At 38.5% G+C, this 144,179-nt stretch overlaps 9 protein-coding genes across 13 annotated transcripts; 5 read left to right on the top strand and 4 right to left on the bottom strand.

The window, feature by feature from the left end:
• Positions 1–1,163: 1,163 nt before the first annotated feature.
• LOC107783196 (protein POLLENLESS 3-LIKE 2-like) lies at positions 1,164–3,449 on the top strand. Its single transcript, XM_016604171.2, has 4 exons — positions 1,164–1,518; positions 1,735–1,947; positions 2,055–2,210; positions 2,307–3,449. Exons 1-4 carry the CDS (start codon positions 1,351–1,353, stop codon positions 3,177–3,179), a joined length of 1,410 nt encoding a protein of 469 aa, XP_016459657.1. The 5' UTR covers positions 1,164–1,350; the 3' UTR covers positions 3,180–3,449.
• Positions 3,450–3,544: 95 nt separating this feature from the next.
• LOC107783197 (L-ascorbate peroxidase 3) lies at positions 3,545–7,067 on the bottom strand. The gene is made up of 8 exons (XM_016604172.2): positions 6,716–7,067; positions 6,189–6,238; positions 5,735–5,800; positions 5,578–5,626; positions 4,968–5,053; positions 4,798–4,862; positions 4,595–4,697; positions 3,545–4,006 (listed from the first exon to the last, which is right to left on the bottom strand). The coding sequence occupies exons 1-8, from the start codon at positions 6,948–6,950 to the stop codon at positions 3,746–3,748; spliced, it is 915 nt and encodes a 304-aa protein (XP_016459658.1). The 5' UTR covers positions 6,951–7,067; the 3' UTR covers positions 3,545–3,745.
• A 4,193-nt stretch (positions 7,068–11,260) lies between these two features.
• Positions 11,261–15,413, bottom strand: LOC107783195 (L-ascorbate peroxidase 3). Its single transcript, XM_016604170.2, has 9 exons — positions 15,154–15,413; positions 14,940–15,064; positions 14,112–14,161; positions 13,865–13,930; positions 13,720–13,768; positions 12,749–12,831; positions 12,574–12,653; positions 12,377–12,479; positions 11,261–11,845 (listed from the first exon to the last, which is right to left on the bottom strand). Exons 1-9 carry the CDS (start codon positions 15,267–15,269, stop codon positions 11,648–11,650), a joined length of 870 nt encoding a protein of 289 aa, XP_016459656.1. The 5' UTR covers positions 15,270–15,413; the 3' UTR covers positions 11,261–11,647.
• Positions 15,414–31,453: 16,040 nt separating this feature from the next.
• LOC107768310 (protein ALTERED PHOSPHATE STARVATION RESPONSE 1-like) lies at positions 31,454–38,170 on the top strand. Its single transcript, XM_075235213.1, has 4 exons — positions 31,454–32,632; positions 32,744–32,922; positions 33,191–33,414; positions 37,036–38,170. Exons 1-4 carry the CDS (start codon positions 31,924–31,926, stop codon positions 37,817–37,819), a joined length of 1,896 nt encoding a protein of 631 aa, XP_075091314.1. The 5' UTR covers positions 31,454–31,923; the 3' UTR covers positions 37,820–38,170.
• A 456-nt stretch (positions 38,171–38,626) lies between these two features.
• Positions 38,627–45,938, bottom strand: LOC107768321 (cell cycle checkpoint protein RAD17). 4 transcript variants are annotated; one of them, XM_016587445.2, is made up of 12 exons: positions 45,496–45,938; positions 44,510–44,567; positions 43,669–43,748; positions 43,546–43,593; positions 42,217–42,270; positions 41,950–42,052; positions 41,526–41,833; positions 40,853–41,183; positions 40,156–40,281; positions 39,397–39,595; positions 39,257–39,317; positions 38,627–39,040 (listed from the first exon to the last, which is right to left on the bottom strand). In XM_016587445.2, exons 1-12 carry the CDS (start codon positions 45,697–45,699, stop codon positions 38,825–38,827), a joined length of 1,788 nt encoding a protein of 595 aa, XP_016442931.1. In that variant the 5' UTR covers positions 45,700–45,938; the 3' UTR covers positions 38,627–38,824. The 4 variants fall into 4 exon arrangements, with proteins under 4 accessions (XP_016442931.1, XP_016442938.1, XP_016442943.1 ...); XM_016587452.2 differs by having other exon boundaries at positions 44,528–44,567; positions 45,496–45,936; XM_016587457.2 differs by having other exon boundaries at positions 44,520–44,567; positions 45,496–45,933.
• Positions 45,939–57,584: 11,646 nt separating this feature from the next.
• LOC107768348 (3-dehydroquinate synthase, chloroplastic) lies at positions 57,585–63,247 on the top strand. Its single transcript, XM_016587473.2, has 8 exons — positions 57,585–58,115; positions 60,358–60,508; positions 60,598–60,765; positions 61,054–61,280; positions 61,787–61,910; positions 62,287–62,349; positions 62,507–62,650; positions 62,731–63,247. Exons 1-8 carry the CDS (start codon positions 57,766–57,768, stop codon positions 62,860–62,862), a joined length of 1,359 nt encoding a protein of 452 aa, XP_016442959.1. The 5' UTR covers positions 57,585–57,765; the 3' UTR covers positions 62,863–63,247.
• Positions 63,248–65,374: 2,127 nt separating this feature from the next.
• On the top strand, positions 65,375–68,621 carry LOC107768360 (rac-like GTP-binding protein RHO1). The gene is made up of 7 exons (XM_016587484.2): positions 65,375–65,875; positions 66,543–66,630; positions 66,779–66,888; positions 66,972–67,035; positions 67,913–67,977; positions 68,077–68,142; positions 68,231–68,621. Exons 1-7 carry the CDS (start codon positions 65,777–65,779, stop codon positions 68,330–68,332), a joined length of 594 nt encoding a protein of 197 aa, XP_016442970.1. The 5' UTR covers positions 65,375–65,776; the 3' UTR covers positions 68,333–68,621.
• Positions 68,622–70,395: 1,774 nt separating this feature from the next.
• LOC107768369 (ubiquitin-conjugating enzyme E2 10) lies at positions 70,396–71,751 on the top strand. The gene is made up of 4 exons (XM_016587491.2): positions 70,396–70,597; positions 70,703–70,830; positions 70,941–71,045; positions 71,454–71,751. The coding sequence occupies exons 1-4, from the start codon at positions 70,528–70,530 to the stop codon at positions 71,595–71,597; spliced, it is 447 nt and encodes a 148-aa protein (XP_016442977.1). The 5' UTR covers positions 70,396–70,527; the 3' UTR covers positions 71,598–71,751.
• Positions 71,752–78,340: 6,589 nt separating this feature from the next.
• Positions 78,341–89,857, bottom strand: LOC107768374 (vacuolar protein sorting-associated protein 35A). 2 transcript variants are annotated; one of them, XM_016587498.2, is made up of 22 exons: positions 89,615–89,857; positions 89,438–89,534; positions 89,213–89,336; positions 86,701–86,886; positions 86,442–86,529; positions 86,187–86,243; positions 85,998–86,087; positions 85,782–85,904; positions 85,210–85,284; positions 85,076–85,135; positions 84,223–84,339; positions 83,721–83,960; positions 83,570–83,635; positions 83,332–83,421; positions 80,513–80,602; positions 80,139–80,228; positions 79,897–79,965; positions 79,737–79,817; positions 79,517–79,624; positions 79,322–79,425; positions 79,073–79,186; positions 78,341–78,981 (listed from the first exon to the last, which is right to left on the bottom strand). In XM_016587498.2, exons 1-22 carry the CDS (start codon positions 89,705–89,707, stop codon positions 78,756–78,758), a joined length of 2,388 nt encoding a protein of 795 aa, XP_016442984.2. In that variant the 5' UTR covers positions 89,708–89,857; the 3' UTR covers positions 78,341–78,755. The 2 variants fall into 2 exon arrangements, with proteins under 2 accessions (XP_016442984.2, XP_016442994.2); XM_016587508.2 differs by lacking the exons at positions 89,213–89,336; positions 89,438–89,534; positions 89,615–89,857 and adding an exon at positions 88,487–88,619.
• Positions 89,858–144,179: the final 54,322 nt, after the last annotated feature.

Here is a 144,179-nt window from a genome sequence, read left to right as displayed (position 1 = left end):
AAATGACTTAAATAACTTTATAAGTGTTTACACCTATAAGGGCGTAATATCTTCAAAATTTTAGATTCCAAATCGATCCAAATACAAAATATTTTATTTGTCATTTTATTTTAAATACAACTGTGCTTAGATAAGATAAATTTTATGATAAATATAATTTATTTTATGATAAGCATATAATCATAAGTTATAATAATTGATAAAAGTTTCTCAGTAAAAAATAAACCTAAATAGGACAAAATATTTGAAGAGAAACAAAAAATGTCTTTATCAGCACAACACTTAGAAAGCAACATAACAAAATATTTGACATGTCCTCATTTATTATATATAGTTCAAAGATTAATACACAATCACATAGATATAAATATGCAAAGGAATAGAGAATTTGCTTATCTTAAATAGTCAATGAGCATTGCAGACTTGAAGAGGCGGAGGGAGGAGGTTAGGTTGAAATAGTACTTGAGGCAGTGAGTATTGATGCAAGAGTTTTGTTCTAAAAAAGAATATTTAAGAATAAAATAGTAAAAATTTTGGTCAAACTTAAAGTGCTTATAAGCTAAAAATTTATAAGTTGGGGGTGACCAGCTTATGGCTTTTGGCTTGTTTTTGACTTATAAGCACTTGGCTTATAAGCACTTTTAACTTTACCAAACGCGTAGATAAGCCGAAAAGTGCTTATAAGCTACTTTTTGACCAGCTTATAAGCTTAGCCAAACATCCTCATATTCTTAAAGGGTAAAAAAGACGAACGACGTTTCGCTAAGGGCCTTAGTGTTTTTAATATAGTATAAATATAGATAGATAGATAAAATATTGAAAGTGCCCAATCTAATTTTATAAAGGACATGCATTTCTTACTCATTTATTACCAAGCACGGAAGCTTTCCCAAACAGTGAATTCCCTTCATCATGGAAAGTGGAAACAAAGTTACCCTTCACCATCTTCATTAATTATAGTTGAATTAAAGTCAGGGGGGCAAAACGAAACTGTAAATACTTGGAGGACGAATAAACATAAACGCAAAGTTAGGGGGAACATACACGCATCGCGCGTCTTCGTAAAAAATAATGAGAAACGCAACGGCTAGTAAGTAAAACGGTAACCTCCTCAACGGTCGAATAATTCGAAAGTACTCTCCCTAAATTAGACCCAACTCGTAACTTTGTCTCTCCGTCTCTATCCCCTCTTTTCTATTTTTGTTCTATTCTCCTCCTTACACTTCTCAACTCTCCCCCTGCCTCCATTGCTGTTCACATTCCACATATTCTTGGCAAGTTTCTGCTCACATTTCACATACTCTTGGCAATATAGCAAGTGCGAATTCAAGACTAATCTAATAGTAGAAAATGTTGCAAGATATGTGGAATGCACCGCCAGGTTTCAGACCCACAAAATCGGCTCCATCTTCTCCGGCTAAACCCCTCGGAGTCTCAAGAACTCGTTCTGAATCCTTTCACGTTGCCCACAAAGTCCCCGTCGGTGACAGCCCTTATGTCCGAGCCAAAAATGTTCAAGTAAGCTTCTTGGTGTACCCCATATAATTTTTCTGAGTCTTAACCTATCAGAAAATGATCATTTGAATGTAGGGGCGGATGTGGGCCGTAAGATATGGGTTCATCCGAACTCAGTTGTTTTGGCTAAGCTTCACTAACTAAGTTGTATTGTTCTGATTGGTTGGTTCTACTATGAATTGATGTGATGTTTTTTTTTGGGTTCATTTATACTTTCAGTTGGTAGAAAAGGATCCAGAAAGGGCAATTCCATTGTTTTGGGCAGCTATAAATGCAGGAGATAGAGTGGATAGTGCTCTCAAAGATATGGCTATTGTAATGAAGCAACAAAATCGGGCTGAAGAAGCCGTTGAAGCTATTAAATCTTTGAGAAGTAGGTGTTCAGATCAAGCACAAGAGGCTCTTGACAACATCCTCTTGGACCTCTACAAGGTCTCCTATCATTTCAAATTATACACTTCATAAAAGAGCAACAAGTTTTCAACCCCCCCCCCCGCATTCTACCTAGCAATAACAATTTTCATAATTAATATGTGCAGAGATGTGGGAGATTGGATGACCAAATAAAGCTGTTGAGGCACAAGTTGTTTTTGATACAACAAGGTTTGGCCTTTAATGGGAAGCGCACCAAGACAGCGAGATCCCAGGGGAAGAAGTTTCAGGTTTCTGTGGAGCAAGAAGCAACTAGATTACTGGTAAATAACACAATTCTGAGACTTTTTAAATTCTTAGTCTTTTGGTCTTACACACAATATAAGATAAAAATCAAGTCTTTTTATTATATCTTTCAGGGGAATTTAGGGTGGGCGCTGATGCAGCAAAATAACTACATTGAAGCAGAAGATGCTTATAGGAGAGCACTAGTAATTGCACCAGACAACAACAAGATGTGCAATTTGGGCATTTGTTTGATGAAACAAGGGAGAGTTGGCGAGGCGAAAGAGACACTTCGGAGAGTTAAACCAGCAATGGTAGATGGCCCTAGAGGTGTAGATTCCCATCTCAAGGCCTACGAAAGAGCACAACAAATGCTCCGTGATCTCGAGTCTGAAATGATGAATAAAGGTGGTGATAGAATTGAACAAAGCAAGTTGTTTGATGCATTCTTGGGGTCTTCTGCTATCTGGCAGCCTCAGCCTTGCAAGGAACATAATAGCAGCACTTTGAGTAGTAATGCCAAGTCAATCCAACCTCAAGATGAATTTGCTAATGAGAACATCAATTCTACTAACATCATCACAAACCAGACAGTTCCTTCACTGCAAAAGAGTATGTTGAAACCATATATGAACCTCAATATCGACGCTCCACCATTTTATTCATCCAAGATTATGAAGGAGCCGGCGAGTACCCTGTTTCCAGAAGGTCTTAAAAGAACAAGATCTGGAAATGCAGCTAACTTTATGAGAAAAGAGTCTCAGGGAACATTCACAGAACCAGAGAATAAGATGAGAAAGCAGTCGATTTCACCAGAGAAAACAGAGGATAGATGGGCAGGGTTGCTGCCTGATAGCAAGGATTTTGAAGAGGCTATAATTGCTGCTGCTCTGGGCTCAAGTGAAGAAACATTCAAGCCTAAAGATAGTGGAATCCCTCCAAGGAAAGTTGACAAAAGGTTGAGGGTTTTTCAAGACATTACCTTGTCCATGAGTCCGCGAGCCTGACTAACATTATTGATTTTTAACTATGATTAGTAGTAATCTAATTGCATTTTTAAATTAAGTAAGATCATTGAATTTTAACAATCATTGGAGATAAACTTGTTCTCCTTTACTCATACTTCCTCGAGGAGGTCGTATGCAGTATGTTGGTAACACCCTAATGTCTTTAGGCAGGGTATAATTATTGTTACTTGGTGCCTTGGGAATTCAGGCATCTTCTATTTTTGCCTATATGGCAACTAATCTTCAATAAAAAAGTTATTTTTTCTCATGTAATTGGCTTATTTTCTGTTCTCTTTCCCGAGTGTATGCAAAATGTGATGCAATCTATGAACAATTCTTGCTCAGCCAGGAATAATTGAATAACAGAATTCTGAATATTTAAGTCACCAAAGGCACTTTTTTTATTACCAATACATTTGAGTAATTACACACTCAAGTTAATGATAAAACATGGAGAAGATTTATTATTAATGAAACATGGAGCTATATTCAATTTCCACTCTCTTTTTTATTGTTGTTCAGTTTCAGTTTACAATTTTTTACGTCTATTGAGTTCACCACCAATGTTACTGGAACTGGTGTGACGAATGCTTACTAGCTCTCCTCCTGTGGATTAGATAGAAGAAACTGAATATTACAACAGCGGCTGCAACAGCAACTCCGACAGCCCTTTGTGCCACCGGGGTGTTCTTCACTGCTGACGTGCCTTTTTCCAATGCGGATCTGCCTTTTTCCAATGTAGATCTGAAAAATGATGAATGTGGTAATCCAAGCTCTGACAGCTTCTTGTGTGACTCTATGTAGTCCCTGAAGAAAGCCTCTTTGTCCTGTCACAGAAATAAGAGTAACAGAAATAACATCAGAAAACTTATGAGTAAGACTGTTTAGCTGGAAGGTTTTAACAATAATGCAGCTCTTATGGTTACAGCAGATGTGCATACTGTTAATCAGAAGAAAGTTCTCAAACAGTATCGTCGCTTTCTCGTGAGACAAGCAATTCCATTTATTTGCTTACTCATGAGAGTAACACATCTACCCTAAGTTGCGATATATTCCAGTGGCATTCCCATAATGTGGGTTTTTATGCTTGTCAAACCACCAAAAGGACATAATGGTCTACCGCACAAAATTGCCTAGCAATCAATGTTGAGACGTGCTGGACTTATCATCCATGTGAGTTATAGTAGCTCTGATACGCGACCAAAAGTTGCAGGGTGGTAGATGTCGCATGTAAGAGAAGCAAAGACATGGTCACAAACATGAAAAGATAAAATCTCCAGTTACTTAGCTGGTCTTGCTGGTTTTATAGTGTTACTTTCCTTCTTAAATGACACAAGTTGTATGATGACAGTTTCTGATGTGTTGCAATAATTGAACTATGACAATCCACATGGTATGAGCTATATTAATAATACCTTTGCATAAAGTTGCACATAGCCGCGGAATTTTGTATCTTCAAGTAGAGCTTTATCAGTGGGAAGTAATTGCAAGAGACTTGAATCCTGCTTGAGGAGCTCCCTAAGAGATCATCGTATCATTTGGGCAAATAAAAATGAGAATTTTTCTTTTTAATCAAGGGCGAAATATAAAAGAAGTCAGAATGTATAGTAAATCATACACAAAGTATGAGTTGTCAAATTCAGGGCCCCCAACTCCAAAGGTCTTCGAATAAGCCCTTTTAGCCTGCAGCAGCAAACCAAAAAGAGGAACATTAAGCCAAACTGCACATATGTCTGAGAAATATCAGTATCTTGATGCAGATCCATAGTAATCCATATATAGTAATACCAGTTTGAGGCCTGCAGATAATGCTACTATATCCTTGTCCCCAGAGAGTCCCATTCTGTGAAAGACTTCCCTTAAATCCGATGGACCTAAAAAAAGTATCAAGAAAAGGAACACAGTAAGCGATACAAGACGTGCGGAGGAATATAGCACTGAGCCCTATAAATTTATGCCAAATATTATAATTTCTCCAGGGTTACTGATAACAGTTGTAGCAATATTCACGATATTAGCAATCCAATCCAGTTCATGGTCACTGTTTATAATATTGAAGAGCTTCACCAGTTGGAATATGCTTCTTCTTTTTTTGCCTTTCTCAAAAGTTCTAAAAAATAAATGGAATTGCAAGTGGAACGCGCTTAGAAGACTATGCAATTAGTGCAAATCACAAAGAAAGTATAAGAAACTAAAGAATGTCATCTCCAAGATTATCGACATGTAACCGGATACATAGATGCAGAACGAAGCAAGAACTAAAATAGGCATCAAATATAGCATAACGAAGTAAATGGAATGATAAAGCTTTCATTTATGCACTGAATCAAATCCTCATTAGTTTAACTGAAATGACAGAATATTGATCAGCAAAGTCAACATTTTTCAGCGGAATAACCTTGTTTGCCATCAGGAAGGCACCCTTCATTTGGTGAAATTGATGAATCCTGGTATAAATTAAAGGTGGAAGTTAGTAGTGAAGATAAGTAAGTTCATTTACATGGATTAAAAATAAATAAAGGAATTATTTAATTGTTCATCCTTCCTTTGCATACCTTTCTACCAGGAACAAATTCGATTATTGGACCACCAAGTGCTTTAACAGCAACAACCCCAGCAAGCTGCACTCCCAAATAAAAAGGTACTCCACTAATTAAGCAAAATGTCTATTCTATAAGAACCAGTATATTTTTTTCTCTTTTTAAACACTAGCATGCATCTGGCATTAATTAGCAGAAACATTAAATGCCACTAAAACAATTATGAAGAAACTATAAAAAAAAAGGGCAGCACGGTGCACAAAGCATTCCGCGTTCACGCAAGGTCCAAGGAAGAACCGCACCCCAAGGGTATATGATGTAAACAGCCTACCCTAATGCAAGCATCAGCGGTTGATTCTATGGCTCGAATCCGTGACCTAGGTCACACGGAGACAACTTGACAATTGCTCCAAGGCTTCCCTTCCCCTTCCTCAAAATGGACAACAAATTATTGACACAAGTATCTCACCTGATAAAGGTCAGGATACGTTATCGTGGGATGATTGACCTTGATATTTTCTGCACTCCAGATAAAATATATATAAGGCATTAATTAATTGGAAGTTAGTATTAACAAAAGAACTACCTAATATATAAACAAAAGATAGGCATTGGAGTATGCCGTATTCAGAAGACAATGCCCGGATTATCTTTGGACAAAATTAGAAAGGAAAAAAGATTGCCTGCTTCTTGAAATGAGTAAGATGACTAATTAAATTCTTCAACGTATAAACTTTTGTTTTTCGAAAAAAAGACTTTCTAATCCTAAGGAGAATTTTCGAATATAATCGAATGATCAACTTTTCATCTTCAAATGAAAAGTCCACAAAGGTAAACATAACAAAACATTAATTAGTAGCTGCAAAGATCCACGAGCAGGCAAAAATGTTCATGTACTTTAAACGGAAATCAATTAAGAAACAAACCGTTGCACTAAAAATTGATTTTATCAATGAGAATATAAATTTGGTGGTAAAGGCCAAAAATGAAGCTCACCAATTGCTGTTCTGAGATCATTATTGGCAGCTTGAGTCTTTATTTTAGCATCAGTAGTAGACGTAGTAATTCCTGCATCAGAATTGGCGGCAGAAGAAATTGAGAATTGGCAAGCGTACGCTAAACGAAGCAGATCACGAGCACTGTACTTGTTGCTGGCTATAAGATTTTGAAGCTCTATTCGTGCTCTCTCTATCTCGTTCCTATACTCCGCATCTACTACTGGTACTGCCATTGATTTATATATAATACTAATATGATACACTGAAACTTTATATTTCTATATATATGCCAATAGAGGTCGATTGTGACCTTTTCTTCTAATTTTGATGAATGAATAATTCAATGTTATGAAACGAGGATTATGTATAGAGCAATATATAGGGAGGGGAATTTTATAAGCATGAAGTGAAGAAGCAACGAATATGGAACAACAAAAGAAACGAATTTGTTATTTTGCTTCTTCTAATGACACTGAACGTGAATAACATGGAGGGGGCAAATCCGGAAATAAATCGTGCTACGTGTGATGTGGGTCTTTTATTGGAAAAATAAGGAATATCTATATTACTCGATAAGTTCACCATTGAATGACAGTCAAAGCTTTGCTATTCAAAGCTTTGTTATTGGAAGACTAGAAGTTCACCATTGAATGTCATTCAAAGCTTTGCTATCGAAAATATAATTTTTTGAGTTTGTTAATTGTTCGGATTGGGTGTTGTTCCAATTGATTGAAAATATCAAAAGGAGTTCAAAATTTAAATTTGAAGTGATTTGGAGTAGATTTGAGCAAGATTTGAGTTAAATTTCAAAAAAGACGCAAGGAAGAAGACGAAGTCAGTTTTTTGTATAATTATGGATAATCTTGTATAATAGTGTATATGAGTGTACAAACACATCTTATACACTTTTATACACCTTTATACAAGCGTCTATAGACGAACTTCTTCCACGATTTTTAATTGTAATTCTTGTTCAAAACCAATACAAATCTCCATTAAATGACTTCAAATTTTATATACAACCTCCTTATCATTACTAAAAATTATCTGTTTATCGACGCAAATTACACACGGACGTCTCTCGGTAGCAAGGCTTTACCGAAGGAAGTCCGTCGGTAAGTGGTAGGTAGGTAAATTCTTTTTCGGTAAAATAAACCGACAGAATCCCTCGGTAATTGCCGATGGACCCCATCAGAAAACCATCAGTACATTTCTGACAGTAGTTGGTCAAATAATTTTACTTACCGACAAATATATGTCGGTATATTATAAAATAATATTAATACCGACGGATATCCGTCGGTAAATTAAAAATAATAATTTAATATTACCGACGGATACCATCGGTAAATTTAGAATTTTAATTTAGTAATTTAAAAATTAAAAATATGAATAAATTCATATTCCGATGGATATCCGTCGGTATTTTCAACAAAATTTGAGGTTCAAGTCTACCGACGGACTCCCTCGCTAATTAAGAATTCTGGATTGAAAATGAATAAGTGTTCCGACGGACTCTGTAGGTAAGTCCCTCGGTAAATCTGGTACATTTTTTGCAGGGAGTGCTTATTTTTTGCTAGACTACCTGCCAGCCAGAATATTACAATAGAAACAGAAATGCAACCACAATAAAACACAAATTAACAACAACAACAAAATTTTATAAACTATCCAAACATCCAAATTATCTCATCAAACATCAAAACTATCCGGCCAAACTTCAAAATGTAATATTCAAAGTTAACATCCAACTAAACAACAATCCAACCAAATATAAAATCACTCCTCATCTTCTTCATCATTTATATTATTTCCATCACTTTCATCCTCTTCATAAATATGGCTTTTTGCGGAGAGCGGGGCAAGCCGATTAAGTGGTTCGCTTGAGCCTTGAGGGACTCGATGTCATTCCTAGGTGCGTCTCTAATCTTCTCTTCATGCTTTCTTTTTTCTCATTCATCCGCATAGTTCCTAGAAAGTTGTTGAATCGTTCGTCGCATCTCCTCAAAGTCCTCATTTAGTGTATAATTATTAATGTATAGGCTAATCAATCACTAACATTACTTATATAAGGATGCCACTAGTTCACTAATACTTAGTGTTATTATTAATGTATACAGGCTAATCAATCACCAACATTATTTACAAATATATTATTAATACACCTATACTTCGTGTAATTATCAATCTACAAGCTAAATACAACTAATACATGTTTACTTAGTATATTATCAATGTGTATGATAATTAATTATTAACGTTACTTAAGGACACCGTTAATACACTTCTTACTTACAGTAATTATCAATTTATAAGATAAACCATCACTAATATTTCTTACGAAAACGACTAATACACTTCTTCTTAGTGTGTAACTATTAATGTATAGGTTAATCAATGTAGTTAAGGATACTACAAATTCACTTTTACTTTGTGTAATTATAAATTACTAAGCTAATTACCACTAATATATTTTTAAGTAGTGTAATTACCTCCACTTAGTGTAAATTTCAATAAATAAGCTAATCAACCACTAAGATAGATAATTAAGTAACTACTTACCGAGGGACTTACCAACGGTCTCCCTTGGTATTGTGTAATAAAAAATACAAAATAATTATCTATAAGATTATATATTTAAGTTACCGACGGAAGTTCATCGGTACTGTAAGAACAAAATTCAAAATATTATGTAAATGCAGTAGGATTGAGTACGTCGATAACTTTATTTTCTTTTTCATTTTTTTTTAAAAGCACCGACAGACACCGAAAGTTTCTAAAAAATAATTCAAAAATATAAATACAAAATGTTCCGAGGGAGTCCGTCGGTAAAGTACCGACAGAGTGCATCGGTACAACCAATTAAATTTTGATCGGTCAAAGTATCATTATTTACCGAGAGTTGTCCGTCGGTTATTTTTTTTTTTTAAAATAGAAATTAAAAAGTTCAAAAGTTCCGAGGGACTCCGTCGGAAAGTCCCTCGGAATAGCGACGGAAAAAAGTCCGGCGATACTGCTGCGTCGGTAAACAACTATTTTTTAGTAGTGATATATACTATTTCTAACAAGTCTAAATAACACTCACTCCAAATTTCTCACAAAATCAAATTCGGAATTTAAACCCACATATTTAAGCTTGTTAAAAATTTAATTTTCACCACCCAAATGGATTTGGTTTGTTGAACTAATATTTGAGTCACAGAGTCCAAAATTAACTTAAAAGCTTGAGCAATTTTTTTAAAAAATTAAATAGTAATTTTAAGAACCTATTGAATATGGATGTTGGGTCTTAGCCTATTATTTTTGGGCTAGTTGTAAATTGAAATGCGGACTATAAAATTGAAAAGTGCGGATCTCAGTTGTTCTTATGTGGAATTTTCCCTAACTTTTTTAGTTATTCGCTTATTCATTTAATAACTTGCCATCTCGTATCTTCTTTTTTTTTTTTTTTTTTTTTTTGCTGTTTAAAATCAAATTTTAAGTTTCATTGAGTGTACAGCATCAAGAGGAGTAGGAAAATCTTTTTAGAATATCAGCAGGGATAATAGAGCAGCTACTTCGATTTCTCGTCTCACACTATCATGCAGGTTTTTGTATGAACAAGAATTAGATAGTTTTCGTTGGATGGATGTACTCGGATTAAAGGGATATAAAAAAAAATTATAACAAAAAAATATTTTTAAAAGTGTCATACAAAATTTCAAAATTAAGGCTGAAATTACTCTAACTTGAGTTAGCATCTCAGACCAAAATTTTCTTAGTTAAATACTCATAGGTGTAAAGAATTTAACTTGAAGTTTGAAATACATTAGCCAAAACATTTCATGCAAGCGGAGCAGTGGGAGTCGTTTTATTCCTAGATAATTATGCAGTTATGTCATATGAGATTATTATTATTATTATTATTATTATTATTATTATTATTATTATTATTATTATTATTATGTGATGAATAACTTAAGCATGTGTTAGTCTGACATAGTTTAATAACTTAAGCATGTATTAGTAAGATATAGTTCAACACTGCAAACCGACTGTTGAATTAGTTGCACAAATTTTATAGGTATGGTGTTTCGTAGTGAAATCTACTTGTTCAGGTTGCTTGCCATGTTCTAATAAACATGTAATGACTAAGACATTCTTTTATACCCGAAAGAATGCCTTATGTAAGTTGGAAATAAAAAAAATGCCTTATGTAAAATAAAGTTAGAAATATAATTGTTCAATGCGTAATGTGAAAGTATTACTTAGTATAAAAAACACCCGTTTTATCCCTCGCAATAGTAAATAATCCGTTTATGATGATATAAACTCCATTAGAGATTGGACTAAAACTACTCATTTTGTTTAATTGAGGATAAATTTGATTAGTCAAAACCACCTCGTTTCATCCTAGTCATGCCCCAAATTTCCAAATTACGAAAGTACAATAAGCAAACAACTAGAATGGTCGATCGCATTGATGGGACTGAAACGACCCCTTTTTGAAATTGATTCAAGCATTTAAATTAAACTAAAGGCTATTTACGATATTTCAATCGGGTTTTTGATTTGCGACTTCTCTCATATATAAGATTAAAAGTACAACAGTGTCTCCTATTTCCTTTTTGCAACAAATTATCATAGGTGACAATTAGTAGAAAACAGAGGGTTAAGAGTGTGATGCCATTATGAGGAATATATTTGAACCATAAGTGGAACTATGTATAGTTCAAATTCGCCAAAGGCATGTTATTCTATACTTGAGTAGCTACGAGCAGCACATCCCAAGATTTATTGATGAAAAATAACGAAATACAAGGATCATCTTTGCGGTGTCAGTAACAATCATCAATCTAGTATATGCCATTGTAATTATGGAGCTATTCAGTTGCCAATTTGCTTTCAATTGAGTCCGCCAATGTAATGGAACTTGTGTGCTTGCCTATGCTTACTTGATTCTCCTGTTGAGTTCATAGAAGTAACTCAGTATTACAACAGTTGCTGCAACAGCAACTCCAACAGCACCTTGTGCCAACACCGTGCTGTTTTTTACTGCTAACTTGAAGCAAGATGAAGGTGGTGCAAATCCAAGCTCTGAGAGCTTCTTGTGTGACTCTGCATAGTCTCTGAAGAAAGCCTCTTCGTCCTGTCGTAGAAATAAGTAGATATAAGCTATTACAGAAAAAGTTTTTGCGTGAGATTGTTTAGAAAAAAACAATTTGTGAGATTGCCAGAAGTTTTGAAGAATAATGCAGCTCTTTAGTCAAATGGATATGCATAATGGTTAAGTTGGAAGAAAGATTCAAAGAGGATTGTTATCATTCATTTGCTCAGTAAAGATATATGAGAGTGACAAACCTTGGGGTGGACCAGTCAAGGATATACTATGTTGCAAAACATTCCAGTGCCCTTACCACAGTTTTATGCGTGTCAAACCATCAATAGGAAATAATGGTCTAGCACGAAATCCTTAGTTATAATCAATGTATGAGAAAGCAAAGAATAGCAACAGAGTGACAAATGATAGATAAATTTCCAGCAATTTAGCCAGCCTTGCTGGGTTTTAATGTTACTCTCCTTCTTGCATTATGCAATATTGTCTAGTAGTAACAAATTTAAATGATGTATTACAACAATTGACCATTAAAACTATGCACAGTAACATGAGCTATAATACCTTTGCATAAAGTTCCACATAAGGGCAGAACAGTGGATCTTCAACCAGAGCTTTATCAGTGGGAAGTTTCAAGAGACCTTCTGAATCCTCCTTGAGGAGCTCCCTAAGAGATCATTATCATTTGGGCAAGCAGTCATGAAAATTTTCTTTTAACAATGGTGAAATATAAAAGAGGTTCATGATTATACTAATCTTACACAAAGTATGAGTTGTCAAATTTCAAAGGCTCTTTAGTCCAAGGGCCCTCAAAGCCAGATCTCTCTGGATGTGCTCTTCCCTGCAACAGGAAACACAAAAGAGGAACTTTAAGACAAACGCATTCATGCGTAAGAATATATCAGTATCTAGATTCAGATCCATGTGATATAATACCAGTGTGTGGCCTCCAGATAATGCCACTATATCTTTGTCAGTGAGTCCCATTCTGTAAAAGACAACCCTCAAGTGTGGTGGGCCTAAAAAGGCATTAGAATGTTGAACAAAGTAAGAGATACGCAACATGCTGTCGCTGAGAATATGTTTCAAAGTCAGAGCACTCCGTTGTAGAGCACTCTCAGAAAAACATGCCCAGTTCTTAGTACTCCAAGGTAGCTTGGAGCAGTTTTGGCAATATTTACAATTTTTCCAATAGAATAATCACCAAATCCAGTTCAATGTCATTGTTCATAATATTCAAGAGCTCCCACCTATTGGAATAAGTTATTTTCCTTTACAAAATGTTCTTGAGAATAATGTGAACAAAACCAAGAAACATGTTAGGAGATAAAGCGATCAGCGCAAATTAGCAAAAAAACTAACTTATGTCATCTACAAGATTATTGACATGTGACCTTCACATAGAGATATGCAGAACCAAGGAAGAGTTTTATAAGTATTCAAGTTACTTAGGAGCAATATACTGCAAGAACAATAATTAGTCACCATATATGGCATAAAGAGGATAAGTAATGTAAATAGGATAGGTAAAGCTTCACTTAATTTTATGAACTGAATTATGAACTGAATCAAGTTTAACTAAATTTTCACAGTGCACCTCAATAAATTCGGTCAGTATTGTTTCTGTAGTTCTAAGGCTAATCTTAAACAAGTAGTACAGGCTATTTAAAATTATTCGTATCCTGTGTTCTCATGGATTCTTTCTCTACTAGAGAATGAGTATGTGTTCACCTTGTCGTGGTGATATTCAGCAGAGTAAGCAACCTGTTCTATCAAATGAGAAGAATCCCAGACGGTAAACTTCAGAGTTAAGATAGATAAAATTTCTGCGTTTCTTTACCTTTTATCTGTTACTACCTTAATTTCAAATGATAGATCAGCTAAGCCAACATTTTTAGATGACTAACCTTGTTTGGCATCAGGAAGGCGTCCTTCTTCAGGTGAACTTGATGAATCCTGATAGAAAGGTGGAAGTTACTAAAGACAAGTCCATCAAATGTACCTCAAGTTTAAAATGGAAAAAGGAGGCATATTTTCATCTTTGCTGTGTACCTTTCTACCAGGGACAAAATCAACGGTAGGACCCCCAGTTACTTCAACAGCAACAACTCCAGCAAGCTGCAGTCCCAAATAAAAAGGCAATTAAGCACAACAATCTCAAATGCCATAAAGAGCAGAATATATTTGTTTCCCAATTGATACTATGCATTTGGCATCAGTGAATTGCTAATAATACAACTAAAAGTTAAGCAGAACCTTACGAAAATGGAAAACAAATCTTCGACACAAGTATCCTCACCTGGTAGAGGTCAGCATACGTAATCTTAGGACGCCTGGCCTTAATTTCCTCTGTGCTCCATACAAAAGAAAAGGCATCAGAAGATAGGATTTAATATCTCTTTCTTCAAACTTGATTAAACTGACAAAAAAAGCACTTAATATAAAAACAAAACATAGGCATTGGATGATGCTTATTCAGAAGACAATGACCAGTCTATCAAAAATTTAGAGCAACATTAGGTATTGTGTCCATTTTTCTTGAAAGGAGTAAAAATTTGATGCTAAACATAGAGAGTATAATAGAATATACAATGTTTTCAAGCAGCTTAAAAAAAACATGTGCTAGAAAAGCAGTTTTTTTGCTAGTGTAAATTAAACAGATTCAAACTTCTCCAGAATGCTTTCAACTCAAAGGTAAAAGTGCATGCACTGAGAGAGATTCTCTTCTCATGTAAAAAAAACGACACATAAGAAACTGGTCAATAATATAAGGAAGAACTCTATATACAAAACAAATTACTGAACTAATAAACTAGCTAATCCATTACAGAATTTCAAAAAAGTAAAAGTCAAAAAATCAACTTTTCTTCATCGAATGAAAACTCACACACAGTAAGCATAAGCAATATACTGTAAAACATAATTAGCTCTTAACATACAAAATCAATCAAAAGCATTCATGTACTTAAACTGAAATCATTAATATATATTATTAACCATCACATTCATAATCACTATCACTGAACACAACTTGATCATTTCCAGATCATCAGTAGATCTCTTGAGGTAATAACTATCTTAATTATGCGAAAAGTACTCCAGGAAACTAAAAGACTGAAAAGCTCACCACAAAGATCAATTGCGATTTTGAGACCGCTGTTAGCGGCATGTTTGTACTCTACCTCATTCCTGATTGATCCATCAGGTCCTCCAGTGTTTGTTGCAGCATCATACGTTCCTGCATCATGCCACCTGCAAAATAAAATATATCCCGAAAATTAAATATAATGTCAAATAAAAATCAATTTTGATTTCCACAACATTTGAAAATTTTTGCGTACGCTAAACGAAGCATAATAGGAGCACAGTTTTTGCTGGAGATAAGTGCTCGAAGATCTCTGCGTGCCTTCTCTATTTCCTTCAGATACTCTGCATCCACTATTGGTGCTGCCGCCATTGATAACACACGACGTTGCAGTACACTGATATCGTAAACTTTGACGAACGAAATTATGATACACAAGGAATATATAGAAGAAAAGAGAAGAGAGAACTTTTTTGTGAGAGTGAATTACAGAAGCAATGAATATGGAACAACACAAGAAACGAATTGGATTTTTGCTTCTTCAAGTGGAATATGGAGGGAAAATACCAAAAAGGATTATGAAGTCGCTTTCAAGAAGCGCGTTAATGACACTCGACAATCTTACGAAAATGGTTGGCGCGTGAATAAACGTGGGGATTGAAAAGCGTGGGTTATTGTTTGAGAATGTGTTGGTATGCGTGCTATGGCGTGGGCATTTCTTATCTTTTTACTATTGGCTGCCCGATGAGCTTCGTGGGCTGGCGGATCTAACGAACCTTCATTTTCTGCGTCAGCTTATTTTGTTGCTCGCTAAACCAGGCTGATCTATGACCATTCCAATTTGCATGGTTTACGGGCTTTTAGAACTCCGACTCTGTACGACCCAAGGAAAAAGCCCGTATGAGTAGAGTGCTTTCACAAGGCCATATAGGACTACTACACAATAACACAACGTACTTAGTCAGAGGTGAACCCAGAATTCAGTAATCGTGGGGCACTATGATATTCTAGAATTTATCACTGCTCATAAACATTGATACGGGGGCTTATGCTAATATTTGACTATTTCTTGAAGACATTTGCAAGCATATATGAAGTTATTACGGAAGTTACCGGGTACCGGTGACCCCTCTTGTTAAAGTGTGTGTCCGCCTCTGTACTTAGTATATTCTCATAATGTGAGATCTGAGAAAAATAGTGTATATATAGACCTTATTCTTACCTCGAGGAGATAGAAAAGCTATTTCTGATAGACCTTCGGCTAAAGAAAGCTTCTCTCAGCATGTTTGAAAAAGAAAATAGTAGTGAAGAATACATGTTAAAAATAATACTAAAGACAAGCACAGTGACAATAGCAAAACAATAAAGCAGTAAGAAAAACGAAGCAAGAGAAACAACAGGTAGTACAGAAATCGAAAAATAAAATAATAATAATAATAATAATAATAATGATAATGATAATAATAATAATAATAATAATAATAATAATAATAATAATAATAATAATAATAATAATAATAATAATAATAATAATAATAATAGGAATTAGACCACTGAATCAACATTGATATTATAAAAAAAACTAATTTGGCAATTGTAACGACCCGATCGGTCGTTTTGAACTCTAGCATGTCGTTTTGTAGTTTGAGATACTGAGTAGCTTCACTTTATGTATTATGACTTGCACGCTTGGTTGGTTTTGATTTTCGAAAAGTTCGGGGTTGATTTGGAAGAACAATTATCAATTCAGAGCTTTAAGTTGGAAGAGTTGACCAAGGTTTAACTTTTGAGTAAACGATCTCGGAATCGGGATTTAAACGTCCCTATCAGTTCGTAAGGTAATTTCGGACTTGGGCGTATGTTCGGGTTGAGTATCGGATAGTCCTGGAGCATTTCGGCGCTTAATATCGGAAGTTTGTATTTTTGAAGGTTTTGAAATTTGCTAAGTTTGACTTGAAGTAGATGTCGGTGTTATCGGACTCAGGACGGTGTTCCGTGACCTTGGATAGTTTTATTTTATTAATTGAAACTTGTGCATGAAGTTTGGTCGTGATCCAGTATGTCTAATTGTGATTCGGATGCGTTCAACGAAGTTTGAACGTTTGAAAGTTAAAAGAAGGATTTTGAGCATTGATTCGTAATTTTGATATTATTCATGGTGTTTCGAGCATTTGGATAAGTTTGAATAAGGTATTGGGACCACTTGGCATGATTGTATGGGGTCCCGCAGGCGTCGGGTGTGATTCGGAATAGTTTCGGACCAGGTTTGGGTGATTTGTTACTGTTGGTGTTGGTTTCTGGTGTTTTTCTTCGCGAACGCGGTGGGATGCACGTGTTCGGGAAGAAGGATTTTTGACTGATGGGAAATTGTGTTATACGAAAGTGATAGAGGAGTCGCGAACACGAAGAAGGAGCTGGGGTACCCTATGCGAACACGACAAGGAGTCGCGAACGCTAAACATTGTACAGGAAGCCTTTGCGAATGCGATGGTAATCTCGCAAACGCGAAGAATGTTCTCCTCGGCAGAATATAAGTTTGCAAAATCGGAATTTGGCCCACTTTCATCTCATTTCTTCCATTGGAGCCGGTTTTGGGACGATTTTGAAGGAGCTTTTTCATCATCCATCATAAGGTAAGTGATTTCTACACATTGTGAGTTAAATGCATGAATTATATATGGATTTGAACATAAAAATTTGTGAAAATTGTGAAATTTTAGAAGAAACCCTAGAAATGGTATTTTTTAATTTTGACCACAAAAATTTTCGAAATCTGGACACGTAGGCTCAGGGGTTCACTTTGTTGATTTTTCGAGTAGAGTTGAAATTGTTATAAATTGTTAAATTATGAGTCTTCGAGTATATTTTAATTGGTTTGCACGTTGTTTGACTAGTTTCAGATCGTTTGTCATTGGTTTGAGGAGTTAGAGAGGCGTTGGAGTCGGTTATCGAATTTTGGAGCAAGGCAAGTCTCTTGTCTAACTCTGTGAGGGAAATTTACCTTGTAGCTATTATGTTTGTTATGTGCTACATGTTGTGGGAGCTACGCACGTACGAGATGACGAATGTCCATGCATATGCTAGAATTCCTTATTAGGTCTGAGTAGACTTAGTCTCACGTCATGCTTTAATTGTAATATTTAAGTTATTCTTGCATGTTTAATTGCTTTAATTTACATTTTTGCCTGAGACTAGACTTGTGTAAAGTATCGAACTTATAATTTGAGATATATGGTGAGCAACTTGATTAGTTGTAGAGATTATACTTCCTTTTACGGATTGCTCCCGTGTTGTATGAATTTATCCGAAAGTTTCTTGAATTTCATAGCTCACATGTATATTTGTGAGTGGGGCCAGTGACCCGTCAAGTCTCACTATTGCTATGGGATCGAGTTTGTGATGACCCGACCAGTAGTTTTGAACACTAACGCGTTGCTCGGCAGTTTGAGAACTTGAGTAGTTTCACTTCATGTTTTATGACTTGTACGCGTAGTTGGAATTGAATTTCGGGAAGTTCAGAGTTGATTCGGATGGAAACTTCTAATTTCGGAATCTTTAAGTTGGGAGAATATACTAAGATTTGACTTTTGAGTAAATGACCTCGGAATCGAGATTTGAAGTTTACAATAGGTTCGTATGATGATTTCGTACTTGGGCGTATGTTCGGGTTGAGTATCGAGTGGTCCAGGAGCATTTCGACGTTGATTATGGAAAGATGGCAATTTGAAGGACTTAGAATTTCATAAGTTTGGTTTGAAGTGGATTTTAATTTTATCGATATCCGTTTGAGGTTTTGAGTCTTGAAATAGGTTAGTATCCTGATTTGTGACTTGCACACAAAGTTTGGCGTTATTCCGGAATGTTTAAGTACGAATCAGATGCGTTCGTCGAAGTTTGAATGTTCAAAAGTTTAAAGAAGATTTCGATCGTCGAATCATGGTTTTAATATTGTTTTGTGTAATTTGATTCCTCGATTAGGTTCATGTTATATTTTGGAACTGGTTTGTGTGATTGAACGGGGTCCCCGAGGCCTCGGGTGTGTTTCAGATGTATTTGGATGGTGTCGCGTTCTTATTTGATGTTTCAGTGTCGTTTCTTTCGGCATAAAGGGTATTATATTGAGAAAACGACCTTTGATTTGTGATTATATTAAACCATTAGATCCGTATTGTAATTACGGAGCCATAACAATAAGAATCGCCAAATTTCAATGTCATATGAGAGAGTTATGCCCATTTCCGTGTGGACAAAATTGTTGGTTTCTGGTGCGAAGCTTTGTTCTTCGCAAACGTGATAGAGGTTACGCGAATGCAAAGAAGTATATCTGGGTTGATCGGTCAACATGAAACATTGCTCTTCGCGAATGCGAAGGTCTCCCGCGAAGGCGATGAAGAAAAATCATCTCGACAGTGTTTTAAACCGAAAAGTTTAGTATTTTGGGCATATCATGAATTCTAGAGCTCCGTTTGAGGTAATTTTCGCGGCGTTGTTCTCATCGCATCAAGGGAGTAAATATATGAACTTTATTTGATGTTTATCCATTATTATTTCCGTTGGTTATTATTTTTATCCGTGTTTGGATTGTAGAAATTGGGATTTTGAGTCCCAAAGTTGAGAAATGGTAAATCCTTGATTTCATGGTCGATTCATGGACGAAATTGGATGCTTTTCTAGATATAGACTATATGAGTTATGGGTAATATTTATTTTTAATAATTTTTTGAATTCGGGCATGTGGACCCGAGGGTTGACTTTATTGACTTTTCGAGCGGAGTTGGGAAATTTTATAAATAAATTAATTATGATGTTAGTAGTATATTTTTATTGGTTTTCTTGATTGTTTGACTAGTTCGGATCAATGGGCTTTTGGTTTGAGGTATTAGAGAGGCGTTGGAGCCAGTTATGGAACTTCAGAGCGAGGTAAGTCTCCTGTCTAATCTTGTGAGAGGGAAATTACCCTGTAGTTGTTATATTCTTATGTGCTACATGTTGTGGGAGCTACACACGTATGAGGTGACGAGTGTCCGTGCGTATGCTAGAATTTCTGATTTTGTCTGGGTAGACTTAGGTTCATGCCATGCTGTTGTGCGTATGCTAGAATTTCTGATTTTGTCCGGGTAGACTTAGGTTCATGCCATGCTAAAATTGTACTATTTGAGTTATCTTTTCTCGTTTAAATTCCTTTATTTCGCGTTACGACTTGAGACTAGACTTGCAATAGGGTGATAGACTCGCTATTGCAGAGATGTGATGAGCTACTTGATAATCTGTGGAATAATTTGTACTTCCCTTATGAATTTCTCTTGCATTGTGCGTATTCATCGCAAGGTTTTCCTTAAAATTCATAACTCACACGTTTATTCGTGAGTGGGGTCAGGGATCTGTTAAATCTTCTTATTCTAATGGGATCGGGCCATTCGTCTTGGCAAGATTATGTACCACACTCTTATGGGAGCGGGTCATTCGCCTCGGCAATATAATAGATGCATCTATGGTTTGTGTCGTTCGACCCTCAGCAATGCACACATTATGATGGGATCGAGCCGTTCGCCGCGACATTTCTATAAAACACTCTTGTGGACCGGGTCGTTCGCCTCGGCAACGTCCTGCGTAATATTTTATAAGAAATCAGCGTATCCGTGTGTTTTTTTCCTGATTTGAGTTGTGACGACCTATCTGGTGAGGTCCATTTTATATATACTCTGGTTGAGGAGGTAACTGCTAATTGAGAGCTTGAGTGTACCGTTCAGAGGAGGATTGTACCTCGTATTTATATTGGTTTATACCGTTTATTTACTCTTCCTCATACTTGTTTACATCTTACTAAACATGATTTATTGGACCACTGGTAAGTGTCGATGTCGACCCCTTCATCACTACTTCTCCGGGGTTAGGCTAGATACTTACTGGGTATGCGTTGATTTAGGTACTCATACTACACTTCTGCACGTATTGTGAAGGTTTGCATTTCTGGTGGTCTCTTGGGTGCATAGGCGCAGCTATTGCGGGACTTTACAGTGAGTTGCATTCTATATTACGATCCGCAACATACATAGTCTCCATTAGCGTTATTTATATTCTCCTGTCTAACTTGTATTGCAGACAGATATTGTATTTTATTATATTTCCTAGTTGATGCTCATGCACTTGTGACACCGGGTTTTGGGGGTTCCTACTGGATGTTTAGTATGGTAGTTCACGTAATTATTATCATTTCACTCTGGAATCTTCATTTTATACTATTTAATTAATGGGAATTATGATTTCAAGTAATACAAATGAGTAATTAAGTTGATCAATAACCGTTGGCTCGCCTGACAATGGCGTTATGCGCTATCATGACCTATAGTGGATTTTGGGTTGTGACAGCTTGGTATCAGAGCTCTAGGTTCACTTGGATATCACGAGTCATAAGCGAGTCTAGTAGAGTCTTGATGATCGGTACAGAGACGTTTGTACTTATCTTCGAGAGGCTAAAGGGATGTTAGGAGTACTTCCCTTCTTGATTCCTCATCATGCGATTTGATTCCATTAAAGCTTATGCCTTCATTTCCTTCCTACTCAATCTTACGCGGCGTGGAGCGCTTGTTACCAATTGGGCACCGAGGAGTTGTAGCGGTACTGCGGTCATGGTGCAGGATATTTCTTCGAGTATTCGGGCATGCTATTATCGTCGCTTTGCGGAAGGGTGTTATGTCGTTTCAGCCCATTACCTATATTTCTTATGGTTTCGGGGCTATGAACAGATTATTATGATTTTCATGGGTTGTTATCGCATAGTGTTGGTGTAATGGTAGGGTACTTGTTCATGTGTCGAGGCAGTAAATGACTCGAAAGGAGGATTTTTCAGTGCATGGATTAGAGGTTCGACATTTAATTCCAGCGGAGGAGAGGAAATTGGACTTTGGATGTTCAGTCTATAGTTGATGGATTAACGAGACTTGATATTTCTGAGCGTGGTGGAATTTTCATTTGTGGTGTGGTGTTGTCATCCTTGTTGGAACGCATTAAGGCCTATGGGTGTTAGTGCCTCCTTTGATTTGCCTTTGGGGCAGGGTGTCGTAGAACGGTTCCTAAGTAGCGGCTATCAGATATGGCGGTGTATGTTGGCTTCAGAGTCAAATCGGTGCTTCATATGTTGATGACTCGAGGGAAATGGTCTTTGAGAAGGCTTAGAGTCGGTAGCAATTTATTAGTTCATGTGCTACAAAGAAGGATTTTGATTTGAGGCAGCATTTGGGCAGTGAAGGATGAGGAAGGACATAGTGGGAGGTGCCTCGCGGTGGTTGAATTACTAACAGGTCAAGTATGAAAAGCAGAGGTCGAGAAGTTTCTTAATGGAGACGGTTTAACGGAAGTGAGAGTGACAGAGTAACATATGGTTTATGTGGTAGGATAACCGCATGCCTTGATAAACGTTTAGAGCGATTTGGGAATCGTGGTGGATAGTGACTAGGTCCAGGATTCTATTTGGGATGTTGGCTACTGTGCTGAAGAAGGTTGAATATGACATAAATGAGTTTGCTTGGAATGAAGAGGGGTGTAAAAACTTGATTTTTTTTATGGGATATGACGTGACTTCGAGTTTGGAAATGCATTGTTGGAATTTCAGTTGATGTCAATGGGGGATGAATAAACTTTTATATCTGGTGGGCGAGCATCGGCTTAGGAGGGTTTGCTGATTTCGTGGTAGGTGTACCCAGTACAACGTTATTGGAAGATATTGGTATGGAATTCCATGGGTGGGCTATCTCCTGTGACCAAGTTAGCGGTTGCGTGATTTTGATAAAGTTTCTACGAGGAGTTCTACTTACTACCCAGCAGAAGGTCAAATATGCGATTGTGACTGATAATTCGGAATGTTCATGAGAAGTTTAACAAGAGATTACGAGAAATGTGGCAGGTTAAAGGTGCGAGATCATGGCAATTGAGAAAGAGGAATCTTTGTAGGCTCTAGATTTATGTGATTGTAGCTTAAAGCTAAATGGGGGAGCCCACCGCCTACGATTGGATCGTGTGGTTGTCTGCTTGTGCGGTTTCTGGTTATCGGTGCATTGGTGGATTAATTATGACTAAGAAAAGAAAACATCAGGGGTAATTCGAGCAAAGAACTTGATGAATGTGTGTTATATTTCGCCTTATCGATTCATGTGCAGGTTTTGGGAAGACTCGGAGTTTATGCTTCTTGTGGATGTAATGTGAAAGGAAAATAATTCATCTGGTTACTTCCTTGGGAGTGTTCATGTGCTAACAGAGCGTTGGAGTTTGATTATACTTGAGACCAGGTCAGAGTGTGTGACTCCCAATAGTGGTTCTAATGGGTTCAAGGATGTGAGCGCGGTGTCTAAGGATTTTGGGTCCGTTGTGTGGTTAAGGATCGAGTTTTTGCAGTGGGTATTGAGACAATGTGATCGATTTGGGTCTGACCATATAAATCATCAACTTGCATAAACAAGGCCATCAACTTGTGAAGACGGGACATGTCAATTTTATTTGCTATGCCTGTCTGTCTAGCACAATACCTGAACACTGTAAAAAAATCAAATTGCATTATAGAATATAGAGCCTTTTAAAGGAACGAAGCATCTGAAATAATTATTTTCCAATTGATAAGAAGAATCTACGTACAACCTTCCAAAAGCTGAGTCACGAATTATCACAAAATCTTAATGATCCTTACTGAGGAATATTCCTTAGTAAAGGGGACCATCTTAATTAATAGTATATACCTTGGCAAGGGTTTATAATAAAGCACATGTATTACGGATTAACTATAGAACTAATTACTCTAAATCTCACGTAAATGAATAGAGAACTGCCAAAGGATGAATAATTGGAATGCCACTTGCAGGTCTCCTCACGTGTTTACTTTACCTCGACTCATTCTAGTCAACACCCCCAAAAAAATAGTAGAAACAAGCTAAGTAGAACGGCCCATCCCTTTAAATTGATTGGAATAAAATGACCTCATTTTAGAAATTGAACATACATTTAAACTTAAACCTAAGGCCAATTAAGAAATCTCAAGCTTTATCTGATTCAGTTTCTTGATCTTCCAATTCAAAAGATTTGACAATAATTCGTAGTTGGTTTGGTATATCAAAGAAAAAAATTACGGTGATCTTTCACATTACGTGTGGCGAACTAACTAAAAATTGATTAATTTACCAGTACAAAACTCTCACATGAGATAAAATATTGAAATGGTGCTATATCTTTGCTTTTTTCCCCAACAAATTTCTAAAAGTAAAATTAGTTTAAAACGTTGGGCATGGAGACAAAATTGCAATTATAACCGTTAATTAAACGTAAGATAAATTGATACTTACTAGTTAGTAAAGATAATGGCAAATCTAGTAAAAGGAAAAGTACTTTGCTCCTTGTTTGGTCAGAGAATAAGTAAGAAAGAATAATTAGTAAAGATAATGGTAAATCTAGTAAAATTTTGAATTAAACAATTTGCTACATTTTAATTTCGAAAGGGAAATATGAATCTGGTAAAACAATTGGAGAGGAGAACAAAGATAGGGGAATGCTTGTAAGCTGATGTGTAAGCTGCTTGTAAGTTACTGTGTAAGCTGATTGTAAGGTGCTGCTCTAAACTGTTGTGCCAGATATAGATAATCTTCTATCATGGGTAATATTTATCCATAACGGAGTACCGAAAGGATAAGCTTCTTCAGGAGGCTTATTTCCAATAGAGTACTAAATAGATAAATGTATTTATGGCGGAGTCTCATATGGATAAACTTCTTCAAGAAGCTTATTTATAACGGAGTACTAAATGAACATCCATAATATAATATATTCATAACACTCCCCCTTGGATGTTCATTAAAAGATAATGTGCCTCGTTAAAACCTTACTAGGAAAAACCCCGTGGAAAAAATCCCAGTGAAGAAAAAAGAGTACACATATTTAGTAATACACATTGCTAACTGTCTCATTAAAAACCTTATAAGGAAAACCCTGTGGGAAAAAATCTTAATAAGGAAAAAAGAGTACATCGCGTATTTTACTCCCCTAATGAAAACCTTGTTTCAAATATTTAAGTCTCCGCATTCCAATCTTGTATACCATCTTCTCAAAAGTTGAAGTTGGTAAAGATTTGGTGAATAAATTTGCCGGATTGTCACTTGAACGGATTTGTTGCACATCAATGGCACCATTTTTCTGAAGATCGTGTGTGTAGAATAATTTTGGTGAAATGTGCTTCGTTCTATCTCCTTTTATAAATCCTCCCTTCAATTGGGCTATGCATGCAGCATTGTCTTCGTATAAAATTGTGGGTCTTTTCTCACATTCCAAATCATATTTTTCTCGAATAAAATGAATTATTGATCTCAACCATACGCATTCCCTACATGCTTCATGAATGGCTATTATTTCAGCATGATTTGAAGAAGTAGCAACAATAGATTATTTTGTGGAGCGCCATGATATGATAGTACCTTCACATGTAAACACGTACCCGGTCTGAGATCTAGCTTTATGAGGATCAGATAAATAACCTGCATCTGCATAACCAACAAGATCTGCACTATCTTTGTTAGCATAAAACAAACCCATATCAAGAGTTCCCTTTAAATATCGCAATATATGCTTAATCCCGTTCCAATGTCTCCGTGTAGGAGAAGAGCTATATCTTGCTAGTAAATTAACAGAAAATGCTATGTCAGGCCTTGTAGCATTAGCAAGATACATAAGTGCACCAATTGCACTGAGATAGGGTGTTTCAGGACCCAGGAGTTCCTCATCCTCTTCTGGAGGTCGGAACGGGTCCTTATTCACTTCAAGTGATCGAACAACCATTGGTGTACTCAATGGGTGCGCTTTGTCCATGTAAAAGCGTTTTAAGACCCTTTCTGTATAGGCAGATTGATGGATAAAGATCCCGTCTGCTAAATGTTCAATTTGCAGACCAAGACAAAGTTTTGTCTTCCCAAGATCTTTCATCTCAAATTCTTTCTTAAGATATTCAATTGCCTTTTGGAGCTCTTCTGAAGTTCCAACAAGATTTATGTCATCAACATAAACAGCAAGTATAACAAATTCTGAAGTCATTTTTTTTTTATAAAAATACATGGAAAAATAACATCATTTATATAACCCTCTTTCAGCAAATATTCACTGAGGCGATTATACCGCATGCGCCAGATTACTTTAAACCGTACAAAGATCTTTGTAATCTGATTGAGTACATTTACCGAGATTTTGAATATGCTTCAGGCATTTTAAATCCTTCAGGGATTTTCATGTAAATTTTATTATCAAATGACCCGTACAGATAAGCTGTAACCACATCCATTAGATGTATTTCAAGCCTTTCATGTAAGGCTAAACTGATGAGATATCGAAATGTTATGGCATCCATAACGGGTGAATATGTTTCTTCATAATCGACTCCAGGTCGTTGTGAGAATCCTTGTGCGACAAGGCGAGCCTTGTATCTTTCAACTTCATTTTGCTCATTCCTTTTTTCGCACAAAAACCCATTTATGACCAACTGGTGTTATACCAGCAGGTGTTTGGACTACTGGTCCAAAGACCTCTCTTTTAGCAAGTGCGTTCAATTCTGATTGAATTGCCCCTTGCCATTTTGGCCAATCAGATCTTTGTTGACATTCTTCGACAGATCGGGGTTCAAAATCCTCACTATCTTGCATAATGTTAAGTGCAACATTATATGCAAAAATATTATCCACCACTATTTCAGATCGATTTAAATTAATCCCATCACCAGTAGAACTTATTAAAAGTTCTTCGCTCACTTGAGTCTCGGGTTTATTGATTTCTTCAGGAATCTCATAACTAATCAGATCTTGGGTCTCTTTAGGAGATCCCTTCATAATATCATTTTGATCATTTGTCGATTTTCTTTTTCTAGGATTTCGATCCTTAGAACCCATAGGCCTACCATGCTTCAGGCGTGCTTTAGGTTCACTAGCTCTCATGCTAATAGATGGTCCTGCTGGGACATCAATTCGGATAGGCACATTCTCTGCAGGGATATGTGACTTAGTTATCCTTTTCAAATCAGTAAATGCGTCTGGCATTTGATTTGCTATATTCTGTAAATAGATGATCTTCTGAACCTCCTGATTACATATAAGAGTACGTGGATCAAAGTGAGATAATGATAAAACTTTCCACACAATTTCTCTTTTGATTTCCTTTTTCTCTACCCCTAATTGTGGGAAATTTATTTCATCAAATCGACAATCTGCAAATCGAGCAGTAAATATATCTCCCGTCAATGGTTCAAGATAGCGAATAATAGAGGGTGATTCAAACCCAATATATATTCCTAACCTTCTTTGGGGGCCCATCTTACTGCGTTGTGGTGGTGCTACTGGCACATATACAGCACATCCAAAAATTCGTAGATGGGCAATATTTGGTTCATGACCAAAAACTAATTGTGACGGAGAATATTTATTATAATGTGTTGGTCTGAGACGGATAAGTGATGCTGCGTGCAAGATAGCATGGCCCCAAACAGTAGTGGGCAATTTTGTTTTCATAAGTAGTGGTCTTGCTATCAATTGCAGTCGTTTAATAAATGACTCTGCAAGGCCATTTTGAGTATGAACATAAGCTACTGGATGTTCAACTTTTATCCCAACTGATAGACAGTAATCATCAAAAGCTTGAGATGAGAATTCTCCAGCATTATCAAGGCGAATAGCTTTTATAGGATAATCTGGGAATTGTGCCCTTAATCGAATTATTTGGGCTAATAACTTTGCAAACGTCAGGTTGCGAGATGATAGTAGGCACACATGAGACCATTTTGAAGATGCATCTATTAGGACCATAAAATATCTAAACAACCCACTTGGTGGGTGAATAGGTCCACATATATCCCCATATATACGTTCTAAGAAGGTAGGGGACTCAATGCCAACCTTCATTGGTGATGGTCTAGTGATCATTTTGCCTTGGTAACAAGCATCACAAAAAAATTCATTATTTGTAAGAATCTTCAGGTTCTTTAATGGATGCCCACTCGAATTTTCAGTAATTCGTCTCATCATTATTGATCCAGGATGGCCCAAACGGCCATGCCAAAGCACAAAAGTATTTGAATCAGTAAACTTCTGATTTACGATAGAGTGTGCTTCAACTGTACTAATCTTTGAATAATATAAGCCAGAAGATAAAGTTGGTAACTTTCTACAATGCATTTCTTGCCAGAAATATTCTTTGTAATACAAAGATATTCCACATTCATTTCATCTATTGTCTCAACATGATACTCATTTCGGTGGATATCTATAAAACTCAACAAGTTTCTTCGGGACTTGGAGGAGTACAATGCATTGTCGATAATAAGTTTTGTTCCCTTAGACAGAAATACAATAGCTCTTCCGGAGCCTTCAATCAAACTTATATTACCAGAAATTGTAGAAACATTTGCTTTTTCCTTATGCAAATAAGAAAAGTATTTCTGATCTTTGAATATGGCATGAGTTGTTCCACCATCAACTACACAAATATCTTCATGATTGGTCTTTGATCCAAACATAATTTGAGGATTATCCATATTCTTCAAAATGACATAAACAAAATAAATATGATAGTAAACATTATAACTTTTATTTATGTACAACAATTACATAACTATACTATCTACTACAAATAACAGAAATTAAAATATTTACATCTCTACAGATTCACTACCGATCACATGACTTGTTTCTCCTTCTGGGAGTGCAAAGTAATCAGCTACATCCAAATGCATGAAGCCTAAATTATCTTCAGAAATAAAATTTGCTTCAGCATTTTTCTGTCTTCTTCAGGGAAGCTTGATATAGCTCAACCAGGTGCTTTGGCGTACGACATGTACGTGACCAGTGCCCTTTTACCCCACATCTATAGCATGCATTTTCTGGCTTTGCTGCTTGCACCGCTTCATGCTTTTGCTTCCTTCCTTTTCCACTGCAGGTGGTGAGGAGGGTTCTTTGGTGTATTATTATTACCACGATTAGAGTTTCCTCCCCGACCACGGCCATGACCACGACTGGGGCCACGTCCTCTTCCACGTTTAGCTTGGTGGAAGTTCGTCTCATTCACTTCAGGGAATGGACAAGAACCAGTAGGTCGACTTTCATGATTTTTCATTAATAGCCCATTATGTTGCTCGGCTACAAGAAGATGTGAGATAAGTTCAGAATACTTTTTGAATCCCATCTCTCGATATTGCTGCTGCAGGAGCATATTCGAGGCATGAAAAGTGGTGAAAGTTTTCTCCAATATATCATGATCAGTAATATTATCACCACATAGTTTCAATTGGGAAATAATTCTGAACATAGCAGAATTATACTCACTGATAGATTTAAAATCTTGTAGCCTTAGATGAGTCCAATCATAACGTACCTGTGGAAGAACGACCATCTTCAGGTGGTCATATCTATCTTTCAAATTACTCCACAGTATGACTGGATCTTTAACAGTAAGATATTCCATTTTCAGGCCCTCATCAAGGTGATGGCGTAGGAATATCATTGCTTTGGCACGGTCTTGGTTTGATGCCTGATTTTTATTTTTGATGGTGTCTGCCAGACCCATCGCATCGAGATGAATTTCGGCATCAAGCACCCAAGACATGTAGCTTTTGCCTGATATATCCAGGGCTACAAACTCAAGTTTAGAAAGATTTGACATTATTTAGAAAAAGAAAGTTCGTACCTCTGATACTTTCAAAGTATTTTCTCGAGATGACAGAGTCTCGTGCTGATAACGTGTTATAAAATAAAGACTGTAAAGTAAAGATAAGTATAGAGAGAAACTGATATATTATTCTGACTTCAAACTTATGTACATAATGAACTGAATTCTCCTCTATTTATAGAAGAAAGGAAGCTGCTGTATAAGCTGCTGCTGCAAGCTGCTGTGTAAGCTACTTGTAAGCTGCTGTGTAAGCTACTTGTAAGTTACTGCTCTAAATTGTTGTGCCAGATATAGATAATCTTCTATCATGGGTAATATTTATCCATAACGAAGTACCGAAAGGATAAGCTTCTTCATGAGGCTTATTTCCAATAGAGTACTAAATAGATAAATGTATTTATAGCGGAGTCTCATATGGATAAATTTCTTCAGGAAGCTTATTTACAACGGAATACTAAATGAACATCCATAATATAATATATTCGTAACAACTTCTCTTTTATTTTCTCTATAGTTTTTCTTTGTTGGGTTTTACGTAAAGGTAATTAGTTAATTAATTAATTAATTAATTGAGGGTAAAATTGTCAGGAAAGTGGACCTGCAAATTGTAATTGCATCTTGTGTCAGTTCTATTCCACTGTCACATTTCCCTATGAAGCGTATACTATTTAATTATAGGTAAATCAGAAAATCCTCCCAAAATTTTCCACCGCATTGTCTCGTGCAAATTGTACACCACCTGTTATCCCGCGAGAGCTGCAAAGGAGAATACTAAAAGAAAAGAATACTACAGAATTTAAGGTTTGAACTTCATTTAGATATTTAAAAGCTTACTCCTCTCGTTATCATTTATGTGATGTTTAATCTATTTTAAAAAATGATGATTTTATTTCAAAAATAATACTATAACATTAAATTTTCCATTCGTATAATTTATAGTTACATACGTATCTCTAAATATTTTAGACCACAAATTTTACAAAATTTTCTTTTTCTTAAACTTTAACTTCGTAACCAGTCAAATAAAATTACTTTTATGAGACGAAAAGGAATAATAACTTTAGTATTAACTCAGTTGCTTTATAAAGTCATAAATTTGATATTTGACAAAATTTTACAAGTATTTTACATATGTATTATATTTATTACTCCTTTTATTTTAATTTATGTGACACTTTTATCGATATTTTAGCTATTGGATTATTCAAAAATTGATCAAATTGAGAAACAAAATGTACCACATAAATTCTGACTTCGCTTTTCTTTTTTTTCTTGTAACGTACTATGCAACACTGGTTTCCGATTTCACTTGGGCTCATCAAACAAAGGCTCGATCCCTTTCTTGTGAGGGAGATTCACTTTTAACCAACATGGTTTCAAAACTTCCTTGGGGGTTTCACCCCCCAAGTCCCAAGAGAGAAATATTACCTGCTTGTGTAACATATGATTTAATTGAATGGGAAAACAATTTCCCATTAAAGAGAAACGATAAAAATGAGTAAAAAGTCTCAAGATTACTATCGTCGTTAATCCTTAGCCATAAGTGACCCCGTAACCGATGCCTTTGCATTTATCAATTCTCCATTTTGGCAATTGCACTCTTCTTTCTTGCTCTTATCATTTCATTCATGACCAACCCCCACCCACAACACACCACCTTCGAAATTTAAACCACCACCACCACCACCTTCGAAATTTAAACCAAGTTTCCTTATAAATTGACTCGTGTCCGTTGAAATTTCAATATTACCAGTTTGCCCATCACTTCCTCAAAGAGGGTATGTTTTGCAAGATTTCATGCATGTGACAACACTATGTCTTATTTGGTAAATAGCAAAACATCCTTAATAGAGCATTTTGGTTCACCATATAAGGATTATAAATAAAAAAAATTGGCACTCTGTCCAACAACTATTGCCTCTGTACAAATCCAAATTTATGTTGTTTTGTTCTTGCTCTTGTTCCTCCCTCCATTCTCTCACCCATCCCTCTTTTCCCTTTACACTGCATTTTTACTGACCAGAGGCTAAGTGAAAATATCAGAGATAGAATTAAAGAAGCAAATCTAATTTTCTTTGTTTTGGGTGTCTCAGGTAAAGATTCAATATTTGATCGGTCAGAGAAAAAAAAAGGAGTAACAGGAAGAGTACTTTTTATTTCTTTTAATTATTCTTTTTGGTCTGAAATTGCTGTGTCAGTCATTGGAGTACAACACACATGGAACATGGTTGATAAATCAAGAAAGGAGATAAAAGGTTAAAGTGAGGCTTAGCTTAGCTAGCTTTGCTTTGCTCTCATTTGAGTTGTTGGTTTAGTTTTGTTTGGTAGAGAAGAACAGAAAGATCAAAAAATGGGTTGCTGGTATTCAAGATTAGAGAGAGAAGAGTTGGTTTCGAGATGCAAAGCTCGAAAGAGGTACATGAAACAGTTAGTGAAATCAAGACAAGCTTTCTCTGCTTCTCACTCTATGTACTTACGTTCACTTCGAAACACTGGCTCTGCTTTGCTTCAGTTCGCTACCGGAGAAACCGATCTCCACCCGCACAACCACCACCTTCCTCCACTTCCGCCATCACCACCACAATCGCGACGACTCGCCACCCCACCACCACCGCCGCCGCCACCAATGAGCCCCACATCCTGGACCACCTCCACCACCACATCCTCCGCCCTTCCACCACCCCCTCCTCCGCCACCTCCACCGCCGCCTCCGGCGGCGTCAAACTGGGATTTCTGGGACCCATTTGTTCCGCCTCCGTCATCTTCGAGGTCGGTGACTGAGGAGGAATGGGAGGAGACAACTATTACGTCCGAGGTGGCGGTGATCACCACGGTCGGGGCGGCGAGCGTGGCAGCTCCGCCGTCAGTGGTGAGTCAGTTTTCTAAAGAGACAACGACTACGAGTGAGCTGGCGGTGGTAGTCTCTACGAAGGGTAAAGACTTGGTAGAGATCATAAAAGAGCTTGATGAGTACTTTCTAAATGCGGCAGATGCAGGTGGTCAACTCTCATTGCTTTTGGAAGTTCCCAATTGTGCTTTTTCCGACCAAAGATCTTCAGGTATGTAACGCTTTAATTGCATGAAAATATGCACATTTACATATAAAATCACATGGTACAACATGTTAAAGCACTATGTAAAAATTGGTTCTTGTGGTTTAAATTGTGTAGAAAAGTTGAGTCCATTTTCATGGACATTTGGAGGCAGTTCAAGATGGAATGGAATTGGAAGATTTTGTGATGATCCAATGAACAAAGCTAGCAATGGGGTAAATGGTGCCAAAGCTTCCCATTGTTCTACAGTGGAGAGATTATATGCTTGGGAGAAGAAACTCTACCTAGAGGTCAAGGTAAACAACACCGAAGTTCCCATCTTTTTTATTGCAAAATTTCAGAGTCCTAAGTCACGGGTTCGAGCCGTGTAATCGTGCTTGTATTATAGTAGGTTGTCTGCGCTGCATGTGCGACCTTTTCCCGAACTCGGAGTGAACGCAAGATGCTTGGTGTACCGGGCTGTTTTTTTAAATTACCCAATTATATATTGTATTATTTTCCATAAATTTTATTTGGTGATTGCATTTTATTTTGTCATGGTGTAATTTTGGTTTTGACTTGTAGCATGCTGAGGCATTGAAATTGGAGCATGAGAAAAGGGCAGCTCACGCTAGGAAGCTAGAGATGAAGAGGGCTGATTATGTAAAGACAGAGAAAGCGAAGAAGGAAGTAGAGAAGTTGGAATCACAAATGATGGTTGCTTCCCAAGCTATTGAGACTACATCAGCTGAAATCATCAAATTAAGGGAGTCAGAGCTCTACCCGCAGCTTGTTGATCTGGTCAAAGGGTTAGTCCTCCTTTCTAACCCCCCTCTCGTAGAAAAATTGAAAGTAAATTTCTTGATCACTTAAAAGATAATTATATCTAACCGTTCCAAGAGAAGTTGAATTAGCATATTAGAATGTAAGGCATATTTGCTGATACAACATATTAAAATACCTTTAAATTCTCAGGTGAAGTTAAAATTTCATTCCTTCCACCAAATATCTTGTTTATTTTTCTTTACTTAAAACAAATGTCTTTTTCCCTAACAAGTAGCAGATCTTTTAGTACAAGAAGTAGCAAATTACAGGGGGCTGTCTCGTCTCGTGCCTGTCATAGCTCAGTGAATAAGTGAGTAAAGAGATTTTTTCTTTTGTTTTTTTGGGGGGGTCAAAGTCAGCTCTAGGAATTTGTACAGAGATATTTCTGAAAAGCAACGAATGGCTCTCCGTACAATTAAAGCTTTTGACTCCTTTAACTGATTCGGTCCATGTCTTTGATTTGCCTTTTTACCACCTAAAAATATACGAAAGCAGCATAAAACAGTCTGCTGTACTGTAACAAAAAACCGTGAAGAGACTGGGAGACCAACTTCGATCAATTCTTTTTTCTTCTGGTTTTTATTTGAAAAGCACTTGGTATTCAAGATTAAATTTTTCTTAGGAGTGAGGCTGCACTTTCAATCCCTAGGATAGATTTGACTATTTCAAGATTTTCATCATTCCAAGTTATGTCACTGGATCACCTATATTAGCCAATAGTTAAGAGTTACTTGTATTAATTGGGTCATAGTAATTCCTAAATACCTTTTGCTTTTAATGTCAAGATCAGGCCAAGTACTCTTTAATTATTTCTTTATTTTTGGGGGAAGTACTCTTTAGTGAGACTTTCATTTACTAAGAGCTCCCTTTTAAATTTTCAAAGTGGTTTAAAATTGACTGAAATTTAGGTTATCCTCCGTTTCTTTTCTTTTTTTTTTTTGGGGGGGGGGGGGGGGGGGGTTCAAATAGGCCAAATACCGATTTTATCAGTTCCGTGCCTGGCCGGTGAAAATTTGAACCGAAACGGTTCCGGGCCTAAGGGGCTGGGCCGTTTTTTTTGTGTGTGTATTTTGATTTTTGTATAACTATCTTAATTTATATTAAGATAAAGTAAAAATATAAAACATAAAAACAATCTTATAAAAAGAGTGTTTGCATAAATTTCAAAGGCTTTAAAAGCCTTATATTTGAATATTTCATTAAGAATTTAAGATGATACAATGAAGATGGAAAAAAATTTAACTTATAATTTGCAAGTTCTTTTTTTAATTCAAACTTGCAAATTAAAGTTTACATTTTACTTCAACTAAATTAAAGAAAAAATAGTAAATTCAAATTTGAATTATTAAATATAAATCAAGAACTTCAAAGGTTTTGCATTGCTTAGTAAGTTCTTCATAATCAATATGAACTTCTTGGCTATCTTCTGGAGTGTTAAATTCAGATGGGTTACCATGTGTTAATATATCTCCAAGTTCCTCGTCGTCTGGTTTATCAACATCTTCACGTCCCTGATTTCTTCGTTCTGATCTAATCCAATCTCTGAAACATACTAAAACTTCCAAAGCATTGCTTCCCAATGAGTGACAGGTGTCTCCTAGTTGTTATCTTGCTTGACTCAATGCACTCTCTGATGCAACAATTGAAATTGGCACATTTAGCACATCCCGAGCCATAGCAGAAAGAACTAGGAAATTGCTTTTCATTCTCATGCCACCATTCGAACGGTGAAAATTGCTTTGTGTGAGGCTCAATTTGCTTTTGCAAGTATAATTGAAGTTAATCAATGTTCCTGCTACTGGTTTGAGTGAAAGGAAATGCAGACCAAATATTATAACCATCAAGGCCTTCATCTTCATCCATAGTAGCAGAGTAGTAGAAGTAGTACAATGCATAGTGGGATTAACATCGCCTACATTAATAGCATCATCATCAATTATATTTGCATAATAATTATATAATTGTTGTAAATAATCATTTAGCTTGTTCATACAATAATATATATATCTGGGGTTTCAGTTGGTCCAATCTCCATATGAGTATATAAAACATTGATTAATTGGTGACAATTAGACATCTTAATAGAAGGATTTAAAACAACACCAATTAAGTAAATAGGAAGAATTGGAAAGAAATATTTTTTGAATTTTGCTTGCATTTTTTCAACAACATCCTTATGTTTTTCTTTCTTCTTAAATTTAGAGAGTAAAAAAGAAATTTCAGCTATATGTACTAAAGTCATAGTAATAGTAGGGTAATATGCTCCAGAAAATTCAATAGTAATTGTATAAAATTTATGTAAAAATTTAACATCGTTAATGGCCTCCCAAGTATTAGTTGTTAACATACGGTTTGGATATCAATACAATGCGCATTAGCAACTTCAGTTATTGACAATCTATATTTGTAGCAACATTTTAAAAATAAGTATGTATAATTCCATCTATATTATTATCAGGTGATGTTTCAGAAACATGTGTAAAGTCATTTAAATTACTACTAGAAGTTGAAATAGTACCTCTTTTTCTATTTCCCCGATTACCCCTATTAGCAACCTTATTAGAAACTCTTTTTGCAGCAATAAACATATTGTGAAAATTTAACTACTAATAAAAATTAAATATGCAAATAAAATATTAAATAAGAGAAAGAGTTGGAAGTAGTGCACCAAATTCCGCAATAAATTGAACACTTGATGATTTTTGAAGTCTTGAAATTGAATTTCGCAACTCCGATGTTACCACAAAGAAACGTCAATTGTTCAAAGTTCAAACTTTAAATAATACCATAAATAAAATTCCAAAAAGAAATGAGAGCCAAATAGTTGATTGCAATTTAGGTTAAGAATGAGAGAATGACAATTGAGAATTTGGGTTTGAGAATTGAGAGATGAGTGAAGAAATGAAGAAGAGGGGGGTATATTTATAGTTTTTCAAAGGACTAAATTAGTAAATACTAAAGTGTTATTTTTGAAAAAAAATGCCCGAAAAAGGGGCTATTCTTGCAAAATAGCCGTTGGCCAACGGTCAAAATGGCAGCTGACCGTTGCCAACTATATTTAAAAAAAAAAAAAATTGATTTATATCGGTTTAACCGGCCCGGTTAACCGGTTCGAATTTGACTTGACAGTACCGGTCCGGTTAACCGGTACCTCTATCCTACCCGGCACAATCCGTTCCCCGTCCCAACCCAGCACTGCCCAGCCCCCTACCTACCGGTCCGGGTTTAAACCGGTCTGTGCCGGTCCGGAACCGGGTCGACCCAGCCCGTTTGACACCTATAAGTTAGAGACAGTACATAATTATGAACATACTGTAAAGAGACAAAGGCCCCTACTGCCTTCTGTTGCATAACGAACACTTGCAATATTAATAGCAAGACTTTGGCATTGGGATAAAGTTAAGAGAATCAATTTCGCTCCTTTCTATCTCACGGGACAATGTTAATGTACAAACTAGCACCCTGTGAGGAAGGATGGGTTAATTCTGTCACATTTTAGGGAAACCATTTTTCGAGCTTCATCAAAAAGGAAAATATCGCAAAAATCCTTTAAACTTTACCTTCTCTGTTTTGTCTTCCCTCTCATTGTTGTTTGTGGTTTGCAGATTGATGTACATGTGGAGAAGCATGTACGAGTGCCATCACGTTCAAACACACATAGTTCAGCAGCTGAAGTATCTCAATTCCGTGCCATCAACTTATCCTACCTCTGAGATTCATCGACAATCAACACTACAACTTGAACTTGAACTGGAACAATGGCACCTATCATTTTGCAACCTAGTGAAATCTCACAGGGAGTATATTCAGTCCCTTACCGGCTGGCTCCGTCTTAGCCTCTTCCAACTTGGAAATAATCCAGTACAGAAGACGAGCCAGGACAGTGCAGTTTACTCTCTTTGTGAAGAGTGGCATCTTGCAGTTAACAATGCTCCGGATAAAGTAGCATCGGAAGGAATCAACAGTCTACTAACTGTTATCCATGCCATTGTGGTGCAGCAGGCAGAAGAGCTCAAGCAAAGGAAGAAATCAGAGATGGCATTCAAAGAGCTTGAAAAGAAGGCTTCTGAGCTTCGGTCATTAGAGTCCAAGTATGGCCCATATTCTATACCTGATTCCTCTAGCAGTACGAGGAGCAAGAACCCTGTGACCGAGAAACGAGCTAAGGTGGAGGTGCTAAGAGCGAAAGCTGAGGACGAGAAGGCCAAGTATGATAAAGCAGTGAGTGTAACAAGGGCAATGACATTGAACAATCTACAGATGGGTTTGCCTCATGTTTTTCAGGCTGTGACGGGGTTTGCCAATGTGTGGACACATGCATTTGAGTCGGTATATAATCAAGCAAAAAATACTGATCAGGTGCATGATTTGAAGAGGATTTTACCTTGAGATACAGAGCAGCCTCCTTGTGGCCAGCAGAAAAAATGTATATACGTGTTCTTGAAACTTGTTTTCCCCTCCAGCAGCCTAGAGGGTTTCTTAGTATGTGCTATAATTTATTGGGAAACTCAGGAATGCAGATTTTCTTGAGAGTGAGCAAAAGAGATGATTTTGGTTTAAGCAATCTCTGACAGCGCAAGTATGGCTGCCGACGGAGGTAGATGATATAGGTTGCTAGCCTTTGGCATTAGAGGATGTTAGGATTTTTTAAGTATGTTTTAGCTTTGCTCAGGAAACAGTTGTGTTTTCCATTTTTCCTTTTGCGGAAATTGCATTTATATGTAGTTCTGTGTTGCTTTCGATCGTGTGCTCACTGGTTTTACTTGTTACTTTTAAGTCTTAAACGAGTGTGAGGCGTGGTAATTTCTACGCTTGAATTTTCCCTTTACCCGCAGGTCTTTGACCAGCGTTGGGATTATAATCCACCCTATACAAGTTAAATACAGGGTGCCGGGAATATTGGTTTCTTGACAAACAAGTTAGATTTGAAGAAGTGTACTATAAGTGAACTAGTAACCACACAAGGTCACCAAACAAACAAACAAGTTGTGCCAAAATCTGTTTCGATCATATTAAAGTTCCACAATGAAGTGCATATGCTATACTTGATTAAAACACAGCTCCCAGAAAATGGAAACGTGAATTTTTTCAAAAAGAGTTTGCTAGTTCTGATCAGGTAACCTTGTTTTCCTTAATGGATATTCTTCACTTTAATGTAAAGTGATAAGTTAGTACGCTAGATCCAAGTCGCACACATTTCGTTGAATCTTCCTCAAATTTTAAAACGGAAGTCTTTAGTTGCATTTTCCTACAATGTTCAAAAAATTACTTCAGATAGTATGAACTTAGCTGTATATTTCCTTTGGGAAAATTACACCATTTCAGCTATGTACAAAATTTACAGGTGAAAAAGAGCCCCCGCATTTGACCAAATATTGAATGCACTGCTTCCAATTACCAATCTTCTATTTCATCATCCGACATATCCAGCTTCTTCTCATGAAAACAGGCGCTACCCCCGTCATCTTCAACCATATCATCTGCTTGGAAACTTTCAGATGCTCGGCAACCAAGCCATTTCAGGGCAGGTCTATACTCGGTTGCCATAACTATCTGATTCGACAATGTTAAGCTATTACACAAGTCACCCCTCTGACTCAACATTTGACACTGCAAGCACACCAATTTGGTAAGGATGAAATCAAGTCCAAATCAGTGGACTAGAGGTCAATTAGAACACTAAGAAATTATAGTAGTGCTTCCCAAGCCACTCCTTTAGTGAGGAACATTATATTTAAGGACTTGATCAGGACTAATCCATGTGCTAAGATTTATATCAGCAAGATCAAGAGCAAGGTGCAGAGGACGTGACAGCAAGAAACTTACCTTATTGCGGCGCAATGATTGTTCAACCTCCCATAGTTTTGGACGTCGAATAGCATGCCACCTGATTTCTCACATGAATTTATGATAAATGATTTTAGCTACTTCATATAAACAAATATAAACAGGTAACTTCTTTATACCTGGAAGGCACTGGATGAGCATTCCCAAATAATACTCCTCTGGCAGCAACTGAAGCAGCAGCTGACTGTACAATGTTCTCAGCTCCAAAGTCTCTGGTTAGAAGTCTATTAAGTGAAGATAGAAGAAACTCAGCATCGCTTAAATATGATGCCACAAGCCACGCGTCATCTATTGCTTCTTCATTCAAAAAGTCTAAAACTGCAACAAGATTGAAAATCAGAAGTTAAAAAAGACAACCAAAAGGACCGATTATCATATGCATCAGCTAAGCTTCTATAGATGTATTTCTTCAGAAAATGCAAGCTTAGTCTATGCACAGATATGATAACTATCAGTCTTTTTTATCCCATATCATGAACAATCCATTAGGTAGTAAATATAAGCTGAACAGAGGAAACCGTTATTTCTCCTCTAATCTAGGTAAGAATTTCAAAAACACTTCTTATCTCAACATTCAGTTTGCTGGTAAAATTCACCACAAAGGAAAATGCAGAACAAAATAGACCAAAAGAAGTTCAAGCCATTGGGTCTTGTGCTGAACCTAGTGCTGTTTCTGATATAGCTCACATAAAAATCAGTTATGCACAGAATGGCGGATTTGGTGCTAGAAACCCAAAAAGAAAAAGGAAGGGGGCTGGGTCTGGGGCTTAAACAGAGTCCAGTATCACTTCAGTGAAGTTCATTCTAAGAACATGCAAAAATCAAATAATATGACCATATTAGCTGAAAAACCCATACACCTGAAGAACAAGAATTACCATTTTCATGTAGAAAATCAGAAAGAGTCCTCGCTTGCCCATGTGCTTGACAAAGTACAACTTCTGGAGCATCCATTTTAAGAGGAAATCTCACAAATTTTTCCTTCAGAATAAATGCATCTCTATCTACAAGAAAATGAGTCTGTATCAGAGGCTTTGCCAAAGACAGTTCTCTCAATTATCCACCTTCATTTACTCCAAAGGGCATAGGATAACATGGTCAAAGATGAGCTATAGCCTTGTAGTAGAAAAAAGATCTCACATACCAGTCATCTACATAAGAAGGTCAAAAGGTTAATTTCTATATTCCTCCAATCACCCCTTGGATAATCACCTATTTTCATATCAGCCATTCTTAACCAATGGTTATTAATACATCTCAGGGAATCTGCTTTACAACTTTATTTAAACAGTGTATTACTTTTTTTATTGAGAAGTTTAAACAGTGTATTACTTGAAATGAAGAAACTCTCCCAAGATACAGTATAGCTCGTGTGGATTAGACATGGCAACCCTAGATTGTAAGATTAGAGCATTCAAATAAATACTAAAATATGCATTTACCAGGAGGACACATACTTGCAAAGGAGGAGAAATTCATAGCTACTGTAGAATAGGTATGGAATCACACATTTACTAAGTTCTGTAAGCACTTGCAACTCACTTTATCCTGACAATGAAGTTTAGACAGATGTACCTGATGCAGTTGTGAGCTCATTTTCTCTTTTGTTGTGTAGAAATTTGCCTAATGCATGGAATAGAGAGAGAGTTTCATCTTTTCCAAATGGCAAAGAAGACGCGTCATCCAAACAAACAATATTGTCCAGTCTTTCTTTTAAAGGTAGAATAGGCCTTCTTTGTGGGTTAAGACAGAGATACTGCAGAGAAGTAATTGCATGTCTGATGTCACCTCCACTCGATTTTGCTATTAGCTCAATCGTATCAGCACTAACTTCACGCTGCTCCTTTCTGCATATAGTTGTAAGTGTTTTCTTGATTGAGTTGATAGTGACAGGGTTGAAGTTGACCTGAAAAGCATGAACTCGACTCAGAAAAAAGTTGACATACTACAGTAACTTAGAATCTAATGTTGAATAACTACATCCTCCCCTTTGTTTGAAAAATGATTAACTTCCCCTCCGTCGAAGACAAGAAAAGACCTTTTAATTCAATTTGCAAATGTTGAGAGAGAAAGAGTCTGCTCTTTGGCCTGCCGGCTGTGGGTAAAGTTGCAGGTCAAATAGCTTAAAGTTAGACAAGGAAGCTGCTTTGTTTGTTTTCATACTCATAGGGGGAGGATTGAAATTTGATTCAAGATACACGGATGAAAAGAGTTCATAATCCACAGTAAGTCTATCAAGGAATGCAACCTTACAAGCACCAGCATTATGAAGAGACACAAGGAGTTCTTCCCAGCAGCGTGTGCTAAAGTCTGCAGAGTCATCCTTGTCATAGTTGGTGATCACTATGGCTGTTGGAAAGCGGACTAATTGCACAAGAAGCTTCAAACACCTTTGAAGCTTTCCGTACGCAACTCTTCCATTTACCACCGGAAGATCATCAACTAAGAGTATGACTGGAGCCAGTGATCCCTTTAAGGTTGGAGAAGTCAATCCATACTTTCTCACCCTTTCAACAAAACCTTCAAACTCATCCAGCTTTGACATGTATTGTAACCCTAAGTCAACATAAAACAAAATAAAGAATGATCATTTGATGAAACTAAGTTTCTGAATATGCACTTGATGGCTTGGAGCAGATTCGTTTTCCATGAATTAAAACATGAATATGTACCTGAATTAGCATTATACAAATGTTCTGACCAAACTGTTGGAGTAGGGGTGTTCCATTCCCATATTGTGGCACCAAGATGTGAAGCAATAGCAGATATAGTTGCCTAGACGATGATAAGCACCCAATGATCATGCATGGTTTATGACCTCAAAGGAGTAGGACAAAATTCAAACATGGCACTCTAGATCCAGAATTCACAAGAAGACTAAATTGTCGCACATCTCTCATGTTTAAATTCAATAAATGGTAAAGAAAACAGTGGCATACAGTTTTTCCAACACCAGAAGGTCCAGCAACAAGAAGGACATTATTATGATCATCCTGCATCAAGGAGAGTAAAAATTTCAGTACGGACAATGTAAATTCTGAAGACTGCAGAAAACACTTGTCATGTTTCAAAAATATAGTAAAACATGTGCACTTGGAAAGACTAAAACCTGAAATTATGGATACTAAATGCAAAGCTGGGGATTACCAACAATATTTTATTTTTTTTGAGAATGAGAAGTCACCAACAATACCATATTACAATTTCCTGGATCAAACTTTTTTTTTTTTTCCTTTAAACACCTTAACTGCTTACTTTTTCCACTTCAACATCTAAGCAATTACCAAGGCATGCACAACCCTTATTGTTTTTGGGAACAAGCAGGCGCAAACTGTGAAATAAAAGTATATTCCCAAACTGCTAAATTACCCTCTAGCATGATAACCAAGAGACAACCTGATGTCCATAATTGTAAAGTCCCAAGTGCCCCCTCCCCAGGATTTCAAGGCAACATAAACAAGAAAAGAGGCATTCTGAGAATGTGTATGCTTAATCTCTCTTCTCACTGTTCTATGAGTGCACCGACAAACACTCTTTTCCAAGGAAGCATAATATGGCAACACATCCAAAAGGTGTGTACGCTAATAGACTATGCACCAATCTTACGTAAGACAACATAATGATTGATGGTTATAAAACAGGACGAGATAGACCGAATATCACATGAGTAAAGACGCAAAAGACCTACAATCTCTCGGAGTTAGTGCAGACATAGCTAAGAGCAGAACATAACTGAAGCGAAGGATTCATAAAGGTGATACTAACTTTGGGGTTTAGTTGTTCTTATTACACTATTATATCTGATGTTTGCCAAGAGTCTTTAAGTCTGGTTAAAAACATGTATGCATGTGCAAGGATAAGCGCAAGATTTAGAGAACCTCTAGTTCTAGGAGAACCTTACTTTGAAAGAAAAATTATTTAGCATGTGAATGAAATGGAGCTGAGTAAAGCAAAATGGATACATAAGATTCATGTGTCCTGAGCCACACTGATTTGGGATGTAGCCATAATTCATTAATTGAATACACTCAACGCTCGACTGAACCTTCATTACAAGACAAGGTTCCTTAGCAAAGCAACAATAAGTAACTACTTCCAGTATCCTAAAAGAAAGATTTTAAGAACACTACCGAAGATGAACTACTTCAAGATTTTAGGGAAATGGGAGATAGAATAGCAATAATCAGCCGGCTGAACCAGGAATCAGTAACCATGTCTTGTCACAATATCAGAAGTCCAAGAAAAGAAACTAATATGGCTTTACGTACCATTGCAGCTTGTAATCTTTCTTCAAACCATATTTTCACTTCTTCGACCTGCAAAGTCCATCACAGGGTTACTAAAAGCTTCACATCTGAGAAAATCAAGAAAAAGTACATGCAGCTCTATACCTTCTTCTTGTGAACTGCAAGCTCTTCCAGGAAATGAGGCTTATGTTTGTCAACCCACATGGCATTGTTGCTTTGAAGACCTGATTCAGTTTCATACAATTTAGTATTTTGGCAACCATGAGTAACTGAAGACGAAGAGATAGGAGGACAGTGGAAATAAATACTTTTATGGAGGAGACATGTAATAGTGTGCAGTATGTTCAAATTAAACAATTAAAACATCACAAAATCAGAAGGAGCTGAGAGAGAATCTTTCACTGTAAATGTACGCCAATAAGCATTTACCAACTGAATCATCAATAGGTGGTGTATGGAGCTTGCATACCCAGATGAAACTTATGTCCTAGTTTCGCTCCAAAATCTTAATGTGTAAAATAACACATCTGGCACCCCAAAAGTGAAGAAGAAATACAAGATAGAGGTAGTATTTCCATTCGACGTTTGGTGAGGAATAGTAAGTACCATACTGTTAAGTCGACAGACCGTAGCATCATGAGCAAGACTATAATATCTCAACTGAAGCTTGCACTGCATGCAAAAGCTAATGGATGTAGTCTGCAAAACGACATGATAAAACTAGGACACCCAACTTCAGCACAACATTTTAATGAGATCAAAAGATGATCCCATGGACATATAAGAAATGTGCAAAAATTGTTAATTCTTTGATATGTAAGTAAGGAATGTAGTTTATGAGAAACTAATGTTTATAATGACAAAAACACTGTCATTTAACATGGGTCAGAAGCCTAGAATAAACGGAGAGACAATATTGATCCCAGGTTATTCTTGAAATTAATACAAATAAGTACTACAACCAAATATTTTGAAACTAGCATACCAGCAGATACCTTGATACCTGTGAAATCATCATCAAACTCCTCACAAAACCGTTTCATCTGCATTCAGTTATACCATACGTCATTAATGTTCTGAGGTATACAAAAGCAAAAACTAGCAGAACAGTGCATTTTTTTGGCTGCATAAGAAAAATTAATCTCTGCATGACTAATGCAACATTTGTTTGTGGCTGCATAAGAAAATTAATCTCTGCATGACTAATGCAACATCTTTTTTAGCAGCATAAGAAAAAATAATTTCCAGATAATTCATGTAGTTTTGTTGGCAGTAGTAAACCCATCATAACTTATGAGGGAATTTATATATATTATTTATGGAAGAGAAAATGTAAATGAGAATACGTGTATATATGCAGATAAAAGTATCTAAAGACAAGAATCCTAAGAGTACGTAATCCTGTATTATTATCCAATGCATAACAATCCCTGCATCAAAATTCATACAAGACTAGTACGCGAACCAAACGACCCCTAAAGATAAAAAAATCTACATAAACGCTAATTGATGATCATTTGCCGCAATCAGACAGTAAGAACAGTCTGTGTGGAATATTAACCTGATAATCCTTTACCCGTCAATCTTTATCGGTTTCACAGTGAATTGAGCTTTTAATGTGATAAGATTAGTTCGCATTTTTGAACTATAAACAAGAGAGGAATTTAGAGTTTTTAGCAGTGGGTACAGAATATCACTGCACCTACCACTGCTTCGTGGCAATTGAGATTGAACTTTAAGTTAAACATATATTTTTCCAAATATCTTAACTGATACATGCATAGATCAAACAGAAATCAACGGATGCACCTGCACCAACTGCCTTTACTATCCATCTGCCACTGCTATAGACCAAGCTTCGTTTCCCGGTTATACAACTCACGTTCACTCAAATGCAACAGCATAGTGAAATAGTAGCATTTGGTAACTACATAATACAAGTAATTATGTCGAACGAATCCGAAGTTTTACCTCGTCGAAGCCACTAGCCTCTTTAGATGACCGTGGACATGATGCCGAAAGAAGCACCGTTTTAGCCCTTTTAGGGTTCTTCCTCGGAACTGATGCCGATTTCGAATTTGATTTCAAGTGGGTGAAATTGGACTTCAATGAGAATTCTTCATCGTCATCGGATGATGAAATCACAATGGCCGCATTCCTCTTGGCTTTCTTCATTATCACAGGAAGTGTTAACTATCTTATTCTTTTCAGAATACCAAAAACTTTGAAGGTTCGAAGGCAGTGAATTTGAGCGATTACGGTGAGGATTCGATGAGAATGAGATTATTGAAACCCTAGACAAAACTGAGACAATTGCATAACTGCAGACAGCAATGGGAAACTCTTCCCCTAGAAATTGATTGTTTCGAAAGCAAAAACGCGGGTGTTTTTCAGAGCAAAACCCGCTAGCTTACTTGAGAAGCTGATACCCCGCCTTTTATAGTCTGGCAGAGCAAATGGAAAAACTTTTTGTAGTTTCTGAAACCTAAAGGGGTGTTTCAGCAAATAAACTTTAGGGGGCACAGGTTATCTCATTGTTTGTTTTTTTTAAATGGTCAGAGGTATTGGTAACAAATTTTGTAGTACGTAGAACTACTACATATTAGATTTCTATGTACTTTTTTCCCTTTTAATGGTCAGATATATTCTCCACACAAATTTCAACGTGGAATTCCCAAATAAATATATTCACTCGTTTCAAGAGCATGTAGCCATGCACTTAATACGAATCAGAAAAATCAATTCTACATGAGCATGGGTTTAAATATCTAAATGATATCTCATTCAGTTGAAAATTCAAAACATAAATCTATCTATATCTATATCTATATTATAATAAAAGCATGAATATAATATTACTTTACAAAAATAATCTTATAATATTAAACATAATAACGTTCAATAAAAATACATAACAGAAAATTTTAACATTAACTTGAAAGACAAAATCCCAAATTGGAAGGAACTATTATACATTCAAATTCCTAAAACTACGATAGGTTTATGGCTTCGTATTGAACACTCAGCAAGGATTTAAAGAGAAAAAGTCCAAACTTAAACAGATATGGCAAGAGCGTTCTTCTGTTATGTCTTTTAAGCAACTAAAAGTACAAACAATAACAACAAACCCAGTATGTTCCCAACAGGTGAGTCTGGGGAGAATAACCTGTAGGCAAACCTTACCCATATCTACTGCAGGTAGAGAGGTTGTTTTCAATAGACCATCGGCTTAGGAAGGGTAAGAAGAAGAAGAGGAAAGCAAGGAAGGAAGAGAAAAGAAAAAGGGAGAGATAAAGGATAAGTAGTACCAAATAATAGCAACACGGAATACAATACCTGAGGCGAACAAAACCACATAACGTAATAAAAATCTAAGAATATGAAGGGACATGCGTGCTACTAAGACTATCGGTGAACAACTAAAAACTACCCACTAACCTTCTACGTTAATCCTCGACCTCCACGCCCGCCTATCAAGGGTCATGTCCTTAGTGAGCTGAAGCAGCGCCATGTCCTGTCTAATCAACTCTCCCCAATTCATCTTAGGCCTACCTCGACCTCTTCTCAAACTCTCCATGGCCAACCTCTCACACCTCCTAACACGAGCATCAATGCTTTTTTTCTTAACATGTCCGAATCATCTCAGCCTCGACTCCCGCATCTTTTCCTCCACAGAGGCTACTCCCACTCTGTACCGGATAACTTCATTCTTAATCTTATCTCTCCTAGTAAACCCACACATCCATCTCAACATCTTCATCTCTGCTACTTTCACCTTCTGCACGTGGGATTTCTTGACTGGCCAATACTCAGACCCATACAGCATAGCCGGTCGAACCACCACTCTATAAAACTTACCCTTAAATCTTGGCGGCACATTCTTATCACATAAAACACAGGAAGTGAGCCTCCAATTCATTCATTCCGCTCCGATGCGACGTGCGACATCTTCGTCAATTTCCCCGTTACCTTGGATAATAGACCCGAGATATTTAAAACTCGCTCTCTTAGGGATAACTTGAGCATCAAGCTTTACCTCTACGTCTGCTTCATGGGTCTCGTCACTGAATTTGCACTCCAAGTAGTCTTGGTTCTACTCAGTTTGAAACCTTTAGACTCTAAAGTCTGTCTCCGAACCTCCAACCTCGCGTTAACTCCTCTTCATGTCTCGTCAATCAATACTATATCATCGGCAAATAGCATGAACCAAGGCACCTACCCTTGAATGTGTTGCGACAGTACATCCATCGCCAAGGAAAATAAAAACGGGCTAAGAACCGATACCTGGTGCAACCCCATCACCACAAAAAAAATGCTCCGAGTCACCACCCACAGTCCTCACCCGAGTCTTAGCATCATCATAGATATCCTTAATTACCCTAATGTACGCTACCGGAACGCCGCTAACCTCCAAACACCTCCACAAGACCTCCCTCGGGACTTTATCGTACGCTTTCTCAAGGTCAATAAACACCATATGTAAGTCTTTCTTCCTCTCCATGTACTGCTCCACTAATCTCCTTACCATATGAATCGCTTCCGTAATCGAACGTCCCGGCATGAATCCAAACTGATTCTCGAAAATAGATATGCACCTCCTCACCCTGGCCTCCACCACCCTCTCTCAAACCTTCATAGTGTGACTCAACAGCTTGATACCCCTATAATTATTGTAATTTTGGATATCACCCTTGTTCTTATAAAGTGGAACAATCGTAATCCACCTTCATTCTTCGGGCATCGTTTTCATCTTAAAAATAACATTAAACAGTCCAGTGAACCACTCCAAATCTGCTCGCCCCGCACTCCTCCAGAATTTCGCCGGGATTTCGTCTGGCCCCCTTCCATTTCCTCTATCGTAATCTGCCTACAGTACCCAAAATCCCGCCGAATCTCGGAGTGCTCCAACTCACCTAGCACAATGCGTCTATCCCCCTCCTCGTTCAACAGTTTATGGAAATATGTCTGCCATCTTCTCCTAATAAGTGCCTCGTCCATCAATTTTTTGCCATCCTCGTCCTTGATGCACTTGACTTGGTCTAAGTCGCGGGCTTTCCTCTCCCTCACCTTGGACAACCGGTACAACTTCTTGTACCCGCCTTTGCCCCCGAGCTCCTCGTACAAATGAGCAAACGCCGTATTCTTAACCGCCGTAACTGATAACTTTGCTTCTTTCTTTGTCTTTCTGTAACACTCCCGATAAGTCCTTTTTTCTTCCTCGTTTGTACTCTCCACTAGCTTCAAATAAGCAGCTTTCTTAGTTTTCACTTTACCTTGTACCTCTCTATTCCACTACCAATCCCCTTTATGACCCCAGGAGAGCCCTTCGTGACCCCTAAGACCTCTCTAGCAGCTACCCTAATGCAATTCGCAGTCATGAACCACATATAAGACGCGTCTCCCCTACTCATCCAGGCCCTCATAGCCAACAACTTCTCCCCTAACTCGTGAGCTTTGTCCTTGGTCAAGTTACCCCACTTGATCTTAGGTTGCCTGCACCCCGCCCTCTTCCTCCTACTCCTCTTGATCTCCAGGTCCATAACTATGAGCCTATGTAGGGTCGTGAGGTGCTCACTTGGGATTACCTTGCAATCAGTGCATAGACCTTTATCGCATTTCATGCAAAGAAGATAATCAATTTGAGTTTTGCCCATTGAATAAGCAACTAAAAGTAAAAAGTAACAAATAGAAAAAAAGAGGATATAATCAATGTCATATATCTATGCATAGAGAGTATAAAATTTATTCAAAAGTTAAAGCACAAAAGACAGATCATGTTGTCCCTTTTATTTTTTATATTTTTTTCTTTGTAATTAATATCTTAATTTGGTCTATTCTAAATTTTAAGTTGCAACTGGGTAAGTCAGTGTTATATTTGCTTCTTTAGTAAATCAGTGTAATATTTAACCAAAAAAAAGAGGAAAAATAACTCTTCAATAAGGAAGCAATTTTTCTTCAAATAATAAAATATAAATTAAATAAACAAGACAAGTACCCATTAAGAATGAATAAAATTGTTCAATACAAAAATCCTTAAATATAAAAGAAAAAAGTTTTTCAAGAAGTATTATCTAATTTAAGAAGGAACAAAATTTTTCTACCAAGAAACGCAAAAATATGTAGGTATTCTTTAATTTTTTAGAGACATGATTATTTAGTTTAAAAACGGTAAATGAGAGGTTTAGAGATAGGTCACTGAATTCTGTGTCCTTTATATTCAATAAACAAAAATTACTTGTGTATCGTAAAAACTGTGAACGGACTCATGAAAATTAGGTGCAAGATCAAATGAAAACAACTACCATACAGTTTTGTGCTTACGAATTAGGAAAATCATGCAATTGATAATATTGCTAAAACTTATGTTGCGGAAAGCAAATTCTTGTGGTGCTAAAATATTGAGTTTTCATCTGCAGTGTTACACTTTTTTATTTTATCTTGCATATTTTAAGGTGTGTTTAACTTTTTAATTATATATGACATGCTTTTATTTTCTTTTTTACATGCAAACATAGTTACTCTACGAGGTGGGAAGAAAATCAAAAGTGTTAAACATGCGATCTAGAGTTTAGAGAGAACGCACGAGTCATGCTCACTAAAATAGAATCTAAGATTTTCTCTTGTGTTTATTTATTTACTATGCTTTTATGTAATGTTTATTTATAATACCCGTCGATATAACTTGTCTCTTCATATTTCAGTTTCGATTAAGGTCAAATATAATTAATTCTTTAATCTTTCTGGATTTTATATTGTTTGTTTTACTTAAATTATAGTGATAATCTTTTTCTTCTTTTCCATCATAACTTTTAAGTAAAAATTAAACAGTATAAGCAAATTATATGGCATAATTGTCCATACAACAACAACAACCAATTATAATCTCACTAGTGGGGTGTGGGGAGGGTAGTATGTACACATACATTACCCCTACCCTGAGATAGAGAGGTTGTTTCTGATAGACCCTCGGCTCCCTCACTCCAAGAACTCCCCACCTTGTTCTTGAGGTGACTCGAACTCACAACCTCTTGGTTGGAAGTGGAGGGTGCTTTCTGATAGACTCTCGCCTTCCTCACTCCAAGAACTCCCCACCTTACTCTTGAGGTGACTCGAACTCACAACCGCTTAGTTGGAAGTAGAGGGTGCTCACCACTAGAGCAACCCACTCTTGTCCATAATTGTCCGTAACAAAGAAAATGAATCAATATGGATATATTTACAAAATAAGAGAAGAGGATAAGAAAGAACGGAAATAACCATCATAAAGTTTATTGATTATCTTTTGCATGTAAATATATAATTTATGTTGAAAGAATATAAAATAGTTGAAATTCTTCCTAATACGTGTGAAAAAAACAACCATGAAGTGAGAAAAAAAAACTTATGAAAATGGAAGGAATATATTTTTAAAATATTATAGCTTATTCTTTGTGATCACTATAATAACTAAATTAATTTCTAATTATATTATTACTTTAGATATTTAGGAAAAAAAAATTAGCCACTAATGCGACCATTATAATAGAATAGTAAAAGAAAAAGTTGCAAATTTATTTTACGAGGAGCATGATTTTTATCATATTCTATTTTTATTGTGGATAAAAATATATAAAGTCTTACCCTTTGATAAATGAAACTTCTTATTTCCTATAATTGCTGTAGAACTTTGATTGAATTACGTGCAACCAAATGTGTTCGCACAAGAATTTGACTTCTTACGCTAAAAAAATACTAATATTTATCCCTAATATTGAATTATTTGTCATAATATGATTTTCCACAAGGGTAGTGACAAAATAGGGAATGTATACATATAACATCATTTTTAAATTAAAAGTACTAAGAGGATATGATTCTAATCTTTTGTACCTCATAAAATAAATATAATATAATAAAAATAACATTAGCTAACCTTAAATTTTTATATGATTGACAGGAGATAACGTGCAACACATGTTTGCCCAGAGTTCTAGAGATATATTGAATATCAATGAACTGTTTGGTAAATAATTAATGGTTTGGGAGGTGAATTCTGTCAAATATTACCAGTAATTCCAAAATCGACGAAAGCATAAACCGTAAAAGCTAGCTTGCCAAAATTATACTTATGGCCTCAAATGAAAAATAATTAATTGACAAGAAATATAAAGTAAGAACACATCCAGTATTCAGTGACTTCTAGCTTCGTGTTGGAAATGAAGAAGAACATCAAATAAAAGATGATTTGGTTCTTCTAGAATACTTGATTATCAACTCCAATGGTAATAATAATGCATTTAATAGGAAATTTTTTTTATCATTAAATTAAAACGTAATTTGTGCAAATTACATGATAGAAATTTAAAAGCTATCTTAGCTAGCATGAATGAATATGTTGATCAACTAAATAAAAGGTTAATTATAAAATTTGATGCTAAAAATAAAATATTTTTTAGTTTTTGACTCAACAGAAGATAATACCAACAATTACTACCAAAAAGAATACTTTAATACTTTAATACCAAATGGCCTTATACCATACATACATGTTGTCAAGTTTATTATTTCTTACGCATGTTAGTGTTATATATAATAGACTAATTTAAAATCAATCTTCCATTGTATATAGGTTAATTTTGAAAAAAAATATACTCGTCATGCTACTGAAAACTTAGATATTTCGAATAGCTTATGTAATAGCACGCAAATGGTATACAGAAGTTTTGATAATAACGTCATACAAGCGAAAATTATGATACTGGTGAATGTGCTTCTAAGTATATATTAACCATTGTTCAACTTTCGTCTTCCGAAACTAAAGAATATCCTTTTAAATTTGTGTGAAAATATTTTTTTGTATTTTATATTTTACAGTTATAATAAATAAAGTACAAGGACAAACGTCCTAAATATTGGACTATATTTACTGTAATATATTTTCTTGCATGAACAAGTAGACTATATTTACTGTAATATATTTTCTTGCATGAACAAGTATATGTTACACTTTCAAAAGGGATATCAATATTAACAACAAGAGTTCTGGTTACGACAGAGCAACCGAAGCATTAAAAGGAAACATACACAAAAAAACATCGTCTACAAGAAAGTGTTCGATAAGATACCATCACATTAAATATTTTTTTTAAAAAAGGATTTTAAAAAAATATAAAACCATCACATTAAATACTTTTAAATTATAATACATAATTATCTACTTAACATGACTAAATTGATCATTTGCGTAAGTTCTGATGATGTCCTTTTATTTTAAATTTACGTATTATGCTAATGTAATAGTATTTTTCGGCATTTAGATGAAATAAAATTTCTTTCATTAATTAAATTTTATTGTTCCTTCAAATAAAGAAATGTTTAAATCATCACGTGTTATTATTAACATAACGCATGTTCATAGATACTAGTTATATTAAAAGTACGAATACCTTTAGCGAAATGTTGTTTGTCTTTTTTTGTAACGACCCGGCCGGTCATTTTGAGAGTAATAGTCCCGATCCCCTATTAACTACTTTCTCCAAATATTTTTCTGCTTTTGTGACTTGTCGGGATGATTGGTTTTGAGTTTCGAAGTGTTTTGTGATACTTAGTCCCCAAATGAGAGCTTAAGCCTTAGGATTTGGACCGTAGTCGGAACTGTATGAAGACGAATCCGGAATAGAATTTCGTCAACTCCGTTAGCTCCGTTGAGTGATTTTGGGGTTAAGAACGCGTCTGAAATGTATTTTGGGAGTCTGTAGCAGATTTATGCTTGAATTGGCGGAAGCTAGTTTTTCGGCGATTTCGACCGATAGTGAAAATTTTGATATCGAGCTCGGAATGGAATTCCGAAAGTGGCTATATGTTCGTAATGTTGATTATGACTTGTGCACAAAATTCGAAGTCAATCGGACGTGATTTGATAGGTTTCAACATCGGTTGTAGAATTTTGAAGTTTCAAGTTCTTTAAGTTTTAATTAGAGGGTGATTCGTGATTTTAGCGTTGTTTGATGGGATTTGAGAGCTCGACTAAGTTCGTATGGTATTTTAGGATTGGTTGGTATGTTTGGTCGAGGTCTCGGGGGTCTCAGGTGTGTTTCGGATGCTTAACGGGTAAAAACTTGGACTTAGAGGAATTTCTGAACTTTGCTGGTTCTGGTGTTTTCGCACCTGCGTAAAAGAGACCGCAGGTGCGCGAGCCGCACATGCGAAGATGGAAGCGTAGATGCGATAAATCGAGAGTTGGACTGGGGTCGCAGGTGCGAGGAAGTTTTCGCATCTGCGATGCCCGCAAATGCGCATGGATGTTCGCACATGCGCAAGATGCGCAGAAGCGGAAGGGACTCCGCAGGCGCGAGGGCGCAGATACGACCCTTTCGTCGCAGATGCGAAGGCAGAGGGGGTAAGTGAGTTGCGCAGATGTGCACGTTTTTCTGCATAAGCGCACCCACAGGTGCGAGCCCAAGTTCCGCAGGTGCGGAAATACCTGGGCAATGATTAAAACCGAAGGGCTTCGCGATTTTTATCATTTTTGGCTTTGCAAACTCGGGTTGGGGAGATTTTTGAGAGCATTTTCGAGGCATTTCTTGAGATAAGTTCCTTGTGCTTATTTTTGGTCAATAATCTTGCCTTGCCATGTATTTTCCCCCCTAGTTAATGTGTATTTAAGGTGGAAATTGGAAGTTGGAGACTAAGGATTTGGGAGTTTGAATTGTGGATTGGAGGACCATTTGGTGTCAGATTTTAGTAAATTTGATATGGTTAGACTCGTGAGTGAATGAGCTTTCTAGTTTCGTGAATTTTGTCGGGTTTTGAGACATGGGCCCCGGGGGCCGGGTTTGAGCCAATTTCGAGTTTTTGGCCTAAATTTTGTAGTTTTTTTGTGGGATACATTCCATTAGCGCGTATTGATGTTATTGTACTGTTTTGAATAGATTCGGGCCATTTGGAGTCGGATACTCGTGGCAAGAACGTGATATCAAATTGATTTGAGCGGTTCGAGGTAAGTGGCTTGCCTAACCTTGTGTTGGGGACTTTTCCCTTAGGATATCTTGATATTATTTGGTATGTAGGCGCCGTGTACGTGAGGTGACGAGTACGTATACGGGATATTATTGCAAAAATCATGTTTAACCTTTTAAAATCATAAATTGCTTCTCTTATTAATTGTACTAATATGTTTAATTATGTAGTTTAGACTAGAAAAGCATGCTTACGTATTTTAACTGCCTAATTGACATTCTGTGCGTCATGTTCAGTTAAGTCCTTATTCACCTTACCTGTGTCCAGTATAAAATGTATAACTCGATGTCATGCCTGTCATTTCATCTTGCGTTGCATATTTAAATTGGGACTACGGACGTATTCCGGGAGATCCCCATGTACTGCATATTTACTTTAGGACTATGAACGTATTTCGGGAGATCCCCCTGTACTGCCTATTTACTTTGGGACTATGGATGTATTCCGGGAGATCCTCCTGTACTGCATATTTACTTTGGGACTACGGACGTATTCCGAGAGATCGCCTTGTACTGCATATTTACTTTGGGACTACGGACGTATTCCGGGAGATCCCCCAACATTGCATATTTACTTTGGGACTACGGACGTATTTCGAGAGATCCCCCTGTACTGCATATTCATTTGAAACTACAGGATGGTATCCCGAGAGATTTCTCACTGTGTTTACCTTGTTTTGAGCCGAGGGCTCCCTTAACTGTTAAATTTTTGAAAATTTCTTTAACCGTGTTACCGTAAATTCTACTTATATCTTTTACTGCTTAATTTATTATATTTACTCCGGTAGGGCCTTGACCTGACCTCGTCACTACTCGACCGAGGTTAGGCTTGGCACTTACTGGGTACCATTGTGGTGTACTTATGCCCTTCCCTGCACATATTTTCGTGTGCAGATCCAGGTGCGAGCTATCAGCCTCGGGGTTAGCGCGTGCTGCTGATTCTAGGAGACTTCAAGGTATTTTTGCTTGCGTCCGCAGATCTTCGGAGTCCCCTTCTACTCTCTCGTCTAGAGATTTTTCTTTATTATCCTCAGACTTTTGTATAGAACTACATAGATTATAACAGCTTGTGACTTAGCGATATTCCGGGTCTTGGAAAATTATTTTGTGTATGCCGAGTGGTTCTACTCTTGGCTATTTAAAATATACTGTTTATCTCAAAAATGTTGTATTTTCTTTATATTTTTCGCAATAGTAGGCTTACCTAGTCGTAAAAACTAGGTGCCATCACGACACCTTACGGAGGGTTAATTTGGGATCGTGACATTTTTACCCTTTAAAAATAGAGTTTGCACTAGATAAAATAATCATTTTATTATTTTTCTAATATTTGTGAATAGTCATTTAATTATTTTCGTAATATTCACTATTTCAAAATCAATTATATAAATTCTTTCCTTATTTGGATTGTGTAAAATAGTTATAACTCTTTCCTACTATGGTAACTACAAGAAACCTAAGCACAATTAAAACTAAACATGCTTATTAAAAAGCTTTATATGTTGCTGCGTTTGGGACATGAATAGGAGCCTTAAGACAACTTATCAAGACTATTGATGTGCAGATCGTGGGTGGTTAACGTGAGTTTGTATATTTTTCATGCCTTTGTTTTCTAGAATTTTTGGTGTTCCTTTTGCCTTTTTAACCTCTTGAAATAAAGAGAGAATTTTTGAATTTCATGAACTCCCTTATTACAAATACCTTGATATTTGATCTCCGCTTTGTTTCTTCGTTGTTTAGTGCCTTCTTCTTATCTTCTCTCTCTATATATACCTTACAAGTGGATCCATGCATCCAAGAATTGATTTTGAACTTGATTGTGATAATTAGAAGCAAAAATTCAATAAAGATAGAGATCCATCTCCACCTCCACTTAGAAGAAGAAAGAAGAATAAAGCTTAAAGGAATCCACTGAAGAAGAAAGAAAGAAAATATTTTTACCCTTCTAAAAATAGAGTTCAACTAGACAAATAATAATTTAATTATTTTAAAATAGTTATTTAATTATTTTCGTAATATCTAAAATTTTGAAAACAACTAAATTTGTGTATTAAATACATGTTTATTTAAAAGAAAATAATATAACCGATTTATAAAAGAAAAATAATATCAATTCGAGCACTTCCAAATATTTTTAGGTTTAGGTCTCTTTATATAAATAGGAAAAAAGATTGAAACTAATATTTAAGTTGACCCGTTAAATTTAATTTGTAAAAGAAAAATAATACTAACAATTTTGAGCACTTTTATCTTTGAGATCTTTTTCAATCTATTGGTTATAGGAGGTTACTTAGTGAGATTCCCCCTCCCCCAATAAGAGCCACCTTTATAGTTAATAAATTAGGGTTGTCACCTTGTACACACAAAATCAATTTTTATGGGGTAGAGTTTCTATCTTTGTATTGAATTAGTTAAATAGATCAACAATTATCATTCTCAAATTTACAATTTTCTCCTTAGCTTTTATTTTATAACAGAAATACAAATATTTAATATATTATGCACATAAGTTTTTAAAATTTTATACTCATGATACACACGTAACACTAAGACTGGTTGATATAAGTATAAGTATTCATTTAATGGTTAAATATATACTTTCGTATAAATTTCAGTATACAACTTTTAAAGGAGTGTTTTTTTTATTTTTTATGAATATATAATATATAACCATCCTAGTTTCCAAATTAATAAATTAAGAATTATTTTTTTTACAGAAATTAATAGATTAGCGTGTAGATCATTAAAAAAAATATGATAGGATGCATATCACAAAAGATAACATATATTAATGGTACAAAATGCAAAGAACTCAAATACTTATGTAGAAAACTAAGTACTTTAATTCTTGTACTCGATATTTATGTTGGTGAGAAATAGAAATGCATTTCCGAATGAAAGGCTGCAAGTAGGTTTATTATAAGAAGAATTTAAGTTATTTCTAAATATAATTTAAATAATTTTTATACTATTAATTTTATGATAGGAGGAAATTATTACTTTATTTTTCAAAAATTTTCTATTACTCATACAATAAATCAACTTATTATTAATGTGAAAACTGTGTATCACAGTAGTAGGGCCTCAAAAAACTTGTACCAGAAAAAGCATTTTCCAAATTTCCACCTACCACGCCCTCCATCGCTATTCCCACCTAAACAACAATCTTTTAATCTAATACACTATGAAATCTAAAGTCCCTTAACCACCAAACCATCCACAAATCGTCGACGCCACAACTTATATGCTTTCCCTCCGCCACACCAAACCTCAAATGGCGTCGTCTTTCTGCCCAAAACAGGCTTTATCTTTCACCAGCTCTGCCCACCAACTCCACCAATCCAGAGCAATTCCACGGGACATCCACGTGCGTTTCCCTGCTTCCGGCTCTTTACCTTCTTCTTCCAGGTGTGGGGTGAAGTCGAGTGCCGCACGATTGAAAGTGCTGGCAACTTCTGCGACGAAAGTGATGGATCAGTCGCCGAGTAAAGCGAGTTCTCAGGCTCCTACAGTTGTTGAAGTGGATCTGGGTAATCGGAGCTACCCGATTTATATTGGGTCTGGACTTCTTGATCAACCTGACCTCCTTCAAAGGTACTTTGCTTGTGCTATCTGCTGCTTATTGTTTAGCTTTTACTCGTTATGCATTCGAATTTTTAATGATATCTATTCGGCGACCGGAGTTATACCGCTTAGTAAACTTAAATTGAGTATTTAAGAAGGATGAAACTAGACAGAGGCCTCAAGCTTAACATTTGAGTTAAAAACTCTTCTTTAGTACAAACGGTAAGAAAAGTTTTGCATTCTTTAGTATCAGTTTAATTGATAGAGAGACGATAGCTACTAATTAAATATGTGGATGATGTTAAGTGAAATTATAAATATAATTCTTTAGCTGAAAAGCCCGTGAGAAGGAAGGAGAATTCTTAAACATCTTATGAAGAAAAATGTAGCTGCTGAATCAGGATAGAGTATGAGATAAGAATATTTGATTGTTTCTGAATTTGGTTGTTTCTAAAGGCATAATGACAGGTTTTTATGACGTTCTCAATTGAGTTTCTGAATTGAGTTTTTATCATTCCCATGATGTCCTAGGTGGTATAGAGGGTATAATCATATGTCTGGCTCAATTCTATTGTTCGGTAATATGCAAAATGTCTTATGCTTTTAGGAATTAACTCTTCATTGCCGATGTCTTTCAGTTTTCATAGTCTGTAAAGAGGGAAGTTCCCTTTTGGTGGTTGTGGATGAGTGTGCCAAACTTTTTTTTTTTTTTTTTTTTTTGATAAGTGAAATACCCTTTGACTAATTGACCAAGATGGTTGCACAGGAAATAAAAGAAAAAAACAAGTACAAAGTGGAAATGTAGGCTAATCGTGATCTCCTATCAAGCCTATACAACCATTTATACAAAATGACATTCTTTCTTCACACCAAAGTATACATTATACAAGAAGATGTTATTTAAGCTTCTCCCGTTGCCTCGAAACACCCTTCCGTTTTCTTTCATTTCATTTAGTCCAAAAAGGCATAGTGGACTAGTTTTCCAAGATTCTTTCCCCAAACACCCTTAGCCTTCAACTTGCCATAGCTTCTAACACTGCCTATCTGTGCACTCACTCGATGTCGAACAAAGAGAACACTACCCCCCAAAACTGTAAGGACACATTACAGTGTGACAGCAACTGATCACCATCCTCCGCGTATTCCTTGCACCTGCAACACCAACTTACATTTAAGCAGGAGAGAGAAATGCGTACTTGCTGTGCGTCCAGTGCCTACTAAAAGTTCTTCATTTCTGCTCCTATAGTTTGGATTCAACTGGAACTTTAGCGACTTCTTAATTGAGTAAGCAAACTAGATGTATTTTCACAATTTAATGGCAGTGTTATCAAAACTCATGAATATTGGATTTCTGTGCTATTATGTAACAAAAAGTGAGTAGAGATTGGTAAAGTGTACATGCGAACGCAAGTTACAAATGATGGGTTAGCTTCACTTATCAATAGTCTTCCTTGTATGTAAAAGCAGATACAATGTGCTCAAAAAGTATTTATTTATGATGCATGTAATAATAGTTGGTGAAGGTGCATGTAAATGCACATTAACCATTTCTCAACAAACCTTTTCTATTTGAACTAAAGATTTTCACGAAAACATTGTCCACTACAAGCTATTACGGATCAAAAGTGAGTCACAATTAGTTAATCTCCCAGTTTGCAACATGAGATGTGTTCAGATCAACTTATTGAATCCAAACAGCAAAACCTAGGATGATGTTACAGACTTACAGCAATAGATTTTGTTTCCTGTAGTAAGTTACTAAGCATAAATGAACACAGAAAATAACAAAATGGAAAGGCATTGAGGTGAACGAATGTTACTGCTGCTAGTCACTGTGAGCCCGACTTTCCTTTAAAAGAGGCCCAAACTGATTTCGAGAACCAAGTGAGATTGGATTATGCTATTCGGGGTTGCTCAGCACCAATATAAGATATTTCTCAGTCTCAAGGTTGTGGTTTCATTTGCTGATTTGTGGTTATTGAGTTGCTGGACTAGTAAATTTATGAGGTTTCAGAAAGAAATATGATAACCTTAGTATTTTGGTTTGATTCATCTATTGGTTGGTTGCTTTTACTTGTTCAAAGAAAATTAAGAAATCAATTTGAGTGATCATTCTAATTTTTTTTGCCTGACTTGGAATTGTTTCCAGTTCTGTTTTGGAAACATTTTTATTGTGTGTGTGTGTGTGTGTGTGTGTGTTTGTCTGTCTTTATATTCATTTGTGGCTTCTTGTGAATTCCCGTGTTTAATTTCTTCCCTGTCTTATTTGCAGACATATTCATGGGAAAAGAGTCCTTGTAGTGACTAACACTACAGTTGCCCCTCTATATCTTGAAAAAACTATAAGTGCTTTGACAGCCGGAAATCCTAATGTTACTGTAGAAAGTGTCATTTTGCCAGATGGTGAGCAATTTAAAAACATGGTAAGCAGCAATAGGTCCCAAGAATATGAGTATCAAGAGAAACATTTTATCTTTAAGGTTTATGTGACGTTGTCAATATGCTATTTCAGGATACTCTTATGAAAGTCTTTGATAAAGCCATCGAATCAAGGCTGGACCGTCGTTGTACATTCGTCGCCCTCGGCGGTGGAGTCATAGGTGACATGTGTGGATATGCTGCCGCTTCCTACCTCCGTGGAGTTAATTTTATTCAGATTCCTACGACTGTTATGGCACAGGTTCTTTGAGTTTCTTTCTTTTTTTATAATCAATTTACACGTGACTTGAAATGTGCACTATCATATCTAGTTTGGTATGGGTATGGATTCTTCACTTAGTGATGCTAACTTATGTATCCTGTTCTCTGGCCATAGTTCTCCGAGTTTTTCTCTTTTAAATAATCAATTCCATGCGGCATGATTTGTGCATTAATTACACATTATCTTTTCTAGTTCGATATGACTATGTATTCTGCTCTTTAGTGATGCTTAATTTTGTATCCTGTTCTTTTGGTCCACTGTCTTTAGGTAGATTCTTCAGTTGGAGGCAAAACTGGAATAAACCATCCGCTTGGTAAAAATATGATTGGCGCATTCTACCAACCACAGTGTGTGCTTGTAGACACGGACACCCTGGATACTTTACCAGATAGAGAATTAGCATCCGGCCTTGCAGAGGTGATAAAATATGGACTCATTAGAGACGCTGAGTTCTTTGAGTGGCAAGAGCAGAATATGCCATTATTATTAGCAAGGTAAAAGAATAGTAACATTTGTATGGTATTGAGTAGTTGAATTGCCAACTTTTAGTCTGTCCAGCTTTTATCTCTAGAAAGGACTTACATAGGCACAAAATTTAATTTTTCTACCATCTTATTTGGCCCATTAAGAATGTAAGAGTACCCTGATGAGAAATTGGGGAATCTAAGAGGAGTTGAGCGTCCCACCCATTTGTTGGGAACATATTAAAGTCATTGAGCTTTATATTGGGCTTCAATTGGAAGTTAGTCTTCTTTTTGTAGTTAGCATTCACTGCATAAATATAAAATGGCATTATTCTCCCATATCATAACCTTTTCTCGATAAATTGAAATTATTCTAAAGGCCAAGCTGGGTTCAAAAGTATATAAGCTAAGATTTGTATCATTCAAGCTGAGTCGTCCATATCATGACCTTAAGCTTTCATACTTGCTAAGACTAATGTAAGCTGGCTATCTGATGCTATTTCACACGTTACTGAAAATGGTTATCCTTTTTCCAGGGACCCTACTGCATTTACCTATGCTATCAAGCGTTCCTGTGAAAACAAAGCAGAGGTTGTTTCTTTAGATGAGAAGGAAAGCGGATTGAGGGCAACTTTGAACTTGGGTCATACCTTTGGTCATGTAAGTGCTTGATAGTTGTTGCAATCCTTTTGCTGCTATTTTACGTGAGCTTGACGACCATCTCTTGGTGTCTCATCATTTAATAGTTTGTTTGCCTCTTAAGACTGTCATAGTTAAGGGAAACTAGATTTTTGTCATTACAACTTTATGCTAGTTTGTAAGTTTCAATCTTGTTTATTTGTTTCATCTTAAAATGCTCAAGGGACTTTGATGCTTCTGGAAGTCTCTACTTCCTTGTCCGGAAAAGAATGCTTTTTTTGATGCGCAAACGAGTGAATATTCGTATCTTAAGGAAAATATCAAATGTTACGTAGTCTTTTCATAAAGTCATGTTCTGAGTTAATTGTCCTCTCACTGGAAGAGCTATTATTTGCAGGCAGTTGAGACTGGTTTTGGCTATGGGCAGTGGCTTCACGGAGAAGCAGTTGCTGCTGGCACGGTATAGGTTTCATACTTTTGTCACCTCATATGCAAGTGGCCCCTTCCCCTACTGGACAGCCCCTTAGAGAAACGTGAAAGAAGGAGAAAACATAAGAAAATAAAGAGAGGGATCATTTTATATATGTGATGCATAAACTAGGTGCTATTTTTTTCAGGTCATGGCTGTTGACATGTCACGCCGCCTTGGTTGGATTGATGATTCACTGGTACAACGGGTGCAGAATATCTTACAACAGGCAAAGCTGCCAACTTCACCTCCAGAAACTATGACTGTAGAGATGTTCAAGTCTATCATGGCTGTAAGAGTCAATAGTTTGTTGAGCTCCTAATAGCTAGAAGTCATTGCTTCAACCATTGATTCTGTTGTTTTTGGTGTCAGGTTGATAAAAAAGTGGCCGATGGGAAGCTAAGACTCATCCTTCTAAAAGGTCCGCTAGGTAACTGTGTCTTTACCGGTGATTATGACCAGAAGGCCCTCGATGAAACACTGCGTGCATTTTCCAAATCTTAAACAGTCGCGGATGTAACATACAAGTAAATGCTCGGTTAAAAAACGAAGCCCTAGTGATCTGCTACAAACAACCCTTAGTCCTTTCTGTGAAAAGGTTGCTCAAGGTTGTAGGCTGCTCTGGTTTCACTTGGAGGTATGGGCATGCCCTCCGTGAAATACTAGATGCCTTTTTGCTAGTTTTTACCCTTGGTTAGTGTAATATTTTGTCCGGCTTTCAAATCTTTGTATACAGCATTTGTGTGTGTATTTCTATGCCGTCAATTGTTCATTATACTTGTAGGGCATTATCTTGTTGGATATTGGCTTAATAGCTTAATAGTGGAGCCCCATTAACTGTTGTATCTGCTAATAATATTCATAATGGATGAGTTGTCTCTTCAATCAATATACTTTCTGAATCAAATGATGCTTTTCTTTAGCTGTTTATTCCAGAAATGATGATAAAACTAGTCCCATGTACTTATATTTTTGGTCAAACATGTAAACTTATTGCTCCTACAGCTAACACAGCCAATTATGGAGGGGGTCAGCTCGAGACGTGGGAATAAAATCGCTTGTGCATGAGTTTGCAAATTTGGCCGCTTCAATTAGGCAACTGACTTTGAATTTAATGACTGATTCTTTTATCAATTATAATACCTCTATGTTGGGAAGTCTTGCAAGCCAAGATCCACCTGCTAAATATCCCCTCTAAAACAGCTGGATTTTGGCCATTAAATTAAGCAAACAAATCGGTGGGAACATGGTTGTAGTAGTTGCACCAAATTTTCATTCTAAAATGTTTGTACCTAACAAAAGTTAATAAATTTGTGGATACCTACTTGTAGCGTCAATTTTTAATATTGTTGCAGTGGTCACAATCGTCATAAAAGCGCTTTGTCATTTTATCACCCACGTCACCACATCTCTTATCAGATCATTTGTACACATCAATATATGGTCATTTGTTTCTGTTAGTCATCAATATATGCCATTAATAAGCATGTCCTGATAATTCAAAAATGTTTAGATATAGAGTTGTTGCTTAATGCACTGCTTTCTGAAATTCCACCTAATATATGGAGTAAATGATAATTTTACAATAAGATGCTGTATACTAAATTTTAGATAATATTTTGTTACTTTCATATCAAATCCTTTTTAATGGAAGAATGGCCAGGGAGGAAGAGAAGAGAAAAAAGGATAGGTGCATATCTTTCTCCGAAATTCCAAGCCACTGAACTCCAGTTTTTGCCAGTAACTATAATTAGGTAGTGTGAATCAATTTCATAATGTTGCAATAATTATTTGGAATTTTAGGTACTTTCTTACTCCTATCATTGGCGTAGTTTGGAGGCCAAGTATATATTTCCAACTAAGATTTGTTTCATCATACAATAAATTTTATATAGTCCATATTAGCTATTAATGCTGGGTAACATAATTCCCAACTTACTACTAGGATACAAGGCTGGTAACTAGTCGATAGTAATTACTTATATCACTGTTCACTGTGAATTTTAATTTTGTTAAAAATATGTACAATATAGGGCGAGAACTGTTTTTTTTCTCATTTCAGGAATTCATGTTGGTAACTAATAAGAATATAGATCTTTTCCTACGTGGCCCACCTCGCTATGTAAGAATTAAGAAACAAAAACTTTAGACATATTTTTCAAGTGGGAGACACTTTACCCAATTTTGAAAATTGAAAGAGGCAAACGTTTAAAAAAAAGAAAAAGAGGAAGCAAACGTGAACATGGCCCAGCAGGATTTGACTAAAAGAATATTTAGCAACACAAAGAATATTTTTTTTTGCTTTTATTCTAATTGGAAAAAGATAATCATAGTACTCTTAAATGGTACTATTACTTTTATCCGATTGAGATACGACAGTATGATAAAAAAATTCAATACACTTTGTAAATATACGACATAAAAGATTTGTCTTAAATCCAAAATTTATTGTGATAGTAATGGAGCCAAATTTGTCCCTAAGTATTATCTAAAGTTGTTTAACTCAATTTCAATGTGAATAAAAATTACGTTCAATGGTCGAGATACGTATTGAGATCACTCGAATTTTATTAACTCTATCGATTTTTTTATCCTATTACTATTGAATCTGAGAGCCTTGGTGTAATTGATATAGTTGTTGTCATGTGACCAGGAGGTGGGTTCGAGCAGTAGAAACAACCTCTTACATAAATGCATGGTAAGACTATGCACCGGGCTGACCTTTATTACTATTATGGAGTTCTAAAAAACTTATTTACATCAATTTAATTGAAATACATGCTATAATGCTTTTTACATATATTATTATCACTTCAGTACAGTTATATGGAGTATACGTTTTGATCTTACTTTGTCATTTAATTATAGTAAATAAATTAATATACTTTTAGATTAAACAACGGTGTATTTTGTTTCGCACAAATAGCCAAAATGATATTGAATGAAAACTTCAACGGCATTATTTCCCGGCTAAAAGAAAGGCTACTTATAACACCGATAACAAAGAAAACACCCATTTCTCTCTCTCTACCTCTAATTTTCTCTGTCTAGATCTGGGATCCCCAAATTTCGACTTCTCCCCATTCTCTCTTTTACCATTTCTCCCCTTTTCCCATTTTCATTTCACCACCCTACTCCCTTTCCCCTTTCCCCTCTTCTACATTTCTCTCTGAATTTCCCTTTCGTAGAATTAGGGTTAGGGTTTCGCCAACAGAAAAAAAAGAAACAGCATTTGATATGTCTCAGTTTTATCTGCTGGGTTTTCATGCCATTCTACATGTACAACGCCACTGAAAGGAATTTGAGAGGTTAAAAAGAAAAACAAGTAGCTCTCCCCACATACCACATTTCAATCTTTTTTTTTGTTTATAATTTTTTTCTGGGAATCAGGTCTTCTCAAGAAGATCTGAGAAGAAAAATGAGTGCTTCGAGGTTTATAAAATGTGTGACGGTGGGTGATGGTGCCGTTGGAAAAACGTGTCTCTTGATTTCTTACACCAGCAACACCTTTCCTACGGTTTGTACTTTTTTCCATTTTGCATCTTTTCCCTTAGTGTGGCTCTTGTTTTACCAATAGATTGATAAAAAAGTAGTAGCATTTCTATTTATACGGTATTCATTGTAAAATTATTGGGACTTCTAGTTTTTTCCTCTTATTGTGTAATGAAAATGAAATGGGGTGTGGTTTCTTTATTTTGTTATTTAAATTCTATATGGTGTATAAAAATGGTATCTTGTTTGTTCTCTTGGAGAATTTCTGGGTTCACAAATTTGTTTTCTTGAAGCCACCTTTTAATGCATACTGATTAATGCCTTGTTACAAATTATAGTTGCGTAATAAAAACTGCATCTTCTTTGTTCTCTTGGAGAAAGTTTTTTGGTTAACACAATTTATTTTCTTTAAGCCACATTTATAATTATATAGTTATTGCATGCACCCTTTTTCAATCTGGCAGTGATAATTAGCAGTAAATGTGAGATAACCGAGGAATGTAATGCTCTTTAATGTTAACTTGATGATTTTTTGGATCACTTCAATTAATCTTCACTCTCTGCTGCATTTACGTCATTGTTGTCTTTGGAGAAAGTTGTGGTATTATCATATCATCAGGATTTCATATGTTTTCTGTATTCTGAGACTGATATCAATCGTTTTCCCATTGGTTATTTGAAATATTTGACAGGATTATGTGCCTACTGTGTTCGATAATTTCAGTGCAAATGTGGTCGTCAATGGGAGTACTGTCAACCTAGGGTTGTGGGATACAGCTGGTAACTATTTTAGACACTATTTACTATGCATTTGCTGTTGAGCTTCTGATTACTATGACATATTAATGTGTTTCGATGCATATATCTCTACCATGAAAAGTTTGCTGTCCACATTTATTGAGCCTGATGAATTTTATACGGATTGCAGGACAGGAGGATTACAATAGGTTAAGACCTCTGAGTTACCGTGGAGCTGATGTTTTCATCTTGGCATTCTCTCTCATTAGTAAAGCCAGCTATGAAAATGTTTCCAAGAAGGTACGCTTCTACTTCTGTTTCGTTTGCTTTACTGAGTCTTATGATTATCCAATATTAAGTTTGTTTTGTTTATATGTTTCCAGTGGATTCCTGAGTTGAAGCATTATGCTCCCGGTGTTCCAATAGTGCTTGTTGGAACAAAACTTGGTGAGAATTCCATTAAACATGATCTGATCTTGTTTTGTTTCATATATCTAGGCATGGTGGTGATCAAGTTATCTCTTCAATCTTTTCTATTTGTTATTTAATTCTGGGTGGTAAAAAGAACTGAATCAGAGGGAAAATACTGTGGCAATAGAAGAATGTTGCTGCAACCTATGACCTAACTTGCTTGATTAAGTGAACTTTGATTGCTTGTAGTCGTCTAAGTTGCTCCGACACGGCAGTTTAGGTGCCGCATCCGTGTCGACATGACACTAATATAGGTGTGGGTATGGGATCCGTACCGGCGGGTCTAGTCAAACAATTTGGGTACTTTGACCACAACAGACGGAAAAATTGGAGACGAGATAAAATTTGATTCCTGAAATCGTACCAAAACTGGGGTAAATTTGAAGAAAATAGCATAACTTATGCACTTTATCTAGGAAATCAATACTTTACTTATCTACAACTTGAGAATAAAAAAGAAATCCATACTTTACAAGCTATACGCAAGTATTCCACAAAATTTCTCATAATTTAGAGATATTTTTATTTTTTTATTTTTTTGAAGTATTTTTAGCCGGATCCCAACACCCCTATCCGTACTAGGATCCGTATCCCCGAACCTTAGAATTTACATTTCGGATGATCTGACCTTTAGATCCGCACCCATATGGGACACCCGCACCTGTGTCCGAGCAACTTAGGTAGTCATAAATGAACCTAAATACAGTGGAACGGATCTAGATGATTCATATAGCAGAGATACCCGATGGATTAGGGATTAAGTTGTAGTTTGGTAGTAGATGGGGTTATCTTGCTGCTATTGCTCATATATTCTGATGTTGTGTTATCTACTTTCCACCTGTTTTGGACACAGATCTTCGGGATGATAAGCAGTTCTTCATAGACCATCCTGGTGCTGTGCCAATTACTACTGCTCAGGTAAGCGTCACTAGCACTCTTCCTCTGTTTGATGCCTGCTGGAAATTATACCTTGCTCTTTTTTTGCCATTATTTTGACTTCCCTATTTCAATTTTTAGGGCGAGGAGCTGAGGAAAACGATTGGTGCACCTGCTTACATTGAATGTAGTTCAAAAACACAACAGGTATGTTTTCTGTGGAGCATCTTATTCTTTGCACTGTAAGTTCTTTTGAGATGCTTCTTGTTAAGTGTATGGTTGAAATGTCCTGCAGAATGTGAAAGCAGTCTTTGATGCTGCTATTAAGGTCGTGCTCCAGCCACCCAAGCAGAAAAAAAAGAAGGGGAAGGCCCAAAAGGCATGTTCGATTTTGTGATCAACAGTAGGTCCAACAATATTACTGGTCACAGTTCTCCTTGTAATCTCTCCCTCATATTCCTTTGTTTTTCCTTTGTCTCGGAGAAAGTAGGAGGTCCATGTATGTCTCTTTAAAATTACTTGTGATCTCTTGAATTGTCAGGTGGCTCGGTTTTTTATACTGCTGTCATCTCTAGTTGTTGAGTCACAGCACCTTGTTGTAGGCCACTGTATTGTGCCCTCTCTGTTTTCATTTGCTTTATGTATTAATGACTGAAAGATCCAGTTAGAAAAAAAGAAATTTTCCCGGCAGTTTTGACTTCATATTTCTTTGTATTTGCCTTTTAAAACTTTTGAACATCTGAAACCTTCTTCATAGATATTGCATTATTTAACCTGATACTCTCTCAAGCATCAATCTTTCGCCCTTGCTTCTGCGATTTTCTTTTCAGTTGCTTCTTTAAGTTCTTATTGTATCTGGTAGCGAAAAAGAAATAAAAGTTGGTTAAAATAAATGTTTGAATGTTTTTCTGAAGTTAAATGTTACGACTCTATTTTCTTGGCCTGATAATGAAGCTACTCTTCTGCCTTTCATTTGAATTTCTAATTGCTCTTCTCGGCTTTCTTCTTATTTTGAAAAAAAGAAGGAAAAGGAATAAAGTTTGTGAAGTTGAAAAAGCTAAAAAAGATAAGATACCAGAATTCATTCGAGGTGATCCACTACTAGGTCCTCTTTCTATAATGGTGGTGGACAACAAATAAATTGCATACTAGTAGTTGACTTGACCCAAGTCTATGATAATTTCATTTCTTAATCTAAATTAAATGGGGGAATGTCGGCTCTACAAACATGGGATGAAGTGGCAACTTTATTGCCAGATATCAAATTGCAATTTGATTAGATTCTCCTTTGTCATGTCTTAGCTGGCAAGGTACAATTCCTATTTTAATTACGAACAATGTGTCCATCCTATGACTTTGTAATATTTACAACGAAATACTAGATTCTTGCTACTATTGATAGAGTATAAGTTCCACGCCGTTGGCAATATGAGAATATTTTTAACAATCACTTATAATGTAATTACAAATAATTTCTATAGCAAGTATTGGTAACCCAGTAAAGGTAGGATTAGAGTGCTATCACAAGTTAAATTACACTAGTCAATGTATAAAATGTGGATCCTTATCTGGTGACAGCAAATTGCAGTTCAATATTTGGATGTTGTAATCCTGTAATAGTGCCAAAATAAGTTGTGCGTTACATCAAGGGCCCGTTGGAGCTCATTTTTGGTCAAAGATAATGCTAAATTTGATTGATCTCTGTCACTTCTATGGTTTCTTTTTATCAAAATCGAAAGGCAATGATACAGAAAGGTGGGAAAATGTGTATATTCACTCAAATGGAGTGAAATTTTTCTAGCCGCACAATCTTTGAATAATGTATAACTGTCCATTAACCAAATTTATGCCTCCCCCACCCACTCCCTCTCTAAAAGAATATCAATTAAAATCTCTTATATGGAGTAAATCTGTTTAAGTGAAATAGTTAAGATTCGAATTGGAGTACGCTGTAATAGATTGTAACTCTATCCTTCCTCACTTAGGTTTAACGTTATCATACCATCAAAAATTCTTTCTTTGAAAACAAGCTGGATGCAGCATATTGCTAATGTATAAAATATACTTCACGGTTCAATTTGGTTCGAATTTTCACTTCAAATTTTCGATTGAGTGCAATTCTAAGTTTAATAGGAGCCAGTATAGCAGTTTCTTGAGAAGTGGATGCAGCATATTGCGAATGAATAAAATGAAGCCGAATGGGGAAAGTGGGAAATACTAATGAAAGTTTTATTCTTGTCAAATTGGAAACTCTGTTTGGGAAACCAAGAAAAATTATGCGGAAGAATAATCTTTTTGTGTTTTTTCACACGGCTGAAAATCATTCTATCTTTCTTTTTAAAATTGAAGAGTGGATGCATTGCTTTCTGCTACAGAATCTAATACCAATGTCAATGTGTGACCACTTAACAAAAAGAAATTATTTATTTCTACTCTTAGCTCCTTTATATAAACACTACCATTCCACTTCTTATGAGGATATCAAAAACTCAGACAACCAACATCTTTCATCAAGTTGATATCTTCTCTCCTCATAACTTGTATAATCTTGTCATCTTCATTCTTTTTTGAATTAAGTGGTGGTATTAATTAATGGCATCCAGGAGAATTCTCAAGGAGCTAAGGGATTTGCAAAGAGACCCTCCCACTTCATGTAGTGCAGGTACACTAAATATTAGTAACTAGTAGTATTTGCCAAGTGCAAACTAGAAGTTCTTGCCAAATTTAAAGATAGTTTCAGTTTTCAAGATTTTTGTAAATTTTTCAGGTCCAGTAGCTCAGGATATGTTCCATTGGCAAGCAACTATAATTGGTCCAAATGACAGCCCTTATGCTGGTGGTGTTTTCCAAGTCACCATCCATTTCCCCCCTGATTACCCTTTCAAACCTCCCAAGGTATGGTTTTCAACTAATCTCACACAATCATCTTTTTCCCCTCAAAGAAAGAAAAGAAGGGGAAATAACAAATGACTTGATGATGTTAAGTTCCATATATATATTGGCAGGTGGCTTTTAGGACAAGAGTTTTCCATCCAAATATAAACAATAATGGAAATATTTGTTTGGACATTCTTAAGGATCAATGGAGTCCTGCCCTCACCATATCCAAGGTACTGTTGGTTTCTACCTCTTTCCCCTCCACTCACATATATATTGTACCAATGATTTACTACATGAAACAAAAGGGTGAAATGGTCACTGACAATATAAAAGATTCATGTCACTTAAAAGATGACAATGTAATTATCCATAATAAGTGGAGCTAGTTACATCGGAAATTAGGCAAAGTGTTAAAACGGGTTAAATTGTACTGATAAAGTAAAAAATATTTAGATTATCAATATATATAAGCTAAATTCATTCTTTAATTACCGAAATTTAAACAAGCTTTCCCATAGTCTTGAGCATAATACAGTATAAGCCTTTATATTTCTCCCATAGTCTTGAGCATAATACAGTATAAGCCTTTATATTTCTACCAATTTTTGATGTATTTGCTGTTGGTTTTGTTGATGCAGGTTTTGCTCTCCATATGTTCATTGCTAACAGATCCAAATCCAGATGATCCATTGGTTCCAGAGATTGCTCATATGTGCAAGACTGATAGGAACAAGTATGAATCAATGGCTCGTAGTTGGACTCAAAAATATGCTATGAACTGAGTCTGAAGACATCAAGAAAAAACTCTATTTTGTGACAAACATGAATTTCTTGTAATCAAGCAATATATAAAATGTTCAGGAAAACTGCTACTCTTATGAAAAATGAGAATGAGTGACAGTTGGATACCTTTTATTTTAAGTATAACTTTGTCTACTTTGATTGGTTTGGTCAACTTTATTGCTCTTCGTAGCCATTATTTTCTTCTTGTTGCCTATGTACCTCCAAGCCTAGAGGTATGTACAACTCATGTGCCATGGCCCAGACCCCTGTTGGCATTCTTGTCTTGTAAATAAGCAACTATTTGTCAAAATCCCGAACCACACCTGTTGCAATTTTCACTGATACCATTAGAGCGTAGTGCACCGCCCCGCCATCGCACCTATTAATTTTCAGCAATTCCAGCGATGGTGTGGCTTGTCCGAGCTCAAATCTCGGACTGCCATCAGTGGGAAAACACATAGGGCCACACAGAAATGATGAGATGCCAACTGAAAGCACCTTTGGCAGAAAGTCACCAGACCAAGAGACAAGCAGCCATCAGTGGGAAGGCATCTTTGACCTTCTGAGCCATGGTTGACAGCAGAATCCACTAAGTCTGCCTTTCCAGCTTTCTATGCTGGAATGCACCAGGCAGCTTTCCATGCTGGAATGCACCAGGCTGCTGTAACAGCTTTACCACCCCTGCCAACCACCCCTTTGTATAGCCATTTTTGTTTCTATAAATAGGCTTTATACTCATTCTTTGTAAGCATCAGATATTGCATAATACAACAGAAAATTGTCACTTGCCTCGCAAATCCGAGTCTCTTCCTTTCATAGCTTTCTTGCTTGTTTCGTGTGATTGCCATTGATTTAGCACGGTCGTGCTATTTATTGTCTAAGGGCTGAAGCTAAGTAGCAGTCAGGATAACTTCGCTGCCCTCGCCGAACCCTCAGAAAAACGGTTCCGCGACAATTGGTATCAGAGCCTAGGTTCTTGCATGGCTCAGAACTCATAGCGTAACATTGAAGAAACCCACATTGAAGAGAACCCAGAACCACAAAGAGGTCTGGGTTGAAAGCGCGACAAAAGTAGGGCCAGGGACGCATCTCCGCCTGAAAGCGAGTTGCTGCCCTATGTAGAACCCGAAACTTCCGAAGCTACATCTCTCGATGAGAGAGTTGGTATGATATGGTCTGAAGGTCGTACACCATCGTATTTCCGCTGGAGAAAACAATATCTGTTCACTTGAGTCAGTTGCCCTTGATGGACTTGGCGAAGTCAAATGGAACGTTCAGGAGCAAGACGAAGGGCTAACCAACCTTGAACTCAAGCTCACTGAGGCTTTGTCTTCCTTACACGCAGAAGTTGAAACTTTAAAACTGTGTCTAGAGGAGACAGCAGGAACCACTGGGCGAGGTCCCATCACTGTCCGGGAAACACGTATTGAGGCTCCTAAACCCAAAGAATTTCGGGGTGCAAGAAGCGCTCAAGACGTGGAAAACTTCTTGTGGCAGCTGGATGCTTATTTCGAACATGTAAGCATTACTAACGATGCTGCCAAAATCCGAACGGCAGCCATGTACTTATCAGAAACCGCCATACTTTGGTGGCGCAGAAAGAAGGCAGATATGGAGAAAGGAACGTGCTCCATTGACACTTGGAAGCAGTTCAAAGAGGAGCTAAAACGGCAGTTTTATCCTCAAAATATTGTGCACGAGGCTCGCGGACAGTTGAGGGAGCTTAGGCAAACATCCTCCATCCGTGAGTACATGAGGGATTTCATAAAACTCACCCAACATATCCCCAACTTGACCAGTGAGGATCTATTGTTCCATTTCTTGGATGGCTTGTAGCATTGGGCCAAACAAGAATTGCAAAGGCGACAGATCGACAACGTCGATGAGGCTATTGTAGTAGCTGAATCATTGTCAGATTTTCGGACCAGAGCGTCTAAGGGAAATAACAATCGGAGCCAAGCTGCTACTGCTCCAAAGACGGACACCCACCGAGGCAAAGGCAAATTTGTTCCCCACCGGAACAACGATAACAGAGGTAACCGCAACCACTTTTCTAATTACCGCAAGGATTATGATGAGAAGAGGAAAGGAGGCGCACATAAAGCTGCTCAGCGAGATGTTTGCTATCTTTGCGGAGACCCTTCTCATGCTGCTTGAAATTGCCCTACACTGAACAAATTAGGAGCAATTGTTGCAGCCCACCAGTAGCAAGGACAAACTGCTGCACCTACTGACAAGCAACCCGATGAGCGAAGAGCACCAGCTGATGGTACAGGACAAGGGAAGAACAAGGTCGTAGGCTTGTCCAATCATATGGCCTTGATAAACCATATGACCATTGCCGCTGTTGCTGCCCAACCGCCTTGTGTGAGGCCCCGTGAATCTTTATTTGTCAATGCCAAGTTAAACGGCAAAGACGTGCTTATCATGGTGGATACAGGTGCGACACATAATTTTGTGACAGAGGAACGAGCTAGGGAGCTTGGACTTGTCTTTATATCCAGCGACACGATAATGAAGACTGTCAATGCCCTTCCCACTACCGTTCATGGCTTTGCTCCTAACGTACACATTGCTTTAGGAGGCTGGCAGGGATTGACGGACTTCACCGTTGCTCCCATGGACGTCTTTGACATCATTCTGGGATTGGACTTTTGGTACGAGGTCAGCGCACTTATTGCACCACGTATCAACCAGCTTCACATAAGCGATCCCGGAGGCTCGTGTATTGTGCCCCTTGTTCGGGTACCACAAACTGGAATGCATCTGTCAGCAATGCAACTTGTGAAAAGTTTCAAGAAAGGGGAACCAACATTTCTTGCAACTTTGAGGGGAATCGTTGAGCATTACCTTGAGGCAGTAGCATTGCCTCCCCGCATTGAGCAAGTCCTTGATGATAATAAGGATGTGATGCCGGAAGAACTTCCCAAACAATTGCCACCACGAAGGGAAGTTGATCATCAGATCGAGCTAGTTCCAGGGGCAAAGCCACCTGCCATGTCGCCTTATCGCATGGCGCCCCCGGAATTGGAGGAATTGAGGAAGCAACTCAAGGAGTTGCTAGAGGCTGGCCACATACGACCATCCAAGGCACCTTACGGAGCTCCTGTCTTATTTCAGAAGAAGAAGGAGGGTACCATGCGGTTATGTATTGATTATAGGGCCCTTAACAAGGTCACAGTGAAGAACAAGTACCCTATCCCTCTCATTGCAGATTTATTTGACCGCTTGGGGCAGGCCAAGGTATTCACCAAGATGGATTTGAGGAAAGGTTACTACCAAGTGCGGATTGCCGACGGAGACGAGCCCAAGACAACTTATGTTACACGGTATGGGGCTTTTGAATGGTTGGTAATGCCATTCGGTTTGACCAACGCTCCTGCAACCTTCTGCACTTTGATGAACAAATTATTCCATCCTTTCTTGGATCAGTTCGTTGTCATCTATCTAGATGATATTGTGGTTTACAGCAACAATATGGATGACCATGCGGAACACCTTCGCAAGGTATTCAAGGTACTAAGGGAAAATGATCTGTGCGTTAAACGTGAAAAATGCAGCTTCGCACAACCCATAGTACAGTTCCTCGGGCATACAATCAGCCATGGGGAAATCCGGATGGATAGGGACAAGGTGGAAGCTATCCAGGACTGGGAAGCTCCAACAAAGGTACCGGAACTTCGGTCCTTTCTCGGCTTAGCCAACTATTATCGGAGATTCATATTCGGTTACTCGGCTATTGCATCCCCCCTCACTGACTTGCTAAAGAAGGACAAAGAGTGGGAATGGAGCGACATCTACCAGAAGGCATTCGAGAAACTCAAGGCATCAATCACCAAGGAACCCGTATTGGCACTGCCTGATTTCTCGAAAGTTTTTGAAGTCCAGACTGATGCGTCTGACTTTGCTATAGAAGGCGTACTGATGCAAGAGGGCCATCCTATAGCCTTTGAGAGTCGAAAACTGAATGATGCTGAGAGGCGTTACACGGTCCAAGAGAAAGAAATGACTGATGTAGTCCATTGCCTAAGGACTTGGCGTCATTATTTGTTGGGGGCACATTTTGTTGTCAAGACTGACAACGTTGCAACAAGCTACTTCCAAACACAGAAGAAGCTATCTGCCAAGCAGGCCCGTTGGCAAGATTTCTTGGCCGAATTCGACTATACCCTGGAATATAAACCGGGGAAAACTAACGTAGTTGCCGATGCTTTGAGTCGCAAGACAGTACTAGCAACCATAGTTAGCTCAGCAAACACTGGCATCATCAAGATCATCAAAGAGGGCATGCAACATGACCCCATGGCGAAACAACTTCTTGCCTTGGTCAGTCAAGGCAAAACTCAGAGATTTTGGGAAGAAGATGGTCTCTTGTACACTACTGGCAAAAGAGTTTACGTGCCCAAATTGGCAAATCTCAGGCGTACTCTGCTGAAAGAAGGTCATGACTCTGCCTGGGCAGGTCATCCAGGGAAAAAACGCACATTGGCCCTGATTGAGTCTTCTTATTATTGGCCTCGGATGCGGGACGACATCGAGGTATATGTACGCACTTGTCTATTTTATCAACAAGACAAGGTGGAATCCAAGCTTCCTGGGGGTTTACTTGAGCCGCTTCCAGTTGCGGCGAAGCCATGGGACAGCATAACCATGGACTTCATCACGTGTTTGCCAAATTCAGAGGGATTCGGCACCATTATGGTGGTTGTCGATAGATTCACCAAGTATGCAACATTTTCGGCCACCACTGCCGGTTGCAAAGCTAAAGAGGCAGCACGTATATTCTTGAGGGACATCGTGAAATATTGGGACGTGCCTAAGCACATCATAAGCGATCGAGACCCTCGTTTCACCGGCGCATTCTGGAAAGAATTGTTCAGCTTGTTGGGAACTCAACTACACTTCTCAACAAGTTTCCATCCGCAAACAGATGGACAAACGGAAAGGATTAATGCTTTGCTTGAATGCTATCTGAGGCATTATGTCAGCGCCAATCAAAGAGACCGGGCTAAGCTACTGGATATAGCTCAATTCTCTTACAATTTGCAACGCAGCGAGTCGACTGGGAAGAGTCCCTTTGAGCTTGCAACTGGGCAACAGCCCAACACTCCTCAATCATTGCCCGCCAACGTCGGATTGAAAAATCCGGGGGCTTATCACATGGCCAAGTTTTGGGAGGAACAAACCGATCTAGCCAGGTCATATCTTGACAAGGCTGCCCGCAAAATGAAGAAATTTGCGGACCGGAAGCGACGCCCAGTCAACTATAGGATTGGAGACAAGGTCATGGTGAAATTGAATCCATGGCAGTTCAAATCACTGCGAGGCGTACATCATAGTTTGATTCGCCGATATGAGGGCCCATTCGAAATTGTTGCCACGGTGGGTATAATATTTTGAAGTTGTGTGATCCTATGTTTTTTTGTAGCGGGATCTCTATTACCAATGAAATATATGTATTGCAATTTGAATTTGGATCGCTTGAGAGTGGGCTTGTCTGTTACGAGGATGAATACGAGATTTGCAGTAGACCATCAGTTGGTCCGTGGAAAAGGATGGGGGCAATTCGAGCGCACAGTTCCTTGTTCACTGGAAAGGAACTTCGCCAGATGAGGCATCATGAGAGAAGTACGAAGATTTGTGGCAGTTCAGGGAACAAGTCCACAATTATCTTCAGTTGTGTGGCGCCGGGGTCGTCGCCATTTCAAGTGGGGGAGCGTGAACCGCCCCGCCATCGCACCTATTAATTTTCAGCAATTCCAGCGATGGCGTGGCTTGTCCGAGCTCAAATCTCGGACTGCCATCAGTGGGAAAACACATAGGGCCACACAGAAATGATGAGATGCCAACTGAAAGCACCTTTGGCAGAAAGTCACCAGACCAAGAGACAAGCAGCCATCAGTGGGAAGGCATCTTTGACCTTCTAGACCATGGTTGACAGCAGAATCCACTAAGTCTGCCTTTCCAGCTTTCCATGCTGGAGTGCACCAGGCAGCTTTCCATGTTGGAATGCACCAAGGTGCTGTAACAGCCTTACCAGCCCTGCCAACCACCCCCTTTGTATAGCCATTTTCGTTTCTATAAATAGGCTTTATACTCATTCTTTGTAAGCATCAGATATTGCATAATACAACAGAAAATTGGCACTTGCCCCCCAAATCCAAGTCTCCTCCTTTCATAGCTTTCTTGCTTGTTTCGTGTGATTGGCATTGCTTTAGCACGATTGTGCTATTTATTGTCTAAGGGCTAAAGCTAAGTAGCAGTCAAGCTAACTTCGCTGCCCTCGCCGAACCCTAAGAAAAACGGTTCCACGACAGTAAGCTCTGATATATCAAGCACTGCTCTACTAAGATGCAATCCAAATTGTCGAGTTTAAACCTTGGCCACAACCACATGTAATTCACATCCGAACAAGTAGAATCAAGCACAACACATTTTGGTATTCATCATTTCAATTTTTGCAGCTTTCATTGCTGCTGGAACATACGGGTTGGCAATTACCCTGATTGATTTATCAGCGAGATATGGGACATTAGCGATAATGTTAGACTAGCAAAAACGTCATAGTTTATGAAAACCCTAGTTTAAAATTTCTGAAATATTAGCTTTTTTTAATTAATCGGCCGCAATAGCCTGATATAAAATTGATTGGCTTCCTTATATCACATTTTCCACCAGCAGAATTGCTCCAATTACCATTTCAGTAATATTTGATTAAAAGTCATTGGTAATTTGAGAAATGTTTAGGCAAGTTCAAATGGGATAGGGCATGTTATACAACTACAGGACAAATTATTCCGGTACTTATCTTAATCACATATTTGAACTAGATATTCACGAACTACCTCCCCACCTTTCTCCACCTCAAAAGAAAAGTCTAAAACCTCCCAAATAAATCTAAAACAAATACCAGTGGCAAGCGCTCAAAGTCCTAACTGGAGAGCAAATTATTACAACTTACAACAATCACTCACAATCTTTATTAGGATATACCGTGAAGGCGTGATCAGGATATACACGTCTCTGCAGCTGCTTCTGCTAGCCCGGTTTCGAATGCATTTTTCTCTAGAGCAAGTTGAAAATGAATCAATTTTGTACTTGAACAAAAATGTGCTGCTTCTCTGACACCAAGAATTCAAATTCCTTGGAAGAATGCTCTATTTGATTATGACTTGGTGCCTGATGGGCTCGAATTTCTCACCAACTGCACCACCTTTATCCTTCTGGAACTGGATATATCGCAGGGTGCTTGCAAAGTAGGTATCTGCTGCAGGATCTGCTGTTGTATTTTCGCTTTGCATTTCAGTTGTGATTAGTTCAATCAGGCTCTGGATGGAGGCAACATTAATCTGCGAGACCCCTTTCTCAAAGAAATATAGATACCTGTTAACATACAAATGGTTCTGTTGTTAATGACTTCCAAAAGAACAGTATTTGAGAAGGAAAAAGAGCAAGAATGAAGAGTTGGTTTTACTTGTTTAGAATTTCTATAAAGAGCAAGACCGATCCACTGCTTCCTCGGGTTGCAGTGGACATTTGTTGAGCAGCATTTGCAATCCTTAAGGCCCGCTTTAAGCAAAGCAAAACCCTGGATTAAAAAAAAGTAACACATGAGAAGAAGGCAACAGAAAAGCATGAAACCAAAAGGAACTCAACAGAGCCTTAGAAGATTTAAATTAAATCTATAATTCATCCCCTAAGTATGCATGGCATAGTTATGAACCTTTCTCCATCCTTGATATTGTCCTGATCGTCAACCCAGAAAAGATGTGAACAAGCGTATACAGCCCTACATTGATCAGGCTTCTTAAGGAGCTTTGCAGAGTACTTGAGGATACAAAGGGGAAAGAGCGGTTAGAATCTATTTGTAATGATATTAAAATCAGCAAAAGCAAATAGGAGATGCTAAAACAATTACCCCTGTGGCCTTGTGCGTTAATGTATCCCTGTTCTCAACACCAAAGATGTGCATTCTCTGAAGAGTCCCAATTATCAAGTGTATTGCAGTCACCTGTGCTTTGGAGTCCTGCCAAACAATTGAATTAACATTAGAAAAATCAACTAAAGGTTTCACGCAAACATATAGCATGCCAGGAATTCCAGAATATAAAATTGGGACAAAATAAAGCAGATACTACCGAGATTTCTTCTTCATATAGCATATAAGCTTGAGTGAAAAATTCATAGGCAACAGGCTCTAGGTCAGAATCATTAGCAGCCTGAGCAACAGAGACAACTGCTTGTCAGTAAAAAACAGATGCGAGCTATCTTCCACAAGTTTGAACGGAAATCATGTACCTCAGCACACTCCAAGTACAACTTCAACGCTAGTTCCGGTACTGGAACAATTGAGAGAGCCTCAATAATCTAGAACAAGGTGTAGCCATAAGTAACAGAATTACCTCAGGACATTCATAAGAATGGTAAAATTGTAAGAATGACTGCAAATGAATGAAGACAAGCTAAAGAAAGAAGGAACAGAAGAACACGACTCATAAAACAAGATTTACACTAATAACATCCCCATTCTGTTATAATACCTGATTCAGAATCTGAAAAAATTTCTCAGGCATAGCAGATGCCTCATCCTCAGGAGCATTTTCATCATGACTATGCAGTCGCCTAACAAACTAGAAACAAAGGGAAAAATACATCAGCGGTACAACAAAGTAGGCCAATCTATTTGTGAAGGAACTCTCCTCTCTTTCTTCTCTTTAATGGGGAACATGGGGTGGGGTGGGCGGTAATATACTTTTTTTTATGTTCTCTTCTTAGAACGAGTAGTTCCATAGGTGAAGGATCATGCTGACGCGCTACATATGCACAAGTCCCCTTCATTTAGCTTAGCACAAAAGGAAACAAGGAATATTGAGCACCAGACTCCTCTTATAGCCCTCAAGTTGCAGATTCAAACCTTAAGAGAGTTAAGAATAAGGGGAGGGATGGTACAAGGAAGCCTCTTTGGTCCTCCTGTCAAAATGTGTTTATGCACAGCACAAATCATCTGCAATACAATGAAATAGCAAATCGTATCAACTCTCGGAAGCAAGGAAACAACACTTACAACTAGGAAAACAAACATTGCAGCCACATAGAAGCAAACCATACAACATTATCATCAGATGCATGCCTTGTCTTGAGCATAAACGATCATATAAAAAAAATGTGAACCACTGACAGTGTTATCAAAAGCGAAAAGCGCAAAGAAGCTCTAAGGTACATCGGGGCTTTAAGCACAAAGCGCAAATAAAGTGTGGGCTTTAATGAAGAAAGGCGCAAATGGAGAAAAAAATATAAATATGTATGTGTAGTCCAAGACTAATAATTATAAGCATGAATAACAAATATATAGATAAAGAAATTGAATTTTTTTTACAATGAAGTGAAATATCAATTGTTTAGATTTTCCTCTTCAGGATTACGCTCATTGGCAAGGAAAAATATGCCTTACAGCCTTGATGACAAGGCTAAAGTGCCTACAAAGCGATGCGAAGCGCTCAACATGTTTTGAGCCTCACTTTAGGGCTTAAGCGCGCCTTTGACAACACTGACCACAGAGCCACGAGGCATGGACGGTTCATTTTGGTTACAAGCTGGGCTTGTACATGGTCATTTTAAAGTTCTCCTCTAGTGTTGGCAGTCACTGGGTTTCTCATCATTTTCCTTTTTTTCCCTTCTTAATAACAAAGTGAAAACATTAACACTCTTCAAAGTAGATCATCATATATGCATCAATATCTTTTCTTGAGAATGGAATTATAAAAATGTGAACCACGGAGCCACGAGGCATGAACTCATCACTTGCAAGTTGAACCTGATGTTAAGACTCTATAGCTCATTCCCATCCATCTCTCTGGTTAGAAACTTAGAGGATAATAGGGAATATCAGTATCTTCTCTTGCAAGAGGTAGTGATTACCTAATAGAAGAAAACGACTGAAAAGAAAGATGATACATGGTATTCTATCCCAAGTTCATACTCCTGGTTACTTCTTTGGGATGTCAAACAACCATGACCATATCCTGGAAAATATATTTTTGACACTTTACAGACTATTGTTTGAATATTCTATAATATGAAAGGCAGTGCCCAACCTTCTTTTACACCATTTACCCGGAGAAACAAAAGAAATACAAAAAGGAACAACTAACGGCTTTCCTACTTTATTTTCTGCCAATCAAACCACCACGTTCAACTTTTGGTGAAGGGATTAGAAACTAACACTCTATTAGAAAACAAGTACCTTTGCAATGTCTCCTGAATCCAGATGGTGACAATAAGCTAAGGGCAATCAACAACAACTATCTTTCATTTAGCTCAACTCATATCATCATATATATATATATATATATATATATATATATATATATATATAAATATATATATATATATATATATATATATATATATATATATATATATATATAGTAATAATAATAATAATAACAATAATAATAACAATAATAACAATAACAACAATAATAACAACAAAATTTCTCTACCAAGTCAAAAACCTATTCCCAACTAGCAGGTATCACCTATATGGATTTTTCTCTTCCATTGTGCATCTTTAGCTGTTTGCAATGGTTCCAAGGATTTGTATATCTTTCGAGACAATTTCATTCCATGTGATTTTAGGTCTACGCCGTTCCCTTTTAACACCTTCCCCAACCATAGTTTCACACCTACGGACCGGTGCATCTATAGGTCGATGCAGGATATGACCAAACCATCTCAAGCGGCCTTATCTTGACCAGGAAAAGGGAAGAAAGTAAGTACACATGCTCCACCAGGAACATGCATAAGAGTACACTTACCAACCTCATCCGAAAAGGCATTATGCTACAAGGGCATGATTTTTCGATAATAACCAGTGTTTTAAAAGGCGTGGGCGTAAGGCGAGGCATTTTACATATGCCTCAGCGAGGCGTAAGCCCCATAGGTATTTAATTTTTAATATTTTATAAAATAATATAATTATAGTAAATATTTATAAACAGGTAAAATTGCATAACAATTGAAGAAAACTATAAATATGTGAAAAATATATATATAGATGTGCTCCATCCTCACAAAAAACTATCAAAATAATCTATTATGCGTTACTTAGAAGCACAAGTAACATGAGTCGAAAAAAATAAAGTTTTCTACATGGAGGAACAAAAAGGATGACTAACCTGCAATTTGAACTTTGAAGTTACTGCTATGAAGAGGAATGTAGTTCTCTTTGTATTTGTAAATAAAAATTGAATATCCGTTTCCTTTTGGGAGATATTACAGACTAGCAGACAAGATAAAGAATTGGGAAAGACTATGAATTAGGGCTTCAACCAATAAAAAAAGTCTTGACTTTTAAATTTAATACATTTCAGTTCCTTCTTAAAACTTTTGAGTAATTACCAAGCTGACTTTTGAGAATTTGGGTATTATATGAAGGACTTATTCAACAAATTTTGTTTTAATTTGAAAAAGTTTCTAAGGCTTACGCCTCACTAAAAAAATGCGCCTCAAACGTCCGGGCGTACACCCCGAACGCCCGGACGTACGTCCCGAATTGCTATGCACACGCCTCTTGAGACTTTCGCCCCACACCATCGCCTCGGAGCGTTTTTGGTGCGCCTCGCCCCAGGGCTCGCCCCGAAAATGCCTTTTAAAACACTGGTAATAACAAGTACAGAGGCTGTCCCTCAAAGGAGTATATAAGTAATTTAAGAGAAAGTAAATCATAATTACCTTCAGCATCTCTTCAGGATCATCATTGTGAAGCATTTGAATAAGCCGTGCAACGGAATTCTGCTCTTCTTTGAAATCATCTACATCAAGCTGAAAATTGGAGGATGAAGAAACTAAGACACAATTGCATACTGCATTGACAAACTAATTTTAAAATAGATGCCAGTGAGGATGCAAGGAAAATATAAGCTTAAGAACTAAGGTAAATGTTAAAGCAAGCAGAGAGTTTCCAGTCCACCTCATCATTAACATCCTCATCCAAATCTCTAATCAGTGCTTTCATTAACTCAAAAAGTGCCTCAACCTGACAAGACCAGTAATTTCAAGTAACAAATGGGAAACACTTGTAAGCAATAAATTCAAGTACACAAAATTAACTAATATCAAACCTTTTCAGCAGTTGAAATGCAAGTCTTATTTTTCAGAATATTTTGAACCAAAACATTAGCCATCACTTTACTAGTTGCATCATCAAGATACTCCATAAGATGAGGATAATTTGACAGCTTTAGCACAGTATCTATATCCTTATACTTCCCCAGGGGAGCACTTAGTAGGGCCACAATCTGTTTTGTTGCTTTATTGTCTTTGAGCTTTCCTTTTCCAGAAAGTTTCTGAACACAGGCACCCTGCATGTGAAAAAGAGTGAGATCATTACAGGCTCCACGCGAACCAGGCAGGCCAGAAAGCCGTCTAAATTGACATAGCCTTCAAAGAATGAAAAGTTTCACGTACAACTTATCTTGTTTTTGTGTTCTGTTCTACAAGTTTCACATGTTCATTATGGATCCAGAAAACACAACAGACTAATAAACTTACCCAGAAACATAAAACCTAGAACCATAGTGCGTATGGCAACTACTTATTGAGAGAGAGAAAATAAGAACCTACCAGAATCTGATCTACATAATCAAGGCGATCAGGGTGGACATGAAGAGTAAATGTCAAAAGAGATGCATACAAAGTCACCACTCCAGCAATAGGCATGTCTTCTTGAGCCTCTATCACCTGCACCAACAGAGAGACGGGTATAATGAAGCGCATCATCATAATCAAAGAAATTATACATAACTAGAATTCATTACTGATCAGGAAAAAAACCGGGATTTTAAAGTCGTGTTATTTGGTTCATTTTTGGAATGTCTGTTTAGTTTGCTTTTGTTTTGTTTTCTCTGGAAAAAAATACCTGTCATTCAATATGATTCTGCAAGTATCGGTTTACTGTGCGTTACTAACGGCCTTTACGTTAAGGTTTTGTTTTTCGAAAACCAAAATAATGCGAAAACAACAGTAATTGTTCTTTATTCTAGGAAACGAAACAACCAAGAACATCTTGGAAGGCTTTCTGGTCCAATATCTCAAATGGAGAACAGATCAGACTCATCAGGTCATGATTACAGTACAATGTACCAATCTATATTTTCTTGAAAAGTTTTTTTTTTTTTTTTTTTGAAAAGGTACCAATCTATATTTTCACAAGCGATAATCTCCCTGAATGAATCTTTCTGCTATGAAGCTATGAAAGTACTTTATTTCTAAGATTTATCTGAATCTCCAACAATGGAGAACACAAAAATTGCTGGTCAATAAGTATCTCTTGATGAAATTCTAAAACATCAGCAATATCCACTAAATCCCCACTCGGTTGAGGTAGAAATCCAGGATATAAAAAAGGTTTCTCCTCAAAGCATTCTAGAATCCATATAGCAGTTTTAATATATTTAAGAACAGTAATCTCAATTACCTTGCCTATGGCATTGTTTAGTTTTGTGAAAGCTTCAACCTGGAAAAACTCAGGTAAGACCTACAGGAAGAAAATATTCAGAAACTGCCAGGTGTAAATCTCTAATTCTGGAGAAGATTGAATTTGTTACTAACTTCTGCACTTAAAGCAGCATAGTTTGAAAGCCTTTCCATCAGACGAGCAAGCACTGTCTTGATATCAACAGATGGCTGAAGACACAAAACATAATAAAGACATAAAAGACATAGCAAATGATCTAAAAACACAAATGACATAGCAAATAATGCTTGGTAAGTTAAGTTCTGATAAAAAAGGACCACTGATTGTCCACTGTCTAGAACTGTCACAGAGATAGTTTAAAACAAACAAGTGGCAACAATTAACCTTTACAACAATGACTTCATAAGTGATGCAAAATTGGTCCTAGATTTTTTTTGATCGGGTATAAAAATTATCGAACAAATGCATACCTAATCTCTTAAGTTTCCCAGCCTATCTTCTAGCATTAGACACGAGCAGCATTATTCATTGGCCTCCATAACCTAATCTTTGAATTTATAACGCCAAGGTTATCTTAAACATTCTTGCAGACAGTAAACCAACCTCACACCCGTGGTGTCCCACCAGGCATGACATTTTTGCTTCTACATTTTACTATTGCAGTTAAAGAAAATCCCAATTTATGATATGAACAATACTGACATACCTGAAACTGGGGGCAAGCATCTAGTAATGTTTCAAGAGTTTGTAAGTGGTACTCATCAGGGAAGACTTGGATGATGCAATCCATCAAATATCCCTGTGCAATCTCATCTTTACAGTTGACAACCTAAACATAACATGAGGTACACTATGAGTTAGAATATTGTAATGATTTTGGCTTAAATAATTACGATAGGGAAGGTCACCAGAGGCAGATTACCTGCTCTAGAACTCTAGGAAGCACCATATCTTTGTACAAATCAAGGTCAATGGCCTCAATTTGACTTAGAACATGCAGGTTTTTCCCCACCTACCAATAATAAGAGCAAAACGAAAATCCTCACATAAGTGTGCATATCCGTGGCTTATTTCAGTTGCTAGTAATCATGCCTAAGTAACAGCTCATTACAAGATCACGAAGCTCGCTCCTTTCTTTTTCACGTTTTTCCTTTTCCCGTGCAGGTCCCTGCAGACCAGAAATCCCGACGCAACCCTCAACTCATGATCAGCAAAGAGTATGTATCATTCAGAAGCATTAAAACACCTGCATGACCATAAAGTATGTCCTCATGATTTCTTTTACCTTCATGACATGCAGGTGTTGTGGCATTATTCATGTCAAAGTACGAGAGCAGTTACAGCATTCACAGACATTTGAACCAACCTGATGTTGCATTCGCACCCAAAGTTTGTTCATTTCTGTGAAATTTTGGAGCACGAATTCTACAGCATCCATAGCAGTGTCAGCATCCCTGTGGGAACAGCATGTCAGGGTATCCAACTAAACGTTCATTTTTGTAAATTTTCTTCAAGTGTGTGTAAACCTTGCAATCAGACCATTGCTAAGGTAACCCAGCTAATTTGGGCATCTGACACAATAATGTACATATATTGCTGGTAATGCAGCTGGGTGATGCCCTTACCCTTCATATTCAGATCCTATATCAGGGAGTTTATCCCTGCTGACTTGGGAAAGGTAACTCCTTAGGAAGAGCCCACGTAATGGATGTTGTATGCTACGACACATTTCCACCAGATCTTTGAGAATATCCTTGGCAGGAGCCTCCTTTGATTTGATGTACACCGACCCCACAGTACAAAGGAGATACCTAAGAAAAAGCAGGGATAAAAACCATGAAGATACTGACATGCAGTTGATATAAGAGCAGAATTAGAATAAGCTTAAGAAGGCAATCAGTGGCTTATATACTAGTAACACAAATCTGAGTGCATTACATGTCTCTTGACTGAAGATCACAGGAATAATGAAATCAAGTGTCCTTATAACCGTATTAGCATTTCTCTTTAGTATAAGGCACATTACTGAAGGGCAGAGGAATAATGAAATCAGGTGCCTTATAACAGCATTAACATTTCTTTTTACTCAAGGTACATAACTGAAGACTACTAATTTTGTTTTTCTTATCAAAAGGTACATAACTGAAGAGCAAAGGAACAATGGAATCAAGTGTCCTTATAACCGTTCCACCATTCAGTGTTGTGTACAAGGTTCCTTACTTTTGGTATATAATTTGTGTACGAGGTTTCATTAACCCCTTCCCCAGGACATCAATAAATCATTACCTTATCAAAATATACTAGTAAAGGCAAATCTGAGACAAGTTGAACTTGGTATCTCAGCGTTCCTGGGAAGGAACTTTGAGGTCTTCAGCTATACTTGTGACAATCCCTCCCTGTTTGAAAAGCAATCACCAGTTCACAAAAGATTTGGGAAATTTACTTCATAAAAGGATACCGGCCTATTGCTAATTACCCAGTATGGCTTTGCTTTCCTATAAATTCACATATCTATATTGGACATTTTCCTGTTTCAAATACACTAAATGCAATGTCAGCAGATTCCCAGTTTCCAAACTGCTAGAGCTGTGAAACTTGCATTCACGTGAGTTAAAAGGTTTATTCAACTGAGTGCTAAACAAAACATGGAGAGTGATGTCAGTGAGCAGTTTAAGAGAATACGAACAAAAGTTTAAAAGAACTTTAGTGTTACAGGTCAAATGGAACAGAATCCAAACATTCTGATTCAACAGTATTACAGGTGACAAATTTTATTGCCCAATAGTCTTGCAGTTCTTCATAGGCAGGTGGGATAGAAAATCTTCTCCCAAAAAGAGACAGACCATCCAGGACCGGACTAAAAAGTAACCCAATTTTCACTACCACGTGATTCCCAAGTTTGTGATTAGGGAGGCTGTCCTCACTCAGGATAATCTACGGAAGAGAATTGTTTCAAGATGTTATTTGTGTGGGAATGATGCTGAGACAATCAACCGTTTGTTTCTTCATTGTAGAGTGACCAGCTAGTTATGGGATTTGTTCATTAATCTCAGAGGTGCTAGATGGGTAATGCCAGGGAGAACCTCTGATCTTTTATTATGCTGGAATACAGAGATAGACTTTACCACAGACAAAAACAGATGGAAAATTGTCCCAGCAACTATTTGGTGGACAATTTGGAAAGAAAGGAACCCGAGATGCTTTGAAGATACAACCAACTCTCTACAAAAGATTAAGATGAAGTGTATTCTTCTTTTTTGTTTTTGGTGTAAATCAGAATATGTAGAGGATCCTGATTCAATCCTAGATGTTTTGAGTTCCTTGTAATACAAGAAGAGCAAGGACTATATTTTTGCATTTCCATATTGTAATTGATTATTTTGGCTTTTTTGAATAGACTGGACGCTTTACCTTCTCCGGTGGGGGGGGGAATGCTTCTCCTCTATAGGCTCTCAATCTTAGCCAATGGTGCTTGCTTCCCAAGTTGTGGTGAAGCAGTCACTTGACCAGGTCCTCCTTGTGGCAAAGACCTTATGAGGTTTAATCAAATTTGGTAACTTCTTTGCTAATTGTGGAAGTGTTGTTTGCGGACTAGGCTTTTCCTGCAATTCTAATTAGACACTGAGTTGTAAGGACAAAAATCCAACTGCTAGCCTTTTCCTTGATTCATATAGGGTGACGCCAAATTGGATCAAACCCATTTTAGAGTTATCAGCTATGTTGCTCGGACTCTCCTAAAATGTGGCTGGGTGCGTGTCGGATCCTCCAAAAGTAATGCATTTTTGGAGGATCCGACACGGGTACGATAACATTTTGAAGAGTCCGCGCAACATAGGTTATCAGATAGTATGTGCTTTACTACTTATCTGAGTATTTAGCATTTGAAATTTTTAAACAGAATAAGACTGCAAAGTTTAAGCAAATTCTTTTTTTATCAGTAAAATAAGATTCCATTAACGACCAAACAGCACTATGGAATATTTACAATAGGATTAAAAAGCAGAAAGCAAAAATTGATATGTCTTAACCTGTCTTAATAAGGACTCTAAAGTATCTAACAAAGTTCAGCCTTATTTGCAACTCCACTTAACACAATTAAGGATTCAGAATAAAGACCGGATCGCCATAACAACTTACAATCTGGGCAAAATGTTGCCAGCGTGCTGCACGAGCTCATACAAGTCAACAATAGAGCAACCACGCTTACTCTCCTCCTTGAAGAATATCTCTAGCTTCCTCAATTCATCAAATGCCCGCATATCTAACAAAGCACAATTCCAATACTGCTGGTTAAAGGATCTTCAAATTCTAACTTACACACTAAGAGGCAAAATCTAGATCAGATCAGTGAGAATCACTTACATAGCTCGTAGTATTTGTGAGGAGAAAGCTTGGAAGTTCGGAGCTCCGAGAGCATCTGAGCCGAGTATTTCAATGCATCTTTCAGATTGTTCGAGTCCTGAAAACTCCAAATTAGGGGTTTTGAATACCAAAAAGCTCAAATTTTACAAGTAAAAAATAGAGGCTTTCGGGAAATACAAGAGCGCGATGCATGTAAAAAGCGTTTTGCTGAAGGCCGGCGATCCCAGCGGCAAGCCACTTCTCTTCGTCTTCAACTCCGTTACGTATCATATTGGATTGTTCCTTGCAAATTTGGGGGACCTTCGTGTTTGATTTTTGCTGCTGCAACTGCTAGTGTTTGGAGTGGTCGTGCAATTCGAAGTTGATTGGAACTCTGTTAAATGTTAAAATCCGATTGCCAATTTTCCCTTCCTCCGGGTCAGGGGTCAAAAGCATTACAGTATTAATTTTAAAAATAAATATATTTATAAGTCTGTAAAATATACACAGAAAATTGTTTAATTCTTTAAAAAGTAATAATGTCAAAAATATATAAGATAAAAGGATTGAAGAAGTACTAGTTTCTCGATATTACGAAGTACATTTGTACACTATAGTAATAATCAATTTATTTGCTCATGCCCGAGTTTAGATGCAAAACTATAATTATCTAGAGGGTCGATGCAATGAAGAAATTTGTTGCTTAAGTTGACGACGTTCTATACACTTTAAAGGAACACTCATTTAAAGTCGATCTAAATAAATTGAGAGATATATTTAAAGTGCATGCATATTCAGTTTAATCAATATTTCGATCTACATATGAAGATCGAGATTAAATAAACGTGCATTCTCTTTCTAGCAAAAATGTTTAAAGAATGATCTTATATAAAATAAACCTAAAATGTGGATAATGTGGGTTGCACTCAAAGTGATTTAGCTAGATATTTGAAAAAGTTAAAAAAGAATATTTTCTTTCTATGAAATGAACAAATCTTTATAAGGCATAACTTTTATCTTAATCGCAAATGGACAAATCCTTTTGTCACTTAAGTTGTACGTAGTACATTTTGAATTTTCTTTCCCTCTTATAGTTGGTCATAATATGGAAATATAAATACTCGAAATATTCTTGTTTTATCCAAAGGGGTCAATCTTTCTGCTCCACTCAATAATTTTAATCATTTGCCTCGATTAAATATTTTTCTTTAGTACTACTACGAATAAAACTTGATAAAATATTAGTTTATCACTCACTTATCATTATTGTGAAACTACAGCGTGACGAAAGCTCACATTCTTATGCTTCTCATCATTAAATAACTTCAAAATATTGATAACTACTTTTGATATTCAATCTAACGCGCAAGATTGCCAACGATTTAGATTCGTCTAAGAATTTTAGCCAAACTAACAATAAAGTCATGTTGGATGAAACTGGAAGTAAGCTCTTTTACGATATTTAGACTAACAAAAAAATTGATATTCTGAACAAAATTAGGTACGTAAATCATTTGCCCCATGGTTTGCAAAGAGAGAAAATGAAATACTTTAGGCCGAATGATTGGTTTGACAGTTATAAAGAACACAACTTAAACTTATAAATTATTGATACATGTCTGTTCGATCGAGTGATAAAATTGTCGTATAGTATGTACCAAAATTCTCCATGTTATTTTTAATCTTGAAGTAGTTGAAGAGTCTCTCCTTCTGTTGGATTGTCTTTCCCACCCATCTCAGCGGGGACCATCGCCAACTTGTCAAAAGCTTTTCCAAATCCCAATAGCTATCAACTGGGAGTTTATTCATAATTAGAAACTATACAGCACAAATCACACATTATGGGCCCGTTTGGCCTTGATTCCTTTTTTCGAATTTTTTTTCACTTTTAAAAAAAAAATCAATATTTGGCTATGAAATTTTCGATTTTCACTTAAAGATGAATTTAAATTTTTTTGAAAATTTTAAAAACTCCAAAAAAATATTTTTCAAAATTTTCTTTTCAGACTACTCACAAAAATTTAAAAACAAACCAAAATTATATTCATGTCCAAACACAACTCTAATTTTCATATACCATTTTCACTTGAAAAAAAATCACTTTTTTTCCGAAATTTTACAATTTTTATGCCCAAAAACCCACTATGTTTAAACAAAATATTCAACTCCTTAGAGCGTTTATAAACCCAGGAAGTCAGTCTGGCAGCTCTGCCTGCAAATCATTCCCAATCCCCGCATCAATGGCTTTTGTTTAAGTGGATACCAAAATAGTAATAAGTGCTGGGTACCGTTGTTTTCATAGTTTTTTGTAAGAAATAAATATATATTATAGTAATGTGTATAATAAATTAGATAATGTTCATTACATGTACAATTCCAGCGGAAAACACTTTATAAGGAATGAACATATCTGTGAAATGAAAAATATAGTCCACGTTGGCTGCATGTTATTTTGGGTTTAATAAATATTAAATTAAATTTGCTAAATTCATATTGGCTACTTGGAGAAGTTAATTTGATTAAAACTCCCCACTGTGATGGAAAGTGGGATTATGCGTTAAAACTATCGGTCCTCTCTCTCTCTGTCTTTAAAAAGGCAAAAAATAACATATTTCATTTATTCTGGAAGAAAGCAGAAAGAAAAAAGAGAGAAATAACTTTCTTAATCACAAGTAAATATCATACAATTCCGATGCTAATCATCTAGAATCGAGTATGTTTCTTGATTTATGCATTTTATATGGAAATCATATAGTTCCACGATTCTAAATAATTGATAGGATTTTACATAGATTGCTTATGAACCACAATCTAGAACATGAAAAATCCTTACATGTGGTATCAGAGCACAAGTTTAGGAACTAATGATTTTCCGTCAAAATTAACGTTTTTTCAATTTTATGAACCCTAATTATGTGTTTAAGAAATTTCATAATTACTGTCAATAGTAATAGCGAAGCATATGTAAATTGGTTTTATGTGTTGATGACCAATAGTATATGTGATTAACATATGATTACATGATCATGTTGGCGATGTGGATTCAACAAGTAAAAGGATGAAATTCTCTCCATGTTGTCATATAAATGAATTCTTTAAAAGGACTTAAACTGACACTTGTATGCGAATTCTTTGTGGGCTTGATTTGGTTTAGAATGCTTTTAAAGTTGAAGCCACGTGCAACATATTATCAAATGTATATAAATTCAGTGATTCATATGTCTGCTTTTTACTTATTGTAAAGAAACTGATTTACTAATTTTAAAATGTATGCATACTGTTTTATAGTTTCCTGAATAGCCAGATTATAGATGTCATGACCCAAATTCACCTATAGGTCGTGATGGCGCCCAACATCCCAGCTAGGCAAGCCAACTAATTATTTAAATATATATTTATTTCTTTAAAAATTATCTGAGTAATAAAACTCGGAGTACTTGCAAAAATTAATACAATATGAGAAATAAGATAAATTAAAACCCAAGTAAAATAATTAAATCCGAAAATTCTACTAGTGTGTACCAAGACCTGGTGTCATGAGTATATGAGCATCTAGTAGATTATACAAAATTCTAAATACTGTCTGAAATAAAATAGACAGAATACAAATACAAGAAGAGGCACTAGTTGCTGCAGAACGACTCAGAATGGCAGCTCACCACTAAGCCTCTGGATAATGTGGGTGCGCTCCGATAGGTCCTCCGATATTACCTGTCTCAGGTCCTGCACAAAAAATGCAGCAAGCGTAAGCCTAATCTCGAAGAAATAGTGACAAGAGGTCGACTTTGACACTCACTATGGGTCAATAATATTACAATAGAAATATTTAATTAAACATGATTTTTAGATGAATAACAATAAGTTTCTAAACAAGCAGAAATAATTAATTCTTTACATTCCAATAATTTCTAATTTATCAATTAACTTCACAAGCGACAATTAAAGTATCAAGGTATCGTGTAATTATTATTAGGCACGAATTCTGTCGAGGTCGTACGGCCCGATCCAGAGTATCGTGTACACTGCCGAGAGACGTGCGACGCGATCCATAGATGCATCTATACTGCCGAGGCGTTCGACCCGCTCCACAAGAAAGGAGGACATTTTCTTATGAACCTCCGAAATGAGAAGTTATTATAATATTAACACGTAGAATGTTCAATCTCTATTAACAATTCAATAATTTACACAAAATTTCGAGCATGTGAAGTTTCGATCTTTTACTATTTTCTCAAACAATTTTGCAATATAATTCCAGTAATTTAATTAAATAAAAGGAGTAATTATCACAAGTAATTCATGATTTGAGTCCTAAACTACCCGGACATTAATATAATTAGTAGCTACGTACGGACTCTCGTCACCTCGTGCGTACGTAGCCCCCATAAATAACAACAATTATTAATATGAATTACCTAAGGGGTAAATTCCCTCTTACAAAGTTAGGCAAGGGACTTACCTGGTCTAAAAGCCCACTCCCTGATCACAACGCCGCATAAAAATCCCAATTCGGTGCCGAAAAATTTGAAACTATCCAAATGTTATATAAAATAATTAATACATGCTTAATAATTCGAAGTTAGACTATTAAATTAATTACCCAACCCAAAATGGTAAAATTTCTAAAATTTACCCCGGGCCTACGTGCCCGGATTCTAGAAATTTTCGGAGAAATTCGTTACTCATAATCTCAAGAACTCAAATATACAATTTTCATCCAATTCCATAACCATTTTCGTGGTTAAAATCTCGTTTTTATAAAAATCTATGTTTTTCATCTAAACCCTTGATTTCCAAAATTTATAGATTATATTCTACCAATAATCTATGTATTTAACTTAAAGTATATAGAATTAACTTACCTCTAAGTTGCTAGTGGAAATCCCCTCTCAAAAAGCTCTAAAATCGCCCAAGAATGGAAGAAATGGGGTTAAAAATGGTGAAATCTCGTTTTTAAGACATTCTGCCTAGCACTGCTGACCCCTTCTTCGTGAATGTGGTCAGTGCCTCGCGTTCGCGAAGGCAAAATTCACTGCCTTAAAATTTTACCCTTCGCGAACGCGGCAGGGGTCTCGCAAACGCGAAGGCTTACTGGCATGCCCTTCGCGAACGCGTGAGCTCCCTCGTGAATGCGTAGGGTAATTTCACCCCGACCCCAGTCCTCTTTCGCGAACACGAGTAGATCTTCGCGAACGCGTAGGCCAAAAATCCTGGGCTTCGCGAACGTGTCACTCTCCACGCGAACGAGAAGGGCAATTGACCAGTTCCCACCTTTCCTTCTTTGCGAACGCGAGGGTCCTTCCGCGTTCACGAAGAAGGAAACCAGAACTGGAAATTCCGCTTTTTTCCAATTTAGCTCCGGGTGGTTCAAAACTCACCCGAGCCCCTCGGGTCCCCATCCAAATGTGCCAACAAGTCTGAAAATATAACACGGACTTGCTCGAACTCTCGAAACACGTAAATCAATAACGAAACTAAGAATCATACCCCAAAACTGAATTGGATCAAAATATGAACTTCAAGTTTCTAAATTCCTCCAAACATGCCGAAATCATACTTAGACTACCCGGAATGACACTAAATTTTGTGTGCAAGTCTTAAATCACCATACGGGACTATTCCCAGGCTCAGAATTCTAAACAGACTTTAATTACTCCAAAACCTACTCCAAACCAAATTCAAAGAACCTTAAACCTTTAAATAGTTGATTTTTCACTATTAAGCGCCGAAGCGCTCCCGGGATGTCCAAAATCCGATTCGAATATACAGTCCAAAATTATCATACGAACCTATTGGAATCGTTAAATCTCGATTCCGGGGTCGTTTTCTCAAAATGTTGACCGTAGTCAAACTTGGGCCTTTTAAGCCAAACTAAGGAACCAAGTGTTCCGATTTCAACCCAAACACTTCCAAATCCCGAACCAACCATCCCCGCAAGTCATAAATTAATAAAAGCACATACGAAGAGTTTTATTTAGGGAAATGGGGTTCTAAAAGTCAAAATGACCGGTTGGGTCATTACATTCTCCACCTTTTAAACAAACATTCGTCCTCGAACGAGTTTAGAATTTTACCTGGAGTGCTGAAATAAGTGTGGATATCTGCCCCGCATGTCCTCCTCGGCCTCCCAAGTCGCTTCCTCTACTGGTTGGCCCCTCCACTGGACTTTTACTACAGTAATCTTCTTGGACCTCAACTGGCGAACCTGTTTATCAACAATGACAACTGGCTCCTCTTCATAACCCAAGCTCTTATCTAGCTGAACCGTGCTGAAATCTAACACATGCGATAGGTCGGCATGATACTTCTGGAGCATAGATACATGGAAAATGGGATGAACTCCTAATAGACTGGGAGGCAAAGCAAGCTCATAAGCAACCTCCCCAACTCGTCTCAACACCTCAAATGGTCCTATAAACCTTGGGCTCAACTTTCCCTTCTTCCCAAATCTCATGATTCCCTTCATCGGTGAAACCTTCAAGAGAACTTTTTCAACTACCATAAACGATAAATCACGCGCTTTCTGATCCATGCAACTTTTCTGCCTGGACTGTGTTGTACGAAGTCGCTCCTGAATTAATTTTACCTTTTCCAAGGCATCCTTTACCAAATCAGTACCATGTAACTTAGCCTCACCGGGCTCAAACCATTCGATGGGCGAACAACATCGCCGACCATATAAAGCCTCAAATGGAGCCATCTCGATGCTGGATTGGTAATTGTTGTTATAAGCAAACTCGGCCAAAGGCAAGAAACGATCCCACTGGCCTCTAAAGTCAATCACACATGCCCTGAGCATATCCTCCAAAATTTGAACTGTCCGCTCCGACTGCCCGTCGATCTGCAGATGAAAGGCTGTCTTGAGCTCTACGCGGGTCTCCAATTCACTCTGTACTGATCTCCAGAAATGTGAAGTAAGCTGAGGGCCTCTATCTGATATGATGGAAATTGGCATACCGTACAACTGAACTATCTCCTGAATATAAATCTGGACCAACCTCTCCGAAGTATACGTAGTCACAGCCAGAATAAAGTGTGCCAACTTGGTCAACCTGTCGACAATGACCTAAACTGCATCAAACTTCTGCAAGGTCCACAGCAACCCAACTACGAAGTCCATAGTAATGCGTTCCTATTTCCACTCTGGTATAGTCATCTGTTGAAGTAGGCCACCTGGCATCTGGTGCTCATATTTAACTTGCTGGCAATTTAGACACTTGGCTACATACTCAACTATGTCCTTTATCATCCTCCGCCACCAATAATGCTGCCTCAAATTACGATACATCTTTGTAGCACCTGGATGAATAGAATACCGAGAACTGTGTGCCTCCTCTAAAATCCTTTTTCTCAGTCCATCCACATTAGGAACACATAAACGATCCTGAAGTCGCAGAACACCATCCGCTCCAATAGTAACTTCCTTGGCACCACCCTGTAGTACCGTTTCTCAAAGAATCATTAAGTGTGGATCATCATACTGGCGAGCCTTGATCTGCTAAAATAGTGAAGACTGGGCCACAACACACGCAAGAACTCGGTTGGGCTCTGAAATATCCAGCCTCACAAGGCTGACAAGGTTGTTAGCCAAGGACTGAATATCCAAAGCTAATGGACTCTCTTCTGCTGAAATGAAAGCCAAACTACCCATACTCTCAGCCTTTCTACTCAAGTCGTCTGTAACTACATTTTCTTTGCCTGGATGATACAGGATAGTAATATCATAATCTTTTAGTAACTCAAGCTATCTGCGCTGCCTCAAATTTAGGTCCCTCTGCTTGAAAAATTGCTGTAAACTGCGATGATCAGTATAAACTTCACAAGACACCCCATAAAGATAATGCCTCCAAATCTTAAGAGCGTGAACAATTGTAGCTAACTCCAAATCATGTACCGGGTAATTTTTCTCATGGGGTTTCAGCTGACGTGAAGCATATGCAATAACTCGCCCCTCCTGCATTAATACACAACCCAAACCAACGCGTGAAGCGTTACAATACACTGTATACATCCCCGAATCGGAAAGCAACACTAGCACTGGTGTTGTAGTCAATGCTGTCTTGAACTTCTGAAATCTCACCTCACAATCATCGGACCATCGGAATAGAGCACTCTTCTGGGTTAATTTGGTCAAAAGTGCTACAATAGATGAAAAGCTCTCCACGAACTGACGATAATAACCTGATAAGCCTAGGAAACTCCTAATCTCAGTCGCCGAAGTGGGACGATGCCAATTCTAAATTGCCTAGATCTTTTTGGAATCAACTTTAATGCCCTCACCCGATACAATATGCCCCAAGAAAGCGACATAATTTAGCCAAAACTCACATTTGGAGAACTTAGCCTATAGGTTTTGTCCCTGCAGTGTCTGAAGCACCACTCTCATATGCTGCTCGTGATCTTCCTTACTGCACGAGTAAATCAAAATATCATCAATGAAGACAATGACAAACGAATCAATATATGGCTTGAATACCCTGTTCATCAAATCCATAAACGTCGTCGTGGCGTTAGTTAACCCGAAAGACATCACAAGAAATTCATAATGACCGTATCTAGTCCGGAAAGTAGTTTTCAGAACATCCGAATCCCGAATCTTCAACTGATGGTACCCCGACCTCAAGTCGATCTTAGAAAACACCCTATCACCCTGCAACTGGTCAAATAAATCATCAATATGCGGCAACGTGTACTTGTTCTTAATAATGACTTTGTTCAATTGACGATAATCAATACACATTCGCATCGTTCCATCCTTCTTTTTCACGAATAATACCGATGCACCCCAAGGCGATACACTCGGTCTGACGAACCCTTTGGCTAGTAACTCCTCAAGCTGTTCTTTCAATTCCTTCAATTCTTTCGGAGCCATGCGATACAGTGGGATAGATATAGGTTGGGTATCTGGAGCCAAGTCAATAAAAAAATCAATATCACGATCTGGTGGCTTGCCTGGAAGATTTGAAGGAAATACATCGGAGAACTTCCGAACCACAAGCACTGAATCAATAGTCGGAGTTTCTGCAGTAGTATCCCGAACATAGGCTAGATAAGCCAAATAAAACTTCTCGATCATATGTCGAGCTTTTAGAAAGGAAATAACCTGATTAGATGCACTGACAGACGAACCCTTCCACTCCAACCTAGGAAATTCCGACATTGCCAAAGTAATAGTCTTAGCATGGCAATTTAGGATGGCATGATATAGGGATAGCCAGTCCATGCTCGGGATAATCTCGAAGTCGGTCATATCAAGCAGCAGAAGATCTGCTCTAGTCTTATAACCACAGAATGTAACAACACAGGACCGATAGATCTGATTCACAATAACAGAGTCGCCCACATGAGTAGACACATAAACATGAGTACTCAAGGACTCTCGAGAAACACCCAGGAAATGAGCAAATAGAGAGGACACATATGAATACGTAGATCCTGGATCAAATAATATGGAAGAATCTTTGTCGCAAATAGAAATAATGCTTGTAGTCGCTATATCTGAGGCCTCTGCATCTGGTTTGGCCGGAAAAGCATAGAATCGAGCTGGAGCGCCAACTGGCTGGACTCCACCTAGCTGGCCTCCACCTCTAGGACGACCCCTACCCACCTGCCCTCCATCTCTGGGTGGTCAGACGACTAGTGGTGTAACTGGTGCGGTATTCATAGGCTGTTGACCCTGCTTCACTGGTCTACCCTGAAGCCTGGGGCATAATCTCCGCATGTGACTAGGATCCCCACACTCGTAACAATGTTTTGGTGCGATGGGCTGCTGGCTAGAAGTTTGACCCTGGGGACCTGAATACCCACTGGAAGAACCTGAATAGCTGGTGGGTGATAAGAACTCTCTTGCATAGCACTGAAATAAGGTCGCACTGGGGCACCCCGACGAGGCGGTAGTGCTGGATGTGGGGGCCTGCTGGACTGCCCTCTCATGAGCTGACCTCTACCCCCAGACGGAGCACCTCTGAACTCTCCAAAATATCTAAACTGCTTATCCCTCATAACCTGCTCTCGGCTACGCTGATGCACACCCTCAATCCTTCGGGCTATCTCCACAACCAACTCATAAGAAGTCCCCATCTCAACCTCTCGGGCAATAATGGCTTGAATGCCAGTATGTAAACCTGCAACAAACCTCTGTACTCTTTCCGCTTAGTAGGGAGTATCATAAGTGCATGGAGAGATAACTCAGAGAACCTCGCCTTATAATCGGTCACTGACATCTGACCCTGCTGGAGCTGCTCAAACTGAAATCGCAACTCTTCTATCTGGGAGGGTGGAATATACCTGTTCAGGAAAATACGGGTGAACCTGTCCCAAGTCATTGGAGGAGAATCTGCTGGTCTGTCAGGAAGATAAGATTTCCACCATCTACGGGCCCTGCCTTCCAGTTGAAAAGTAGCAAAGTCTACCCCATGAGACTCTAATATCCTCATGTTGTGCAGTATGTCCCTGCACCGATCAATGAAATCTTGGGGATCCTCATGTCACTCTCCCCCAAAGACAGGAGGATGTAGTCTAGTCCATCTATCCAATAGCTTTTGCGGCTCGGCGGCAACAGCTGGTCTGGGCTCAAGTGTAGCTACCGCCACTGGCTGGACTCCACCCACGTGCAGTGCACCCTAGGTCTGATATACAGTAGTTGCATGCCCATGAGCATGTGCGGTAGGGGTCTGTGCTCCCCCGCCCGCCTGAGATGTGGTTGGGTTTGCCGGAAATAAACTGGCTTGAGTCATAGTCTCCATGAACTGCAACATACGACCCATGATCTCTTGGAACCCCGGTGCAGACGCGAAATCCACCAGAGCGGGCTCTGCTACGGGCACCTCACCCTGTTCCTCAATAATAAGATCCTCTGCTGGACCCACTGGTGGCACAACTGGAATAACCCTGTGACGTCCCCGTCCCCTACCACGGGCTGGAGCCCTCCCTCGGCCTCTAACAATAGGGGGAGTAGCTCTTCCCTGGTTTGGCACCTCATTAGAGCGCGTTCTCACCATCTGTGAGAGAATAAGAGAAATATATTTAGTACTACATTATTTTCACGATGGGAGATGAAGAAAGGTAGTTTTCCTAACACCTTATAGCCTCTCGAAGATAAGTACAGACATCTCCGTACCGATCTACAAGACTCTATTAGGCCTGCTCATAACTTGTGAGACTACGTGAACCAACTGCTCTGATACCATGTTGTCACGGCCCAAATTCACCTATAGGTCGTCATGGCACCCAACATCCCACCTAGGCAATCCAACTATTGATTTAAATATATATTCATTTCTTTAAAAATTATCCGAGTAATAAAACTCCGAGTACTTGCAAAAATTAAGACAATATGAGAAATAAGATAAATTAAAACCCAAGTAAAATAATTAAATCCAAAAATTCTACTAGTGTGTGCCAAGACCTGGTGTCACGAGTATATGAGCATCTAGTAGATTGTACAAAATTCTAAATATTGTCTGAAATAAAATAGACAGAATACAAATACAAGAAGAGGCTTTAGTTGCTGCAGAACGGCTCAGAAAGACAGCTCACCACTAAGCCTCTGGTTAACGCGGGTGCGCTCCGATAGGTCCTCCGATAGTACCTGTCTCAGGTCCTGCACAAAAAGTGCAGCAATCGTAACATGAGTACTTAAACAACGTGTACCGAGTAAATATCAAGCCTAATTTCGAAGAAGTAGTGACGAGAGGCCGACTTTGATACTCACTATAGGTTAATAATATTACAATAGAAATATTTAATTAAACATGATTTTTAGATGAAAAACAATAAGTTTCTAAATAAGTAGAAATAATTAATTCCTTACATTTCAATAATATCCAATTTATCAATTAACTTAACAAGCGACAATTAAAGTATCAAGGTATCGTGTAATTATTATTATTATGCACGAATTCTACCGAGGTCTTACGACCCGATCCAGAGTGTCGTGTACACTGCCGAGGGACGTGCGGCGCGATCCATAGATGTATCTATACTGCTGAGGCATTCGACTCGCTCCACAGGAAAGGAGGACATTTTATTATGAACCTCCGGAATGAGAAGTTATTATAATATTAACACGTAGGATGTTCAATCTCTATTAACAATTCAATAATTTACAAAAAATCTCGAGTATGTGAAGTTCCGATCTTTTACTATTTTCTCAAACAATTTGCAATAAAATTCCAGTAATTTAATTAAATAAAAGGAGCAATTATCACAAGTAATTCATGATTTGAGTCCTAAACTACCCGGACATTAATATAATTAGTAGCTACGCACGGACTCTCGTCACCTCGTGCGTATGTAGCCCCCATAAATAGCAACAATTATTAATATGAATTATCTAAGGGGTAAATTCCCTCTTACAAGGTTAGGCAAGAGACTTACCTGGTCTAAAAGCCCACTCCCCGATCACAACGCCGCGTAAAAATCCCAATTCGGTGCCGAAAAATCCGAAACTATCCAAATGTTATATAAAATAATTAATACATGCTCAATAATTCGAAGTTAGACTATTAAATTAATTACACAACCCAAAATGGTAAAATTTCTAAAATTCACCCCGGGCCCACGTGCCCGGATTCCGAAAATGTTTAGAGGAATTCGTTACTCGTAATCTCAAGAACTCAAATATACAATTTCCATCCAATTCCATAACCATTTTCGTGGTTAAAATCTCATTTTTATAAAAATCTAGTTTTTTTTATCTAAACCCTTGATTTCCAAAATTTATAGGTTATAATCCACCCATAATCTATGTATTTAACTTAAAGTGTGTAGAATTAACTTACCTCTAAGTTGCTAGTTGAAATCCCCTCTCAAAAATCTCTAAAATCGCGTAATAATGGAAGAAATGGGGTTAAAAATGGTGAAATCCCGTTTTTAAGACATTCTGCCGAGCTCTGCTGACCCCTTCCTCGCGAACGCGGTTAGTGCCTCGCGCTCGCGAAGGCAAAAGTCACTGCCTTAAAATTTTACCCTTCGCGAACGCGACAGGGTTCTCACAAACGCGAAGGCTTACTGGCCTGCCCTTCGCGAACGCGTGAGCTCCCTCGCGAACGCGTAGGGTAATTTCACCCCGACCCCAGTCCTCCTTTGCGAACGCGAGTAGACCTTCGCGAACGCGTAGGCCAAAAATCCTAGGCTTCGCGAACGTGTCACTCTCCACGCGAAAACGAAGGGCAATTGTCCAGTTCCCACTTTTCCTTCTTCGCGAACGCGAGGGTCCTTCCGTGTTCGCGAAGAAGGAAACCAGAACTAGAAATTCTGGTTTTTTCCAACTTGTCTCCGGGTAGTTCAAAACTCACCCGAGCACCCCGGAACCCTGTCCAAATGCGCCAACAAGTCTGAAAACATAACACGGTCTTGCTCGAACTCTCAAAACACATAAATCAACAACGAAATTAAGAATCGCACCCCAAAACTGAATTGGATCAAAATATGAACTTCAAATTTCCAAATTCCTCCGAACACGCCGAAATCATACTTATACTACCTGGAATGACACCAAATTTTGCGTGAAAGTCTTAAATCACCATACGGGACTATTTCCAGGCTCAAAATTCCAAACAGACTTCAATTACTCCAAAACTTACTCCAAACCAAATTCAAAGAACCTTAAACCTTTAAGTAGTTGGTTTTTCACTATTAAGCGCCGAAGCGCTCCTGGGTTGTCCAAAACCCGATTCGAACATATGCCCAAGTGAAAAATCATCATACGAACCTATTGGAACCGTCAAATTTCGATTCCGCGGTTGTTTTCGCAAAATATTGACCGAAGTCAAACTTGGGCATTTTAAGCCAAACTAAGGAACCAAGTATTCCGATTTCAACCCGAACACTCTCAAATCCCGAACCAACCATCCCCGCAAGTCATAAATTAGTAAAAGTACATACAAGGAGTTTTAATTAGGGAAACAGGGTTCTAAAAGTCAAAATGACCGGTTGGGTCATTACAATAGGATTTGCTTATTTTGTCCAATGGTAATTAGAAGTACTTATAACATCATTTTTAGTATGATTGATAACCGTAAGATTAAACATCATTGGAACTTCTTTTACTGGAAATACTTGTTGACAAAGTAGTGCAAATTATGACAATCCTTCTAGTTAGACAGAGTCTAGTTAAATCCAAACTTATGAATTATATTTGGAAGAATACCCTTTTCACAATTTCATTGGAATTATAAACGTGAAATTCGTTAATCACCAAAGTGACCAAATCATTATGAATACTTAATTCCAAAGTAATAGTTAAGCCTATCTCAATATATTACCCATAAATTATGCTGCTTATCAACGACATAATAAATATTGGGTAAACTAAAGTTCTCGATTATAAGACATTTATGGATCGCCCAAAGGTTGATCGTTTGTTCTTATAATTATTGAACATTAAGTCGATAATTTAAATGTATCATTAGTTTTATTTATTTATCCAAAGATAGTAAATATTACTAATTTATACATTAAAATTATCGAATTATGTAAAATTTATTTTAAGCATCATTATGTTAAAAGTTGTATTTTGTGTTTCGCCCAAAGGTGGACATAAATATACATTTAAGAGTAAATAAAAATTATTTTTGAATCTAATAGTATGTTTAAATTTTATAACTCAATGCATTAACGTGTCACGACCCAATTCTCCCTCCGTAAGATGTTGTGACGGTACCTAGTCTCTATGACTAGGTAAGCCTAACAAAGATGCGAAAATAAAAAAAATGGAAACAAAACTCAACAACTAGTATAGAGACATACCTGAAGCTTTGAAAAGATGAGGATAACAGCTGCGCATATCCTGCTCGGTCTCCCAAGTCGCCTCCTCGACTGGCTGACCCCTCCACTGAACCTTTACTGAAGTAATGTTCTTTGACCTTAGCTTTCTGACCTGCCTACCCAAAATAGCCACCGGCTCCTCAACATAAGATAGATCCTTGATCAACTGGACTGAGCTGAAATGCAATGCATGAGCCGGATTACCTTGATATTTCCGGAGCATAGAACCGTAGAATACCGGATAAACCCCTACAAGACTGGGAGGCAAGGCAAGCTCATAAGCAACCTCCCCAACTCGCCGTAACACCTCAAATGGGCCGATAAACCTTGGGCTCAGCTTGCCCTTCTTCCCGAACCTCATAATGCCCTTCATAGGTGAAACCAGGAGCAAGACCCGCTCTCCAACCATGAATGCAATATCGCGAACCTTTCGATCTGCATAACTCTTCTGTCTGGACTGGGCTGTGCGAAGTCGATCCTGAATTACCTTCACCTTATCCAGGGCATCCTGAACTAAGTCCGTACCCAATAATCTAGCCTCGCCCGGTTTGAACCAACCCACTGGAGACCGAAAGCGCCTACCATACAGAGCCTCATACGGTGCGATCTGGATGCTCGACTGATATCTGTTGTTGTAGGCAAATTCTGCAAGTGGCAAGAACTGGTCCCATGACCCTCCAAACTCCATCACACACGCACAAAGCATATCCTTTAATATTTGAATAGTGCGCTCGGACTGTCCGTCCGTCTGCGGGTGAAATGCTGTTCTCAGTTCCATTCTAGTACTCAACTCATGCTGTATAGCTCTCCAGAACCGTGATGTAAACTGCATACCCCGGTCAGAAATAATAGATAGCGGTACGCCATGAAGCCTGACGATCTCACGAATATAAATTCAAGCCAACTGCTCGGAAGAATAGGTAGTCATCACATGAATGAAATGAGCTGACTTGGTCAGCATATCCATAATCACCCAAACCGCATCAAACCTCCGCTGAGTCCGTGGGAGTCCAACAACGAAATCCATAGTGATCCGCTCCTATTTTTACTCCGGAATCTCTAACTTCTGAAGCAACCCACCTGGTCGATGATGCTCATACTTCACCTGCTGGAAATTTAGGAACCGAGCCACATACTCCACTATATCCTTCTTCATTCTCCTCCACCAGTAATGCTGCCTCAAGTCCTGATACATCTTCGCGGCACCCGGATGAATGGAGTACCTCGAGCTGTGAGCCTCCTGGAGAATCAACTCCCGCAACCCATCTACATTGGGCACACATAACCTGCCATGTATCCTCAATGCACTATCATCTCCAATAGTGACCTCCTTAGTATCACCGTGCTGAATCGTGTCCTTAAGGACAAGCAGATGTGGGTCATCATACTGTCGCTCCCTGATACGATCATAAAGAGAAGACCGAGAGACCACACAAGCCAATACTCGACTAGGCTTAAAAATATCCAATCTTACAAACTGGCTATCTAAGGCCTGAACATCCAATGCCAATGGCCTCTCTGCTGCTGGTAGATATGCTAAACTCCCCAAACTCTCTCCCCGACGACTCAAAGCATCGGCCACCACATTGGCCTTCCTCGGATGGTACAAAATGGTGATATCATAATCCTTAAGCAGCTCTAACCACCTCCTCTGACGCGAATTAAGATCCTTCTGGTTGAACAGATGCTGCAAACTCTAGTGATCGGTGTAAATCTCACAAGGGACACCGTAAAAATAGTGCCGCCAAATCTTTAAGGCATGAACAATAGCTGCTAACTCAAGGTCATGGACAAGATAGTTCTTTTCATGTACCTTCAGTTGTCTGGACGCGTAGGCAATCACCCCACCGTCCTGCATCAACACCGCACCGAGACCAATCCGCGATGCATCACAATATACAATATAAGACCCCAAACCTGTAGGCAATACCAATACTAGGGCTGTAGTCAAAGCTATCTTGAGCTTATGAAAGTTCTCCTCACACTCTTCTGTCCACCTGAACGGAGCACCCTTCTGGGTCAACCTTGTCATAGGTGCTGCAATAGATAAGAATCCCTCTACAAAATGATAATAATACCCCGCCAAACCAAGAAAAATCCGGATCTCTGTAGCTGATGACGGTCTAGGCCAACTCTACACTGCTTCCACCTTCTTCGGATCCACCTAGATCCTATCACTCGATATTACATGACCCAAGAATGCCACTGAGTCTAGCCAAAAATCACACTTCGAAAATTTTGCATATAACTTCTTTTCTCTCAAGGTCTGAAGCACAGTCATCAGGTGCTGCTCATGATCCTCCCGAGTCCGGGAGTACACCAGAATGTCGTCAATAAACACAATGACGAATGAGTCAAGATAGGGTCAGAACACACTGTGCACCAAGTGCATAAAAGCTGTTGGGGCATTGGTCAGCCCAAATGACATCACAAAGAACTCGTAGTGACCATACCGAGTCCTGAAAGCAGTCTTCGGGATATCTGGCTCCCGAATTTTCAAGATGATAGCCGGAGCGTAAATCAATCTTGGAAAATACCCTGGCATCTTATAGCTGATCAAATAAATCATCAATACGAGGCAATGGATACTTGTTCTTCACTGTAACTTTGTTCAACTGGCAATAATCAATACACATCCGCATAGAACCATCCTTCTTTTTCATAAATAAGACATGAGCACCCCAAGGTGACACATTAGGCCGAATGAAGCCCTTATCAAGAAATTCTTGTAACTGTTCCTTCAACTTCTTCAACTCAGGAGGAGCCATACGATACGGAGGAATAGAGATGGGCTGAGTGCCTGGCAACACATCAATGCCAAAATCAATATCTCTATCGGGCAGCATGCCCGGAAGATCAGCTAGAAATACATCTAGAAAGTCCCTCACTACTAGGACTGACTCAACTGTAGGGGTATCAATACTAACATCTCTCACATAAGCCAGATACGCATCACACCCCTTCTCAACCATTCGTTGAGATTTAAGAAATGAAATAACTCTACTGGGAGTATACTATAAGGTACCTCTCAACTCAAATCGCAGTAAACCTGGCATAGCCAGCATCACGGTCTTAGCGTGACAATTAAGAATAGCATAATGGGGTGACAACCAATCCATGGCCAAGATAATATCAAAGTCTATCATGCTGAGTAATAATAAATCGGCTCTAGTCTCAAAACCACTAAGAGCAATCAAACATGACTGATACACGTGGTCCACAACAAGAGAATCTCCCATATGAGTAGACACATAAACAGGGAAACTCAAAGAATCCCGAGATACGCCCAAATACAGGGGCAAAATAAGAGGACACATAGGAATATGTAGAGCCTGGGTCAAATAATACCGATGCATCTCTATTACAGACCCAAACAATACCTGTAATGATAGAATCGGAAGCAACTGCCTCTGTACTAGCCAGAAGAGCATAATATCTGGTTTGGCCTTCCCGTCTAGGGCGACCTCGACCTCCCCGACCTCCATCTCGAGCTCGCTGAAGAGATGGGGTGGTAGATGGTGCTGGAATCATAGCCTGAGGATCCGGTGGAGCACGTGGTGGCTGAGAAGTCTGTGGAGGTGCACCCCTCCTAAATCTGGGGCAATCCCTCACCATATGGCGAGTGTTGCCACACTTAAAACAAGATCTCGGAAAGCGTGACTGCTATGACTGGCTCGGTCCAGGTCTGCTGGACTGGCCGCTAAAAGCACCCCGAGTAGGAGGCACACTAGATATTGGCGGTGCATAATAAGGCTCATGGGGCCTAGAAGGGACCGGAATACCATTGACGACTGGAAGGGCTGAATGAACAGGGCGAATCCTATAACCCCTACCATGGCGAGCTGCTGGGGCACGAACACCAGAATAAGAACCAGTCTCTCGAGACCTCTTGGCCTCTCTCTCCTCTCTATCCCGAGCAAGCATGCCCTCCAATATCCTAGCAATACTCACAACCTACTAATAAGAAATATCCATCTCCAACTCGCTGTCCATACTAATCCGGATACTGGGGCGGAGTCCCTCAATAAACCGTCAAACCCTCTCTCGAACTGTGGCAACCAAGGCCGGTGCATGTCGGGCCAAATCACTAAAGCGTACTGCATACTTTGATACAGTCATAGCACCCTGGTGCAACTGCTCAAACTCCGCTCACTCTGCGTCCCTGAGGCTCTAAGGGATATACTCTCTCAAAAACATGTCCCAGAACTGAGTCCATATGAGTGAGGCTGCCTCGTCCGAACTACTCAACTCATAAGCTTGCCACCACTGATAGGTTGCTTCTCTAATATGGAAAGTTGTAAAAGGAACCCTGCTACGCCCATAGTATGGAGAATATAATGACATTCCTCCAGAAAACCCTGAGCATCACTTGTAGCCGATCCGCTGAAAGTAGGTGGGTGGTACTTTTTGTACCTCTCAAGTCTGAGCTGCTCTGCCTCAGAAGCGGTTGTCCTAGTCTCATGCTGAATCAGAGCTATCGGCTACATCGGTATAATCTCTGGAACCTGGTCGGCCTGAACCCGCTGCTCTGGAGTATCAACGATGGGAGTCTGTGCTCCTTCCTCGGGCTGAGATATGGCAGGAGCAAGTGGAATCAATCCAGCCTGAGTTAAGGTGCTGAACATGCTTAGAAACTGGGTTAGGGTCTCCTGGAGAGCTGGTGCAGTAACAGGTGCCTCGGGTGTCCGCCGTCCAGCTGGAGCTACTGGGGCTCCTCTGTGGCAACTCATGCGGCTGCCCTGGCTGCACCGGACATCCTCAGCCTCTACCCTAGCCCTGACCTCTCATGGCTCTAATAGGGCGCGCGGGTGCCTGGACATCAGATCCGCCTATACGTGTGCTCACCATCTGTGAGAGAATAGAATACAGAAGTTTAGAATTTTTTTTTTGATGTCAACAATTTTCGCACGACAAGGAATCAAAGAAGTATAATGTTTTTCCTAACAGTTCCATAGCCTCCCAAAGATAATTACAGACGTCTCCGTACCGATCCAGGAGACTCTAATAAACCGACTTGTGACTCATGACCCCTATGAACCTAGAGCTCTGATTCCAACTTGTCACAACCCAATTCTCCCTCCGTAAGATATTGTAACGACACCTAGTCTGTACGACTAGGTAAGCCTAACAAAGATGCGGAAATAACAAAAATGGAAACACAACTCAACAACTAACTGTAACAGATAACTAAATAGCTGATAATGATGCCGCTTGGCATTTACAACAAACAACACTCTAATAATACACAATATTCCCAAAACCCAGAACATCATAAGTCACAAGCTACAGGAGGAAAACTAGTATCTCTATACACCAGAGTCTAATAGAAGTAGTAAGGAAGGTAAATGACATAGGAGGGAAATAGAGGGGGACTCTGAGGTCTGCAGATGCGGCAGATATATCTTGAAGTCTCCGTACAACAGTAAGTACTCTCAGCTAGTAGCAGGGCTGATAAGGAGCACCTGAATCTGCACACAAAAACATGTGCAGAAGAGTAGCATGAGTACACCACAACGGTATGTGATGACCCAAAATGTCATCTATAAATTTAATAAGTAATTATGTGTTCTAAGACCTCGATCACCATTTATCATTCCTCGACTTGCGTGCGCAGTCCGTAAAATTTTTCGGAAAGTTTTCATGTGAAAAAAATGGATTAAAATGTGAAATAGAGCCTTAAAACTCAATTGAGTTGACTTTGGTCAACATTTTGAGCAAACAGACCCAGATCAATATTTTGACAATTCCGGTAGCTCCGTATCGTGATTTGGAACTTGGGCATATGCCCGAAATTTAATTTGGAGGTCCCTAGCTCAAGTTATGGCCATTTAATGGAAACTAGTAATTTAAATACTAAAGATTTCCAAGTTTGACCACGGGGTTGACTTTTTGATATCGGGGTCGAAATTCAATTCTGGAAATTAAAATAGCTCCGTTATGTCATTTATGACTCGTGTGCCAAATTTAAAGTCATTCCGGATTCATTTAACATGTTTTGGCACAAGATTTGTAAATTAAAAAGTTTGGAAACTCAAAAGATAGAATCGAGGTGTGAATTATAATTTCAGCGTCATTTGACGTGATATGAGACCCCGAGTAAGTCCGTATAATGTTTTAGGACTTGTTGGTATATTTGATTGAGATCCCGAGGGTCTCGGGTGGTCAACGAAATTTAATTTTGGCATTTCAAGAACGTTCGACGTTGTTTCTTCAAGAATAAGTGGTATCCCATTAAGCAAATGAATTCCAAATTCCGTTTTGATGGAAGCATTGGTTCTATATTGAAAGTTTGGAGCCATAGCAAAAAGAATCGTCGAATTCGGACATCGTATAAGAGAGTTATGCCCATTTTCGTGTCGGGAAAGATTTTTCGTAGCCGCCAGCGCCCAGGGTAGCGTGGGGCGCTAGCCCTGGCGCTGGGAATTATTGATCTTCTGGAAAGTGCGCCATAGGCAGCGCCCCACGCTACCTGTGGCACTCGAAAACGCCAGAATCACCATAAAACGGGGAGTTTAGCCATTTTACTCATTTTTGAGTTTGGGGAGCTCGATTTAGGCGATTTTGGGCGATTTTCATGGGGAAAAATTAGGGTAAGTATTCCTTATCCTATGTTGATTATATTTCATGATTCCATACTCATTTACATCATGAATCCATGAATTTATTGAAGAAAAATCAGATTTTTACAAAACCTTCCAAAAATGTAAAACGAAGATTCGAAGGTCAATCCGATGTCCGAATTTGATAATTTTTGTATGGTTGGACTCGTCTCGGAATGGGTGTTCGGATTTCGTAAGTTTTTTTTTCCAGATTTGAGATGTTGGCCCCACTGTCAATTTTTAAAGTGATTTTTGGATTTTTATACGGAAAATTAGTAAATTCATATGGAATTAATTCCTACGATTTGTATTGAGTATATCGAATTATTTGTGAATAGATTTGTAGCTTTTGGAGATAAATTTAAAAGGAAAAGCTATGGTCGAGTAATTTATTGGAATTTGCATAGCGAGGTAAGTGTCGTGGTTAACCTTGACTTGAGGGAATATAACCCTTAAATTATTTGTTATGTGAAATGCATGTGAACGACATATAGGCGAGGTGACGAGTGTCTATACGTCGTCAAATTAATTATTTGCATAATTAGTTGAAAATCATAAATTGTTCTAAGACACGAATTAATTGTTATAATAATTATTTCTTTCCTATTCCTTGACAAATATTAATTCTTGAATTCCTGCAATAATTGTTACATGCTATTTGATTTATTTGTATTAATTGCTACTTGACATTTAGCATATTAAATATTAAACTGTCTATTTTCTCCCCGATTTTTATAATAAATTGCTAATTGTCATTGCTTGTTTCATAATTAAATCATAACTATTGAATGCTTGTTGTTTTAAAATTTTATATTAATTGTTGCATTTATTGGGGCAATTTATTCTATAAGAATTGGTAAATGAATATATTGGAGGAGCGGGTTACGCGCCGCAACAGAGTTGATTGAAATGAATATATTGGAGGATCGGGTTGCACGCCGCAACAGACTTGTTTAAAAGTCCATATTGGAGGATCGGGTTGCACGCCGCAACAGACTTGTTTAAAAGTCCATATTGGAGGATCGGGTTGCATGCCGCAACAGACTTGTTTAAAAGTTAATATTGGAGGATCGGGCTGCACGCCGCAACAGACTTGTTTAAAAGTCCATATTGGAGGATCGGGTTGCATGCCGCAACAGACTTGTTTAAAAGTTAATATTGGAGGATCGGGTTGCACGCCGCAACAGACTTGTTAAAAAGTTAATATTGGAGGATAGGGTTGCACGCCGCAATAGACTTGTTAAAAAGTTAATATTGGAGGATCGGGTTGCACGCCGCAACAGTCTTATTTAAAAGTCTATATATATACTTTATTGAAATAAATATATGACATACTTGATTAAAAGGAAAATATTGGGAGAGCGGGCTGCACGCTGCAACAGAATTGAATGTGAATATATTGTGAGAGTGGATTGCACGCTGCAACAGAATTTATGAAAATAATAATTGGTTATAACTGCTGAGTTGGCTTGAACCATTATAAATGAGTTACCTGATTTATTTCTATTATTGATGTTGTTACTAATATTGCGTACAGGTTAATGTAAGTGAACCGCCTTAGCCTCGTCACTACTTCGTCGAGGTTAGGCTCAGCACTTACCAGTACATGGGGTCGGTTGTACTGATACTACACTCTGCACTTCTTGTGCAGATTTTGGAGTTGGTCCCAGCGGCGTACCATAGACTTGCTCGGATTTCAGCTACCAGAGGAGACTTGAGGTATAACTGCATGGCGTCCGCAGTTCTGAAGTCCCCGTCTATTTTACTTTAGCTGTGTGTTTATTTCCAGACAGCTTTATTTTATTGAGACCTTTCTTTTTATTATTCTAGAAGCTCGTGCATTTGTGACACCAATTCTGGGATGGTCTTTAGATGCCGTTATTTTTATGGATTATTCACTATATTTCAGACCTTACTTCCGCATTTGTTTCTTTATTATTAATAAATTTAAAAATTGCTTAAAAATGGATAATATTATTTTAACGTTGGCTTGCCTAGCAAGTGAAATGTTAGGCGCCATCACGGTCCGAAGGTGGGAATTTTGGGTTGTGACAGTTGGTATTAGAGCACTAGGTTACATAGGTCTCACGAGTCACGAGCAAGCTTAGTAGAGTCTGAAGGATCAGTACGGAGACGTCTGTACTTGTCTCTCAGAGGCTATGAAGTTTAGGAACAATATCACCTCTTTCATTCCTTATCGTGCGACATTGATCTTTCTTGAAACCTATATCTCACATTCCTTTGTATATACTCGTGTATGTTATGGCGCTCTCGGTATCACTTGTGCGTCGACGGTTTGTGATGCCGCAGATGAACTACGAGGGAGCCAGAGATGCTCAAATATTGCCTCAACATGTGATTCTGACTGAAGATGCGGACGTATAAGGAGATCACCCAGTGAATAATGTGGGGGGTGCAACGTACCTTGGTATCTGGTTGATTTGTGCGAGTTGTGAAGGTTAATATTGTGGACCATTGGACGAGGTGAACTATGACTTCACGCCGAGTGGGGGAGTCCACTATCGATGAATGGATTGCGAGTCGTGTGTTACATCTGTTTTGGCCTGAAATGTATATATGTGGTACTAAAAGGTTCTCCCAAAATTTACATGTGTTTAAGGCCCGAGATCTTGTAGAGAATAAGGTTGGGACTTGCGGTATGTCCGCTTTCGAAATAATCTTATACTTTAGTACTAAAGGAGTTAGAGAAACAATATTAAATTTATAGAAGGCCTACTCGGCATGGACGTCACGGTTGCAGATTTTGGGGTGCTTCGAAGAAAGTACAGTGGTTGACGAGATTCTGGACTAAGAATTGTATGTATGGAGCTCTACTTTTGTGATCATTGTATATAAATAAGGGTAAAGTCTAGCCCAAAGAAGAATCGAAGAGTATGTTAAGAAATGGGTCAGCCCAACAGTGTTGAGTCAGCATAACAAAAGAAGAAATTGGGCTTGGGAGAGATAATTCTCCACAGGTGTCTGTGGCAAGCCTATGAAGAGGGCAGACCAGCTAATACAACACCGCCCACTTGGCTCGGTTCTCAGGAATACTTTTGAAAGAGTTTGTTTCCCGGACTCTCCGTAATGCATGGCGCATAGGGTTTGAACGATTGCGTTAGGTCACCATGACGGTGTCATAATATGCCATCAGGTTCAATAAGTTAGCCTGTCATATTCCTACTTTGCTTCCTACAGCCAAAGAGCGAGTCCACATAATCATTAAAGGACTCAATTATGATCGTAAATTTTTGTATGAATAGGGAGCTACAAGCTGATATTTCATTTCCACTAGTGGTAGAAATTGCCAAGATATTAGAACGTGTTCGGGGTGAGGAAAAAGGAAACTAAGGAGACCCAAACGTCTCGAGGTTCTGGGAGATTCAGTGGATTCTACTATGTGAGTATAAATCATTATGGCGGGGGCTCGGGCAGTCAGCTAGCCCAGTTCGCACATAGGATTAATCGAGGTGCTCTAGTAAGTTCTTTTAATGCACCACTGACATAAGTGTCCTAGGATTAATCGAGGTGCTCTAGTAAGTTCTTTTAATGCACCACTGACATAAGTGTCCTATAATGGTTATTCCAGTTATTTGGCACAGACTCAGTATGAGCAGCCAAACATGCAAATGGGTTGTTATGAATGCGGTGATACTAGGCACATCATGAGAAAATTGTCCCAGACTTGGGAGAGACATATTTCATCAAAGCACTCAGGCTATGTGCCCCATTGCAGTTACTATACCACCCACACAACCAGTTAGGGGTGGAGGACAGACGGGTAGAAGGCGTCCTAGAGGTGGAGACCCAGCCATTGTTATAATTATTTTATGGTATGGCGGAGGTCGATACATCAGATGGTGTCGTTACAGGCACGACCTCGATTTAATATAAAGGAATAATTTCCTTAACTTGATTTGGTTCTGAGTATCAAGACGAGTCCTCCTATTGTATCCCAGTTATGAGTGGGTTTCGTAATTCTATAATCTACTTATGTGTCTACTTTTGTTGGGAGGTTTTATGGAGATAACTACACCTATCATTCCATGATGGACTCTAATAAGATCTGTGAGGATAAAGGTGCCTTTCTGGTACTTATTTCGGTATGTTCTGATGTATTTTTGGATAATTAATTACAAATTGTGAATTGTATGCCCTACTGGTGTGGGGTTCATTATGTGTTGTGATTTTGTTTAACGAAAGTTATTTAAAAGGAGAAAATGGAAATTTTCGATTGGCACAATGTGCATATTACTTGTGATTCAAAACTGAGAATGAGATCCTCGCATTTTAATATAAAATGATATGTTTAAACCGGGCTATGAGCTGCGGTGGAAGTTATATAAGGACGAGATGCTTGTGATAAAAACACTTGTGTTTAAATCCTCCCTTGTGAAATTAAATTTGTATTATAGCTCTAATAGGGAGTCATGCCTGCTAGGCTTATTTTAAAATATTTGTATGAAATTCTCTGTGCATACTTGCCAAATTCGTGTTGTAATCTTGAGTTGTAACCTACGAGGTAGGTGCCTGCCCAGGTGGCGTTAAATGTGACTCGTTAATTTGGGTAAATAATTATGAGGTCTTCATGCCTCGCATCTCGTTATTAGTATTGTGAAGGTTTGAAACGAGATTTTTGTTAACATGAAGTTAATTGGCGATTCTGTAATTGATTATGAACAACTATTAAGACCAGATTAACCCAGAAAGGTGTCCCATTCAGATGGTCAGACGAGTGTGAGTTGAGCTTTCAGAAGCTCAAGACCGCTTTGACTACGGCGCCAGTGTCGGTGTTACCCACAGGTTCAGGATCGTATACGGTATATTGTGACGCATCTCACATTGGGCTTGGTGCAATATTAATGCAAAATGGCAAGGTAATTGCATATGCGACGCGGCAGTTGAAAGTTCATGAGAAGAATTATCCTGTCCGTGACTTAGAATTGGCAGCCATTGTTCATGCGCTGAAGATTTGGAGGCATTACCTCTACGGTGTCTCATGTGAGGTATTTACTGATCATCGCAGCCTTCAGTATCTGTTCAAACAAAAAGATCTTAATTTGAGGCAGAGGAGATAGTTGGAGTTGTTGAAAGACTATGATATCACCATTTTGTATCACCCCGAAAAGGCCAATGTGGTGGCTGATGCTTTGAGTAGAAAGGCTGTGAGTATGGACAGTCTTGCGTATATTCTGGTTGGTGAGAGGCCATTAGCTGCAGATGTTCATACTTTGGCTAATCAATTCGTGAGATTAGATGTTTCAGAACCCAGTCGGGTTCTAGCTTGTACAGTCGCTCGGTCTTCTTTATATGAGCGCATCAGAGAGAGGCAGTATGATGATCCTCACTTACTTGTTCTTAAGGACACGGTGCGGCACAGTGATGCCAAACATGTTGTAGTAGGGGAAGATGGAGTACTGCGAATGCAGGGTCGTATTTATGTGTCTAATGTGGATGGGCTTCATGAATTAATTCTTGAAGAGGCATATAGTTCCAGGTATTCTATTCGTCCAGGTACCGCCAAAATGTATCAAGATTTGCGGCAACATTATTGCTGGAGGAGAATAAAAAAGGATATAGTTTCATATGCAGCTCGGTGTCTGAATTGTCAGCAAGTTAAGTACGAGCATCAGAGACCTGGTAGTTTGCTTCAGAAGTTAGAAATTCCTGAGTGGAAATGGGAGCGTATCACTGTGGATTTTGTTGTTAGACTCCCACAGACTTAGAGGAAATTTGACGCAGTTGGGTTATTGTGGACAGGTTGACCAAGTCAGCCCATTTCATTCTAGTTGCAGTTACCTATTCTTCAGAGAGGTTAGCTGAAATTTACATTGGTGAGATTGTCCCCCTTCACGGTGTGCCCGTGTCTATTATTTCAGATTGAGGTACGTAATTTACCTCACATTTATGGAGGGCTGTACATCGTGAGTTAGGCACGCGGGTGGAGTTGAGTATAATATTTCATCCACAGACTGACGGACAGTCAGAGCGCACTATTCAGATATTGGCAGATGTGCTCTGCACTTGTGTTATAGACTTTGGAGGTTCTTGGGATCATTTCTTGCCTCTTGCGGAGTTTGCTTATAATAATAGCTACTAGTCGAGCATTCAGATGGCTCCATATGAGGCATTATACGGAAGGCGATGCCGATCTGTAGTTGGTTGATTTGAACCGGGAGAGGCTCGGTTGTTGGGTACCGATTTGGTACAGGATGCCTTGGATAAGGTCAAGATTATTCAAGACCGACTTCGCACAGCTCAGTCTAGGCAAAAGAGTTATGCCGACTGTAAAGTTCGTGATATTGCATTCATGGTTGGAGAACGAATATTGCTTCGGGTTTCACCTATGAAAGTGTAATGAGGTTCGGAAAGAAGGGCAAGTTGAGCCCTAGGTATATCGGACCCTTTGAAATTCTTGAAAGGGTGGGTGAAGTAGCCTAAAGGCTTGCATTACCACTTAGTTTATCAGCGGTTCATCCGGTGTTCCATGTGTCTATGCTCCGGAAATATCATGGTGATCCATCCCATGTGTTAGATTTCAACTCAGTCCAATTGGACAAAGATTTGACTTATGAGGAGGAGCCGGTGGCTTTTCTAGCCCGGCAGGTCCGATAGTTGAGGTCTAAGAGTTATCCTTCAATTCAGGTGCAATGGAGAGGTCAGCCAGTAGAGGCATCTACCTGGGAGTCCGAGTTGGACATGTGGAGTAAATATCCACACCTTTTCTCCAGCTTAGGTATTTTTTGTCTAACTCCGTTCGAGGACGAACGTTTGTTTTAGAGGTGGAGAATGTGATGACCCAAAATGTCATCTATAAATTTAATAAGTAATTATGTGTTCTAAGACCTCAAGCACCATTTATCATTCCTCGACTTGCGTGCGCCCCGTAAAATTTTTCGAAAAGTTTTCATGGGAAAAAAATGGATTAAAATATGAAATAGAGCCTTAAAACTCAATTGAGTTGACTTTGGTCAATATTTTGAGCAAACAGACCCAGATCAATGTTTTGACAATTCCGGTAGCTCCGTATCGTGATTTGGAACTTGGGCATATGCCCGAAATTTAATTTGGAGGTCCCTAGCTCAAGTTATGGCCATTTAACGGAAACTAGTAATTTAAAGACTAAAGATTTTCAAGTTTGACCACGGGGTTGACTTTTTGATATCGGGGTCGGAATTCAATTCTGGAAATTGGAATAGCTCCGTTATGTCATTTATGACTCGTGTGCCAAATTTAAAGTCATTCCGGATTCATTAAACATATTTTGGCACAAGATTTGTAAATTAAAAAGTTTGGAAACTCAAAAGATCGAATCGAGGTGTGAATTGTAATTTTAGCATCGTTTGACGTGATATGAGACCCCGAGTAAGTCCGTATAATGTTTTAGGACTTGTTGGTATATTTGGTTGAGATCCCGAGGGTCTCGGGTGGTCAACGGAATTTAATTTTGGCATTTCAAGAACGTTCGACGTCGTTTCTTCAAGAATAAGTGGTATCCCATTAAGCAAATGAATTCCAAATTCCGTTTTGATGGAAGCATTAGATCTGTATTGAAATTTTGGAGCCATAGCAAAAAGAATCGTCGAATTCGGACATCGTATAAGAGAGTTATGCCCATTTTCGTGTCGAGAAAGATTTTTCGTAGCCGCCAGCGCCCAGGGTAGCGTGGGGCGCTAGCCCTGGCGCTGGGAATTATTGGTCTTCTGGAAAGTGCGCCACAGGCAGCGCCCCACGCTACCTGTGGCGCTCGAAAATGCCAGAAACACCATAAAACGGGGAGTTTAGCCATTTTACTCATTTTTGAGTTTGGGGAGCTCGATTTAGGCGATTTTCATGGGGAAAAATTGGGGTAAGTATTCCTTATCCTATATTGATTATATTTCATGATTCCATACTCATTTACATCATGAATCCATGAATTTATTGAAGAAAAATCAGATTTTTACAAAACCTTCCAAAAATGTAAAACGAAGATTCGAAGGTCAATCCGATGTCGGAATTTGATAATTTTTGTATGGTTGGACTCGTCTCGGAATGGGTGTTCGGATTTCGTAAGTTTTTTTCGAGATTTGAGATGTGGGCCCCACTGTCAATTTTTAAAGTGATTTTCGGATTTTTATACGGAAAATTAGTAAATTCATATGGAATTAATTCCTACGATTTGTATTGAGTATATCGAATTATTTGTGAATAGATTTGAAGCTTTTGGAGACAAATTAAAGGAAAAGCTGTGGTAGAGTAATTTATTGGAATTTGTATAGCGAGGTAAGTGTCGTGGTTAACCTTGACTTGAGGGAATATAACCCTTAAATTATTTGTTATGTGAAATGCATGTGAACGGCGTATAGGCGAGGTGACGAGTGTCTATACGTCGTCAAATTAATTATTTGCATAATTAGTTGAAAATCATAAATTGTTCTAAGACACGAATTAATTGTTATAATAATTATTTCTTTCCTATTCCTTGACAAATATTAATTCTTGAATTCCTGCAATAATTGCTACATGCTATTTGATTTATTTGTATTAATTGCTACTTGAAATTTAGCATATTAAATATTAAACTGTCTATTTTCTCCCCGATTTTCATAATAAATTGCTAATTGTCATTGCTTGTTTCATAATTAAATCATAACTATTGAATGCTTGTTGTTTTAAAATTTTATATTAATTGTTGCATTTATTGGGGCAATTTATTCTATAAGAATTGGTAAATGAATATATTGGAGGAGCGGGTTGCGCGCCGCAACAGATTTGATTGAAATGAATATATTGGAGGATCGGGTTGCACGCCGCAATAGACTTGTTTAAAAGTCCATATTGGAGGATCGGGTTGCACGCCGCAACAGACTTGTTTAAAAGTCCATATTGGAGGATCGGGTTGCATGCCGCAACAGACTTGTTTAAAAGTCCATATTGGAGGATCGGGCTGCACGCCGCAACAGACTTGTTTAAAAGTCCATATTGGAGGATCGGGTTGCACGCCGCAATAGACTTGTTTAAAAGTCCATATTGGAGGATCGCGTTACACGTCGCAACAGACTTGTTTAAAAGTTAATATTGGAGGATCGGTTTGCACGCCGCAACAGACTTGTTAAAAAGTTAATATTGGAGGATCGGGTTGCACGCCGCAATAGACTTATTGAAAAGTCAATATTGGGGGATCGGATTGCACGCCGCAACAGTCTTATTTAAAAGTCTATATATATACTTTATTGAAATAAATATATGACATACTTGATTAAAAGGAAAATATTGGGAGAGCGGGCTGCACGCTGCAACAGAATTGAATGTGAATATATTGTGAGAGTGGATTGCACGCTGCAACAGAATTTATGAAAATAATAATTGGTTATAACTGCTGAGTTGGCTTGAACCATTATAAATGAGTTACCTGATTTATTTCTATTATTGATGTTGTTACTAATATTGCGTACAGGTTAATGTAAGTGAACCGCCTTAGCCTCGTCACTACTTCGTCGAGGTTAGGCTCAACACTTACCAGTACATGGAGTCAGTTGTACTGATACTACACTCTGCACTTCTTGTGCAGATTTCGGAGTTGGTCCTAGCGGCGTACCATAGACTTGCTCGGATTTCAGCTACTCAGAGGAGACTTGAGGTATAACTGCACGACGTTCGCAGTTATGAAGTCCCCGTCTACTGTACCTTAGCTGTGCGTTTATTTCCAGACAGCTTTATTTTATTCAGACCTTTCTTTTTATTATTCTAGAAGCTCGTGCACTTGTGACACCAATTATGGGATGATATTTAGACGCCGTTATTTTTATGGATTATTCACTATATTTCAGACCTTAGACGCCGTTATTTTTATGGATTATTCACTATATTTCAGACCTTACTTCCGCATTTGTTTCTTTATTATTAATAAATTTAAAAATTGCTTAAAAATAGATAATATTATTTTAACGTTGGCTTGCCTAGCAAGTGAAATGTTAGGCGCCATCACGGTCCGAAGGTGGGAATTTTGGGTCGTGACACGGTACCCAGTAAGTGCCAAGCCTAACCTCGGTAGAGTAGTGACGAGGTCAGGTCAGGCCCACCGGTATATAATAAATAAAGCAGGAAAATATAACAGTATAATAAGAGACTGGAATTTAAAAAAAGAAAACACAGCGATATAACAATGCAACACACATGGATAAACAATAGGGGATCTTCCGAGATACCGTCTCGTAGTCCCAAAATAAATATGCAGGGAGAACTCCCGAGGTACCGCCTCATAGTCTCAAAAGTAAATGTGCAGGGAGAACTCCCAACGAACCGCCTTGTAGTCTCAAAAGTAAATATGTAGGAAGAACTCCCGAGGAACTGCCTCGTAGTCTCAAAAGTAAATATACAGGGAGAACTCCCGAGGAACCGCCTCGTAGTCTCAAAAGTAAATGTGCAGGGAGAACTAATGAGGAACCGCCTTGTAGTCTCAAAAGTAAATATGCAGGGAGAACTCCCGAGGAACCGCCTCGTAGTCTCAAAAGTAAACACACAGCTCAACCGATAAATACCATAGTTAACAACAAGAATTCTATAGTTAAGACTGATAAAGAACAAGGAAAAACAGGAAATCCACTAGGCATGCTTCACAGAGTTCAAATAAGCAGTTAAAGCATGTAGACATGCGATATTAGGCTAATCAGGATAGCTACGCATGTTGGAATAACTCAATTAAGAATGAAAACACACTAATACTCATTTAAACGCTATAACTCAAATTAAAGGAAAAACATGTTACTACTCCGTAAATTAAATCGGGTTTTTCAACAAATAGCCTGTGTATGTACTCATCACCTCACGTACACGATGCTCACATATCACGACAGTACCAAATCCTAAGGGGATTTCCCCCACACAAGGTTAGGCAAGCCACTTACCTCGAACCAAGCTCAATCAATCGGTGACAATGCCTTTTCCACGAATATCCGACTCTGAATGGCCCAAATCTAGCCAAAATCAATTACATAACATAAATATAACTACAAGGAACTAATCTAGCTAATGAAATCAAAGCTAAAGCAAGAAATTGGAAAATCGCCCTAAAAAGCCTCCCCGGGCCCACGTCTCGGAATCAGGTAAAAGTCACAAAATATGAACACCCATTCACTCACGAGTTCACTCATACCAAAATTGCTCAAATCCGATACCAAAATCTCGATCAAAATCCCAAAATTTGGCCTAAAAACTTTTCTCAACTTTTCCCCAAATTTTCAACCCCAAATCCGAAATTAAATGGAGAAAACAACTATAGATTAATGGAATACAGCCAAAAACGAGTTAGGAATCATTATCCCAAAGCTTCCTCTGAAAGTCCTTCAAAAAATCGCCAAATTCCGAGCTCTCAAGTCCAAAAATGAAGAATGAAATCAAACCCTCGCACTTAGCCCTTTTTCTGCCAGTCAAACCGCTTCTGCGAGCCTTCAACCGCACCTGCGGAAATTCAACCCCAGGTGCGATTTTCACTTAAAACCCATCGCCCACTCATGCAATCAAAAGGTCGCACCTGCGTGTGCGCACCTGTGGACCTATGTCTGCTTCTGCGGTCCTCTACCACTCCTGCGATGTCTCCAGCGCATCTGCGGGCATCGCAGATGCGGAACTCACCTCGCACCTGCGGCCCCTGACCACTCCCTCCAAATCCGCTTCTGCGCTTAATCATCCGCACGTGCGGCCCCGCACCTGCGGTCTCCCCACCGCAGGTGCGAAAACACCAGATGCCTTAAGGCTTCAGCAATTTCCTAAGTCCAATATTTCTTCCGTTAAGCATCCAAAACACATCCGAGGCCCCCGGGACCCCAACCAAACATACCAACCAATCCTAAAACACTATATGAACTAAGTCGAGCCCTCAAACCACATCAAACAACGTTAAATCACAAATCATCCTCCGATTCAAACTTAAAGAACTTGAAATTCCCAAATTCGACAATCGATGCCGAAACCAACCAAACCACGTTCGATTGACCCCAAATTTTGCACACAAGTCGTATTCTACCCTACGGACCTATTCCAACTTCCTGAATTGGAATTCGACCCCGATATCAAAAATTCCACCATCGGTCAAAATCTCCAAAACTTCGACTTTCACCATTTCAAGCCTAAATGAGTTACAGACCTCCAAAATACAATCCGGACACGCCCCTAAGTCCAAAATCACCTAACGGAGCTAACAGAACCGACGTAACTTTATTTCGGAGTCGTCTTCACACAGTTCCGACTACGGTCAAAAACCTAAGGCCTAAATCTCCTTTTAGGGACGAAGTGTCCCAAAACACTCCAAAAACCAAAACAAAACCTCCCGGCAAGTCACAATAGCAGAAATAGGTACGGGGGAAGCAGTTAATAGGGGATCGGGGCTATAACTCTCAAAACGACCATCCGGGTCGTCACATAACGAATGAGCATATTCTCTTTGCAGCACTTGTTCTTTGTTAGCACTATGCTTCTGTTACGACCTTTAACGGACTTAACTTCTCGGATTGGTGCGAACAGATCAAATTTCATCTTGGAGTTTTAGATCTAGATGTTGCACTTTATACTGAAAAGACAACTGCTATTATTGAAACTAGCACTGCTAAAGAAAAGTCCTTCTTCAAGCACTAGGACATGTCTAATAGACTAAGCATGATGTTTATGCAAATGAATATTGCAGGAAATATTAAGACTACTCTTCCCAAAACTGAAAGCGCGAAAGAACTTCTAAAACTTGTGGAAGAATGCTCCCAAACTGCTGATAAGTCTCTTGCTGGGACATTAATGGGTACTTTAACCACCATGAAATTTGATGGTTCGCATACCATGCATGAGCATTGTCACGACCCAAAATCCCACCACAGGTGTCGTGATGACACTTAGTCTCTAAAACTAGGTAATTACAATTACATTTTGAGCCTTTTTTTAAACATATAATTTAATGCAAGTGTCAAAACCAAAAGCGGAAACAAATATAAAAACCTCCCAAGACTGGTAATACTGAGTCACAAACTCTAACTGAATACATGCAATAATCTCAAGGATCGAGTATACAATAATGTTCGAATAAAAGTGACAGTACAATAATAATGGAAAGACTCCAAGGGATTGCGATGGCCAAGCAACTCTACCTTGAATCCTTACGATCAACACCCTAACTCTGCCCGAGTCCGATATCTCCAATACATGGTTCTGCACAAAAATGTGCAAAAGTGTAGTATGAGTACACCACAGTCGGTACCCAGTAAGTATCAAGACTAACCTCGGTGGAGTAGTGACGAGGTACAATCAAGACACTCACTAGTCTAATAACTTGTGCAACATATCATACAAAATATAATAGAAACTGTAACGACCCAAAATCTATCTAGCCGTGATTGCACCTAACCTCACCCGCTAGGTAAGCCAAATAACAACAATTCGATTCAATTAATATTTAACTGACTCTAACACACTCCCCAAGGAATGGTAGTACAGATCATGAGCTTCTAAGATTCAGAACTTACAAAGCTGGTGTAAAATAAAAATATATCATCTGTTTGAATTATACATGAATAGATTAAAATTCTAAATCTATCATGAACAAGAAACATCAATAATTGGGACGCAGGTACATCTTCAGATCCAGCTCTCGTCGTACGCAGCTACATCAACATCCGAAAACTGCACGCAAAGTGCAGAAGTGTAGTATGAGTACAACCGACCCCATGTACTCAATAAGTAACAAGACTAACCTTTGGGCTGAAAGTAGTGATAAGCTCAGCAGGAATAGTCCAATATAAAATAACAGTACAGAAATGTAGGCATGCTTTCAAGTTGAACATTTAAACTCAGTACAAGCAAAATAGCTCAATTCTACATGATATGAGGAATATGACATCTCTATATCTATATGCCAATGTACATACTGTATGTGATGCACTTCAGTGGAAACCTCGTATACTCAAATCTCAAAATACTCAATCACTTAGTACTGTATATGGCCAATCCAGCCCAGGGAAGATTCATCCCATATATATATACACATCGACTGATAGTTTGTCACTAATATCGTATAAGGCCAATCCAGCCCAAGGGAAGATCCATCCCTAAATATAAATGATTCAGACAAGAACCATGTCCAGGGAAGATCCACCCCTCAATATAAATGATTCAGGCAAGATCCATGCCTCAGGAAGATCCATCCCTCAATATAAATGCCTCGGGCAAGATCCATACCTAGGGAAGATCAATCCCTCAATATAAATGCTTCGGGCAAGATCCATGCCCATGGAAGATCCATCCCTCAATATAAATGATTTGGACAAGATCCATGTCTAGGGAAGATCCATCCCTCAATATAAATCATCTACGCTCACTGTAGGGGGTGCAGACTCCTGAGGGGCTCTTTTAGCCCAAGCATGAATAAAGCCGATATGGCCTGCTACAGGCGGACAGCCCCGATCCATATAATAATAAAGTCAATATGGCCTGCTGCAGGCGGGCAGCCCCGATCCCATAAATATCCTCACAGTGGATGAACATGACTGAGTATGAAATGTACATTTTAAAAACAATTAAATTCAACAGCAATACGACCCTATGGGTCCCAAAAATATCCACACGTAGCCTAAACACGATCTTTTATATGAGTCTCAGCTCAATTTCTCTAGCACGTGGAGGATATGCGAAAAATAACATGATTCTTTAATTTTACAACTCCATAGAATTTATTCAAGTCATAATTTCTATGGTGCACGCCACACGCCCGTCACCTAGCATGTGCGTCACCTCCAAATAATTTATATAACACAAAATTCGGGGATTCATACCCTCAGAACCAAGTTTATAAATGTTACTTACTTCAACTGTGTAATTCTTTACTCCGCTATATCCTTGCCTCACGAATCGGCCTCCGACGCCTCGAATCCCGTTGTTTTCCTTGAAAATCTCCCAAAAATCGCCTCTTCCCGAGCTCCAATTTGTCAAAAATAGAAAATAGGACGAAGTCCCATTTTTCAGAACTTAAAGTTTCTGTCCAGGCGTTTCTTTTTCGCGAACGCGACCGATCCCTCGCGTTCGCGAAAAACAAAATTGTGCTACCCAAAAATTGGCCTTCGCGAACGCGAGACCCCAGTCGCGAACACGATGCTTTACTAGGCGAACCTTCACGAATGCGGCCTACATTTCGCGAACGTGAAGGCAAAACCCTCACCAGCCATTTTCCCTTTTGCGGACGCGATGCCCAATCGCGAACGCGTAGCCTCACCTCCTTGCCTTACGCGAACGCGAGCCCCATGTCACGAACGCGATGAACAACCCCGTCTGCCTCCAGTTCCTCTTCGCGAATGCGAGACCCCTCTTGCGAACGCGAAGAAGGAAACCAGGTGCAGACATCAGAAAAATTCCAGCAACATTCCAAGTCCAAAAATGATCCGTTAACCCTCCGGAACTCACCCGAGGCCCCTAGGACCTCAACCAAATATACCAACAAGTCCTAAAACATCATACGAACTTAGTCAAAACCTCAAATCACATCAAACAACGCTACAAACACGAATTGCACCCCAATTCAAGCCTAATGAAACTAAGAAATTCCAACTTCTACATTCGATGCCGAAACCTATCAAATCAAGTTCGATTGACCTCAATTTTTGCACACAAGTCATAAATGACATAACGGAGCTATGAAAATTTTCAGAACTTGATTCCGACCCCGATATCAAAAAGTTAGCTCCCCGGTCAAACTTCCAAACTTAAATTTCTATTTTAGCCATTTCATGCCTAATTTAACTGCAGACTTTCAAATAATTTTTCGGACACGCTCCTAAGTCCAAATTTACCATATGGAGCTATTGAAATCATCAAAACTCTATTCCGGGGGTCATTTACACATAAGTCAACATCCGGTCAATCTTTTCAACTTAAGTTTTCATCTTGGAGACTAAGTGTCTCAATTCATTTCAAAACCTCACCAGACCCGAACCAATTTCCTCGGAAAGTCACATAACATCTGTAAAGCATAAATTGAGCAGTAAATGGGAGAACGAGATTGTAATACTCAAAATGACCGGTCGGGTCGTTACATTCTCCCCCACTTAAACATACGTTCGTCCTCAAACGTGCCAAGAGTTGTTCCTAAGCCTTTAAATCACTATTTCACCCTACCATGCACATACCCGGGGGTAATCCCTCGTCACCCTATTTTGTATAGGCCTGACAACACAACATAATTGAAAGTTATTAATTTAACCTTTAGCCCATAAACCTTGGAATTCAATTTCCAACATTTAGAATTTCTTTTTACGATACGAATTTCACATCTACACACTGTATGAGTCTGAAAAAGCGGCATCAAGCCATAACCATAACCCAGATATAATCACATAACATACTACACAACTCGCATGCTCGCAGCACCATTTCCGATCACAGTAACTACTCCAAACTAACCCGGTACTAGTATTAAACCCCATATCAAGCCAAACCTAATTCCAAAACCTTCGTACATTGTTGATAATAAAAGAAACATGCGGAATCTCATAACCCCTTATTAGATCAACAAGTCATGGAGCTCTCCCGCCCCAACCAGAACCATAATCACTTTCTAAGCCGACTTTCAATGTCATCCTCCCAAATATACCGTAATTAAACCTGATAGTACCCATTCTAGGTCCAATGAACATATATTATTAAACACAACTATCCCACATACATGCCACACCAATATAACTCAAGCCACAACTGCGCAATCTGTGTACCCAAAAATGAAAAATGTCTCAAAGAAGAGAACCGTATTGCAAGTTCAACAAGCACCACCACAACTGTAATGCTATAAGCTCATCATATGTAGTAGAACCAAGACACATGAATCTAACAATGGTAACCAGATCTTCTAGAGCTCACATTAACATCAACCGCACGGACAATTCACGTGCTATAGTATCAATATCTGGACTTGCACGGACAACTCACGTGCTAATAATATCAATCGCCCGACATGGTCACAGGACTCCAGTCCAAGCATATAATGCAGGATCAATCAGATAATTACACATGTATATGATAAATGAAATAAAATTCACATGCTCCTGAACTGGTATAAATAACACGCCATAGAGTAGGCATGTGCAAAGTGTGCTATCACAACTCAAATCGGCAAGTTAATGCAGAAATAGTAACTACCCAATTTATTCGGGGAATTAGCCTCTTTGTAACCTCAAGTGTAGCCCAGATAGTTCTCGACAAAGGTACGAATATGAGAAACGTTATAACTTTACGCTTAACAGTCAACTCTAGGTATTTCTTTGCCTAATGATTCTTCCGAGTATGAATACTTGCCCCGATACCCGCACATGGCTCAAACCTCACATATGTACGCACTCGTAGAGCGCAACTATCATAAATAATTAACGCAATTAGTGCCTCCACTGAGTTTAAATAAAATACTCACCTCAAGCAGGCCGCAACCCTGAAATAATTTGCTTCTGAGAAATCCCAGTCGAACTAAATTCATAGAACACATAAACCACTATAATCGATCATAACTCCAGCACTCGAATGACCATCACATCCTTCATGCACGATCATCCCACTAGGAATACTTCCATAGTTCTTCCATGCCACATAGCAATAATTTGAATATCAACAGTCTATCAACTAGGTGAGTACCGCAATACCAATGAACATCCATAAGTCAAAACACAATGCGCCTTCTAAAATACGCACCCTTCTCAGAAATTACTGAGCAGTTATAACATTCATCTAAATATCTGAAACTGACCATGTTGTCCAAAATTTGGGACTCCCTTCAAGACTGAACTGCCACCTTGTACATGTAAATTTATAATCCCGCACAACACACCGCATCTATCTTGCAATCATGTGAAAAGCACGAGAATCTCACTATCAACTCTGAGTCACCAGCAAATTACATACCCGATTAGTTAGAAACCTTCCATTTGCTCTCATCCAGGAGGAAATCACAATACACAACATGTCCCCCACACCGGTAGAAAATATCTGGTTCGAACTATGGTAGAAACCATCAAGAATACATTGAAATCCATTTGCACAAAATCAAGCTATCAGAACTAAATTCCTCTAACTCGACCAAGCCACGCAGGTCACCAAAACATCTGTAGAGCCTCACCATATCATAATTACCCAAAAGAACCGAGCATACCATGACCATACTGGTCTAGCCTACTACCCAATTGTCTTATTTTCTCCGAATTTCTTCTGAATTACCCTCAAGTTGACACTTCTCCTTGTCAGAACACTACGATCCTTACCCAAAGCTCACTACAAGACATCCTAACATAAAATCGCATCGCCCTAAGGCCCATAAGTTACTATATTCTTCTTAAGCACCCCCAAAAGTACCACAACCCAAATGCCCACTTTGAAAATATCTTATGTGAATTTAAAATTATTCTTTTGCCTTTCTTATACTGGAATGTAGAATCCATAGTCATACAAAATTACCGCAAGTCCGGCACCATTAAATGTAAATCTCGGATTCTATCCATACACAAATCCGGAAAAATTCTCGATTGTTATATATAAATCTCGAACCCATTAGAACCTTCTCGGGAGTCACCCACTTTGCTCAAATCTAAATTGTACCGCCCAAACGGGCTAAAAGACACGTGCCCCATTAGCACATCAACACTCAAAGAGGTAACCCTGCCTTAACTCCACCGAACAAATTCATACTCCGTGTGCACTACATTATTCACAAATAACAACTCACTCATCCCATGATTTTCGTATACTCATAAAACTCAATATAACCCGTATTTAGGAATTCCAGTACTTGAGTCATCCTCGATCTCAACCTCTGCAAGTCATAACTAATCCACAAGTATGCCTCAGACCAAAACTAAAATTTAACATATAACCATGAATTGAATTGTCAATAGCAGGCTCCCCTACTTGGCTCAAAGCCATAGATTAAAACACTCGATAACTCACAATACCCATACTCTATTACTGCCATAATACCGCAGTCAGTTCAACAAAAAGTCTTCTAAAACTCATACAACGCCAACCATAAAAATACCTCAATCATCCACTAAACTCACATTCATTCTCTTGACACTCAAGTCAACTTTCTCAACCAGATTCAAATTCAAATCTCAACACACACGCCCTGCTGGCAGAAAAGAAACTCTTCACTCAACATTATAAGGAACACACCTACGTAGATTGCTCCGCAGGGGATAACCCATCTGCTTAGCCTCAAATTGGCATCTTGTTATACCATTTCGCATTCACAATTACTATGCAATTACTTAATCTTTCTGAGTGCAAACTCATTAATAAGACATGAGAATTTAATTTGTCCCAAAATTTAACAACGTGAAAGATCCTTCAAAACATTCATACTCGAGACTGTACGTCACATCAAAACGAAAATCAAGCACCCAATGGCCCTTTCTTTACATTTCAAGAAAACACTTCTCGTCACATTCAAATCGTCTTAACGCATTCCGCGGTCACATCATACTCATTACAAAGCCATTCCACCGCCCATTGAGCCACAAATTCCACTCGTAGGGATATTACCGTACATATGAGTCCAAATGTACAAGTTACAACTGAAGTTACCGAGCTTAAGCTGCGGTCTAACCCTGGCCTCATGTCCTCCAGACTGGCCTATCACCAAAACACAAAATACTCATCTCGAATCTCGTTCATGGAATCATAAGCCGGCGATGCACAACTGATACCGAGCGCTCACATGCGCACACGAATGCGTGGAAGGAATTCAAATAGTTATATTTCAAGATGAATCAATTCTGCATGATAAGGAGAGAAAGATGGAAAGTTTATCCTAAAATACCTTGTAGCCTCTCGAAGATAAGTATGGACGTCATCATACCGATCCATAAGACTCTACTTAACACTTGCTCATGACTCGTGAGACATATGTAACCTAGGCTCTGATACCAACTTGTCACGACCCAAAATCCAACTAGACGTGATGGCACCTAACCTCACCCGCTAGGTAAGCCATTTAACAACAATCCGATTCAATTAATATTTAATTGACTCTAATACACTCCCCAAGGACTGGTAGTACAGATCATGAGCTTTTAAGATTAAGAATTTATAAAGTTGGTGTGAAATAAAAATATGTCATCTGTTTGAATTATACATGAACAGATTAAAATTCTAAAGCTACCATGAACAAGAGACAACAATAACTAGGACGCATGTACATCTTCAGATCCAGCTCTCGCTGTACGCAGCTACATCAGCATCCGAAAACTGCATGCAAGGTGCAGAAGTGTAGTATGAGTACAACCGACCCCATGTACTCAATAAATAACAAGACTAACCTTTTGGGCTGAAAGTAGTGACGAGCTCAACAGGTATAGTCCAATATAAAATAACAGTACAAGAATGTAGGCATGCTTTCAAGTTGAACAGTTAAACTCAGTACAAGCAAAATAGCTCAATTCTAAATGATATGAGGAATATGCCATCTCTATATCTATATGCCAATGTACATATTGTATGTGATGCACTTCAGTGGAAACCTCATATACTCAAATCATAAGATACTCAATCACTCAGTACTGTATATGGTCAATCCATCCCAGGGAAGATTCATCCTATATATATATATACACATCGACTGATAGTTTGTCACTCAGTACTGTATAAGGCCAATCCAGCCCAGGGGAAGATCCATTCCCAAATATAAATGATTCGGACAAGATCCATATCCAGGGAAGATCCATCCCTCAATATAAATGCTTCGGGCAAGATCCATGCACATGGAAGATCCATCCCTCAATATAAATGATTCGGACAAGATCCATGTCCAGGGAAGATCCATCCCTCAATATAAATCATCTACACTCAGTGTGAAGGGTGCAGACTCCGGAGGGGCTCCTTCAGCCCAAGCGTGATATAGCCGATGTGGCATGCTGCAGGCGGGCAACCCCGATCCATATAATAATAAAGCCGATATGGCTTGCTGCAGGCGGGTAACCCCGATCAATATAATAATAATATATATAAAGCCAATATGGCCTGCTGTAGGCGGGCATCCCCGATCTCATAAATATCCTCACAATGGATAAACATGACTAAGTATGAAATGTACATTTTAAAAATAATTAAATTTAACAGCAATACGACCCTATGGGTCCCAAAAATATCGGCACGTAGCCTAAACACGATGTTTAATACGAGTCTCAACTCAATTTCTCTAGAACGTGGAGGATATGCGGATAATAACATGATTCTTTAATTTTACAACTCCACAGAGTTTATTCAAGTCATAATTCCTATGGTGTACGCCCACACGCCTGTCATCTAGCATGTGCGTCACCTTCAAATAATTTATATAATACATAATTCGGGGATTCATACCCTCAGAACTAAGTTTAGAAATGTTACTTACTTCAACCGTGTAATTCTTTACTCCGCTATACCCCTGCCTCACGAATCGGCCTCCGAACGCCTCGAATCCCGTTGTTTTCTTTGAAAATCTCCCGAAAATCGCCTCTTCCAGAGCTCCAATTTGTCAAAAATGAAAAATAGGACGAAGTCCTATTTTCAGAACTTAAAGTTTCTGTCTAGGCGTTTCTTCTTCGCGAACGCGACAGGTCCCCCGCGTTCGCAAATCACAAAATTGTGCTGCCCAAAAATTGGCCTTCGTGAACACGAGAACCCAGTCGCGAGCGCGATGCTTTACCAGGCGAACCTTCGCGAACGCGAAGGCAAAATCCTCACCAACCATTTTCCCTTGGGCGAACGCGATGCCCAATCGCAAATGCATAGCCTCACCTCCTTGCCTTACGCGAACGCGAGCCCCATGTCGCGAACGCAATGAACAACCTCACCTGCCTCCAGTTCCTCTTCATGAACGCGAGACCCCTCTCGCGAACGCGAGACCCCTCTCGCGAACGCGAGACCCCTCTCGCGAACGTGAAGAAGTAAACCAGGCGCAGGCATCAAAAAAATTCCAATAGCATTCCAAGTCCGAAAATTGATCTGTTAACCCTCCGAAACTCACCCGAGGCCCCCGGGACCTCAACCAAATACACCAACAAGTCCTAAAATATCATATGAACTTAGTCGAAACCTCAAATCACATCAAACAATGCTAAAAATACGAATTGCATCCCAATTCAAGCCTAATAAAACTAAGAAATTCTAACTTCAACATTCGATGACGAAACCTATCAAATCAAGTCCGATTGACCTCAAATTTTGCACACAAGTCATAAATGATATAACATACCTATGAAAATTTTAAGAACTGGATTCCAACCCCGATATAAAAAAGTCAACTCCCTGGTCAAACTTCCAAACTTAAATTTTTATTTTAGCCATTTCAAGCCTAATTTAACTACGGACTTTCAAATAATTTTCCGGACACGCTCCTAAGTCTAAAATTACCATACAGAGCTATTGGAATCATCAAAACTCTATTCTGGGGTCGTTTACATATAAGTTAACTTCCGGTCAATCTTTTCAACTTAAGTTTTCATCTTGGAGTCTAAGTGTCTCAATTCATTTCAAAATCTCACTAGACCCGAACCAATTTCCCCGGCAAGTCACATAACAACGGTAAAGCATAAATTGAGCAGTAAATGGGTAGACGGGGTTGTAATACGCAAAATGACCGATCGGGTCGTTACAGAAACAGATAGCAGTGATAGCAACAATAATCAACTAGTGACGTAAACAGCAAGGCATCAAGAACACCATAAATATTGCTCACACGAATAATAAAGACAAGTACAACCAATTAATCAAGTCCTTCAAAATATACATCTTTTCTCTATAACTTTTCCAAATAAAAATCTTTAGAATGTAATCCTATCAATTAAATATATCCCGAATATACTCCCTCCAAATAAATATCTTACAAATTTAAATCTTTCAAATAAATATCTCCCAATATGACTCTTTCAAATAAATATCTTTCGTATATAATTCTCTTAAATAAAACCTTTCGAATTTAGTTCTTTCAAATAAAAACCTTTCCGTTCGAATATAATTCTTTCAAATAAAAACCTTTCAAATATAAATCTTTAAAATAAAACCTTTCGAATATAATTCTTTTAAATAAAACCTTTCGAATATAATTCTTTCAAGTGAAATCACCGGTTGACACCTCACTTCATAATCCTAAAAATCTCGGGTCTCAACCCACTTTCATATCTCACGGCACCTCGTGCCCATATTTCTATCCCAACCGTACGGGCAATTAACAAGACATAAGACATAATAATTTAATGAAATGATTGAGGAGTGAACGACGGGTACTTCACAGATAAGTAACAGCACAGCAAATAGAGGTAAACAACAGGGGCGCTTCCCAGGTATCGCCTCGTAAACCCAAATATACATTCTCAATAGGGGGATCTCCCTAGGTACCGCCTCGTAGTCCCAAAGTAAATATTCAAGACAGAGGGATCTCCCGAAGTACCGTCTCGTAGTATTTCCAGCGGATCTTTCGATATTATATTTTCCATAAAGCATAGTATCTCTTATATGCTTAAATGACTGGAGTAAAGACGACAGGGATATTGATTTTGGCATTGATTTGTTACCGGGCACTCAGCCCATTTCTATTCCACCATACCATATGGCTCTAGCAGAGTTGAAAGAATTAAAAGAACAATTACAAGAATTGCTTGTTAAGGGTTTCATTCGGCCTAGTGTATCGCCTTGGGGTCCTCCTGTCTTATTTGTGAAGAAGAAAGATGGTTCTATACGGATGTGTATTGATTACCGCCAGCTGAACAAGGTTACCGTAAAGAACAGGTATCCATTGCCACATATTGATGACCTATTTAATCAGCTTCAGGGTGCGAGTATTCTCTAAGATCGACTTACGTTCAGGCTATCATCAATTGAAGATTCGGGAGCCAGATATCCCGAAGACTGCTTTCAGGACTCAGTATGGTCATTACGAGTTCCTTGTGATGTCTTTTGGGCTGACCAACACCCCAGCAACATTTATGCACTTAATGAATAGGAATTTAAGTTTGGAAGTTTGACCGGGGAGTTGACCTTTTGATATCAGAGTCGGAATCCAGTTCTGAAAATTTTAACAGCTCCGTTATGTCATTTATGACTTGTGTACAAAATTTAGGTCAATCGGACTTGATTTGATAGGTTTCGACATCGACTGTAGAAGTTAGAAATTCTTAAGATTTATTAGGCTTGAATCTATGTGTGATTCGTGTTTTTAGTGTTGTTGGATGTGATTTGAAGACTCGACTAAGTTCGTATGATGATTTAGGACTTGTTGGTATTTTCGAACAGGGTCCCGAGTACCCCGAGTGCGATCCGCATCTAAATCGAATCAATTTTTGGACTTAGGCAAATTCTAAAATTTGCAGCTTCTGGTGTCATCGCACATGCGGAGGGACTGACCGCAGGTGCGGACTCGCACAAGCGAGCTGTGGCTTGCAGAAGGGAATGAAGGGCTGCCCAATTGGAGCCGCAGATGCGGCTCATGTTGCGCAGAAGCGCTTGCGCAGAAGCGAGAGGAAGGGCGCAAGTGCGGGCAGGTCCGCAGGTGCGATGGAATTTTCGGCAGATGCGGTCTAAATCTTGAGAAGCGAAGGCAGCTGGGCTGAGCAATTTCCGCAGATGCGGGACCGCAGGTGCGAGAATTTTGTCCGCGGGTGCGAAAGCACTGACCAGATTACAAAAACAGAGGGGTTCCGATATTTTTGTCATTTGGACATTTTCAACACGGTTTTGGGCGATTTTTCAGAGAGAATTCACGGGGAAACTTGAGGTAAGTCACATGTGATCATTATTAGTCAATTATATTGGATTATCATTGAATATTTCGAATAGATTACATGTTTTTGAGGTGAAATTAGAGGATTTGGGCCTAGAGATTTCAAAACGAGAATTTGAGATTTGAAGGTCAAGTTGATGTCGGAGTTTTGTAAAAATGGTATGGTTGGACTCGTAGTTGAATGGGCGTTCATATTTCGTAACTTTCGCCGGAATTCGAGACGTTCCATTTTTGAGTTAATTTCAGATTTTATTGAAAAATATAGTATTTTCTTATGGAATTGATTCTATAATTTTTGTTGACTGTATCGAATTAATTATGACTAGATACGAGTCGATCGGAATCGGAAAATCGAGGAAAAAGCATACTAATTGGTTAAATTGGAGCAAGTCGAGGTAAGTGACTTGTCTAATCTTGTGTGGGGGAAATTTCCCCTAGAATTGATATTAATGTGATTATTGAAATGTGTTGAAAGTCGTGTACACGTGGTGACGAGTGTGTACACGGGCTAAATGTGATGGATTATATTTTTAAATTGTGTAGATCATTGTTGCGCATTTATTAAATTATTTTATCTTGTTATATTCTTCATCATTGATCTGAGATATATACCTTAAATTTGTTTGACCTTTTTCTGCTAATTGTTATACTTGTTTAGTTGAAACTTGGTTTTTTTTATTCTGTGCATTACTTGAAGGGTGATTTTCTTTAAATTAAACATTATTAATATGAAGTATTTGACATTTTAAATTTGATATTGAAGCAACGTATTAAATATTTTGAAATATTATTTTCCTAAATTATTTATTCTTGAATATTTTGTAAGATTTTTGTATTCATTGTGATGGAGCCGTGAGCTCTTTATTGTGAAAAAATATTATTGATGATTTATTTTGGCATGAGCCGTGAGCTCTTTATTGTGAAAAAATATTGTTGTAGAATTATTTTGGCAAGTTACATTATTTGAGCACTTGAGGTGCAAATTGTGATATATTGTGATATTGATACGCATGCGGTGGTATAAGGTCTGGGTATTGAAACGCATGCGGTGAGATAATGGTGGCTTGATACGCGTGGCTAGTAGGGGGAACTACAAGAAGTCATGCGGTGTTATAAGGATGGCTAAAACGCGGGATGCTATTTCGGGAAAAATATTTTCTTTCAAATAAATTGTGAAGGCTCCCGCGGTGAGCTAAGGAAATGAGATATTGTGAATTTGTTTATGATTTGAGACTACGAGGTGGTACCTCGAGAGTGCCCTTGTTGATAATGATTTATGGCCGCAGTTGCCTTGATTATTTGTTGTGATTTTCTTAAAGTTGAAAGGAAATTCGGTTTTGTTTCCACGAGATATTATTTTGCTTAATTAAATGGTGACACATTACTTGATTCATTTCCAATGTCATTTTATTTTACTATATTGTTAAATATTTTTCCATGCCATTATTATATTCCAGTAGGGCCTCACCTGACCTCGTCACTACTCTACCGAGGTTAGGCTTGGCACTTACTGGGTACCGCTGTGGTGTACTCATACTACGCTTCTGCACATCTTTTTATGCAGATCGAGGTACATCTTACCAGCCTAGATGTCAGTGAGTTACCTGCGCAAGGAGACTTCGAGGTATATCTGTCAGCGTCCGCAGACTCCGGAGTCCCCTTCTATCATTTTTATGTTGCTTCCTTATTTTTCTTTAGACCTTGATATATAGAGACATTGAGAATAAATTCTTAGAAGCTTGTGACTTATTTCTACCGGGTTTTGGGAGTTGAAATTGTTTGAATTGTAGTTTATTTATTTCATATATTTATTATTATTCCGCATTGATAAGCTTACCTAGTCTTAGAAACTAGGTGCCATCACGACATCCTACGAAGGGTATTTGGGGTCGTGACAAGTTGGTATCAGAGCACTAGGTTCATAGGTGTTATGAGTCACAAGCAGGTTTAGTAGAGTCTTGCGGATCGGTACGGAGACGTCTGTACTTATCTTCGAGAGGCTATGGAACTGTTAGGAAATATTCACTTCTTTGATTCCTTATCGTGCGCCTTTGTTGATTTCAAAGTTCTAAACAATTGTCTTTCTATTCTCTCATAGATGGTGAGGACACGCACAACTGGATCTGATGATCAGACACCCGCACCACCTGTTGGAGCCGCAAGAGGCTGGGGACGGGGCACAGGCCGAGTCAGAGGCCGAGGAAGACCACGTGGTGCAGCCAGAGCACCTGCACGAGCTGCTGCACCTGAGCCACTAGTAGCTGGCACCTGATACGCTTGTTACTACTCCTGCACTTCAGGAGACTCTTGTCCAATTTTTGAGCATGTTTGGCACTTCAGCTCAGGCAGGATTAATTCCACTTGCTCCTGCCACATCTCAGGCTGGGGAAGGAGCGCAGACTCCCGTCGCCCGTACTCCAAAGCCACGGGCCCAAGTTGACCATACCCCAGAGGTTATATCAGTGCAGCCAATTGTTCCAGAGGTTTAGCTTCAGAGGATGCTCAGGGTTTTTTTGGAGGAATGTCACCGTATCCTTCATACTATGGGTATTGTGGATTCCAGTGGGGTTTCTTTCACGGCATTCCAGTTTAGAGGAGCAGCCTACCAGTGGTGGCGGGCATATGAGTTGGATAGTCCGGCTGAGGCAGCTTCACTTACTTTGACTCAATTTTCAGATATGTTCTTAAGGGAGTATGTTCCTTAGAGTCTTAGAGATGCATGGCACGCAGAGTTTGAGTAGTTGCGCCAGGGTTCTATGACCATGTCAGAATATGCGGTCCGATTCAGTGATTTGGCTAGGCATGCACCAGCCTTAGTTGCTACTGTTCGAGAGCGGGTTCGCAGATTTATTGAGGGTCTCCACCCTAGTATCAGATACAGTATGGCCCGAGAGCTAGAGATGGATATCACATACCAACAGGTGGTGCAAATTGCTAGGAGATTGGAAGGAAAGCGGACTCGGGAGAGGGAAGAGAGAGAAGCTAAGAGACCCCGAGATTCTGGCACATATAATAATTCTCGTGCCCCAATTGCAGCCCATCATGGTAGAGGTTATGTGAGACGTCCTATTCATTCAGTACTTCCAGCTTCCAGTGGTATTCCGGCTACTCCCAGACCTCAGGTTCCATATTATGCACCGCCAGTGTCTTCTGTACCTTCGGTACGGGGTGCTTTCAGCGGGCAGTCTAGTCGATCAAGCCGAGCCAGTCCCAGCAGCCACGTACACCGAGGGCTTGTTTTGAGTGTGGTGACACTCGTCATATCATGAGGGATTGCCCCAGACTTAGGAGGGGTGCACCTTCACGGATTTCTCAGGCCCCACCTATTCCACAGGGTCCTCAGGCTTCTCAGGCCATGATTACTGCACTAGTTGCCACTCCACCTGCACAGCCAGCTAGAGGTGGAGGTCGAGCAGGTAGAGGTCACCCTAGAGGGTGAGGCCAGGCCAGATATTATGCCCTTGCTGCTAGGACAGATGCCGTTGCATTCGATTCAGTTATCACATGTATAATTCCGGTCTGTCATAGAGATGCATCAGTCTTATTTGATCTAGGCTCCACTTACTCTTATGTATCATCTTATCTTGCCCCATATTTGGGCGTATCACATGATTCGTTGAGTTCTTCTGTTTATGTATCTACACCCGTGGGTGAATATATTATTATGGACCGTGTGTATCGGTCGTGTTTAATTGTTATCAGTGGTTTTGAGACCATAGCTGATTTATTATTGCTCAGTATGGTGGATTTCGATATTATTTTGGGCATGGACTGGTTATCGCCCTATCAAGCTATTCTTGATTGTTACGCCAACGACGTTGGCTATGCCAGGTCTACCGCGGCTAGAGTGGAGAGTTACCTCGGATCATGTTCCTAGCATGGTTGTTTCATTTCTTAAAGCTCAACGAATGGTTAAGGGGTGTGATGCGTATCTGGCCTACGTAAGAGATGTTAGTATTGATACTCCTACCGTGGAGTCAGTTCATATAGTAAGGGATTTTCCCGATGTATTTCCAGCGGATCTTCCGGGTATGCCACCCGACAGGGATATTGATTTTGGCATTGATTTGTTACCGGGCACTCATCCTATTTCTATTCCACCATACCGTATGGCCCCAGCAGAGTTGAAAGAATTAAAAGAACAGTTACAGGAATTGCTTGTTAAGGGTTTCATTCGGCCTAGTGTATCGCCTTGGGGTCCTCCTGTCTTATTTGTGAAGAAGAAGGATGGTTCTATACGGATGTGTATTGATTACCGCCAGCTGAACAAGGTTACCGTAAAGAACAAGTATCCATTGCCATGTATTGATGACCTATTTGATCAGCTTCAGGGTTCCAGAGTATTCTCTAAGATCGACTTACGTTCAGGCTATCATCAATTGAAGATTCGGGAGCCAGATATCCTGAAGACTGCTTTCAGGACTCGGTATGGTCATTACGAGTTCCTTGTGATATCTTTTGGGCTGACCAACGCCCCAGCAGCATTTATGCACTTAATGAATAGTGTATTTCAGCCCTATCTTGATTCTTCCGTCATTGTGTTTATTGATGACATTCTGGTGTATTCCCGGAGTCGGGAAGATCATGAACAACACCTGAGGACTGTGCTTCAGATTTTGAGAGAAAAGAAGTTATATGCAAAATTCTTAAAGTGTGAATTCTGGCTTGATTCGGTGGGATTTTTGGGTCATATAGTTTCATGCGAGGGGATCAAGGTAGATCCGAATAAGATCGAAGCAGTGCAGAATTGGTCCAGACTGTCCTCAGTTATGGAAATCCGGAGTTTTCTTGGTTTGGCATGGTATTATCGCCGATTTGTAAAGGGTTTCTCTTATATTGCTGCATCTATGACCAAATTAACCCAGAAGGGTGCTCCGTTCAGGTGGACCGAGGAATGTGAGGAGAGCTTTCAAAAGCTCAAGACAGCTTTGACTACAGCCCCAGTATTAGTATTACCTACAGGTACAGGGTCTTATACTGTGTATTATGACACGTCGCGTATTGGTCTCGGCGCAGTGTTGATACAAGATGGTAGGGTGATTGCCTACGCATCCAGACAGTTAAAGGTGCATGAGAAGAATTAATTTGTATATGACCTAGAGTTAGCAGTTATTGTTCATGCCTTAAAATTTTGGCGGAATTATTTGTACAGTGTCCATTGTGAGGTCTACACCGATCACCGAAGTCTACAACATCTGTTTAAACAGAAGGATCTTAGTTTGCGGCAGCGGCGATGGTTGGAGTTGCTTAAGGATTATGATATCACCATTCTCTATCATCTTAGGAAGGCCAATGTAGTGGCCGATGCCTTCAGTCGTAAGGCGGAGAGTTTGGGCAGCTTAGCATATTTACCGGTAGCAGAGAGGCCTTTAGCCTTAGATGTTCAGGCCTTAGCCAACTAGTTTGTCAGGTTGGATGTTTTCGAGTTGAGCCGAGTTTTGGCTTGTGTGGTTTATCAGTCTTGTCTTTATGATCGTATCAGGGAGCGCCAATATGATGACCCTCATTTGCTTGTCCTTAAGGATACAGTTCAGCACTGTGATGCCAAGAAAGTCACTATTGGAGATGACGGTGTACTACGGATGCAGGGCAGGCTATATGTACCCAATGTAGATGGATTGCGTGAGTTGATTCTCCAGGAGGCTCACAGTTTGTGGTACTCCATTCTTCCGGGTGCTGCAAAGATGTATCAGGACTTGAGACAGCACTATTGGTGGAGGCGGATGAAGAAATACATAGTGGAGTATGTATCTCGGTGTCTAAATTGTCAACGGGTGAAATATGAGCATCAGCGACCAGGTGGATTACTTCAGAAGTTAGAGATTCCAGAATGGAAATGGGAGCGGATCACTATAAATTTCGTTGTTGGGCTCCCATAGACTCGGCGGAAGTTTGATGCAGTTTGGGTGATTGTGGATAGGCTGACCAAATCAGCTCATTTCATTCCTGTGATTACTACTTACTCTTCAAAGCAGCTGGCTCAGGTATATATTCGCGAGATTGTCAGACTTCACGGTGTACCGGTATCTATCATCTCTGACTGGGGTACACAGTTTACCTCACGGTTTTGGAGGGCAGTACAGCGTGAGTTGGGTACTCGGGTAGAGTTGAGTACAGCATTTCACCCTCAGACGGATGGGCAGTCCGAACGCACTATTCAAATACTGAAGGATATGCTCCGTGCGTGTGATAGATTTTGGGGGTGCTTGGGATCAGTTCTTACCACTTGCGAGTTTGCTTACAACAACAGTTACCAGTCAAGCATTCAGATGGCTCCGTATGAGGCCTTGTATGGTAGGCGGTACTGGTCTCCAGTGGGTTGGTTCGAACCGGGCGAGGGTAGACTATTGGGTACAGACTTGGTTCAGGATGCCTTGAAAAATAAGAAAAAAAATTTGGCTGAAAAACACGTTTCTGCGGTCCATTATGCGACCGCATAATCACTCTGCGGGCCGCATAATGGCCGCAGAAGTGAGGCAGAAGAGGGCCAGTTTGGATGAAATCTGCGGTCGACTATGCGATCGCATAATTGTTCTACGGTCGCATACAGGTATGCGGGCCGCATAGTGACCGCATCCACAGGCAGATGTTTGCCAGTTTTGGACACCGATTATGCGACCGATATGCGGTCCGCATAACCATTATGCGGTCGCATATGCGACCGCAGAACCTGTTCCGGAGCTTTATTTTTCTGATTTTATAAACTCGACCCCATTCTTATAAAACACTATTGGGGGTCATTTTAAAGGGTTTCATCTGATATTTAAGAGAGAGGTGAGCATTTTAGAGAGAGAAAGTAAAGACTTAGTCATTTATCCATCAATTTCTTGTTCAAGGTTTGAAGATTTCACAAGGATCTTGTTAGGGCTTCAAAGAGGTAAGAATTTCTTTCCTCAATTCTTCAATTTTGGGTTTGGAGTAAAGATGGGTGATTTATAGTATGATTCTTGGGTGTAAGAGTATTATGTATACATACCAATAAGGTCATGGAAAGATTGTTAGGTTCAAATGGAAAAAGATTGGATTGAAAATGGTAGAAATCTTCATAGACTTTAATTGAAGATTTGAGGTTCGAGTTGATGTCGGATTTTGGTGAAATTTGTATGGTTGGACTCGTGGTTGGATGGGCATTCATATTCTGTAACTTTTGTCGGGTTCTGAGACGTGGGCCCCACGGGCAATTTTGAGTTAATTTCGGAATTTTTGTCAAAATGTTGATTTCGTTAATTAGATGAGTCTATTATTGTTGTATTTATGATATGTAATTGCTTTGGGCTAGATTTGGGCCATTCAGAGCCGGATATTCGTGGGAAAGGCATTGTGACCAATTGATTGAGCTTGGTTCGAGGTAAGTGGCTTGCCTAACTTTGCGTGGGGGAAATCCCCTTAAGATTTGGATTTATTGTGCTATGTGAATGCCGTATACGTGGGGTGACGAGTACGTACACGGGCTAGTTGTGGTAAAACCCGATTTTCTTGCCGAGCAGCAACATGTTTTCCTATTATTTTGAGTTATACCATTTTAATGAACACTAATCTATTTTCATTCTTAATTGAGTTATTCCAATATGTGTAGCTATCATGTTTAGTCTAATACAACATGTCTACGTGTCTTAATTATTTATGTGAATTATGTGCAGCATGCTTAGTGAATTTTCTGCTTCTTCCCTGACTGGTACTTAGTCTAAATTGTAAGAATTTCGTGATGTAGTTGTATTTCTATCATTTGCGCTCAATATTTACTTTGGGACTACGGAACGGTATTCCGGGAGATTCCCCTGCACATTTACTTTGGGACTACGGAACGGTATTCCGGGAGATCCCCCTGCACATTTATTTTGGGACTACGGAACGGTATTCCGGGAGATCCCCCTGCTCATTTACGTTTGGGACTACGAGACGGTATCTCGGGAGATCCCCTGTTGTGTTTCTGTGTACTGAGTTGTTACCTTATATGATTCCATTGTTGTTAAATTTCAGTCTTTATTTTATTGCGGTATTACACTCTATATTGTTTTATTATATATTTTACCAGTAGGGCACTGACCTGATCTCGTCACTACTCGACCGAGGTTAGGCTTGATACTTAATGGGTACCGATTGTGGTGTACTCATGCTACTCTCTGCACATGTTTTTCGTGTGCAGATCCAGGTGCACCTTATCAGTTGCACTATCAGTGAGCCGGGACAGCTTTGGAGACTTCAAGGTATATCTGCCGCGTCAGCAGATCTCGGAGTCCCCTTCTATTCTTTTCTCATGTCCATCATCTTCTGTATTTTTCCTTCTTAGACTCTAACGTATAAAGACACTAGATTTTTTCCTTCTTATGTAGTTTGTGATTCACGATATTCCGGGTTTTGGGATTTGTTGTGTATTTATTTTTTATAGTTGGTTAAATTTATATTTTTAATTTATTATTCCGAGTGATAGGGATATCTAGTACAAAAATTAGTCGGTCCACTACAAAGTAAATATGTAGTACAGGGATATCTCCCGAGTAAACGCCTTGTAGTCCTAAAGTAAATATGCAAGACAGGGGGATCTCCCGAGGTACCACCTCGTAGTCCAAAATAAATATGCAGTATATGGGAATCTCCCAAGTTACCGCCTTGTAGTCCCAAAGTAAATATGCAGTACAGGGGGATC

The sequence above is a fragment of the Nicotiana tabacum genome, chromosome 17 (genome assembly GCF_000715075.1).
Source record: "Nicotiana tabacum cultivar K326 chromosome 17, ASM71507v2, whole genome shotgun sequence".
Lineage (NCBI taxonomy): Eukaryota > Viridiplantae > Streptophyta > Magnoliopsida > Solanales > Solanaceae > Nicotiana > Nicotiana tabacum.
Note: the sequence above shows the minus strand (reverse complement) of the source record. Positions and strands in the feature narration are given on the sequence as shown.

Excerpts from the sequence above, each read along its gene's own strand:
- LOC107783196 (XM_016604171.2), top strand. The coding sequence starts at position 1,351 with ATGTTGCAAGATATGTGGAATGCACCGCCAGGTTTCAGACCCACAAAA. Across the intron at positions 1,519-1,734 it reads TCCGAGCCAAAAATGTTCAA|TTGGTAGAAAAGGATCCAGA; the intron begins GTAAGCTTCTTG and ends TTATACTTTCAG. Across the intron at positions 2,211-2,306 it reads AAGAAGCAACTAGATTACTG|GGGAATTTAGGGTGGGCGCT; the intron begins GTAAATAACACA and ends TATATCTTTCAG.
- LOC107783197 (XM_016604172.2), bottom strand. The coding sequence starts at position 6,950 with ATGGCAGTACCAGTAGTAGATGCGGAGTATAGGAACGAGATAGAGAGA. Across the intron at positions 5,054-5,577 it reads CCTTCCTGATGGCAAACAAG|GTCCATCGGATTTAAGGGAA; the intron begins GTTATTCCGCTG and ends TACTTTTTTTAG. Across the intron at positions 4,007-4,594 it reads ATGTGCAACTTTATGCAAAG|GACAAAGAGGCTTTCTTCAG; the intron begins GTATTATTAATA and ends TTTCTGTGACAG.
- LOC107783195 (XM_016604170.2), bottom strand. The coding sequence starts at position 15,269 with ATGGCGGCAGCACCAATAGTGGATGCAGAGTATCTGAAGGAAATAGAG. Across the intron at positions 15,065-15,153 it reads CCTATTATGCTTCGTTTAGC|GTGGCATGATGCAGGAACGT; the intron begins GTACGCAAAAAT and ends TTTATTTTGCAG. Across the intron at positions 12,480-12,573 it reads TTTGACAACTCATACTTTGT|GGAGCTCCTCAAGGAGGATT; the intron begins GTAAGATTAGTA and ends ATGATCTCTTAG.
- LOC107768310 (XM_075235213.1), top strand. The coding sequence starts at position 31,924 with ATGGGTTGCTGGTATTCAAGATTAGAGAGAGAAGAGTTGGTTTCGAGA. Across the intron at positions 32,633-32,743 it reads TTCCGACCAAAGATCTTCAG|AAAAGTTGAGTCCATTTTCA; the intron begins GTATGTAACGCT and ends TAAATTGTGTAG. Across the intron at positions 33,415-37,035 it reads CTTGTTGATCTGGTCAAAGG|ATTGATGTACATGTGGAGAA; the intron begins GTTAGTCCTCCT and ends TGTGGTTTGCAG.
- LOC107768321 (XM_016587445.2), bottom strand. The coding sequence starts at position 45,699 with ATGAAGAAAGCCAAGAGGAATGCGGCCATTGTGATTTCATCATCCGAT. Across the intron at positions 42,271-43,545 it reads AAAGATTACAAGCTGCAATG|GATGATCATAATAATGTCCT; the intron begins GTACGTAAAGCC and ends TCCTTGATGCAG. Across the intron at positions 41,834-41,949 it reads TTTGTATAATGCTAATTCAG|GGTTACAATACATGTCAAAG; the intron begins GTACATATTCAT and ends ATGTTGACTTAG.
- LOC107768348 (XM_016587473.2), top strand. The coding sequence starts at position 57,766 with ATGCTTTCCCTCCGCCACACCAAACCTCAAATGGCGTCGTCTTTCTGC. Across the intron at positions 61,911-62,286 it reads TGGGTCATACCTTTGGTCAT|GCAGTTGAGACTGGTTTTGG; the intron begins GTAAGTGCTTGA and ends TATTATTTGCAG. Across the intron at positions 62,651-62,730 it reads TGTTCAAGTCTATCATGGCT|GTTGATAAAAAAGTGGCCGA; the intron begins GTAAGAGTCAAT and ends TTTTGGTGTCAG.
- LOC107768360 (XM_016587484.2), top strand. The coding sequence starts at position 65,777 with ATGAGTGCTTCGAGGTTTATAAAATGTGTGACGGTGGGTGATGGTGCC. Across the intron at positions 65,876-66,542 it reads CCAGCAACACCTTTCCTACG|GATTATGTGCCTACTGTGTT; the intron begins GTTTGTACTTTT and ends AATATTTGACAG. Across the intron at positions 67,978-68,076 it reads TGCCAATTACTACTGCTCAG|GGCGAGGAGCTGAGGAAAAC; the intron begins GTAAGCGTCACT and ends TTCAATTTTTAG.
- LOC107768369 (XM_016587491.2), top strand. The coding sequence starts at position 70,528 with ATGGCATCCAGGAGAATTCTCAAGGAGCTAAGGGATTTGCAAAGAGAC. Across the intron at positions 70,598-70,702 it reads TCCCACTTCATGTAGTGCAG|GTCCAGTAGCTCAGGATATG; the intron begins GTACACTAAATA and ends TAAATTTTTCAG. Across the intron at positions 71,046-71,453 it reads CTGCCCTCACCATATCCAAG|GTTTTGCTCTCCATATGTTC; the intron begins GTACTGTTGGTT and ends TTGTTGATGCAG.
- LOC107768374 (XM_016587498.2), bottom strand. The coding sequence starts at position 89,707 with ATGATACGTAACGGAGTTGAAGACGAAGAGAAGTGGCTTGCCGCTGGG. Across the intron at positions 86,530-86,700 it reads ATAGGATCTGAATATGAAGG|GGATGCTGACACTGCTATGG; the intron begins GTAAGGGCATCA and ends CTGTTCCCACAG. Across the intron at positions 80,603-83,331 it reads ATCCTGAAGAGATGCTGAAG|ATGATTTGTGCTGTGCATAA; the intron begins GTAATTATGATT and ends ATTGTATTGCAG.